Genomic DNA, 144,179 nt, shown 5'->3' on the forward strand with positions numbered 1-144,179 from the left:
TTAACTAATTATTGTACGTGATGTGGGTTTTTAAGTTAAATGTGTTTGGTCATTGGTTTCTGCTGCTATGGTTACCTGTATAGCATTATAATCTTCTCAAATTTAAAGATAAAATCTTCTTTACGAATAGTTATTTGAAGAACAAAATGTGTTTTGGTTGTTCAATTTGTTTACAGTTATAGTGTATACCGACAATGTATATAAAATTCAATTCCTAATTCACACCAATTATGTAAAAAATTAAGTAAATTCTTTATTACTTATTCTACCGCCAAACAGCAATACTTAGCCTTATAGATTTCTATGTGCAGCCGTGAAGTACACGCACAAAAAGTATAGCACCTTTGCTGCTAATATTGGTGGTGCATGGGCGATGAAATGTCTGTGGGCGTCGGTAATCACTTACCTTCGGATAACGTATGTAGGGTGCCTGCCTGCCTATTAACATTGAATAAAAAGTCCTCTTGATGAAAAAATATAGGATTTAACTGTTTACGCTGTAACATAAATTTGTTGAACAAAATATGAACTTCAATGTTATTTTAATCTTATTCCAAGTGAACCCAGAACGGAAGCTTTATTATAACCATTAAAGTAAAACATTCCGTTTGAATAAATCGTAAACCAAGGATCTAAATCTCATCAACCCTTCAGTTGGTTCAACATCTCGTTAAATCTTATTAAATATCTGTAAAACAACTTCTGTTCCGAGTATTCAGGTTTAAAACGTTTTTTAGACGTTTATTTTTTAAACGAATAATACTTTGAGTAAGAGATTAGTGTAGTGCGCAGTGTGAGTGTTTTTTGTTACACTTAAAATAAATACTTTGAAAAAAAAGAAAGCATTTGACTATTTTTTCTTACCTTTGTGATTGATGTATAACTGGTTAACAATTTGGTATGACCCGGTTCAGACTAGATTTATTTATTATTTTTACAATACCTATGCGCCAACAAACTTGGGAACTAAGAGTTGCACTGGCTAACTCACCCTTCAAACTGGAAAGTAACAGTACTAAGTATTGCTGTTTGGCGGAAGAATATCTGATGAGTCGGTACTACCTACATAGACGGGCTTGTGCAAAGTCCTACAAATACATATATTTGTCATATTTGTTTTTGTCATTCAAAAGTCAATGTTACTCTTATATACCTAATAATTTATGATATTTAGGTATATTATAATCATATTTTTGTGGAAAAAATTATATCACGTTTATTTTTTTAGTGTGATGATCAAAATAGTGAGTTAAAAACAATAAGCCAACCAACAATCAACTGAAAATCTATTTACACAAATTGTTCAAACAGTGCATTGAAAACCAATTAATTTTCTCACATCGGGCACGTACGTTAATAACGGTGAGGGAAGTAATAACCGACGACAACGAATTGACAGAGCCCTAAAGCACAAAACGCTCATTTTTATTATTATTCTGGTACCATTTAATTTTCTCCGGCTACGCTCCGGTGTTTCAACACTTACTTTATGTTAAGCGGTTTTTTTTTCGGTAACAACGGCCGAAATTAACTTTTATCGGACACTACGGGACGATATCTGTAGGTGTGTAGCGAACGTGCGAATGTTAATGAGAGTAAACTTATACCGCTTTTAATTTTATGATATCCTGGTACTTAATTCCCGTTTTGTTTTTATTTTAATTAACTTAATTGTTTGTGAGTTAAGTGGAAATTAGTGTTTCTTTGTTTTTTTGCCGAGGGAAAAACTCTAATTAGAATAAAATTATATATCGTCTATTCCAACTAGAAGACGACAATATCCAAATAAACGACACGGTGTTATCGAATTGACTAAATATCATTGGCCGAGCGCTTGAATAATTTATTACATTAATTATGGATTTGCGAAAATATGGCGTTTTAAACGTCGTCGAAGTTGTTATCGGAACTTTTGAAGTAAAGTTAAAGTCGATAGCACTAGTTAGTTGGAATAATGTTGTATTATAAATAGATATTAGCTTTGTATATCTCCATTCCTTCTTCGATTGGAATAGACTATAGATTTTATTAATAAATGTAGCATTTATTAAGATAGTCATATGTCAACATATCGGGAATAATATATCTGATTAACTGAAACGAAGGAATTTGAAGATGTCAAAAACGCAAAAGGGAAAAAATGATACACATTCATAAGTTACCCACTGATCAATACTTGTACTAAATTTTTTATACTAATTATAATTAAAACTTAAATTAAAAATATATTCAATAATAACAAACGTTTAGTACTCGATGCATTTCAGTGTAGCAAAATGTATTGTATTTCCTAGACAATTAACCAAAACAACTCAGATATATATTTAGACCCCGAGTCTATATAGATTTAAGCTTATCCTTCTGACCAATTTTGGTTACGGCGGCCATGCTCGAAGGTGACTAACTGCAGAGAAAATAATTATAGTGCCTAATGGTGTGCGCAAAAACAAGTGCACTGTTATAATTCGAAGGCATGAGAGTTTAAAGGCAGAGTGTAAATATTGACATACTCCAAACTTCAAACCAAGATTTCTGAGTATGCAGACACCAAATTATCAAGGCAATCAAAAAAATATCATATTTATTCAAATTAATAATATAATTTATTTGTAGAAATATGGTATAAATATGTACGAATATATGAGTATATGTAACTACAATGACAGTTATCCAATAGGATTGCTAGTTTATAAGCCGTTTTGGGAAAAATAGAACCTACGCAAGTGGAGGTAAGACGTTATGTCCCTTGTCCCTTCTAGACAAATGGTATGACGAAAAGCTTAAAACAACGTTATAGAATATTCCGAAAAAACTCATTTTAATTACCAAAAAATTCAACACGTAATCGAGCAAAACAATTTGGCAAACGAAAAAGGTCTAAAAACTAAAGTTACTTGTCTCCACTTCAGTTCAAATTCTATTCGATAAACTATTGGCAAGCAGTCAGATCGACTCCGTACTTGTCCTTGTTGAAAATTAAAAAGGAGCAGTTGGAGCACTTTCAGTATTAATTCCAAGTGCTCCTTTTAATATTGGATAGAAATCTCTGAATTCCTTCCAAACTACTCCTACAAGAAATTGAACTAAGTTTGAATTTGGTGCCGACATAATAAATTTTATTAATATCATTCAACCGAGACATCTGTGTTAAAGAGTATTTTAAATATTATGATTAATTTTTAGCATATTATTCAATTTTTCTACCGAACAAAGTCACTATACTATACTATTTATTACTGCATTGAAGGACGAGTGAGTCGGCGTAATTGTACTCACAAAGAACATGCTATCCTGGATTCCACGCTGGCCATAGACAATCGGCTGAGATATTACCCACCATAACATGACCCACGTGTTACTCAGTATTCTCTAATATAAATAAATGCATATTTCAACCTATCTATGTACTAAATGTGATGCAACGCGTTGGCGCATGAATATCCGATTAAACTTTTATTTAATTTGATTACCCAATCAGGAAGCTCATACTATCTATGGGCGACGAAATCGCATATGATTTTTTTTTGTAAAATTGATTCAATCATTAGTAAAAAAAAAACAAACATATATTTTATATAGCTTTTGTTTGCTTATGTTTCCATCAGATGAAAACTTTTAATATTTTTAAGAAAACTAGCTTAGGGGTGTCTAAAGTTTTCTACATTTTAACTCATTCATGCTACATTTTATCGGCGTAGCAATAAAAAGCTACGCGGCAACAACGGCGTCCACTTCTATAATATATAGGACTTAGAAAAATCAACGCCTTTTATTTATTAAAACTGCTTCTTAATTACGCAGCTCGTATTTAATTAACAGGAGGGCTGGTTCGTTTTTAGCCCAGAGGATCGGAATTGCGATTCAACGGGGCATGCTAGCATTCTTGCCACCATTCCACGCGGTCAAGATTTATACAGTAACTATTTTTAATTCATATTTGTATATATTTAAGCACTTAATGTTATTAATTCTTATGTTAATAAATATATATATTAACAGCTTTATAATCATTTATCCGAAAACTTTAACGTTTAATAGTTCAACTTTGAATATTTTTTTTGCCTTTTAAGTACCTATATTTATAAACTTGTGTTGTGAATCTTTATTCGACATTCATAACGCTATCCTACATGAATAAAGGTTCATCTTGTTAGAGAGCACGGCAATGTTTGTTATGCCTCATATTAACATATGTATCTATATAGAGCATGGGATGGACAGAGCCGAAACAAATATTTGTTTGTTACTAGGTAACCGCTGATAACGGATTGCGATACAGAGCAGTCTTTAGTCGTTGGTTTATGTAAATTCTGGTCTAAAATCAATAACTAATAAAATTTGCCTATTTAGTTTTAGTTATGATTTGTAACAGAGTAATGAACATAAACTTTCTAAAAACAAACATAATCATACTTTGAACTTAGTTCTAATAGATCAAAATTATAAAATACTAGGAACAAGTTTATTGGTAATTCGTTGCTTTTAGGCGTGGTACTAGTTTAATATTTTCAACCTTGCTGATGGTACAGGACTATTCTGATCATGGAAAAGCATTAAAGGAATGATAAAAAAACAATCAAAATACGTATAGTTAATAGTTTCGTAAGACTCGCAAAATTAACCAGAAATAAGGCCCAAACACACAATCGTAAATATTAAGCCATATAAAATTAAATGCACCCAAACTGACTAGAGATCACTACTTAACGTATTAACAAGCAAATCAACTAAATACATGTGATGTATAACCGTCCGTAATACAAGTATACATTGCAACATAAAGTCCAATTAATCTAAATTATACTATAGCCGATCGATGGCGTATTGAAACTTGATAGCGAAGCCGTGGCGTGAATTGACGGGATAATCCGATAGTAATGACACCTTTACGACCTCTGGGTTCACACGGTATATTATATAGCTATTTTATAAGGGCTAGTACCCATTACGATTTCACGCAGAACATGGGAAAGATCGACGAAGGAGACTAGAATTATTACTACACGTTTTAAGTGTGCTAATTGTGATATTATATCAGGTCCGTATCCTATTTAAGCTACTTTGTAATTGGAGGCATTAATAAATTTTCATTTTTAAACGTACAAATGAGTTTGCTAGTTTCATCTAATAATTTTCATAAATTCATACTGAAGTTGGTTCGCTATTTCTTTTATTTTCCCAAACAGCAAAAATCTCAAAATCTTGAGCGGGGTGATTATCTACAGTCTGCTGAATGAATGTGTCTTCCTCGTTGGATGAATATCGTATCGTATCACATTACTTACTAATTTATAATATTAAATTCTAAAATCTAGATTTTTTTCTACTAAGTAAATTAAACTAATATTAATATTTGACATGGCCTTTAAACCTACTAAGTCTGACCTCGATTATTTTCATGTAATAATTTTATTTAGTTATTACGGTAACATGTGGACACTCTACATGATATCAGACAGACTTTAAAAGTCCCTATCTCTTTTCTGTCTCAACACTAACAATAAACCACAGATCCAATTGTGATTAAATTTGATATGGCCTGAAATAGAGGTGGCCTGAAAACTTAGTTACGGGAAAATACGGGATCTTCTGGAAGAATAAGCTTAACGCGAAAGAAGTCACAAGCAAATAGCACTAGTATCAGACTACTCTTAATAATATAAATATAAAAGTAAAAAAAAAACATGAACAAAACAGGATTTAAGGTATATATTTGTTACTGTAAAAGCTCGAAATTGGTAAATGTAATTATTTTTTATAAATGGACCACTTTTTCGGACTTTTACCATTCCAACCTTTTTTTTTTTTGTTTTACGAGGAGGAAATGCATTTACGCATGCTGCCCGGCCGGGGGACCGTTAACGTAACGGACTCCCCCGAGTCTGCCACTGGAGGCGCTCACACAGTCCACTCCGCTGGTCGGAGAAGTACCAGGAGCGACCACGCGGCATCCCTCTGCGTCAGTATTATGGCCGACGAGCAAGCTCAGGCCGGCCCCGTTGCCCAGGGTGCGCCATGAGACATCTCGGCCCGAGGCTCATCAACGCCGCCGCCGCCCTCGGTCGCCTCCTTCCGAATGTGGGGGGGCCGGGGTCGCTATGCCGGCGTCTCTACTCCGGCGTAGTGAGGTCGATGGCGCTGTACGGTGCCCCGATCTGGGTCGACGCCCTCACCGCTGACAACCGGGCCCTTCTGCGGAAGCCGCAGAGGGTCATAGCGGTGAGAGGCGTCAGAGGGTACCGTACGGTGTCGTGGGCTGCGGCGACACTTCTCGCGGGCGATCCGCCCTGGGAGCTCCAGGCGGAGGTGCTCGCGGAAGTGTACCGGTTCCGGGTCGAGGCGAGGAACCGCGGCGACCGTCCAGGGTCGGCGGAGGTCGGGCGGATCAGGGCTCTAGCCCAGCGAGCCCTGATCGCCCGATGGCAGGAGGATCTGGGGTCACCCACGGCGGGCCTGGCGACAGTGGAGGCGATCCGCCCCCACTTGAGTCGCTGGGTCGAGAGGAAGAAGGGCACACTCACCTTCAGGATGACACAGGTACTTACCGGGCACGGATGCTTCGGTAAGTACCTGCACGGGATAGCGCGGCGGGAGGTGTCACCCTCCTGCCACGAGTGTGGTGCGCCAGTCGACACGGCGCACCACACCCTGAGTGAGTGTGCTGCGTGGGGGCCCCAGAGGCACACCCTTGCGGCGACTATGGGCGGAGACCTCTCGCTGCCGAGCATCGTCAACGAAATGCTCGGTAGCGAGACGTGTTGGTCGGAGATGCGCTCCTTCTGCGAAAACGTGATGTCGCAGAAGGAAGCCGCGGAGCGGGAGCGGGAAAAGGATGCCGCTGCAGACCCGCTCCGCCGAAGACGACCGGGGAGGAGGAAGAAGCGCTACGCGCACCTTCTCCCCCCGCCTCAATAGGCGTCGCAGGGACTAGGGGGGGTCTCAGTACCCCGAGAACCCCCTCTAGGTGTTGGAGGCCCGCATAGGCGGGCCGACCGTCAGGGCGTCACGTAGCATGCGCAAGCGATCCCGTGGCGCCCGCCGAAAGACGGAGAGGGTACCGCTGGTTTTTTAGTGGGTAAACCCGGCGTACCTGGGCGCACTCGGCGTCCAGGGCTCCGGGGAGTCCCACACACCCCCCCACCTTCCATCACGTGGGGGAAGCGCGTAACGCGTTTTTCCAGCGAGAAAAAAAAAAAAAAAAAAAAAAAGGGTGCGCCATGAGGAGGCGACTGACATGCACCCCTTACCATTCCAACCTTTTTTTTTTTTTTGTTTTACGAGGAGGAAATGCATTTACGCATGCCGCCCGGTCGGGGGACCGGGACGGGTATGTGGGACTCAACCGGGGCCTAGTGCCCCGTGCCAGGGCACGCTCAATGCCCTGTCCTACCCACTAAAACCTCCTCGGGTTTCCACCGCGCCGCATAATGGTGGGGCTACGGGAACGCAATGGCTTACCACCGCGGCCCCGCCTGCGGCGGCCACCGTAAGGCGGCCAAATACATGAATGCGCGCCCGAAGGCGCGCCTTCCTCCGCTGCCTCCGTCCCGTTAACGTAACGGACTCCCCCGAGTCCGCCACTGGAGGCCGGGCGCCAAGGGCTGACGCCCTGCGGCGGATAGGATGACTGGCTCCGCCGCTGACCACCGGTGCACTACCACACCTCCGACGCTCATAACGAGCCCCCCCCTTCTTGCCAACGAGGCCGCTCACACAGTCCACTCCGCTGGTCGGAGAAATACCAGGAGCGACCCCGCGGCATCCCTCCGCGTCAGTCTTAGCCGTGGCCGACGAGCAAGCTCAAGCCGGCCCCGTCGCCCAGGGTACGCCACGAGGAGGCGACTGACATGTACCCCTTACCATTCCAACCTAACCTAACCTAACATGTAAATCCTAATATTTACCAAGTGAATGATAGTAAAAGTTCGAATCCCAAAGTTTTATGGACATTTACCATTCATAATCAGTAAATCTTAGATTTTTAGTTCGAGCTTTTACAGTAACATATACATTGTAATCTGCATCTTAACTAAAATATATCGTAATACGTAAACTCTACATCGAATAGACTATTTTAATTGATGAACATGAAATACGAACACCTCATACGAAAAAATCTTCAAATACCGTACTTACCGCGCTGTATAACCCAGACTCAATTATCAAAGTGACTTAACGTAGTAACCCTTAATTGGGTCAACCGTGCCCTATATTTGTCACTATCATCTGGTACAAATGTTCCCGAGTATTATGCGCCGGCACGCGCGGGTTGAACTCGATAATGAATGCTCACGCAGCACTGTGCGTTCGCAAAAAACACCCTTTAAACTTTATGGTACCTTTTTTTTCTATTCTAATTAAACCTCTGTGGCTCAACGGTGAATATACCTGGCTAGGTTAATAACGCAGGTGATTTGTTTACAATGTTAGTCGAACTTTTGCTTTAAATAATAATAATATAATAATAATCAGAGTTACTAATAAGTTATTTTTTTATTTTTGTTTATTAGATTAAGATTTCAAAATAAACAGATGGTTTGTGAATATTTAAGTATTTAACAATATAACTTCAGTCATCAGTTTTGGGAAAGACTAGGAGTAATATATATAACTTTTTAAGCATTAATGTTTACACAATTGCGACTTATATATTATGAAACCATATAACTTATTAACGGGGATATATCTGTTTTTCTTATAGTACGATTGGTTTGACTTTGATTCTTAGGTATATTGGAAAACATTCTTTGGAGAAGCATGATTTGTATCCACAGTACATACAGTTTAATACATGGAACATACAATAAAAAATAAATAGTTATTAGCTTAAATCAATTCAACGTAAATATATTTCTGTGTACACAAAAATATGAAACAATATACAGAAATAAAAGGTAGCCAAAATGTAACGTACAAACTATTATAAAATCTATACATCGATGTTAAACCTTATACAACTACTATTCCGTGCTGACGAGAGGCTTACCAGTTTGGTAGAATTTAATAATTGAATAATAGTTTTTTTTCGTTGACTGATTTTAGTTATAAGTTCAGATTTTTTATCTAATTAAATGTTTATTGAACTAGACTTTTTGTATTTTTGAATTATCATTTTATAAATTAAACTTCCACCAGTACAGTTTTTTGATTTTAAGAGATGACGTAATATTATTTGATGGCTTGTACTGTTTTTTTTATGGCATAGGCTGGCGGACGAGCATATGGGCCACCTGATGGTAAGTGGCCACCACAGTCTATAGATAATGGCGCTGTAAGAAATATTAACCATTCCTTACATTGCCAATGAGCACCAACCTTGGGAACTAAGATGTTATGTCCCTTGTGCCTATAGTTACACTGGCTCACTCAACCTTCAAACCAGAACACAACAATATTGAGTACTGTTATTTAGCGGTAAAATATTTGATTAGTGGGTGGTACGTATCCAGACGGGATTGCACAAAGCCCTACCACCAAGTAAACTGTGTTATGATTCGGCTTACATCACGGTGTTAAATCAAGAACTCAAAAGACATTTGAGTTCATGATTTAACATTAATTTTATAGCTATAATTTATTCTTATATCAATCAATGCTATGTACATTATTTTAAAGTTAAAATGCGAAAAGAGAATTAATCATTTCCACCAAACTTACTTTCATTACTTCGCAACAATAGTTATGAATCAAACTTAAAACATGTACATACAATTTGACACCCAAATGTATTGTCATAAGTTTCAAGATACCATACACAATGAATTAAACAAAATTAATTGTGAAAATGTTTATCAAAAAGACGGTAGCGTCTGTTCTATTTCACTAGTGCTTTTAAGTCATATATTAAAACTTGAGTCGATATAATTACTTATTCGGATTTAAGGGTACATATATTCATTTAATACAGGAAGTTGTCTCTTTTGCCTACAGTCATGTAAGAAATAATTCCATCACTGCTAACTCTTCTATTAGCATAAACATAATACAAACCAAATAATATTCTTTTAACGTCTCTTAGAATGCCAAGAGGTAATATGTAACCTCATATAGCGGACGGATTTCTGAACGAATCAGGAAGTCGCCCTTGCCGCGCGCAACAACTGCCGGCCCGTTACCGTGACAGGGACGTTTGAGGGGAGTCGAGTCAGTACGCGCGGGGAATCAACTATGGCGTCCACTCTTGCGCCTTATTAGTTTATTTCAATTGTTTGTTGATTTTATTAATTAGTTATCTACAGTAAAGTGTAATTTTATTACGACCGCCATTATTATTTACACGCCCGATATACTCACTTAAAAAGAATCCTAACAACACATTCAATTAAAAATAACATTTAAATTAACATTTAAAATTGAAACATCAGAAGCATTCGTCATTTTTAACGGTCATTTTCACGCGTAAACACTGCTTGACTCAAGTATTTCCAAAACATGACATAATGTGTTGTGTCTCCACAGACATGTTATCCTTGCCTTTGGTGTATTTTGTATTCGTATTTGTTAGTTGTTTCGATATAAATATGGGTTGCAATAGAAGTTGCCAGAACATTACATTTAAATTCATTGCTTGATACTAGGTAAAACATGTTAAATGAGTGTTAATAAATATGCGGTGATAAATAGGAAAGTACCTAGACTAAACAATAGTAAGTACGTATCAGCAACGATACCATACATTTTGTACTCAATATTATATAGTAACAACATCAATGGATTTAAATTTAGTATAAATCCTGACTTAAAAATCTAAACTAGCTTTACAATAAATACAAAACATTTTGAATCTTATTTCGTATACAATAAGGATGCTATTAAAAAAATCGTGACTTATATGCCCTTGACGTATTACAAAGACTTATCGCATTTTAATCTAATCGGCTTTTTGAATAATCGGCTTATGAAAAATACTGACGAATTTGAAAGATATAACGAAAAAACTGTCTTCGGAGTATTTTGTATGCACTATTCTATAATAAACAAGAGATTGTATAAACCGAGATTTATATTTAATTGGAATAAGAAAACAACGGTTTTACTGATTCAGCATAAATAAGAGTGTACATTTTAATCGTTTAACATTTAATGATAACTCATCATTTGTAAAAAAAAAGAAGAAAATGTATAAACTTCACAAAATATTAGCAATTTTTTATCTAGTATTTCTAGTACTACTAATAAATAATATAACAGATAACAACAGTAAGAAAGAAATTAATTATAGTATTTATGAAGATATCGATTTTATTTTTCCCAAATAAAAAAAATCTTATTTCAACTTAAGCATTTAAGCAAAGTTTGCTAAAGTTTGAGAAATATGCTATTTAAATACTTATCTTTAAATTAAACATTTAAAAAAAAAATGACGTATAAAGTTTTCATAAATTTTACATCATTTATTTAAAATTCCCCAAGAGTTTACGGACGATAATTTCCCGAACTACCTACGTAGACGTAATAAAAATGATCTCCTGACATGTATGTGTCATGGCAGCCAAATTTAAGACAAGGTTTCTATATGGAATATATAAAGAGAAAAACTGTGCGCATGCAAGCACAGGTCCATTGTGTAGGACCGAGCGATAAAAAATCTCAATGGTGTAATAGCTTTACGTGCTCCGAGGCAAAGACCCTGTAGAAATTGCGACTAAATAAACTCGCAACCTTATGAGATAATCGTTAGCCTTATCAGATCGTTCTAAGAAAACTTTCAAAGGTATCCTGACTTTTTTTCACAGTGGAAAGGTATCTAGGTCCTTCGAAGGACCCTGGTTATGTGATATTCGAAAACACGTAAAACACTATGATGGTCATCTTTGGCAGTGATTGGAGAGTCTGTGGGATCTTGTCGATATAACTCATCACTCCGCGACCACTCCCATGCTTTGCACCGCTTGAGTGAAGATCTCCTTAGGGGGCGATGTAATTGCACTCCACGCTAATGCTTACAAGAGTTTGTGACCATCCCGGTTGCTTTCCTTCCCAGGGCCGTCCAAAAAGACCACGCGAGGTTCCCATCTCATGCGCCAACGGTCCCATCACAACTATCAGAAGCAGTCTGCAGCTAACTACTCTCCGAATATCCGTATCGTCTTGTTCCATGTATGAAACATAACTATGGTGCAAATAGACACCGACACCTACTTCCAGGTAGGGGGGCACACGATTTTGTAAATGCGAAGATCCCCACTAAAAGCGTCTCAGTGCAAATGAAGTCTAGGGAAGTAGCCTGCCATATGTGCACTTATATGTGTAATTGATATTAGAGCACCACGTTGGTATAAGTCGCAAACCTTCAAAGGAGGAACAGATATTTGGTGTGACAATCGAAGTCCATTAATACTCCACTTTGATATAATAAAAGTTTAGTTACAATTAAAGTGTAAATATGTAGAACGCAAAATAATTATATACCGTGTCCACGGAATGTTTTTCCGGAATTCAAAACTGTTCGTATCGAGGTGTACTGGCGTTTAGCCAAATCTGGTGATTTCTGTTCCCCAAGCGATTATAGCGTTTTAAATGGCCCACTATGTCTTGAACTTCAAAGCGACTTTGGATAAGCTCGACTGCCCAATTTCCAAACCTAGTAACAGCCAATTTTGCTATAATGCATTATATAAAACACATCTGAATATATCACATTGATAAAATCGTCCAATTTCATTGTTCTTGCATTAGTATCGAAAATATGTGACATTAAAGCTGTTCAGTGACAGATGTCCGAATAATATATATGTTCATATATTATATATGTTTCAATAGCACTAAATTACGTAATTCTACTAGTCTTTTCCAGCCATTTGTTATTTATACATATAGTTTGTTTCTAAGATATAGAATGGTTAAATATGAATAATCTCATTTCGGACGAAGTGAAAGTTCCGATGTATTTTACATACCTATTGTTATATAATGTGTATGACATAATAAAAAGTAGAACAAATGTAATAAATATTGTCTGTTACTTTGTTTTGAAATGAGATAGTCAGTATATGAAATTACGGAACGTAACGGCTATGAAATCATGCGAATTTATTGCGAATAATATGATTTTCCTACATTTAGTTTGCATTGAACCGTAAAAAAGAATATGTGTGTCAATGCTTGTTATTTCAAATCCACTATTTGTTTAATTAATTGTTTATGTAGAATATTTATGTATTATTTTTATATCACAGTCAACCCTATATTGTCTGAAAGCAAACAAAACAAAAACATCTGAAGTACGGAAATCAATGTAACCAAAACAAAACTGTAACTGTTTTGTAACCAACCAGATCAGATTTTATTGATAGCAAAAAGTTTACCAAAATTTTTCAATTGAATTTCACATTTCCAATTGTATGCGATAAAAATATTATTATTAATTAATTATTTTTACTCCCAATGTCTTTGTATCGTTATTAATATTTTTTTCAAATCTATATTTAGACTAAGCTATTGATATAGATACATATATAAGAATTTTAAAAGGCTTTTTTCCGCCATGTTAGATCTGTCTTCGGCGACGAATTAATCGGCTATAACGTCGAATATATGGCCGTTGGATTATACCTACTATATCTGCCTTGTAGTTGAATAATAGCCAAACTACAAAATATATCCTGAAAAAATATATCTGAAAAGACTGACAGATTTCTTTTCTGGTTAACTTTACTATAATACATATAACATAATGCAGATAACTTAAGGATATTCGTTCGCATATAACCGCTGTGGTAAATAAACGCATGTAAATATGAAAATATATTATACTAGTTATCGTTCGTGGTTTCACTCGCGTTTTAGGGGTTGGTCGTCAGGTGTTAGGTTCAAAAAAAAGTCTTGGTCTTCGTTAAACAAAGTCTCGAGCTGGGGCCGGCTAAATCTAGTCAACTTCAACCCCAAAAAGACGCAAGTTTGCGCGTTAACCGTCAAAAAATCACCATTCGTCTACCGTACCGTTTTGAGAATATTCCGATAGTCGTTACAGCTAGTATCGGAATACTTGGCGTTGATGTTTCGAGCCACGTTCAGTTCCGCGGTCAGTTGGAAGGTAAAGCCAAACTGGCATCAAAAAAGTTCGGTGTGCTCAGCAAGGCCAGACAGTATTTCACTTCGGCCCATCGCCTAAGACTGTGCAACTTCGTGATATACAGTCGTTGTTCGTGTCAATCGTACCTAAAAAAACATAACTACAACATATTTATCGATGTGTTACGATGATAAGTAGACGACTGCACTACATATATAAATATCACAGAAATTATATGTCTATAGTGGTATGAATACTCCTCCGCAGTTAACATGTGCTTGGGTCATTAAATTTCACTATTATATGCAAATAAAAACAATTACACAAAGCATACTTTTTATATTAAACTGAAACCAAATCGTTAATATATTGGGAACGATAAATTAGCAACTCCTTTGTGTCAACAAGCATCATAATATATGTAACAGACGAATTACATATATTGTATGAAAAATAAACTTATAATTATGATCATAAATTTTCTCATAAACAGCATCGACATTTTTATGATACTATCGGAAGCCACCGTGTGATGTATATGAGTAATTAAGGATATAAATTGCTACGAACCATCTTATTGGCACCGCGCCATTGCTGACGATTCCATGAAGTAAACAATCAAATGTATGATAAATCGCTTAAAAGTTAATTTAATTTATGATTCTTATATGACCTGATATTAAATGCTAAGTGGTAGTTGTATTATTTAACTTTGTTCTATGTTATAAAGTAGTTGTTATATGTCTATTTTTAATGACTAGCTCAAGCAAGAGAATAAAGTAAATATTAATGACATTTTTAAAATGCAAAATAGTTTGTTATATTATTATATATAAAAGTATAAAAATAAATAGACTGATGTTATGTAAGTAGACGCTCATAAAGAAAGGATTTTTGGAAATTCAATCCCTAAAGGGGTGAAATAGAGGTTGGATGTTATATGGGGAGTCCCTTAGTTTTAAAGTTTTTCTTGAATTAAATTAAATTTTTAAGATTCTGAACAAAAGCAAATGTACAAGTATTTTGTTGTTTTTTGGAAATTCAACCGCAAACGGGAGAAAAATTATGTATATTTGTGGTGGTGCTGCGATTGGAAAGTAAATAAAAATTTTATTTCACCCAGACTAAGCAGAGTTAAGTAAATTCTGCATCTAATTCAAATATCAATATTTGAAAAATGCATCGATTAACACAAAATTTAATTAATAAAATATATATATATTTAAAATTTAATTTTAATCACTCACCGACACTAAGTGATCCGAAATATTCATTAAAAACTAGCCTAAGTAGCTATCGCATGTGCATGTTATCTTGACACCCCGACGGCTGGCCCACCTATATAGGAATCCAATCTAGAAAGGTACCCGCGATATAGAGAACGCCTCTACTCCCGCCAGTGCTTACCGACACGAAGAGAATATACACATACAAAAAATCTATAAATCATATTTTTGTGATCTATTGCGTTAACAAATACTGCCAGTACATTAAATATTTTGATCACTTACGATTTTATTATATGTATAGATAGATATAGATAGATCCTTTGTTTAAATGTTAACAAAAGATTGTAATTTTTTAAGAGCTTGGCTGTGACTTTAAAATCGTAAAATTTGTTTCTAGCATAATACTGTAAGTCCGTTCAATAAAAATCCTAAATAAAAAAAATATATTTTTCTAATATATATTTAGGCGAGTAATAGTTAGAAGTAGATTAGGTTAAATAAGTTGTTTTATGCGTCATATAATCAAAGTGCATTATTATAGCAATAAAACTTTAATTTATTTTATCGTATGTGTATACTACTCTAAGCAGTAAGTACATAGAAAACATTAAAAGGCTGCAGTGCATTTTAATGTTTTCTATTTGTAATTTAGAACCGAGTAAATTCCTAAGAAAACTATCAACATGACCTATTCGCCTGTACGGTACGATGTAATGAATCGTATTAGCGCCGTAGGGCCTCATGTGTTTTAGTAATTTTATTCAAATGTTATTAAAAATATACTACGACAGGCCGGCTTTGTAATATCTATATATATTGATATATGTGTGGTGATAAGAACAATTAGCGTCAACGAAACAAAAAATCCGATCTATCCGTATTGATAAGGATTTAATACTGCGCCATATAAGTTGAAATAAATTACCGGAAAGCGGACGAAAACCAGTAAGCTGTATATAAGTTACATAACTATATATCTAAAAAACTACCTACTTAATTAAAATTTTAATTAAAAAATCAACCTAACCTGGGAAATTTAGAATGAAATGAATACATCTAAACATTTTTTCGATCTTTATTTTAAAAATATATTCAAATAAAACCTTTATTTTTGTGAATTCTGTTAAAAATATACGTAATAACTGCCTTAATAAAGGTGACTTGCCTATACATTCGATTCTCTGGCGATTATCGTATTATAATACCTCTTCAAAGAGCTTTTCGGTGAGCAATTAAGCAAATGACCTTACCATTAGATCTTAATTGTCGCTTTAATGAAATGTCTGTTCTAAACTATATATTATAAAATATATACTTTTGAAAACATTTGGGGAATATATATATATTTTTTAATGAACATCATCAACAACATGTTTCTGTAAATGCAGATAGCGCTCTTCTTATATGGTAGTAAGTAATGCAATCATAAAAATGGGCTAAAGGCTGAACCAATCTTTACATCGTCAATACGGTACCAACCTTGGGAACTAAGATGCTATGACCCTTGTGCCTGTAGTTACCACTTGATCACACACCCTTTAAACTCCAACATTACATTAATAAGTATTGAGGTTTGCCAGTTAATATGAGGTGGTGATACCTACTCCTTACCAGCGAGAAAGGGGTAACTAAAACTTTTTAGAGTGAGATTAAATTATGAGTGTGACGGCCCTTGCGCACTATTGTAGAGATACATAGAGAGGACTGAGGGGGACCTCGTAATAATATTTTAAGTACACAACGTCAGAACAGAAAGTAATTTTAATTTTTTACTCTACATTTAATTTTCTTAAAGTACCATTTTGGCTTATTCCTTTTATATTATGACAATATATTTTGGTATTTCGTAATATAACAAGTATGTAACGATCTGTAAAGGTCTAAAGCTACGGTGCTTAGTCTTCTTGAGGAGAACTCGTTGTTTGGAGATCCAAAACAACGCGATTTTCTGCTATGCTCGCACAACCTTTCTGTCGAAAAACCGTGTTTTTCAAGTCTTGATGTTGTTGATGTCCATGGACGGTGGTAGTCCCATCAGTTAAGATTTCTTCTTCTAAGGTGTAAGTATTTATATCTTTGGCAAACATGATCAAAAACAAACAATGAAAATATATTAATGAAATACAAATAATAATTGAAATAACAAATGAACACTGAGAACAATTCAATTAAATGACCACAATGTTTATTAATTTTAAATATTTCGTTCGCATTGTATGTGTTTAATTACATAATATAATATAATATTACTGATCCCTTTAATCGACGACACGGTTGATTTTGTGTATACGAAATGGTCGCCGATAAACAAGTGACGGGTGTTTTCTGTAGCTGTCTATAATCACTATGGGTAAAACATACATAATCACTTTTTGCGATTAGAACTTGGATATCATCGTCATCTTACTTAATTAGGTCAATAAAAAAAAAAAAAAATCATTGTGTTAGATACTATTCATTAAAATGACTATTCCTAAAGTTCATTTATATAGCACACGATACAATGTCGACTTTATAGGAGAAGCTTCTAAAAGTACTACCTAGAAGTGAAAGGTATTAAGTAGCATAAAGTCTAAATAAACACATAAAAATCTTGTAAATTCCTAGTTAATATCTAGGTGATGAAAATTAAAATTATAATGTATAATTAATTTAATTATTCTTATAAAATAATATAAAAATTATTGTATAAACCACAAATGTTTATTTAAGTAAATTATTTAAGTACTAATATATCATAACAGCGTAAAACCTTTCAGAACTACCACAAGTAGCTGAAAACTATCTTAGTCATATATTTTGCAAAGTAAATGCAGTTACAAGTTAATAAAGATCTATATTTGGCACGAAGTTCTATCTCCAAGCAATATTCCCGCTCAAGGGTTATACATTCGACTCCCGAGTGAGACAAACTTTAATTAAACTTTTAATGAGCCGTGCAGCGGATGAGCTATTTGTGGACTGAGCGTAATAAATCGTGATATTTTATTAATACTTGATGAAATATTCGATTTGTCATAACTTAACGTTCAAACAAAAAGAAGATTAATTATACATATGTTTTTGAGACATCATTATTAAATATTACATTTACATTTACATTAGCAGCCTGTAAATCTCCCACTACTGGGCTAAGGTCTTCTCTCCCTTTGAGGAGAAGGTTTGGAGCATATTCCACCACGCTGCTCCAATGCGAGTTTGTGAAATACACATGTGGCAGAATTTCGTTGAAATTAGACAGAAGCAGGTTTCCTCACGATGTTTTCCTTCACCGCCGAGCACAAGATGAATTTTAAACACAAATTAAGCACATGAAAATTCAGTGGTGCCTGCCTGGGCTTGAACCCGAAATTATCGGTTAAGATGCACGCTTTCTAACCACTGGGCCATATCGACTCATTTTATTATTAAAGATATTAGAGTAAAAAAAATTACTTACATAGTTTTAGAATTATTTGTCAAAACTTTAAAAATCACCATGTGCAAAACATGCCTCGAAATCAATACTATGTATTCTACAAGAAACAAAGATCGATTTAACAGTGTTTATACTATAACTACTGTGGTATCGAACGGACTGCGCTGAATGTGATATTATACATCGTGAAAGTTTGAAGTGTACTAAATTGACATTTTGGCATTATATTGCGGCAATAGTTACAATAGTTAACACGTCCTTACACCGAAATATAACAATTCGATATAACGTAGCGCGTATTGTAATACTCACTGTAGTAAAGTATATACCTACTGCCTAGGTTTGTTCGTACAACAAACATAAACAAATAAATGCCGTTTAACTGACATACCATGGAATGATAAAAATAACACAATCTGTTAATACCGTCAGCATAAATATATGTAACCTTACCTTTTTTTTTTTTAATTCATACTAAAAAAAGTTACATTAATATTTTCATTAGCTATTACAATCCCACGCCTAGGTAAGCCTATAAAGCCCCTGATTTTCTACTTGACTTCTCTTAACTTAGCAGATTTAGAGAAGCATTTTATTAAACTTTGAGTGTGAAGAAAACTAGAAGTTCTCTTGTACATGCGGCATGTACCTGTGTACTAATTATAGTACATACGATACTCAATATCTTGGGTATATAGAGAGAAAAGCATGAAACCTAGCAAGACGCTAGTAATTATAATTTATAGATATAACTCTAGCAATAGTACTGGTATACATTTCGCTTCAATCGACCTTAACTAAAAGACGTTTTGTCCAAGGGAAACGCCTGCAAATTGTCAAAGCAGTACAATAACCCATTCTCGATTCAGCGTCCATTCTTTACCCTTCATTATTTGAATCCCGAATAGTCCCGACAATAGACGAACGTTTCCTCTTATACCTTCGTCCATTAGAACAGAAAGTGAAGTAGATATGACATCATAATGTACTTAAATTACGCTAACTAACTTATATATATATATATATCAAATATGTTTTAGCATGAAATCCTCCTTAGTAATCATCGTTTGATAATATATTTTATTATAAGGTTCATTTAATGACTTAAGAATATAATCTTAATACCATATTTTGATTGTAACGAAATTAAACAAATGTACTAAATAGGTATTTATAACCAACGATAATTTTTGTGTGTCTTTGGTATACCATTTCTATTTGAAGTCTGTTTTCTGAGTAGGCCTATTACGCGAAAATACGGGTTTTCATTTCGTATCCAGAAAGGTCCGGGACACGAGGCCATCACATCTGTTACGTAGTTCCAGCTGATTTTATTACGTGTTCTGTAATTGGATTAATAATTTAAAATTATTGATGGATACATTAATTATTATTTTATAATTTATTATACTTAATATTCAAACAAAGTGTTTATATTAATATAATTTTTCGCTCATCTCAGTAATTTACCACAAGTCCAATTGTGATTTTCATAATGACAATAATTGCTTTTTAACAACTTATGATCAAAAGTACGTAAGTGAATCAAGTAATCACCCCGCCTGTCTCGATTGAATAACTGGTTCTAATAGAAGCTTGATGCGATTCTGTAGCAAAGTCTGTCTCATTTTTTTACTTTTGAATTCCAATACTACTGGTACAATAAAAATATTAAACTTGACTTCGGTAAAACTTTTACAATTACTTGATAATTTATTTTTATTTATAAAAATGAGTTGAAAATGATTTGTATATTCCTACATAAAGCCTCCAATCGAGGAGATAAAGTATTCTCTTTCCATCAAGGAGGATTTCCATTTCTTCATATTATGAAGAAGAGGCGGTGAATACATTGCTCGTCGAGTGATCGCTCCTTTGACTCTGAGATCGTCCACCATGTCAAAATGATCATCTCATAAAATATATACTTACAGAATATATAATAGTTATTTTTTAATTATTCGAATTTGCACCTTCTTGCATCTCGCAATAGCACGCCTTCAAAGATTTATTTGAATTAATTGAATCAAACTTTTGTACAGTAGCTCTCGTAAATTATTAACTCCATTTTAACCTTCAATTGACTTTCAAAAGTTATCGATTCAATTTTGGAATGTCTGAATTTTGACAAATCCCTACGACGAGTTCTTTGTTTTTAAAATAATGGATATGTTTGTGAGTTTATTGAATGTGCCGGTATATTCTAGAAAACATTTATTTTGTCTTTCATAATATATTTTAACAAACGATGACTTTGATCACATCAATGAACATTCGCTAAATTATGCAATAATTAATAATTTTATATTTCATAGCACATGTTTGGAATGAAGCGATCGCCCCCAGGTCACTTCAAATAACAAATAATCACTTACAAAAAATGCTTATAAAATAAAACCCTACCAATATTTTTTCGCAAGTTCTTGAAACGACCCAGTCGTAAACTAAGCAGGCAGGCTAGGTAAGCAAAGACTTCTACATTGAATTACATTTAAAAAATATGGTATCGCTTTGTGCAAGCCCATCTGAGTAGATACCACCCACTCATCAGATAATCTACCGTGAAACAGCACTGCTTAGTATTATTTCGATTTGAAAGGTGAGTGAGCCAGTGTAACTACAGGCACCAGGGATATAAAATCTTAGCTCTCAAGGTTGGTGGCATATTAACACTAAAAGTAATATTTATATTTATTACAGCGCCAATGAATGTATATAGGCGCTGGGGACCACTTACCTATATATATATATATATATATATTCACGAATTACTTCCAATTACTTTGTTATGTATTTGTTTACAAGAATGGGCAGTCAATAAAAAATCGTACTACTCGTCTCGCTCAGTTCCTCCCACTCAAACAAATAACACAACATAATTAACAACACAATTTCCCAAATATTTGCTCCATGATCACAAACTAAATTAATCAGAATATGCATTATTACACAATAAATAACCGGCGGTAACGTTCGACCTTTCGTTTGTTTGTCAGGCTAATTCAAAGTCACACTACACAGTACACAGCGGTCGAGTTTGTTTGTTTAAGTTTGTAATTTACTGGATGCCACAGGCATTGTTTACCTATCTTTGTTATTTTTTTATTATATCGCAATAAAAAATAATCTATAAATAAGATTTTTTTTAAATGAACAAATAGTTTTTCGCGCAGATGAACGTTTAGTCGGTCTGTAATTCACACGCAAGTACGTAATATCAAAATATTTCAACTTAAGCCCCATAAAAATAAAAATAGCCCCATAAAACTCACTAATGGATTTAGTTGAATTTTCTGTAAGTAGTTAAAAGGACAATTAAATAATATTATTTTAATTTAAAATAATAAGGTGATGCGTATGAGTCATCTGATGATAAATCACATCAAGTAAACAATGTATGAAAGCCATTTCGAATATCGTGAAAACGTTACCACGGAAACTAAGATGTTAAGTCCCTTGTGCCTTTAATTACACCGCTTCCCTCACCCATTGCTGTTTGGCAGTCTTATGTATACAAGCAAAAGTAACCATATAAATAATAATATTTGTAATTATAATATATGAAAAAAACACACTAAGTGAGCTTATAAAGTTTACAATATTTAAAAATGAACACTAAAAACTCATGCGTTTCATTTTACGCTCGACAGATGCGCAAAATTAAAATTGATATTTATAAAATAAATTTTACATAAAGTAAATCAATAAATATATATAGAGTTAAATACATTAAAAAAAACAGAGTTACATAAATATAAGATATATTTTTCTTAATATTAACATTATATATGTAAGTCCATAAATTAAGTTTAATAAAATATTTATAAATTATCGTTAAAGGTTGTATAGCTTTTAGCTATTGAGTTATATTCAGTCACAGAATTATAATATAAATGTAATGAATACTTTTTGGTTTGACATTTTTGAAAAAGTGAAAAGGAATATTTTTGAATATGATAGGAATTGTGAATGGGATTTCGACAAAGACGGAGGATAATGAACTATTGTACTAAAAACTGGAAAATATAAATATTATACTAAAATAAATATTGTTAATCATTTAATGCCCTGAATACTTGAAACTGAGTCTTCATATAGTAAAAGAATAATTTAGTATACGTGCCAAAAACACAACGCACCCAACGTAGAGAGACACAGACATGTAGAGAGCGGCGGTGGAGGAGAGGCATGATGGCTTATGAGAGTCATGCCGTTTGCCGTCACCTGCATACGAGGCGATCTTGACCCCAGGGTGCGCCACTTCAACAATATTGGCAGCATAAAGTAAACGAAAGCAAAAAAGTTTCGTTTACGCAAAAGAATTAAAATATTCTAATAATAATTAACACATAGAATCACCCGTATCATCTTACTTAAAGTTTTTAATTATAAAAAGTAATGTGTAAATCTCGCTGTTGCTAGTCGACCCTTTCAAACCAGAGTTGTGTCATTAAATATGAATAATAACTTTCCAAACTAAATTCATTTTTTAAAGAAAAAAGATTGCGTTTAATTTATACAAGCATTAGTTGAAATTAGTTTTAGAATTAAATGTTTTCATTCCTCGTTTCATTTAACACAAAAGTTGACTTCATAAAAGGTGTTTGAAAAATAATTTTGATTTAAACCCTAGAAAAGTTTTTATATTATTATTTTAATTATTATACGTTTTCTTATGGTTTCAGTTAATAGGCTTGTTTTTTAAATTTGCTGTAGAATATGAAGGCCTGGGTACTGCTGAGAAAATTAATCTGTTAAAAAATATTTGTTGTAGCTCAGCTAAGAAATCGTCAGTACAAACTTGTATCTCGATACGAAAGTCAAGCCGCTGCTTGCGTCTGATCTTTTCTTGCCGTGTTATCCATCTTATCGTATAGGGTGCACCTGTGTTTGGCTAGTCCGTTGAGAATGCCATCGTTCACCGTTCATTCGGTTAAGTTAAAACTTGTATACTTTTTGGCAATTTTTCGAAGTATTCTGGCATAGTATGCTGTATCAACGGCAGTCGTACGAAGAATTTAAGAAATCAGCTAGTTAAATATAGAAAATATATATCCAATGAAAGTTAACATAATACTCGTATTTCATATTAAACGGAGTTGTAGCAAATTGCTAGTTTAGAAAACCCTTACAAGTGAAAAGTGAAGTTTAGTATAAAGAAATTCTTTGTACGCTCAATAACTGCGGGCAAGGCGGTTTTTATATGAAAATTAATTAAAAACTAAAAATAGCCTGTCCCTTATAGCGCTTAACTTTTTAAATTATGACAAGATTAAATTGCGATGTAATAGAAAAGAAAGTCTTATAAGGCTTATCATAATTAATTTAATTTTGATTTTTCACAAAATCATGGAAGAATATTGAAAATCACTATCAAAAATAAAAGCGTTTAATAGCTTAGTAGTTTAATTAAAATATATATCGGTTTTTATTTATTTCGTATAGTTAAGAGAGTATAATTTACTATTTCAGAGTGTATTTCAGCACCAAAATTGTTTACGAAATTGAACCGGTTGTGTTAAACTGGTGTCAGTTAGTATGTTTGACACCAACCATCATCTGGTATTGGCTGTAAAATGTAAGCATAAATACATAGTGTATACACATCTTTATATTAATACGTGAAGCAATAACTTTGTACTCATTTTTTACCAAAAAGACGCGCACGAAGGTGTATGAAATTTGTCACTATTAAAGTTTGTGTGGATAAGGAACGCAGAGAGCTAATATTTTTATAGTATATGCATTAGAAATACATTTAAATAAGAAAAACATTAATCACAGAATCACGTTTATCTATATAATATTTAATATGAAACATTCATAGTTTACGTATGTATGTATGTATTTATATACTGCCTACGACAACACACGTCATGTCAAAGATTAAAATCAATGACATATTTTTACATTTGTTTTTTTTTTATTGTCGAAGTAACAAGGTGTCATCCACTTGAGCCTCATTTTTTCTTTCGAACCAACGCATCTGATATTTTATTAGCAATTAATTACGGTCGAATATTAACAAATGGATGAACATTAGTATATGTATATGAATCTATATATATATATCTAGTGTTGATAAAATAAGCATATCGATACTTATAGATCCCTCGTTAACTATAGATCTGTTCAATTACAACACACTCCTTCGCGCTGAATTATTTATTTATTTTTATTTATTGGAAAAGTTACATCATCAACTTATCACTGAGCACTTAAAATTAATATCTGACTTGGGTAACATACAAAGTGATACGTCTTTAACGGTGTAAATTTACATTATCGGCGAGCGTTAACAAATATAATATAATTTGTATTTTTTTTTCCTGTTATTATTCTTATTTTCATGTATAGGCGTTATTAAGACATCCTGTAAGCACTAGCTTCAAGCAATGCGGATATAAAAGTAAAAAATCCCTCTTTTGAAAAATCACAAATGTTGTCATACTACTTAGTGCGCAGGTGTCGAATTATATTATTGTCTTTGTAGATACGTTTTAGTATGTAAATAAAAAGGGTGCCCCGCATGTTTTGCAAAGGCGAAAATACTTTTTTTTTTAGGTTTAACCATCCAATCGCCATGCCACCAAAATATTGTGTTACCATGCAATTTGCATGCTCATTATTGCTCACGCTTGCAAAGTTTCAAGTCAATATGATAAAAAAGTAAATTAGATCGACTTTCTAGATTTTTTTTACGCATACAACTTTGTTTGCGTTCCTTTTTTGATTATATAAATACAATTTATATTATAAATATACCAGAAAAGACAAAAAATATAATCAAACATTTTTTTAAAGATTTACGTAAAACAATTGAGGTAGTTCTGGCCTAAGCAACTTTGAAGGATAAAATTTAGAAGTTAAATACAGATCGAAGTACCAGCGTTATATACTGTAAATACCAGTATAGTTTGCAAAACTAGCAACTAGAAGTAACAATGCAAGGTCACGTGTTTTGATGAATGCCTTTAGAGTATATAATGAAGATCATCGATTCAAATTGACTGGTGATCCAGGATATGATGTTGAAAAATGTAGAGTCCAACTAGTTACAGAATAAGTAGAACCAGGAGCTTTAACACATCTCGGAATAGACATATGTCAGCATTATTAATTATGTGTTGTGTACAAATGTGTACTCAAAAATATAAGTTTTTTTTTCAAGTATTAACAATACAAAGTTGAAGTGTTTTCTCTGTCCATATTTTTATTCGTAAAAAGTACTGAAGCGCTTGTATAGAACATAAAATAATGCTAATAATTGTGATTACAATAGATCTCGTAACAAAATTAAGTTTCTTGCACATTTCATAATAACCGATACCATAGAAATTCCACTGAAAATCATTCGCTTTATGATTCAACCTCAAAACATATACGTAAGTACTGTATGTACTACCACTAATATGCTTCCAATCTAGTATTCGATTTGCATGACTCATTTCAACATTCCGAATTACTTTAGGATAGTTCGGATGCTTGTTTGTAAAGTTCAGGCCGCAATCACGCGAACTTTATGAGCAATATGGAAATGAGTCAAGGAATTTTATGGCCTTTATTGTGGTTACAAATATAAACATCGTCGTCTATCATTGCGTAATTAATATATTTTCAATGTACATTGACGTATTATAAGGTAACCTGACGATGATGTGGGATTAGAATACGTAATGAAAAGCGTTTACTTAGATTTATAAAACTATTTTTAAATGTCAGACCATGTAATTTGTAGTGCTGGACAAAAATAGCACCTCTTCATCAGGACATTTATAATTACCGTATAAATTAAACAAATATGACTATGACTTGATTATAAAACTTCATAAAATTGTTATAAGAATGGTGTGCTATCAGTATTTATATTTAGAAAGGCAATTCCGATTTTCTTGGAAAAAAAAATTGAGCGTATGCGTACAAGTACATACAACATTATTATAAATAATTTGACAAAACACATAAAATAAAACTGACATCCTGTTTTACTTAGTCTGTAATTGTTCGGTGTCAATATATAAAAATATATTTATTTATTCGACTTTTATGTCAAATAATCGACTAGCTCTCTGATTGAATCATCTTTATGCACAATGCGGGCCAGGGTAACGATTCTCTTAACTGCTGGAGACACTATTGTGCACAAGTGTACTTGCAGATCAGTCACAGATGAACACTTTGTTCCCTCACCATTATAGAATACGACGGTAAGCGGACAATGGGGAGAGTTTAGGTGCACGATAAACGACTATCCGAGCATTCGAGGCAACGAAGAATATCACTGGCAACTTCTTAAATAAAGTGCTACCTAGATATTCCTGACTGATAAATTACATAACTTTTGATTTACCTGGCCCAGAATCTTCTGCTGCTTTATAAGCCAGCTGCTAGACCAACGAGGCAAAAATAATAAAACGAGGTCGTTTTAAAAGTAATTATAAAGGAACGTACACATAATATTGAAAACTTCGTTAAAAGCTTAAAACGTTTCAATAAAAGACTTATAATAAACTCTGTCATTGTTAATAAAAAAGTGTTAGCTGATTGTGTCGGTTAATGGACCTTTTATCGTTTTTTTATTGCTCTGTCAAATGGAACAATTTTTAATTGTATGTTTACATCTGATAATAGACTAATTGAAGTTGTTAATAATTTTATTAGGGATACTTGATAACGTCAACATAGAGCTATAAAATATCATTTAATGTTAATGTAATTTTTTGCGCCACGTATATATAATATAAGGATTTTTTTTTTCTATCTGAATGAGTATTCACGATTTACATAGATTATATGGAATAATAATGATTTGATATTGTATTATTTATATATCGAGCCGAGATGGCCCAGTGAAAACCCAGGCAAGCACCACTGAATTTACATGTGCTTAATTTGTGTTTATAATTCATCTCGTGCTCGGCGGTGAAGGAAAACATCGTGAGGAAACCTGCATGTGTCTAATTTCAACGAAATTATGCCACATTGTACACAGTGTATTCCACCAACCCGCATAGGAGCAGCGTGGTGGAATATGCTCCATACCTTCTCCTCGAAGGGAGAGGAGGCCTTAGCCCAGCAGTGGGAAATTTACAGGCTGTTAATGTAATGTATGTATTGTATTATTAATATTTACTTGGTGGTAGGGCTTTGTGCAAGCCCGTCTGGGTAGGTACCACCCACTCATCAGATATTCTACCGCCAAATAACAGTACACTGTATTGTTGTGTTCCGGTTAGAAGGGTGAGTGAGCCAGTGTAATCACAGGCACAAGGGACATAACATCTTAGTTCCCAAGGTTGGTGGCGCATAGGTGATGTAAGGAATGGTTAATATTTCTTACAGCGCCTTTGTCTATGGGCGGTGGTGACCACTTACCATCAGGTGGCCCATATGCTCGTCCGCCTACCAATGCCATAAAAAAAAAAATATATATTATGTTGGTAGAATATGTGATAAGTAGGTAGGTGGTACATACCCAGGCATGCTTGTACAAAGTCTTACCACCAAGTTACAGTTGTCTTACTATTTATTACAATATGATTTAACTATTGAAATACATGTTATAGTGATACTAGAGGAATACTATTTTGTACCGATTACTCTGAAACATTAGTACGTTATATTTCTTAAAACTTTTCTCCCAGAGAGATTCGGCAAAGTTCTGAACCTCATGTAGCGTCACGCTCATACGATCCAGAGCTGGAGAATGTATGCAGTGAACGGAATAGCCGATATCAGGGATAAACGTTATACATACTTTATATGAAGCAGTTGCAGACATTTTATTGAACAAAAACATCTGCGTGTACTTATGTTCGCGCGTGAGCAGGTCTACTTCGTTGGCGTAATTAAAAAAATATATTGAATTGCGTGCATATAATTAATTAAAATAAAATAATAATAATCTAATTATTTATTAATAATAAATATATATAATATAACACACATTTAAAATTTATAATAAAATAAACACTTTAAGATAAGTTTAGGTGTGAAGATGTCTATTTCGAGCGACTTTATTGGCGAATTGACATTTAATTGGCGAGTAACTTCACGTAGTTTTCACCCTTGTTACGCTGTGCACGTGCAATATAAAAATTATCATCCATATATTTTTCATAATGTCCGAAAGGAAAGCTTTAAAAATAAACATTTCGTCGCCTAATAATATTTTATATAATTTATAAAATATTTACTAGTGAATCATGAATGATGTCAATTATATTCCAATATTATCATAACAAATTTGTGTCGTTTAAGCTGTGGTTCTAATCAAAATGTTCGTTAATATTATATTTATACAGTAGACCGTATCATATTAATAACATTATCAAACAGAATATTATACTATTAATAATTCTTTTAAATTATTTAACCCTTATTTAAAATCATAATATATCATACTTAAATATAATATATTAAACATTTAAATATTATGTAAATTTCTCGCGATAAAAATATGTATACGCTAATTACGACGGAAACTTACCTCGTCATGCGGGGTCAAAATTGCGACCAACGATTTTAGTAGGACACCGAGCGTGTGACGTCACGTTTCCGTGAAACCTTCTCCCGTGCTTAACATGGGAATGGTATATTTTACGTTAAGCAATTTTATAAAGCTTGCCCAAAAATATTTTAACAAAAGATTACAGAACAAAACATACTATAATTTTATTTGAATTCAGAATTTTTAGCCAGCTAAAGAGTTTTGCATATGAAATATTTAGCTGACTTTAAAATACTAAATGATTTGTTGCAGATGATAATGTATGTTAATAGAATGATCATTGTAATTGAATTGTGTCCGATATAACTCGAGGGCAAATACTCTCAACATTATTCTATTCGAGACAATTAGTACTACGAAATCATATGACAAAATTGATATTTGATTTATTGATACGGTTTTTGTACGCTTTTATGGTATAAGCATATTAAATGTCTCGTGTTCACAACTCATCGTTATAATAAACAGTTAATTAAATTAAAATCTTTGGATTTCAAACGTGTTTCATACGAAATTTCATAAAATTGAGTTGAGCGTTTTACCGTCAAAACCAGACAGACAAACAGTGTTACTTTTGCATTTATTATATTAGTAAAGATGAAGTATGTAACAATGATTACATATATACATGGGCAAAGTATCAGTAACCTTTAATTAATATCAATACAAATATGTAAATTTGTTTTTGAGCGTTTATTGTTTTAGCTATAAAAACCATTTACATCTTAAAATTAATTACTATAGGCGAATGAATTACTATGATATTGATAATGAATGAAATAGATATAACTGTAACCATACGCTCAGGTATAGTCAAATCTGGTCACCAAACTCTAATTGAGAAGAGAGTTTGATTGGTTGCTTAATAATGTTTCCAGTAGCCGTGTGATATTCCATTGGATACACGGCTAGTATATAAATAAATATTATTAGGTTCTTAACACTTTTTTATTTCATATAAATACACTTGACTCGTCATAAAACAATACCATACGCATTTACCACACTTGGCTTTCCAACACGACTTTCTTAACTATAGAACTCAAATAAAAATGAGCTCCTTGTAATAGATACGATTTTATTACGGTCACTCGAATGAAAGTTTCCTGTTCATACACATACAACACGGCTAATGGTATGTGAGGCATTTATATGTACGGGTGAATTATTGTTAGATCCCCATTAAGTTATAGAGCAATAAAAGGTTTCCGGCCAATATCACGAGCGATTTCCAAAAGGAAACAGTGTCTCCTGCGTCGGTGAATCTGTTATTTGATTTATATTATACGAAACACTTGAATGGTATCGATATTCATTTAAAACGATACTTCGATTTTATTTATTAGGTATACCCGTTTAAGAAACGCATTTTTTATGAATACGTGAATATCAGAGTAAGGTAAAGTGTGAAATAAATTCCGTTAAAACTATATAAAACAAACTATCTAGTGGTAGAATTGATAAATATGAATACAGAGTAAGCTATGAATTTGTATTTATATTTATTTGTATGTATTTTAAATTTTGTCACATTATAAGCAATATGTTTTTGTAAGATTTTAATGTTGGCATAGATTTATGTCGCCATCACGTATGACGTACAATAATATCGATATCGCTTACGTAGACATTATTATGTCACACCATACTTATCATATGACAACAATAAAATATATATTAAGTACTTTCTTTGTATTTACAATTACACAGGCTTGGTAACGATATAGTACTTTAATGGGATGTTTGATTTGTGTCATATAAACACACTAGAACATTTATTAATTACGTATATAATACATATTAAAACAATATAAAATGCACTTAAAATTTCAATTAACATGTTCATTGTCGTATTAACTTCATGTTATTACAAATGACAAACACTTAACGCAAATTAAACGACACTGGAAACCATCTAGTGACAGTTTTAGGAACCTGTGTAATTAACAATACAGTTTTAGCAGGTGTTTTTTATTTTATTAGTGTTACAATATTTACAGAAACTATTTTTGTTGTTATAAGACAAAACTAAATTGAATATAATAAAATAAAATTCAATGTTATAAATATATATTATATTTGTAACATTGAATTTTATGCTTATGCATTGAATATAGTAATATTCAATGCATAAGCGTTTATTAATTTGTTCTTTATATAATTATAATGACGTAATAAATATTCACGGACACAGAAATAAACACACATAGACGTTCTGAAAATCACCGAGTTCCGGAACCAAACAAATATTTCCCAAAACTGTCAAACATCGGACCGATTACAATTACTTCGAAATGGGATAAACGTACACGTTAAGTGCGAGTCGGACTCGTGTTGAGTTCCGCACCGACATTCCGAATTTGTTGAGTATTTATAGAATACATTCCTATAAGGAATCCTTCAATATGGTGTCTTATATTATTCTGCTATTTTTCCGAAATATGTATTCCAGTTCGAAAGGCGAGTAAAACAGTGTTACTACAGCCTCAGGGTCCATCATCTTGGTCCCCAAATCGGTAGCGTATTGAAGATTTAAAGGATGGTTTATAGTCCTTACAACGCCAATATTTATGGGCAGTCGTGTTCATTTAACCTCAGGTGGCATAATAAAAGTGCGCCTTTTTAAAAAAAAATCAGAAACACTAAACCCTTAAAATAATATTTATTTTTATATATATGTTTAATAAAGGCATCATTTAATTTTACCTTTGCTTAATTAATTCCATTCTCAGGAATTTAATTTAATTTCCAATTGTGACTTTTTCCAGTAAACGTTTTTCGTTAACTTTATAAAAATGACGTACTAATATCTATTGTATGATTGTGACGTCACACGAGGAATAGTAAATCAGCCCAATTATATTTAATATGCATTTTATTACAATGTTGTTTGGTTTATCATTCAACTGAATGCAAAACAAACACTTTAATTATTAAAATTTATCAAAATTTTACAGTTGATTAAAACATCAAAATATTATCAAGTTTAAAATTTGAATATAATAATTATTAATGAAGCCTGGTGTTAACATTATTATTATTCCATTTGTTTTGATGTATGCTACCACTAAGAGGCTACTTTAACCATTTGGTAGAATTGTTTATATACATAAGCTTAAATAGTATTTACCCATTGTCTACTTGCAGCGAAAGTGGGTATGTAGATAATCACCCACTCATCAATTAATTATTATTCTATTGCTAAATTTCAAAACTGGTGTAATGCTTACATATGCAATACAGAATATAAATAGCAGTTTACAGGAGCAAAGAGTATATATTTCAACATTTAGGATTACGTTTATGTTACGAATGTATACCAAGCTATACTAATATTATGAAGAGGTAAAATTTGTCTGTCTATATGGAGGAGGTAATCTCCGGAATTAATGATGAATTAGTATTTTTTTATTATATTATATCTGAGTTCTACAGAGTATAAATTATATTTTTATCATATAGTTTTCTCAATTAAATAATTGCACGTGTGCGAGTCTTATTGTGTGAGTTATTACAGGAAATGACTCGTGTGTGTGTTTTTAGTAGGAGCTATTTTGATTAATAAATATACTTTATGATGATAAGATAAGTCTTTACTATAATTATGTTAATACAAAAAAAAACTTCATGAATAAAACCGTTAAATGTAAATTTGAAGAGAACATAAAATTCGCTCTTCTGTAATATGTAAATATAAAAATGACTCGCAGGAAAGCAAGTCCCAGAACTGACTATAGGGAATGTCGTGGTATATAAAAGTTTACAAATCGAGTAGTAAACCTCAAAGTTTTTGGAGCTTCACTTGGCTTTGAGATTCTCGATATCTCGGGCCTAACATGGCGCAGAAACTTCCATCGTCGACAACTTTAATACGAGTTTCAGTATTCGCGACATTATCGTTATAAAATCTTCCGTCCAGAATGTTTTTTGTTTCGTATCTTTTGTGTATATTCTTCCTGGTTGCTCGAGATTTCACTATGTCAGGGAAATGTCGTGTATGAGTGACTGCGAAAGTGATAAATGAATACCAACCAAGCGAAATATATTTATTAAGTACTAGATATTGAGTTTTTTAATTGTTTTTATTCTCTTAATAAATAAAATCGAAGGTATGAATGTTTGAGCCTATAAGTTCCTGAACCATTCATTTGACTGTGATTAAACTATGATAAACTTCGCTGCGTGAGTCAGCAAAGGCCGACCCAAAACGCAGTATTTTTTGTTATTGTTTTATTGCTTTTAATATAAACATTTCATGAAGACCCAGTGATTCCCAGTTTCAACCATTGCCAAGCCGCGTCGGGTAACTTATATATTAAATAAATTAATTTCAACTCGTTGGTTTCGTAAGATATTATTTTGTTAAACAAGACTACCGTGTGCAGCCTCAAACAATTACATTTACTTCGTGATAAGGATTTGTGCAAGCTCTTCTAAGTATGTACTATTTACATCACATACTGTAAAACAGCAATACTGTTGTGTTCTGGTTCTAAGAACTCAGTTGAATTTAAATTAATATTAATTTCGAGATTCGTTTCGAGAAATGAATCATAAATAAAATCGTAAATTAATTTATTAAAACTTCTTTGCAAATTTCGTTGCGCGCTAATAGAAGTCAATCAAGCACAATCGGCGACGCTTAAGCAATAATAAAAAATGAAAAGCCAACGTCTAATGGGATGAAAATCGACTGAGACGGACACGTGGTCGCGACACTCAGGGTAAATAGCTGTGTCGTGATACAAAACATTTGATACCCTGCCCCCTCCGAGAACCTTCGCTTTGGTAGCTTCAGTCGAACGCCGGTCGCTGCCGTGAACGGATGTCTTATACGCTGGCGAAGCGTGAATCAGTTACGACGAACTTTATGTTACGTCACGTTTGATAGTGAGGTTCTAGTGGCATGGTGGTTCAATGATTACGTTAAAATGGTGCGGCGTAAAGATAAACGCTTTACGCATCTGTGCGCGGTGTTCGTTTGGCTGTTAACCTGTTTTAACGGTAAGTTAAGTTATAAGGGTCAAATTGGACTTGAAGGGGATGTGTTGTGGTCCGTTGATTTCAACCGTTGCCTATTTCCTGTGAGGTATCATATATTGTTGTTCCCGTCTGTAATTGTAAACGGTCATTGTCCTTTTTATTTTTTCAAGTAACAGGTAAAATAATAGTATTCTTATTTCAAACTTTCCTGAACCAATTTTAATGGAATTAAATAAGGTCATGAATTAATGTATTTAAATTGTTTGTAAAATTTCATTAATTATTTATTTAAATATTTAATTAAGCGAATTATTAAATAAAATTCTGTGTGAAATTCAAAATGTAATTTTAAGTATAAAAAAGATGTCAACTTCAATTAAGTGTTTTTGTCATTCTTAAAAAAGTTAAGTTCGAAGGTGCTCTACTTAATCACTTAGCGATAGACCCTCGAATGATTGATCGCTGAATCAAAGTGATGATAATCTTTGCAAGAATATATTAAAAACTTTTTTATTTTTAAATATGGTCTCTTAAAAATAATCTTATATATAAATGATTCATGTAATATTGTTTATTAAAATTACTACAATCTTTACCTTAAAAAATAATATGATGTTTTTAAGTTATAGATATTTTAAGATTAATTGAAATACTTTCAAATATTACAAAAAATATTTACATATTATTTTCAAAGTATGTAAATTTTTCAAGATTCAACGATCGTAATAAAATGAGTTTAAGCTCCGGGATTACAGATAAAATGTCTTTTTAGACAAACTCTTACAAAGAGCCGTCAAAAGGAAGGGATTATGATCGATATGAAAAATGTAATCATTTTTTTCGTAAAACCCTTTTCTTGCTAGTCATTTTAATATAAATATATCGTTTACAATTATATAAAGAACATTTGATTAAAAATAATAAATAATTTTCAATTAAAGATAAAATCACCGTGTTATCAAGAGATTAATTAATAAAGGCTAATAATTAAAGCCCTGTCTCGCTTCTTACTAATATTATAAATGCTCAAGTTTGTATGGATGTTTGTTACTCAATCACGCCAGAACGGCTAAACGGTTTTAAATGAAATAGTTAGGAATAACATAAATGTTACTTTTTTTATCTGGAATACCTAACCAACACCTACCTACCTATCCCCTTGCACGCAAACGAAACCGCGACTAGAAAGTAGTTAAATATATACAAATCGATTAAAGTCCATTGAGTCCTTATTAAAAAATTCACATTGTTATTTATACTGAAATGAAATCCACATTATATTACATTTTTAATATTTTCCACGACTCGTAGTTTTTTATAATATATCCAAGCAATGATCGTTGAAAAGACAAAACTAAAATTCGTAAGTTTTCACCTTAAGCAATCTCTCTAAGTTGTGTTGAAAGTAAATACATCAATAACCCAAGGGTTTAAAGATAGGAATGTTCGCATAGGTTACCTAACCATCCAAAAATCAAATTAAACTGACTTGTAAGAAACTATACAAATCTAGCATATATGTATGTACTGAAAGTAATTTCGATTTTTTTTTATTTCTATGGATTTTATTTAAGATAATCTTCAATGTCAAAAATGTAAATTTTAATATTCTTTGTCCATTAATGTCTTTGATTATTCATATATTCTTGTATAAATTATTACAATAGTGAGAACAGTAAACTATACTAATAATATAAAGAGGCGAAATTTGTTTGTAAGTACGTGGTCATTTCCGGAACTAATGATACAATTGTTTTTTTTTTTCTTTAGTAGAAAAGTACATTACAAGGGTACAAATTATATTTATATCAAATAATTTATTTATAATAAATTGTTCCCGTGCGAAGACGGGACCGGTCGTTAGTCTTATATATTTAGGATTGGCTTAGAATGTTACATACATATTAGGCTCAATAGTAACTGTAATTTATAATTATACCTCGGAGTCAGAAGAGAATATATTTAATAATCATTGACATAATCTTCTTGGATTTTCCCCCTCTTTTTGGTTTTATTAGCCAAATATGTGATGTATGTTATTAAGAAATAAAAACAATTTGAAATACATTTCATAATATTATTTTTATTTTTTTAAATTTCGTAATGAAGAACGTAATGCCTCGTAAAATACCTCGTAATAAACTTTAATGCATTTATTATATCTGAGACAGAGTTAATCTTCCATGCGTGAAAATATAAGTGCTAACTTAAAAAATGTAAAAAAAAACTATTTACTTATTTTAATTTAGTGTCAAAGAGACATGTCAATTTATAATTTCGTTATTTTAAAGATACACAATTATTTTTTTACGCCAAAGTTAATTTATAAGAATTTTTCTTGTAATTTAAAAATATATTAAAGTTTAAACTTAGAATATATTAATATTTATAATAAATTGAAAGTCTAACAAAAAGAAATATTTTCAAAGGTAAAATTACGAATAATTTTATCAAACAGACGTTTCTAAAAGCACTTTATTTTTTATTAAGTCTCGACTATAATGATAGCTATGTTCTATATTACTTAAATTTCGTATGTTAAGAGACTCAGCTCTTGTTAATGGTTATATTAAGCGTGAATACTAACTCTGGGCTCTTTTAGGTGTCTTTTCTAAACTCTACAACATACTTATAATCGCAAATGGAGTTGACGAAGATGCGAATAAAACCAACTTCTTAAGTTCGTTTCTTCCCTGATATTTCAACTCTTTAATGTACATTCGCGGAATTTCGCGCTGGTATTTTATTTGCTTTTACGTAGAATAACAAAATATACTATGCTGTTATTTTAATGTAAATTTTAATAACAATATTGTATATGATCCAGTTTAACCATGGTACGTATTAACGTACTCTGGTTTCTATAGAGATTAATTTATTTTCTACACAGATACTATAACTTATATAATTTGAAACAAATATTATTTACGTCATGTTATACTTACTGCAGAAGTTTTAATTTATCTTATACGATTTCATCGATTCGTTAAAACTTGGTATGAGGAAGCTTGGATTTCAGCAATTAGTAATCAGTTTATAAATATATTATATACAAATAATATACGTAAAGCTACCAGTACAATAAAAAAAAGATATAAGTCAATGTATTCAGACAAATCAAAATGCACTTTATCAAGACGGCTGTAGCAAACAGTTTTGAATAATTATTATTTTAGAAAATTAAATGTAAATTTACCAACTCAGAAGTTATATTTAATCATCCATCCAATTGGAAAGTAAATATTAATATTCTATTCACGTATGCTTTTACAGGTAGCCTTGGAATCTTCAACAGATTGTAATTTTTTTTTTTAGGTATATGAAACCTTTTTGATTATCTAACGCTAACAAACTTTTAAAGTCCTACTAACATAATGAGGGTGATATAAAGGTTTAAATTGTAATAAATGTTGTTATGCTATTTGTCAAATAGTCTAATATCGAAAAAAGGCATACTGGACCACCCTTTAGAATAGCCAAAAAAAATAACCTAACCTAACACATGAATAGATACAATTATATTCACTTACTTTACACTAATTGCTCGTTTAATTATAGGTAATTACTGTTTACTATACAATTGGGTCGAATTCATGAACATATTACTTGATTTGACTTTGATAAAAATATATAATTAAAATAATTCATACTTAAAAATTATAATAAATTTTGACAAGAGATAATTAAAGGATTTTTTTTATTATTATTGTGATTCAGTGTAAGAGTTGGTTGTGAATTGGTACACGTGACGTAATGGTCGTTAAATCTGGACAAGTACATGGAGTTTTCGTGTGCTCAAAGCGTAGATGATTTATGTCGTATTTAGAGGTGAAGGAAAGCATCGTGACAAAAGCTTCATGTGCCGGAATACATTTTGTAACATCAACGAACCAACACTAGAAATGTGTTATCTTATAAAAAAACAAAAGAAAACCTTTTGAATTTAGGCCATTAAAGGGCTGTTAGTTTACTTCTAACAAAGTAAACGATATACAATATGCGTAAAAGAAAATTCATGTAAATTTATTTCCCTAAACTCATTAGATTTTCAACGTATATCAAGTACATAACGGAGCCTAAAACACAAGTTTGTGACAACAAGACAACAAACAGTACCGTATATGAACAATAGATAAAACGACCCTTATTATAAATTTCGCACTGTCTAAACTTTGTGAAGTTACATTATGTTTACGCTATCTGTAAATCATTTAGGTTATGTACTTAGCGACGGTTTATTTAATGTGTTTAATGTATAATAATTATGTTTTTATTTGCGGGTTCGGTGCTGACTGCGTACCAGGTACCGTGTGGTACAATAATAGAGCATTAAGAGCTGTTACATACCTTATTAAAATTTATTACAGTCAGGTGGTCTGACAAACGAGATACCTGATTGGTAGTGGTCAGTACCACCCATAGACAGTAACACTGTAAGAAATATTAACTCGCTGCCGCGCACCAACCTTGAGAACTAAGAAGTTATGTCCCTTGTGCTTGGAGTTATACTTGCTTATTTATATTTCAAACTGGAACATAACAATACTAAGTAGTACTCTTTAGAGTGAAAATAAATTATGATTGTGTGGTATACACAAACAAACTTGCGCGCTTGCCTTATTAAGTAAAAATGGATAAAGGCGGATAATGAGGTAGCCCGTGTACCTTCATAGTATTTATTATGTCGAGCTTGGCAACGCATTGACTGAGTAGGGAATGTAATATATCTTACAAAGCCAAAACGTCTTTTATATATATTCTAGTTGTCGCCCGCGGCTTCGCTTGCGTTTTAGGGTTTGGTTGTCATGTGTTATGTAAAAAAAGTAGGCTATGTTCTTCCTTGAAGTTCAAGTTTGCTTCATACCCAATTATCATCAAGACCGGTTCATTGGTTTGGTAGTGAAAGAGCGACAGATAGACAGAGTTACTTTCACATTTATAATATTAGTATATATTATACACTAAAAACTTTTTTAGAACTTTGTTTTATTTAGATGGAAATATTTTGATATAGTATGTATTAAGCATTACAAAATGTCAATAATGATAATACTAAATAGAACTACTATATAGATACCAATATATGCCTAACACTTATCGGTTAAAACTGGACCGTATTCGGGATACAGAAACACGCCAAATACAAACACTCAAATCGTGACAAACCAACATGGCCAACCCGAAACTGTAAAATCAATTGATATTTATAAAATCGTATTGATAATTCTTAAACGACTTGATAATGTATTTATAATTTGTAGTTATAGTATTATACGCTTGTAGTAAAGTATAAGCAATATCCTCTTAATATTCCACTTCTTGAGAAGAAGACTTGAAACATTTTTCACAGCGTGTTGGTAACACGTGCGACTAAATTTCATAATAACAGGATTCCTCACGTTTACTTCCTTCACCATCAAGCAAGGTATGATTTCTAAAACTCACACGAAAACTAAGGGTTGATTGTGGCTTGAACCTACAGTATTTTGACACGGCTTAATACTTAAAGTATAATATAATGTTAAAAAAATAAAGTATTCAAATGAACACTAAATATATGTAATTGTACGTATGAAACTGTAACATATAGGAATGAAAGAGTAATAAAATAATCTCATCCTCATTAAATATAAATTTTGCGACAGTTGTGATGTTGATTATGCCATATTTTGTTATGATGGTTGACCCTTTGTAAGTTATCTGTGTGTGTTTATGTTGATCGTATATGTGTGTGTATTTTTAGTTTTCAATTACTCAAGGCTATTATATAGAGGGCATAAAGAGTATCCACACACACTTATGCACTAAAATCTCTGCGTAGTTGGCTGATCTCTCTTGAGATTCACCGTCGCGGCTGAAATCGGTCAGGACTATTATAGCTCTAGTGTATTAATTTGGTTTGATACCTAAACTCATTTTATTAATTAAATCTTTGGAAATTAAATATTAGACTATTCGTCTGAAGACTCATACAATATGTATTTTCAGAAATAATGTCCATTTATTTACGTATACAAATTCATAGAATATAGATATTCTGAGGACAACTCTTTCGTCTTGAGTATCTTGAAGGTTCGTTTATTATAGATAAATAAACATTATTATGAATCACCTCTAAGGCAGGACGTTAACATTTTAATATTCATTAGCAGTGCTCATAAGCCGCCATCCGTGATACGCTACGATAAGTTGCAATGTGCCTTGCGCGCATAATTACACAAACTTCCGGCGTACGTTATTTTTTCCAATGGCCGAGCAACATCTGCTTGTCAATTTTTAATATTTAAATCGTCTTCCCTTTTTACTGCAGTTACCGTGTCTACTTCTCCTTCACTTACTTCACTCACGTCACTTATAAACTTTGTTCAGTGGTTGATTAGTTAATCATTGATCTATCTCTTTTTATCATCGTTGACTTTACATTCGAAAAAAGAAGACAAAATATTGCTCAAGTAATTACCTAAACAACATGTATAGATAATATTAACACTATATAAAATAATAAAATATTAATAACATTATATTAATTAATTTTATCACGAGTACCGAACGATACAATTGTGAAATAAAAGAATAACATATTAGTTTAATGTGACTTCGTGTCCCATAATTAGACTTCTTATATTTGAGACCAACGAACCAACCAGTGCACAAATGTGTGCACAAACACAGGTGCACTTTTATTATCTCATAACCCGATGGGACGGCAAATCCAACACGACCGCAAATAAATCAGCCTTTACGTGCTTATTATATAATTGTGTTTAACTAACATGACTGTATTTTTAAAAGTTGAAAAAGAGTAACTACTGAGTTTCTTGCCGGTTCTTCTCGGTAGAATCTACATTCCGAACTGAATTACTTAATATAGTTTGTTAAATAACGATTCAAAAGTGCTCGTAAAAGCCTACTTGAATAAAGTATAGATTGATTTGATATGATTTGTGAGACACGGGAGTGGATTCACCTCAAATTCCAGACTTCGGGTTGTGACTGAACAGTTTTCGAAAGAAAAGCCCTCTGACTATTTATCGACTTAACGGGGGTTTGAACCCAGAACCTCTGAAGCTGTGGCTTTATATCTAGCCACTAGACCAACGAGGCAGTCAATATAAAAAAATATATTTTTTCGTAATATCTACGTTCAAATATCGTTGGATCGATTGAATTTGCTACTTTGTACAGTTATCTTTGGCGCGTACATTAAAACTTCTGGAATAAAAAGTGAGTTAGGTTAACAAAAAAAAATAAAAAATATTACGATTTATTATTGCAATGCTTATTCTTGTTCGTATTTTATGCATTCCCACGTTGTTCATTTTTTAATGTGACTTGGCATGACGTTGGCACGGCTATGAATGTTTCTGAAATAGTGTCATCAACGTACAACAGGTGTCATGTGGCAAGTAATGGATATTATTCCAAAAAAAAAAAAACTGCTTTATCGCAATGTAAAGTGCCTTAACTATTAACTTACTACTTAATTAGTACTATACTAAACTAGTAAAATATAGCAGTTGATTTGCTAGAAACAGTTTTTAAATCTTACCAGTATAATTAAATTATATAAAGGGTTCCACGGTAGTATTAGTATATTACTACGGAACCTATACCGTCGTATTTTTAGTATTATGTTTTGCGTAATTGGTTTAAAGTCGAACTTGAGTTTAACAAGGTTCTACAAATGTGTCTAACACATTTGTCTATTTCAAATATAAAACTGTATACAAATACGCCAGTCATTGTATATATACTCCGCAAAACAACAAAAAAAAAATGTCAATAAAGTAACCTTAAGATCGTGTGTACTCGATAACGCCATCGTCGAGCCGGTTGTATAACCATTTCAGTATAACTTCGAAAATAAAGCAATTGTAATTCTTTATTACTGCATAACTTTTCTTTCAAAAGAAATATAAAACCTCATTGTCGGCTGAAGAAATTCAGTGTAATTATCGAATTCTAATAATTTCCATGTGGTATTGTTATGAAATTTTGTTACTTAACCTTGTTGAATCATAATCGTTATACTATTAATAAATACTAAATTGTAAGCATAAAAAAGAGCTTTTAAATTTTCCACAGCTGACCTTGTCTTTCTTTGATGAGAAGGTTAGGAGATCATTCCACCATGTAGCTTCAATAGAATAGAATGGCGTGGAACGGTGGAAACACAGACAGATTTTCATTTCTTTAAGACGTTTTCCTTCAACATCAGGCACACTATTGCAATCTTATTAGTATAAATTAAACACATGAAAATATGCTTTCCCGGATTTTCAATCCACAATCTTTGGGTAAGATTCAAGCGATCGAATCGCTGCGGCATTTCGGCTCGTTTAAATATATTACAAGAATAGCCATTGATTGGGAATGTAATAATTGTTAAGTTATTGTTACAACGTCTACAAACATCTACTCCCCCATAACCTTAGAACTGAATTACCTGTGTAAGTACTATTCTAATTGAATTCTGCCACTTATAAAAAAAAACTTAAATAAATGCAGATAAAAATAAATATATTATTTATGACTGTCAAACTTCTTATGATTTATTTAAAAACGTCTGAACGAAGTTTTAATGGGTTCTCGCTGAGATGTCGCTCTATGATCGACACAGTTTGAAAGTAGAAAATCAGAACTGACATTTAAGTTATAAATACTAGACACTGCGTATAAAAACGGCATAAAAGGCTAAGTGGAAGAACACTTGCACTTTCATGTGCTTAATCTATTTTTGTAATCCATCTCCTGATGCTGAAGGAAAATATCGTATAGGAAACCTGCATGTGTTGGATGGAATTGCTACATTTGTTTATGTGTATTCACAAACCATTGGAGTAGCTTATTGGAATAATGTTCAAACCTTCTCTTTGTGTTGGAATTATACGATTTTGTCACCCAGAAAATCTGTATATATAAAAGTGAAATACCACTCCCATCACGAAATCACAGAAACTATAGCACCCACAAACTTGAAATTTGGCAGGTAGGTTCCTAATAGGTTTTAAACATCCGCTAAAAACGGATTCTACGGAACTCCACCCTAAGGGGGTAAAACGGGGATTGGAATTTTGTGTTTTATAAATTTCGCGCGGGTAAAGCCACAGGTTTGGCTAGTACGCATATATTTATATTATATTTAATTTTAAAATCAAAGAACATTATATCTAAAATCTCTCGTTTATTATTAATTAAATTGAGTTTCTGAGAACCTTCTGAAATTTAAATTATATACGTACTAGAAGTGTATTCAATAAACTTTAGATCCTTAGAAATATCTGAGGCATATTAGATTCAAATAATTTTAAACAATGGTTATATATAGGCCGTAGTTAATTATGTACATTGCTTTGGATTATTTTTCCAATATTATAACGAAACTTGAATAAATACTAGATTTGCAAAATAAAAGCAATACAGTAAAGGAAATGACTTTGTCTCTTTGCGACAAAATGCAAAGAAAGTAAGTTACGTTGCATGACGGTCTCGGTTTTGATTTTCTTTTGTCTTAATAGCTATAATGCCTAGTTTAACTTCCATTCTGCTACGTACTTACGACATTTCATGTACGACTTAAGGCTGTCTCGTATAATCGCGCTATGAGCATGCGTTGGAACTTTGTCACAGTCTATCGAAAATGACAGCTCTTAAACTATAGAGCGTTAGCAAAGAATTTCTAAGCAATACTGACTAACAACTCCAAACCAAAAAGGGGATTATTTAACTTGATTATATTGGATTATTTAACTGCAAGACTAATGTTCATATAGTTGTTAATATATTTAACCTATATGTATATATCTGTCTCTCTAATATTTTCACTAAAATAATCATATTTAAGAGACGTTCACATTGTCACTTTATAATTTCGAACAAAAATCCAAACTGATAAATTAGTATAAGCGTCTCACGAGCATCGACACGAATTTGCCGACGCTACCGCAAAGGACCGCGCATGTCTCAGTTCAAGAAGGTCGCATCCCATTCTGATCGCGCGATTATATATTATATTATATTCATTGTCAATCTGTCAATTTTCATCTGTTTGTATTATGAAAATATCAATTATGATTGGGGTAGTCTTTAAGTATTAATGTTTCAAGTTGTTTATTGGCAAAGAGTAGCTGGGCTACTGTAGCAGTTGTGAGTAATATTTTTATCAAGGAGGAGCATACAGTAACGACCTATCTCCTTCAATATACCTCGTTTCCTCTTCAGGAGAATGTTTTAAGTTTATTTCATGACGCTACTCTAATTTTGGATAAACATGTGAACCGGATAAAACCAGATAGATTCTTATGAAATATGTAAATGAAATTTCTGCTCTGTGACAATCATATGTAAACAAATTTTTCAATAACAACCACTATGAAAACTTGAAAAACAAAAACCGCTGAGTTTCTTTCGCCGGTTCTTAGGTTCGAGGTGCTTATTTCCGAATCGGTAGTAGACTTTTGGCAATCTATAAGAAAGTGTAACGTATATTGAATATAGATTTGACAAAATCATTATAGTCACGCATTATAAATAATAAATGACAGTATCGAAAACTTTGTCTAACTTGTCAGTTCGAATATGCAACTGTAATAATGTAACTTCACCACTGGGGACTTATGTCTGTAGTTAATTTATGAACATGCCCCTAGAGACAGGCGGACAATTAATCTGTATTGGAATACGTGTAAAATTACTCAGTTGACATATTCATAATATTCATGTCATTGATGCGAGCTGGTTGGATTAAATTAGTAATATGTCATTAATACGTTGTGATGTGCATTTTGTAGAAGACTGTAATTAACAGTTATACATTATGTTTATTTGATGTAATGTTGAGTTCTGTACATTATAAACAGAGCTATAGATATCAAATGAGTTTTTTTTTTTTAATAAAATAGGTCTGTGAAGGGTAACTGAACCAATTATTGGCATATTATCAAGTTTGAAATAGTTTATGTTTTCGACTTTTTGTCGTTTTGCTGATAATTGTTGCTGAAATTATTGTCAAATTAGGGCCTGTTACCTTAATTAAGAAATCTATCAGATTACAAGTTTATTATGTAAAATTAACGTGAACTTCGTGATCTTTGCATTGAACGGTAAAATGATAACCACTTTTGTTAATATCAGGTATGGTATTTAATAATTTGAAGGACCGGCAGGGTGTTATTTTCTTTTGCTTTAAAACAAAATAATACAAAGAAAAAACTTAATTAAATTGCGCGTCCTCTGATATTAAAAGAAACATTATATATTTAAACAATAGCTATTCCAGTTCTCTCTGCTATTTTTAATATCTGCCCGTTAAATATATTTTTGAAACGATATTTTCCTTATTTTAATTGAAAAGTAAAATTAAATGGGTAAATATAATTATTCTCTCTCATTTCTCTACTATTCATTTGAATCACAGCGACTACGTTAATTATATCGATTTTAGTATAGCAAATTTATCAATAACTAGCGACCCACCCCGACTTTGCACGCATGCAAAGTTATATGATATAAATACAATTTATACTCTATAACATTCCGGAATAATGTTGCTTTCTACCAGTATAAAAAAATGGTTCATTAGTTTGGAAATTACACCGTAAATACAAACGAAAAAAATATACTTCTTCATAATATAAGTATAAATTATCAAATGATTATAAGTAACTTTTAAATGATTTTCTACTGCTAATGTCTACTTATATAATAAGTTTTTACTAATTATGACGTAAACTGTAATAGAATTTATTTAAAAAACATGTGCCCAAGACAAGAATATAACAGAGGGTCACAGTTATGCCATACGTCAGTAATGTATCAACTCACTGGATTGCTCTGCCCATACACTCTGCTAAAACAGACTGATTTGGCAATATGCCGTAAGCCAAGTTCAGTAAATACTTCCCACCAAATACTTTGCATCATGAGGAAACGTGCCTGAGTCTTATTTCACTAAAACTTCGTCACATGTGAACCCACCAACGGTCATTGGAGCAGCGTGGTTGAATAAGCTTAAATCTACTACTCGAAATAAAAAAAAGACCTTAGCCCAGAAGTGGGACATTTATACTCTGTTATTTTTACTTTTATTAAATATTCTTGCGTCATTAGCAATATACTTTATTACTATGTAATAATAAGATACATGTTAAATTTTTTAAATAGGAACTCCATTTATTTTTATACAGTAAAGTAATACTATGTATAATATACTAATAATATCCACCAACTCGCATTGGAGCAGCGTGGTGAAATATGCAAACTTTCTCCTCATAGGGAGAAGAGGCCTTAGCCCAGTAGTGAAAAGTTTACAGGCTGTTAATGTAAAAAAATGAAAAGTAATAATACAATCTTTAAAAAGACCTCTCATATATAATACTTATACATCTGGACACTCAAGGAATTGACTTATTAAGGATTAAAACCACTCAAGACTAACAACAAGAAGGAAGAAAGTTCGACTAACATACTTACCCAAGAACTTTAATGAAAATATAGGGAAACGGCTCACATAGCGTTCAGCATATTTCCACGAACAACTTAAAAACAAATTACGCATTATCTGCAACGTGTTCCGCCGGTCAACACTTAGGGATGTTCCAAAGTCGAAAAGCGAAATCTGTGAAAAACAAAAACGAACAGTCCTTTGCTTTACAAAATAAAGGCTTTTTGTTTGATAGAATTCAGAGCTTAAGCTGTTCCTCTGCGAGTTGGCGGATGTGTCTAAGATTTATCTCGACACGCGTACGTTTCGTCACGATTTTTCCCTTCACTAAGGATCACGAGGCGAATTGTAAATACAATTTGAAACGGCAATATTCAGTTTAAAATAAATTATCAAACATTATTGTTTTACGAAAAATTTTAAATAACCAAAAAAATTATCTATTTACTGTAATTTTTATTAATTAAAATCCTTTAACTGATATAATAGATATATATTATGATAAATTGTTAAATGTAATATTTTCAGATTATTGACACGGTACCTATTTTTATATTATTATTATATAATTATAAAAGGGTTTTATTAGCATAATGGGCAACAATATATAACCCTAAGATTATTTTTAGTTAATAAAACTGAATAACGAGCCTAAGACCCTATTGGGCTTCTTTTGTTGAATGAGAGATTACGGACCAAATTGTAAGTACCTCAGGGATTTTCCTATAAACGAACGGATTAGTTATATCTTCAATAAAATCAATACTTCTATGTTACAATCCCTTCGGATAGTGTAGTTGAAGTTGTTAAACCATCTCGAGTACCCAATTTAATAGTCAATTTCAACTTGAACATACCTAACGAAAGATAAGTAAACATGAAAGATTAATGTTCAGTTCAGTTATCTATCGAAAATTTACTGATTTAAATAATAATCATAATATAAAAACATTTCTAAAAGATTTAACAAACCGTCTTATTGCCTCCGCTGTTAAACGAGAGGGCTGGTTCATTTTCGCTCAGAATATCGGAATTATGATTCGACGAGGTAATGCTGCTAGCATTTTTGCCACCATTCGAAGCGTTCATGATTTATAAACTATTTTAAATTTTGATCTGTATCTGTTTAAATGAGTATTTTGTCATATGTAAATAGTTGTATTGTTGTAACTAAATTGTTAGCTCCTTTGATTAAGATCCAAGTATAGTGTAGTAGCGTATATACGACATATAATAATTAAAATTAAAAATAAATAAATAGATAGTACGTTATGAACTATGTCATTTTAATTTTTTAACATCCCATAATTGAACTTTGAATTAAAGATCATTTTTGAAGCTATCAATTAACTTAATCAAAATTCCCGATCGACCTAACACTAATGTTCGTATCACTCCCAAAGTATCAAGAAGCTTACGCAGTTCTTACAAACTTGTGTTACACATAAGAGCCCCTTGGCATGAGTGTATAATTGAGTATACTCGCTTGAACTGAAGAGTGGTAAATGGCTACGGAGGTGAGGCCAAGTATCTTGTCCTTTCTTCTCTAGACATATAACATTCTCTTGCGAATAATATTTGTATTAAACTTTATAAATTTCGTCAGAAAGTTTAAATTAAACGTCTGCGTTTGTACTGTACTGGAGCGCTGTGGTGTTTTTGTTTAAAGAGGTAGAGTTGTATTTTCCAGGCATAATAATTTATATCAGCAGATTTTTATATACCATCAGAAACTTACTTCATTCATTATTGTATAAAGTCAACTTTAGTTGACATCATTCCGTTTCTTTTATACATAGAGTTACTTGCGGCCACTATCATAAAATAGTAAATTAATAAAGTATTCCAAAAAAAAATATCTTTTGTGTTTTATATGAAACGTCCCTTTTACTTGGTGGCTTTACGTGGTGGTCAGACTTTTCAACAGATATTATAAGCTTTATTTAAAAAGCAACGGCAAAAGTTACATCTGAAAGTAAACTCGAAATTGAGCGTACTTAAATAAACAACGCCTTTGCAACCTGCCTGGAATGAAAATGCATCAACAAATTTGTTTGTTTTAAAATTTACTTGATGCTTGAATTTAACTTTACGAATAGCTATATTTTATTCCTCTCATTTGATATTCCATATAAAGTTAAATAATATATATATATAGACATTGCTTAGTAAACATATTTTGTGTTAGCTCAAAAATGAAACTCAATTTTTGGAATCGTTTTATTAATGTGACTATTTAAATGGTATGAAAAAGTTACCATTTGTTTGACTCATTTGAGGCTATATTTGTATCAATACTGATTCACCTGGTTTGACATGCGAAAAGACACGATTTTAAACAAAAGATAAACTAATTGCGTTTATGTGAATGCAAAATTTTGTACGTACTTTACGTATAAACTTTTTACACCATCCAAATGTGTTCGATATTCAAATACTCGTAGTGGTATTCTCGTCAAATGCATTGAAATATAATGCTACTAAGAAGAGGGTTTTCAGTCGTATATACATTTATTATTATATTATGTATATAATATAATAATATTAGTAAAGACAAACTTAGTACTATAAGTTTTCGACTTCGCAAAGTAAACAATAATGTTACCCAGGTAATCGTTTCTGTAATAGCATCCTGCTCGTAACTTTGAACCAATTAATACATTTAGAGTTTATGCCAAGGAAATATTAATACTGTTTTGGATTTTTACTTTATACAATATTAAAAATTGCGGTGTTTTATATATATGTATATATATATATATATATATATATATATAATAGATTTAACTATAAATAAATTATCCCTTTTAGGGTTTCGTTCCCAAAGGGTACTAAGACTCCGTTGTTCGTCCGTCTGTCTGTCCATCTGTCACCACGCTGTATGTATCTCATCAACCGCGATAGTTAGATAGTTGAAATTTCACAGATGATGTATTTCTGTCACAGCTATAATAACAAATACTAAACAATAGAATATAATGAATATTTAAGTGGGCTCCCATACAGCAAACAAGATTTTTTTGCCGTTTTTATACATAATGGTACGGAATCCTTCGTGCGCGAGTCCTACTCGCACTTGGCCGGTATTATTTTATTAAATATAAAATCGCCATGAATTGTGAATTTCTCATCGGGTTATTTACTAATGTTGTGCAAGTTTTAATGGAAGCATAATATTTAATACTCTAATTGTATACAAGCTATTTATAATACTTGTCTCATTTTAGTTTATATTACTGCATAATTTATTTTCATAATGTTACAAAAGATAGTACTTTTTATCGTCGGTCGTGATACCGCTGTTGCGGTTTTAGGAAAAAAATTGATATTCAAAGATCGGTGCCAACTGGTGAAGGCGCGAACATTTGAATAAGCATTTTTATTTTTTTAACAAAAACTTACTCTTTCAAAGTTACTTCCATAGTTAATGTATAACTGTAGTTATCTTCTGCGCAATATATTCGCAGGTATCCTGATAATTTTAACTTATTACCGTATACTGGTCTGTGTTGTTTCCAATATTCTAAACGTAATAAGTAAATAGCAATATAATGTACAGCTATTAAACCTTTTTTATTATGTTAAGTTACTTTTTTGAATTCTAGTCAGGTATAGACATATGTACATAGATCGTGAATTAGGGTAAATATTTTAACTTGCCTTATTTTTATACTCAAGTCAGATAAATATAAACGAAATCTTTCTAATTATCCTTCCTATATTGGAATATAATTAAATTTAGACAAACATTTTTGATGCACATTTATTTAGACTTGCAACACAAAGTCAAGTAATTTGCGCAAGGAATATTGCAGTGAGTGTGTGCGCAATTATAGTGCTCTCTATTCCCTTACTCGAATCGGCTGGAATGGAATAGAAACTGCAATTACAAACTACCATATTCCAGTTAGTAGTGGGAGTTTCTTGACAAAAAAACTCATTAATTTTGATGAGGCCAACTCTGGATGCCATCTCAGGTTTCAGGATCTGCAACCTTAGTAGCTTCTGTGGCAAATTTTAGTTGCAGTTTAAACATAGTATACAAATGCAGTTTCAGTTTCGATCATAAATATTGCCTAGTAACACTGTCATGCAGTGGTTTCTTATCGCGTTACTATAGCAACGATATAATATGACAATACAATACCAGAGTCAGTTCATAAATCCACGCCCGCATACAATTGACATTATGTATAACTTCCATCAATTCAGCCTGTCAGATAATAATCAAATGTATTCTTATTACTTCTATTACAATAGACCATTACGTACTTTTGTCTTCACTGCGATACTATTTTTTTCGAATTTAAGTATATTTTAAGGAACCGCTGTTGACAAAAACGTATTACAAAAAGTCTGTTCGCGCATAATATGCGTGACCCGCTATTTCGACACAAGATTTATTTTACATATAACAATATTATCGTGGACAATGTCCAATTGAATTTGACGTACTTACAATAAAAATACTACAAAACTTTGGTATTAAAAACTAAGCGAAAATGTAAAATTTGAATTTAACGATCTATTTATTCCTTTTATTATCCAAATTAGATTTTATGAAACGAGAGATTTCATTTTAAATCGCCTTCCGACGAAATTCTTTTGAAAATATTAAAATTCTTATCTCAGAACGAACCCGACCAGACACTTATGAATCCTTCCAATAGTGTAGATCGAGCGTTATTCGAGTAAACGAAGCATGTCAGCGAAATTACTAATATCATCCGAAACTAACTGACATCACACTTACTGGACCTATAGTAATCTAGCTAAAAGCTGCCAAACGTTTAACCATAACGTCCGCCCCATTAACCGAAGCCGATATATTGGAAGGTTACATTATCGCGAAGACATTTCGTTGGGGATTCGTTTTGGAAAAAAAACAATGGAAATATCAAAGGTAGGGTAAATTAGACGTACTGGTATATTGATATTAAAATGTTTGGTTATTGGTTATGCTGATATAATACAAAATAACTTGGAGTTAGTATTCATTGATTCTTATATAGTATACATTAATTTTATTATATATAACGATTACTTGTAAGAGCTTGATAAAAAATAGTAACTACTGAGTTTCTTGCTCGTATTGAGTATGACCTAAGTCGTTCAACTCGTTCAAAAATGACACGATCACTTACAGGTGCACCAATGGTTTTACATACATATGTACATAAATATATATAAGGCATATATATGTTTGATGATGAATAATGATGATTAATGAATAATTTTCTATTCATAAGTCCAAATTTTTGACGAAATTAATGCTTTGATGTCCGTAATTTGTAGTAGAGTAAATATATACCTAATTATGTTATGTATTTAGAATTGTATTATTTGTTAGAATATCTAATAGCATAAAGAACATTTTATTTTATATTTTAATAAATTCTATATTTTTTTAAACATCTGCAATGACGCCCCATAACGCTCTATATTTTGTCTGGGGCCAAATGAGTTTAATCGATCAAATTGTATTTAATTGCACGATAATTAATTGCAAAAACATATTTCATAATTATCATGTCTCCTTAATTCTGAGGTTATAACATGTTCATAAAAAATATTGGTTTTCCCGAGAAATTTTCTGCAGTCCTGATCTGTATGTGTTACATGCCAGTTCCTTTGAAATCAAGTAGAGACTTTGTCTTACACCTAATTTCTGTTCGTATGTGTCAGATTACCCACCCTGTCCCATCCTATCCCATCCTATCGTACCTTGGGAGTCAGGGGTGCACACTAATGCATATTCACAAACTTTTGCATAACAATATATCTTGTGCAAGTTCTAAAAGTAGTCATAATAGCATTTTTATTGTGCGATAAAGTATCAGGGTGATATAGACGTGTTATTCATTATTTAACTGTCATTTAATTGTAAAAATTAAAGAAGAAATTGTCTTTAATATAGGAAACGGACAGTATGAGATTGATATATTATTTATTGAAACACGTAGTAAAAAGCCCATATTCAGTGATATACTGTGAACTATTGTATAATACCTACACTATGTTTAAAAAATGTACAACATATGAATAATCTAACAAAACTCGTGTATCCATTTAGAATATTATATTCGCGGTTCTACCGCGAGCATGCCTTTCTGTTACTTTTCCCGCCGTTTCAACAAAGTTACACCTGCCGTAGTCACTCATATGACATATGGTGCAAGCGTGACGGATAAATTTATACAGTAATATTTAAAAAAAAACTATCAGTTATTCGGTGACAATAAAATGTGGTACGAGCTTAAAATTCGAACATTTGTATAAAATGCATACCATACATCATCATAAAAAAAATATATCCCGCTGAGTTTCTTTCGCCGGTTCTTCTCAGGTCCGAGGTGCTAAATTCCGAACCGGTGGTAGATTTTTGACAATCAATAAGCAAGTGTAAACACTTCTATATTGAATAAAGATTTTTGACTTTGACTTTGACTTTGACATCGTGATATGAGGGGGTCGGATCCTATCTGAAACCTTAAAACTTCAGTTTTTTGTTTCTGTAATCTGTTTTTTTGGTCTTGTTAGCAACAAAGCTAAATATCATTCCCATCGTTCCTTCAATAACATTTCACAATAACAACTTATTTTAACTCTTCACAACTTACTTTACTTCAATTAAAAATTTATCATACACAGGATGCATTCGTTCTAACCTTCTAAATATTCGTTCCTTATTACCCAGACAGGCGAGTATCTCACGAGATTGCGCTATACAGAGCTGTATATCCGGTGTGGGGTGAGGGTAATGTCCAGCCGATTAACCGAACTCGATATGTTTGTTCGGGTACATTCCGGAAGAAGGGCCGGCGTCCGGCGTTGGTGATAGCGCTTTATAAATCAAATTTATCAAACATTACGATGTTTTCGTCCTTTATTTTTTTAAGGCGTTCGTTCCGAAATGTTTCCTTGTCGACTACGACATTTCTAAAATAGATAATTTTTATCATTATTGTTTTAGAACGAATAACAAAAATAGTGAATGTTATTTAAGAAATAAAAACACAAATATCTTAATATACATAATATACATATATATCTATTGACAAAGATTAATATCACGTGAGTGTGATTTAGAACTAAAGTTATTATTTACTTGTAAAAAATTAAACGTTTCTGTAAAAAAGTATATAAATAACAAATTATGATGGTCAATTTTAGTGTAACGTTGTCATTATAAGGTATATTATATGTAAAATCATATGAAACATATTATAAATAGACTTCACAGACAATGTCCGTCTTTAAATTATAGTCTATCCTATTTGGTTGGTTAGGAGTCAATGACATTGTTTCTCCTCAAGAGGACAACTATTTTCACAAACATGTGGACATAGTTTCACACAAATATATATTTAAATGTAGAACTCTATAAACCAAAAACATGGATTTAATAAGGATTTTTAAAAATCGAATAAATTCTATTGCATCAATTAATATTATCCGTTCCAAATGTAAATTTATACATGAAAGAAGCTAAATTAAAAAAAAAATGTTATATCTTAAATGAATACTGCAGAACTCGGACTGAAACAAAACCATCGAGGGAAAAAAATTTAACTAAGTATTTAAAATTAGATTAATGTTTTTTTTCATAATATATTTTTCGTTGTTGTTTATTTCACGTTCGATTATAAAAACAATCCATCTGAAACGTTTTCACTCTTTGCTTAAGCTCTTAATAAAAAAATAAATTAACATTTTTGTATTCGAATGCGTTTTAAAGTAATGAGCCTTTAGCTCATTCGTTTACTATTTGATGTTTTTATGGCATAGGTAGTTGGATGGGAAAATGGACCACCTGCTAGTAAGTGGTCACCACTTCCCATAGAAATTAGCGTCGTAAGAAATTACCATTGCCAATGCGCCACCAACTTCGAAAACTAAGATGTTGTCCTTTGTGCCTTTAAACACTGGCTCACCTTTTAAACCGGAACATAACAGTAGTAATTATTGCTGTTTAACAGTAGAATATATGATGAACTTAAAAAGGTATAAGTATATTCATACATGTTATATATGCATGCATGTTATATATATAAGAAATAAGTTGAAATGAAATTTAATAAACATATTTGCTTATTAACTTATAACTCTTCGATGATTTTCATTCACCAAAAACACATCAACGATCCTTATTTATCTTCAGTATTTTAACATTTCAATTAAATATACGCATATAAATATGAATACATTTTGAACTGAACAATTACAATTTTCGGATTCCCAGCTTGGTATGATAATGGTAATTGTTCTCACTGTCGGGCTTATTCTTAAAATAATATTTATTTCAATTGTTAAACTATATGATCGATCATAATCAATTGCACATTGAATACGACATTTATTTCGATTATAGTTTTGCCAAGTAGCTTATTTTCCTACTTGTCTGAATAATCAATTAAAGCCTTGATGTAATCTTCATAGACAATGAATTCTTTTTTTATTGATTACATAATATTTTTTGTATAAAATGAAAGTAATAATCCATTAACGTCCGTTGTGTACACTTTATTTACAACAGTTGGGCAAAGAAGTACTATTCATTTAAATATAAGGTATTAAGATTAATTCACCTTATTTAAAAATTGAACTGAAGACAATTACATGTTATAATTATCATTATATATCTTAGAAAAAATATAAAAAATATGGAACATAGAATAAATTTCACGATCGCAGACAGGTAAAAAAGTCACGTAAATACATAATGTTACTCGAAGTGACTTTCGCCGATGCGGCGAATCATGGGAGCTGGAACGACGCTTCCTCACGTAAAAACTACTATCGGCTGTCTTATGGACAATCAAAAGGCAAAGGTTTATTGAGATTACCCGAAAGTTCAAGCAGGTACAACCGCGCACACAAAATATATCGCGAGTTTTCCAAAACCACGTAGCCGATTTGACGATGGTTTTGCTCCAGGCACATGAAAACACAATGATGAATTATGGTATTAGAACCCGCGACAATATCCACGGAAACCTCTGGACTGTTATGGTTTGATAATATAATAAAATAATTACCAGAAAAATTAAGCCATAACTAAAAATCAAGATGAAATAGAACACGCTACATAAGGGTAACATAATTTATTTTTATTTCAAGACTCGTACACTTAAACCATACTACTCTTAATAAACCAACAGAGAAAATAAAAATGTTACATGCTCGTAATATCGCTTTGTCGGGGAGTTAAAAATAGGTCATCTAATATTGCGGCGCTTTGCGGTCTTATATGATACAACACTAAAGTTTTTAGGTGTACTTATATTAATGTCTTATATCTTAAGACGTATTGTAACGTTGGATTTAAGAAAAATAAATGTCGCACCGCTGAACAAATCTTCTGATATTAAAGAGAAAGATATAAAACTTGTTTTACAAAGCGGAAATAACATTCAAACTGTATTTATGCAATATACACGTTTTCATTTTCTTTTTTATAAGATATGCATTATAAACAACGTAAATATATCCTGTAATGTTTGCACAGGTATAAACTTTTCTGTTCTGATGTCCTGGGTCATAATATTAATGAAGGTCGTCTTGGCTCTCCCACGACACTCCCGACACCCGGAGCTTAAAAGTTAGGACGTGACCCTGGGGCCGTGGATGCGTGATTCGCGTGATTCAGGGTCCACGCGTGTCTTATTTCAGGACGGCAGCCTATCTCTATCGAGAGGGAGGTGAAATCACCATCGCCACTTGAGGAAAGCTCCACCGAGCCACGAGTGTAGCACAGCACTGAAGGGAACGCGGATGCATGTGGTTTTATTGGATAAGAATTCCAAGTAACCCGAACCCATTGTAACCACAATGGATTCGGGTACCTTTCTAGAGGGTTGTCGTTTGAATCTTAAAGGCTGCAAATCCTCAGGTCCTGGCTTAAAATACTTGGGGATTTATTCCATCAATTCCAACTATTACAGTAAGAAAATCGCGAGGGAGACTTTGCGCACGGTCTAGTGCACTATAAAATATCCTGTGCTAGTCAAAGTAATGAGTCTTCAATTATAATGTTATTATAACTTTTTTATATCCTGAAATGTTATTGTACAAAAATAAATGCGAATAAAAAAAATATCTCGACATGAACCGTTATTGACTGAGCTGTTTCAATGCTATGAATTAATATTTAAGTATTATTGTTCGAATTCTGTTACATACATTGTTTGAAACGTTTATTACGAATTTACGATCAGAGTAACATTAAATGGTGTGAAAAACGGAAAAAATACATGATTTTTTTTCATTTTATTTATAGTCAAGTGGCGTTCTGACACACTCATAATAATTTACGCGTTATCTACCCTTACACCGGTAATAAATTATGAGTTGATTACATACTTTTGCTATAAGACTTTTTTTATAAACTGCTTTTAAAAATATCAACTAATTGTTCGTAAAACGGAGCTAAATAAAACATTATATCAAATTGAATATTTCAATGTTCTTATGACCAATTTGATTTTAGTGTCTATTCTCTGAGCAGAATTATCAACTGAGCAGGTTCATGTGATCGTGTACAAGTGTGTTCCCAAACACAGGGCACTATCTCTTTCCTCACACTCTTGTGACGTTAAATCCGCGAATACATGAACGTTTTCAGGCGCACAACCAAAGATTTTAAGTGTTTCAGATTAATTCCAAAAAAATCTCGACAAATACTCAATATAGAAGATATTTTTAAATATTCTAGGTTATGAAAGAACCTTGGGCTTGAACTGAGTACCGCGGGATACGTCGAAGAATAGACTAGCTGAATAAGGATAACCAAGAACTACTAAGGACTGATTTAACAGAATTTTTTTCGTATGTAAAGGCAGGAATATTCAACTAAAGTACCACGATATTATACTTCGTTGTTACCAATACTCGCATACCACATCATTATCATATTTTGCTCTTTCTTTTCGATAGAATATTATACACCTTAAACAATTAAAGTGCTTATAAAGAAAACTAGTTTGAATCCATTTGAAGACTGAGAAATGACCCATCAATTTTCTTCCGATAAATTAAGAATTATTATGAAAGGAATGAATTCAAAAAGAAGGTTTTATTATGAAAAGCAAATACCGATTCAATTTTCGAAGCAAATCAAACCATTTCAGGTAAACGTCAGTACGGACGAAGTGAAAATTAGCACAATGTAAAACCTCGTAAGCCGGACCTTTTGTTTGAGCAGAGAGCTCATTATAACCCTTGTGTCATACTGTGTCCTTTGCAAACAAATAACTGGTTTGGTTTTTTGCAAAAATTTGATGGTTTTTACGTCCAGTGAAACGAATTTCTAAAACAAGCTCGTATATTCACTCGCTATTTTTAATGCCTAAAAGACTGTACTTGTAAAATTAATTCTGCTGCTACTTCGTGCGCTTAAATGTTGCATAGGAAAATATTTGACTAATTTTAGGGTAGATTAAGTTGGTTTAAATAATGATGTATACTTTAACAGGTTTCAAGTTTTATTAAGAAAATTTAGTACATATACATAATTGTAGTATCTGTATTATACCTGAATGTTTTTATAAAATCTTCACAATAATATTAAAAAAATATCCTTTCTGCAAATATTTGCATAGCCCGGAATATCCATTAGGCATAGTAGGAAAGGTAGGTAAGGCCTAGGGGACTAGCGGACCTAAGGCAGGCCAAGCATTGGAAATTGTAAAAGCCAAATATTGCTCCTATTTGATTAGTTTGATGGCCTAAATTTTAGTAAAAATTGTTGTTCTTGTGAAAAAAAAAATTGGAAGCTAGAAAAAGGTAAAAAGGCCTCAAGAAGTGCATTGCCTAGGGGCATCGACATGTTTAATTCGACCTCAAATATGCCTTAAAAAAAGGACCTATTATACCGTATTTCTACTCATGTAATTTAATTATAGTTAATCTTAATTTTTAACACTATAAAAATACAAATTCGCATAGTAAGTCACAGTTTTATTTCATATGGATTATTCATCATAAACGTGTCGTATGTTGGTTGTATCCGTCCGACAAGTTAGAAACCGACACGAGTCCACAGCGATTTGACCGACAACTGCACTTGATATTTGGTGACATAGTAGTTTCGGTAACGCCGCTCACTCTTGACGAGTCTTATATATCCGAGAATTCTGGCAGTTATGTATGTAGAATTTCGAGATATTCAGCTTTATTTATTCGAACGTGTGGCGATTATATATTTTAATTTACTTTGCCTTTCGAATATAAATTATTCGAATCTTTCGAATATAAAAACATTTTATATTTTTTTAGGTACATGACAGATTATAAGATCACCGTCGAGGTTTTTATATAATATCGACATAATTATAATATTACACTATGTCACCTTTTATCTCTACGATTATCAAAAACATCTTATATATAATATAATAAATAATTGATTTTACTACTTTTAAAAAGTTATTTTAGCAAGATTTTTTTATTTAAAAATATATAATATTTTTTTTTAGTTGTATAATTATTATTAAAAATAAAAAAATATGTTGTACAGATCAAGTAATATACATAATCCAATGTATAAACAAATCCTTACAAAAGCAGAATTACAGCCAAAACATCAAACAATTATACAAATACTCTGAAAAACACGACTACAGTCAAAGTTATAAAGGCTATATAAATAAAGTCTAATCAAAGACTTAACACTGGCTACCTTTTGTGAAACGCCATAAACAAACACTTTAATCACTTAATCCTCTATAAAAAATAATATTTAATGAAAAAACCGCCTTTTCCATTTTACCGCAGTGTTCCGTACATTGAATGCCTCACATGTTATTAAACTTTACGTACATTAAAACGTGTTCCGTGATAATAGCGTAATAAATATGAAGCGTACAGAAATGATGTTTTGTAAAACGTCCGGCATGCAATGCAACAAATATACCATTTCATAATATTAAATGATATAAAGAAGAATTATCCCTTTTAATGTTAATAGCATTGTGAAGTTCAATAAAGAGTTGTGATGAATGGCGAAATCAATTGGTTATTTCGTTGTTTTATTATTATATACAACAATAATGTTTGGATATACATATATAGGTTTATTATTTTATACGTATATATATATTGAAATTTTAAGCATGAAATTTTATAAAGCGCCTCGTGATCAAAATTCAAGAAATTTATTAACTGAATTTGTAATTACTCATATTGTCATCGTTTCTTTTGAAAGTGAAAGTGAATTAATGTTAAAATCTACTTTATTAGAAAAGGTTAAAGAGTACTTTTGAATAGTTATTTTATATGATTATATTTAACGTTACACTAATGAGTCCGAATGAAGATTCTGTCAATAGAAACAATAAGGTGAAAAAACTAATATACTGATGACTAATAAGCTACTCGTTCCACCAAAGCAATAAAATATGTTTTTCAATAAAATATAATTAAAAATATCTATGCATAATATACTTTATAATAATCAACAAATATTTAAGTTCAATATTTTAATATATGATATATCTCATTTGGTCGTCAATTTTACGTGACTTGTGTCTTTAACATTTGTTTTATTTGAGAAAATTATTATTTTTTGCTTAAGCACAATCCGTGCTCTTAGATATTGAGTCAAATTTAACTGTTAATTCGTGCTCTGTCGTTTATATACATTGAAGTCCTATTGAAAGTACAACAGCACTACAATCGCACTAATGAACTATTAATAAAAAAAAAAAAACCAAAATCTAATATATTATATAATGTACTCTGAAAAATGCGAAATAAGATTCTTGTCCGATTTTAGTATTAAATTATTAATTGTCTAAATAGACGTAGTCGCGTATTACCTAAATGTAAGTAAGTAAGCATTTCCCAGGGCAAGGTTTTAGTTCTCAAATGGTTCTCAAACATATATATATGTATCTATAATATCTCCTTTTGATATTCTCTTAACTATAACACTTTCAGCTGACACGTTTTCCCTACGTCATACTGACGTTGCCAGCATGTACGATAAAAATAAATAATCGTAATTAAACTTTTTGATGCTTCGACATATATATATATATTTTCATAAAATAAGGCATATTCTTATAACCCTACTTAAAATCAATATTAATATTAATATCAATAAAGCAATACCGAATACAAAAACAAATATCATTATTCGTACGAATCATTTATACGTACGATATATTGGGTCTCAAATGAGAGAAACCAACCCATCGCGGTCTGTGTGTGTACCTACTTAATATTTAACATTGGTTATTACGAACATGAGATTATCTGTTACGATCGTACTTAAATATTTATAAGGGAATAATTTTTTCTTCCTTTCCTAATCCCCTTTAGCAACCGTCTTTGTATAAATGTTCGATATATGGAATGAAAGCTCTTTGGCATTGCATAAAAATAAATAATTGATTTGATGTTTTAATTTTTAATACAATTGTTTTTTTTATTGTTTGATATTTAATGTTAATTTTTTTATAGCATATGTCAAAAAAAAATACATTCATAATAAGGCATATTGCTCAATATATGTTTATGTTAAAGAAGAGGAAGAGAACATATCAATCCTAATCGTACGTCGGGCTTTAAATATGGTCAAATATTTTAATTTCCCAGGTCTTATAAATTGTCAATGCTCATGAAGTCGACACAGAAAAGTTCTTTGACACGAGGCAAATACCAATTGCATTACGAACGGAATTGAAAAGGAGGTTAAGAGCTAATTCCATCATGCTGCTCCAAGTTTCATGATAATTATAGATACAGTAGGGCAGACTTTCATGCGATACGCGGAGGATTGAAAATAATTATAAACCAAATTAAGTGGATATTCTTTTCATTCGAAGATGGAATAAATATAAACAAACTTCAGATTTACGGATCCCATGCCATTTTCTGATAGCTCAACTATATTGTGAATTACCAACAGTTCTTGCTTATAATATCTTTATTTATAAAACAATTCTACTTATCTACTAATATCCACTGTAATTTTACTTGAAAATTTCCAATAACAGCTTCGACGATATTTAAAACGCCATATTATTTTCGCAAAATGTTAAATGTTTTTTATATGTCTTTTATCCAGATTGGTATAGGCCATAAGTATATCATAACTAAGATATAAAAATCATATAAATGTGGATTCAAAAATACCTCTATGAGCATTTGAATTAATAAACTTTTAATTAAAATAATTTTGTGGTAATACATATAAAACCCATTATAAATATATTATGAACGTATAAATCATGTTGTATGCTATAGATTTTCTCGTTAACAAGTAATTGGTAAATTACGCTAAAGGTAATTAAGTTTAACTAAACAACGGAACTTTGGTATATAACGCTCTATCTAATAATAATTAAATAGTTGATAGGATTTCGTATAATCTCTTAACGTACACACAAACATATGTTGATAATAATTTTAGTATAAGCGCTTATTGATATCGATTGCTGAGAGCATAACGTTATTTATAAAGCAATTATTTTACTAATGCTATTACTACTTTATAAATGTGTTTGTAAGCAAGGTATCCCACCCCATTTATATTGTATCCCACGTTTATCTAATATGGTTTTGTAAAAATACACGTGGCAGAATTTCAGCCGAAAAACAGGCTGTCATTCATTGCAGATCACGATAAAAATTATGATTACTTTAAGCAAATGGAATGTCCGATTCAACCCAATCGACTGCTAAGGCTTCTAGCATAATAGTAAGAAAAATAATACATTGAATATTTATTATGCAAAACTTTAATTGGCCATATACTACCGCCTAACAGGAATACGTAGTATTAGTGTGTTTCGGTTTGATGAGTGAGTCAACCAACGTAACTACAGACACAAGGGACATTATATTTTTTTTCCCAAGCTTGTTGACGCTTTGAAGATGAATGGAATAATATTAGTGCCACAGTCTGTGAGCGTCGATGACCATCGAGGAAATAATGCTAAATTAAAAAAAAACAACCTGTGAATGAGGCTGGCAGTACTAATACATATATACATGTACCGAGAAATAAACCAATAGGATGAAGTTGAATCATCTCATAACTAGTTCGGTTCGGTTACCTATAACCCAATAATTCCAATTATAGAATTTGTTAACCTAATCCTCCGACTCAAACTAACGACTAAGTTTGCAATTCCCCGAGCACGGTATTACGCAAACATATCTTATTACTTTCAGAGATTTTATTACTTTCTTAACGTAGGGATTTAATTTAATTGATTCGAATATTTTATAAGTAAACCTGCATATTCTTGCAAAAAAATCTCAACGATTATATAAATAGAAAATAATATCTTAACTCAATTATTTAATAAAATTATAAAAATTGGGTGACATTTACTAAATCAATCAATTTTAAACAACTTGATATTGGATCAAGAACAATAATTGAAAGTCAATATTTGGAGGACATACCAATGCAATGGTCATTAACTACAGGAAGGTTGGAAGACATTATTAAAATAGCCTCCAATGCCCACTCGACTCAAGTACGGTCTCGCATACCCAAGACCTTTTTTAAATATGTGAACATCCACTTCGTTTAACATTTTCAGGTACTGACGATTCACATCATTCTTTTCAATATTTGTATATGAGTACCGAAAGTTATAACAAGAATTGACAAAATATATTTTTCATAATATGAAAAATAAGAAACATTCAATACTCAGTTTTCAAAAATATCTTTTTTCGTATTCGGCAACGCAACAGACATCTATACGACTATGCAAATAAATTGATCCATCTTGAGATCCAATCATAATATTGTAACAAAGAATCAATAAGGTTGAATGAATGAATAAGAAATTTAAATGACAAAACGAACAGATGAACGACTTTAAATATTTTAGATTTTAACATCATTTGAGACGTACAAAATCTTTACAAGGCAAATATACCGATAAATTTTGAAAGTATTATAGTGAACTCATGAACTACCTAATAAACCATAACATTATCTTTGCTGGGTTTAAGCCAACCGCACCTAGTGGTAAGTGTTACACCTTGTTGAATAATGGATGAGGCTCTGATAAATGTACTCCAAGCCCAGACGGTAGCTGTTTTACTTTAGAAATTTTTTACATGACATGCCAACCGTTTTTGGGCCACCGGTCAATATTCTAACGTAATACATATACTGAGTTCAATAAATTAGTTGAAGCTATTATCTTGGGCTTATATTATTTTGTTTCTTATAACGTAAAAAGCACAAAATGTAAAAAATATATTAAATAACGATATTATAATAACTACTTCGAAGGTCGGAAAGACTTTGTATCTTGATTAGATTAATTTACATGAAAAACGACGAGACCGTCCGAGGAAGAAAATCTAATTCTAACGAAAAACCTTCAAATATCCGAAGAAGAAGTAACATTAAAGTATACTAAAACAGTTTCAAAGATATGTCGTTTTTGCTTAACGCTTGTAATAATACACTGTCTTCTGTACAGTGGCGTACAGATAACTTCTTATCACCGGTTTTAGCGTTTATAGCTTACAAGTTTCGTTAACTTAGTATTCCGTTTACGTAAGTTGGAATACATAAGGTCGAGGTCTCGGATATTGTGGATGTTTGATATTTAGAAGTTTTCGGGGATAAAATCTAATTTGCCAATATCGCGTACAAATTAACACAAGCATTGCTCTGTAGCTTTATTGTTGTATTGCGTGCTTGAATTTTATTTGTTTTAACATTAACGTTAACATTAAATTTAAAAGCAAGATACGTGTTACGTTAATATTTCTTACAATCCGAGTTTTATATAAGCTTATTAAGATTTAGACGCACTAAGTGATAAAGTAAATACTAATGTAAATAAAATGTCCAATGTATATTTTTCTAGAAGAAATATAGTGTTAAAGTGTAATATACATAATATTATATATATATATATTGAAGATTAATATAACATAATAACATACATAATCAGCCTGTAAATTTCCCACTGCTGGGCTAAGGCCTCCTCTCCCGTTGAGGAGAAGGTATGGAGCATATTCCACCACGCTGCTCCAATGCGGGTTGGTAGAATACACATGTGGCAGAATTTCGTTGAAATTAGACACATGCAGGTTTCCTCACGATGTTTTCCTTCACCGCCGAGCACGAGATGAATTATAAACAAATTAAGCACATGTAAATTCAGTGGTGCCTGCCTGGGTTTGAACCCGAAATCATCGGTTAAGATGCACGCGTTCTAACCACTGGGCCATCTCGGCTGTTTAAGATTAATATAATATATATATATTGCAGATACACTTATTAAAGCGTTTTTAAATTAATTGTAAAATAGATAATAATTATAACTAAGGGATAAAAAGATTAAGTGGTGTTAATAAAGATGAAAAGTTGAAGATGATGAATTGAATACCTTCATAACCAAAGTAAAAAGTATAATGGACTTAGATATCGACGGACAGATTGTTAGATGGACATATACGATACGACAGTTCAATAATTTGTTTGACCTGGAACGATAGAATGGATTGGAGGAAGTTCGGTTTCTTTTATAAGGATCCCTGCTTGGAAATAAATTGTGAAAACATTTTGACACATCAGAACGTTTTATCGGATTGGCGTTTGTTATTATTTTAGGGAAGAACTTATATTTATTAATCTAAATAATTAAATATGATCACAATCATTAGAAGTAGGCTAATTTTTATTATTTGACTGTGTTGTAAATATAAATGTCCGACTACCTATACTCTTGATTAATCTATGATATTCACTATGGTTTACCGAAAAAAGGCGGTTTGAGCGTCGACGAAACTTTTATCGAAATTTTGGAAGTAAAATTTAAGTCGAAATAAGTGATTAAGTGCAATGTGGTGTTTTATAAATAAAGATAATTTAATCATAAAATCTTAGTAGCACAATATAGCTGAGTTATTAGCAAATCGCATGAAATAAGTAAATCTAAGGTTTGTTTATCTTTTTTCGTACTTCCATTGGAATAAGCTTTACATATATACATACTTTATGTAATTACATACTTCAAATATTAGAAAACGAAAGTGTGTGTCAAGTACTTATACAATGTTAGTTCGAGTTTTGTTGTTTGTTTTCTTATGCAATATAGAATTGGGTTTTACGTTCGTAACTATTTTATTTAATAAAAAGTTAGGAGTCATCTAGCATAATTTGAAATGCCAAATTATTTTATTCAGATCAACCTTCTTTACAGGCAATCACAGTAAAGTTGAATTTGGATAACGACATTAATATAGAAGGGTTTCCGTGGAATCCCGAAAAAGCGGTAAAGATAACGCTGTTCCAGTTTTAATGTCGCTTGCGAATGGACACGTCCGTTTTGTTTTTCGAGTATTAACGCTTGGGTGCTTCCAGCTCCCACTGTTCCGGACTTTTTGGTCAATGGTTTTATATTTTCCACTGTACTGTTTTTGCGAGTCAGTGTTGAGTAAATGCCTTACTTTGTGAACGTATGTACGCCTCAACGCACGTTTGGACGTAAATGGCAACGGCGTTTGACTTTTATTTTATAGGTACTAAGAGCTAAATTTGGATGATTAATTCTATGACGTTAGAAAATACCATTCGGGAAAGTTGATAGTTGATGTGTGTTATAGTACGGTGTAGTTTTAAATTGTTGAAACTTTTACTAACAAAGTTGTTTTAACTTTTTTCTAAATGTATTTTCTAATGAACAAAATAATAACATTTTAGTCAATAAAACATAATCTCAGTATGGCTACGTAACTAATATCAGTACGGTTACGTTACATTGCAGAAAAAAAATACGGCAGATTTTATTTTGCATAAACGCTCTAAATATGTCGGTTAATATATATATTTTTTATTTATTTAAGATTATATTTAATTTACGTATACAAAAATTAAGAAAGCACCCTTTTAAACGCCTTACTCTCGATTCTAATAAAACCGTTAAGATAGTAATTATCTGAACACAAGCAAATCTAACGCGAGCAATGACAAATACCCGTAGGATTTCACCTATACTTGCCTTGAACGAGGATCAAACAGTTAGCGAGTAAGTGTAAAAATATCGATTACAATAAAGCTGGTTTTGAATACGGAAAACCTTTTGTTTTTAAAGTTCTTGATATATTTACCGAATTTATTTTGTTATAATCAGAACGACATATAGATACGTTAAGGAATATAACAAATCGGCTACCATGATGCTGACTTGCAAGTCTTAATCGAAATTATAAGACTCACATATCCCTCAATAAAAAATATACATGAGGTTTAGTGCTAGTCCGTCTGGGTAGGTACCAGACTCATCACATATTCTACCGCCAAACAGTAGTAGTTAGAAGGGTGAGTGAGCCAGATTATCTACGGGAACAAGATTGATCTTAGTACCCGAGATTGGTGACGCATTGGTGATGTAAGGAATGGTTAATATTTCTTAAAGCGCCGATGTGTATGAATAGTGATGACCAATTGCTTACTTATCGGGTGGCCTTTTATCCCGTCCGTATATTACATTAAAAAAAAAAAAAATACATTTCATTTAAAATTAATACGAATAACATAAATAGCTATTTTGATATTGAATGATAACATTTTCATTATGTTCAATACTACATTTCGTTCATTGGTCTACTTTTTTCTATTTAAATCGAGTAATGTACATTTTAATAATTATATAACCTACTGTAAGTACTTTGACACTGATTTACTTGAATGTAAAATGCATTTATACCTGAATAGCTCGCAATTTATGTTCTTACAACGGTGACCTAGAAAATGTTTTTACATGTAAAAGAAACTATTTTAACATTAATTATTTGTTACAACAAAGATATTTATATCTAATTAACATAATTATATTATTATAAAATATCTCAACGTGTGTCAAATCACTTGTGATAAATGTTATTTGTTACTTTGTTTTGTATTTATCATTTTGTAGTATAAAACAAAGTCATTTACCGCTATCTGTCCCTATGTATGCTTAGATCTTTAAATTTAAGCCGGTGCGGGACGCTAGTTGTTAATAATACTAACCTTTTAACTTCGGTTATAGTCACTAGAAATGTCAGCTGTTATGTAAATATTATTATATTTATTCGATAAAGTTGTTATGATTATACTTAAAAATACGTTTAGCTATAATATGTACTTAGTTTGTCAATGTGTTGAATATTTCGTGTAATACGGTTTTAATGTCATACATTGGCAGGAAGAAAATCGTCACTCTGGACGCTTTTGTGGCGAGCGCTCGCAAATTTTTATATCAAAACCTTTATTTCACACAAGGTACTTGTAAAATGTGGCCAACAATTTTTATTTCTCACCCAAAGATAAAAAAGTAATATTTTTTATTTACTGGGTCTATTTTAATTCAGGTAGAAACAAAATCTTGGTTTATTAAGAATTTTAAAGATAAATATTAGGATAAAACATTTTATTTTAAAAATAGTCCACGTTCTTTCAGATTTACAACGATTTTTGACAATTACGACACGAATTACGAAAATATAGCAATTCAAAATGCCTATATAGAGCGATTTTATACTGCGAGTAGCAATTAACTACTATACTTTTTAGGGAATAGTGATAATGCCTCATTATAATGAATTACTAATTTTACTACTATTTAACCCTACATTTAAGCATAAACCTTGTTTTAGGAGTGGGCACGACATTAGGATGACTTTGATAATATCAAAATATAACAAAATATTTTAGTTTGTAGTCGTATTCGTAAAATTTTACTTAATATTCGTATATTTTAAATTATACAGAGAAATAATGATACATTCATGTTTTGTACGTTACAATATGACTATTTAGTCGTACCAGTAACGTCACTAGTGATGGATTACACCCTTTCGTATCGATTTGTCGATTAAACAGACGTTTTTGTTTCAAATTTATTCGTTTTCGTTTTTAAATCGTATCAGTTTAATTCTGACCAGATGTTCAATTCTCATCAGATCCAACCGTCGATGTAATTTCCATATAAAAATAGACGGGTAAAAATATTGCGTAGGATGCTTTGCCAAGTGAAGTTTTACAATGCCATTTTCGTAGAATATAAAAAAAAAATCCCATATGATGACGTCTTTATTTCAGTCAGTGCTTTTTCGAGACTTTCATAAATTTAAAATGATTGACATCATTTGTAAATGTCAAGTAATAGATAAATTAAATCAAATAATAAGCAGGCTCTTACAAGCACCTTTAATTTGTAATTTTAGAAGATTAATTAAATTTAAAGCTAGTAGTTCATTGAAATGTAAGTTCTACCAATAAAAATTCAATTACTTTTATTATGAAAATTGCATGAATATTTGAAATTTAACAGAATGATTAAAAGAAAATGAATTTAACAACACCGTATAAATAAAAAATAAAACTGAAACAATGTAACGGGAAACCCGAACGGGAACAAGTTTGCTCTCAAATCTCATTTATCACAAGTATTAACACTAGAGTAATTACAGAAATTAAATTCTCCGTAAATCACAATACCATTTCACAAACGGTACAGATGTTGCAAGACACAAAATTACATTCGCATTAAAACCTCCAACGTTTCGTGCCGCAATAGCATTTTTCATTATATTATTTTATTTACAAGTCAGCTTCTTGCTTTGAAAAGCCTTGAATGGCGTGTGAAATACAGTGTCGCCATATTGTTCCCGCTGTAGAGGACACATTCGTGTATTTTATTTCAGTATTATGTTTTATTTTTATATTGAACTTCTGTTTATGACACAGAGCCGAGGATAAACCACATAGGTTTTATCCAAGATATCCTATGTTGAAATTCTTCACTGCATCACTGACAATTTAAAGTGTCTGATTTGTTAATAATCTACAATTTTGGAGAAACGTAGTGGAATAAGTTCGAGGTCCTTCAATGAAATAAAAAGTAGGCAATAGTGTGGCAGAGATGGATATAGGAGCTTTTATTTATAAAAAATATATTTGTTTTTACAGAATTGTTAGATTTATCATTGTCGAGTAAACATTGTTGACAATTGTGTCTAAGTTGCTCCACGCATTTTCTGTCACAATTTTATTGTGTTTTGCTAAGGCGAATTTCGTTTTCGCAAAATTACTTCCAAAGGTGACCTCTGTAACCTATGTTTTAGGATGACAAACGTTCTGTCAAACGTTTGAGTGACATTCGAATAAAAATTATTTGTCCCATACGTCACGTTGACGTTGCCACCGTGCCAGCTTGGAGTATGTTCAACGCTATATGACGTGTTCGTAATTACTTAGCGAGGGATCGCACCGTCATGCTCTGTCATTTTCGCTAACACCACGGCAGTCAGTTAAAGCTATCGAAATTTAACTAAAGGAAGTACCTCGATTACTTAAAATAGATCACTTTGTAACGTTACAATTACGAACGTGTAGGTTATAATTGAGATTTCTATTTTTTTTTTCATTTTAGAAAAATAATGGAAGATCCTAAGATGATATGTCATGGCGATTTTAAATTTCGGTGAGATTAAAGCTGTGATGTCATTTGTATTTTTACTGGTTTGCTGATCCGTCACAACATATATACATAGATGATCTTGTATGACAAGTATATGACTTTTAATCGAATAATTTATGTGATGACTAAACAAGGAATCTTTTTAGTGAGATGACATTATTTTATTATTGTGTTGAGGTTTTAGATTGTGATACTGAGCTAATTATTTAAAATTACATGCTCAGTAAAACGGATTCGTTTTAGTTACAAGCGATACATACAGTGATAAATTCTTGCTACATCCTGTGAACTCCTAACTCTTCTAGAATAAAATCCGTTCTAAATAATGTGTAACCATTATTCTTAATATGATTCTGTCACCAGATTAAATTTTGCCTGAGATTATATTCTGTATGAAATCAAACAAAGAGAAATATGTATTTAATCAGCTCTAGGCCAAGTTACAGTTTTATATTATATTAAAAAATTCCCGTTGAAAGTATAAGCACTGTCGCTGAAAACTAGTGTCTTGCACCAATCAACACATCACCTCAAACATTTTTCCACTATCGGCCCGATCTGTAAAGCGAAAGGGAATTTTTAGTGGCATGTTGACAGTTGACCTCCCACCCTTTCACAGCGTGACACAGAAGAGCCTTTAGTCGATGCTTTTTGAATAAAAAATGCTGTTGCAAACGGTTTTGTTGTCAAACAGAAGTTAAATTCTGCTTTTTGACTGTTAGTAATTTGACTTCGAAACAAAGATTCTTTCTCTTGTATTTTTGTTTGTTCATATTTAATTTGATTGTGGTTACTTTGATAATGTTTATCGATATTATAAATAGACCGAGGGATCTCTTATTGATGGAAAATCGTATAAACAATTTCTGGAACAATGTATTAAACTGAATTGGAATTCATCCTTATTCTATTTTTAAATTCGATAGAATTCATTTAATTTTTAACTAAAAAAAGTCTTAGTTTCATTTATAAAACAATGAGTGAAAATTTATCGTATAACGGTACGTTTGCCGTTTAACGCATTAGAGAGCTGACCAATCTTAGTTATCTAAAGAAGATTGATAACGTGGATCTGTCAACATAACTGTAAGCGGCTGCTACATAAACAAGTGACATTTATAAAAAAAAAACACAACACAATAAATATATGTACTTTTGATCAGTAAAAATTCAGCGTTTATGTTTTAAGTCCCTAAGGTTGTGTATTGTAGATAATATATCGCAATCAAATGGCGATGACGTTTAATCATTGCAATCAAGTTTCTGTTATACTTATAATAATTAGTCTTGTTTATTTATTTATTATTATTATCTCATATCAGAATTTCTGAAACTATATCTATATTGATTATGCTGTTAATAAGTAAAAATTACAGTATTCAATCAGAGAATACACTGAAAGCAATAAGTAGATTTACATCTTAACCATAATCACTAAAATTAATATGATACATACGACAAATGGCCGACTTGAACATTTTTTACTTGTTTTGATTAATATCTTGTCCCTAGAGAGACACAATAATCATATTTGAGAGACAGACATTTGACATTACTAATCTGTCTGCGACAAACCCTCCAAATAGGTTTAGCCATCGAGTGCCTTATAAAAAATTGAATAACTTTATTCGGATGAATTTATAACGATTAATTATCAGACAATATTTTTTTGAAAATTTTATTAATTATTTTATATTTTTTTGTTTACAAAAGTATTTAGCTCAGTAACGTCAAAGTAACAAGAAAATATTTCCAGAGAGTACTAGTTCTGTTTCCGAGAAGTATATTTTGCTTAGTAGCTATTGATGGAATATTTCTCGGAATGTCTTACAGTATGTTGTACGTATGTAGTAAAATTGAAGTATAACAAAGTCGAAGAGTGGGAGAATAAGTGCTGCCTCATTTTACAAAAGGTTTTTATAGCTACGTCACTAACTTCATTAAAACTTTGGAATACAGGAGAAAAATGATTGTTCTTGACTCCGATCACTCTTAACCTATAATAATTCATATGACTTGCTGGAAAAATTCTCAAGCGATGAACGTAATTTTGATCGATGTTATATTACGATTCAGGATGATATATATACGATTCAGGATTCAGAATTGTGACAATTTGCCATTGACGTTAAATCTTCGATGAATACCGAGTGTTAATAATAACCTCGTCTTCTTGATTTTATTCAATTAAAAAATATATTTAAGTTTTTGAAATTTAAATTTTACACAACAATAAAAGATTTCTATTTCGCTTAGAACCTTAAACGGCTGCAGTATATCAAATGCCATTTAAGCAAACATATCCAACATAAAATTGATGTACATTTTACATTAGTAACTTATTCCCCTTAATCTTATAAAACGTTCTCACGCGATATGAATGCCTGGAACAAGCCATAGTAATCATGCATGCAACCGTGAGACGTTAAGAGGTTCATTTAAATGGAACTAAGCTTCAGAATGTTAGTTCAATTCAACGTTGCATTTTGAAACGGTCGGGTAACCATTTTATCTTAAGACGTAGTTAGTATTATCCGTATGCGATTTATTCATGTATGACATGAAATTTATTCGATTTTTAAAAAGAATTACGTAAATTTATCCTTAAATATTTTTTATGGTTTGTTTCTGGTTTTCGTTTATAATAAAAGTAATAGACAGCTGGGCAAATGCTTGATGATAAAAGAGTTTCCACTAGTACCCCTACGTTATGACCAATTGTTTCCATCGTTTCATCGCAATAATCTTAACGGGATAAATTATGAGCACAAATCAGTAAGCGAGTATTAAGTTAGAGGTTTTTCTTACATCTCAATACGCAATTCTGTTAAATCAATCCTTTTTATCTACTTCTATATCAAAACTGAACAAAAGTTAAGTCAAATTTGTGAATTACGATTTCCTTTGTTTAGATACAAAATTACAATAAACATTTATATACATAAAATTGAACTCAAATATGATCCTAAACCAATAGTTCAACAGACGAGTAAAATCCTTTATTTTTCAACGGAATGACTCAAACGTCCTTTCAATCACGATTATTGTCCAACTTCCTGCCACATTCTACATCAATGTGTAACTGTTGGAAAATCGGTAACTTTGTTGTCGAGGACATTCACTCGATGAATTTAACGAGTTCCTTTCCGATCTTTGAGAAGCGACAAGCCCCGGGCCGGTCATTGAATCTTTTGTCTGATATTGGGAACTTTATTTATACTGCTTCTTCTATTGCCGGACGAAAAATAAAATCTTGATTAAAGGCGCGGTTTATATATATAGATCAATTGAGTTTCATGATTTATTGAGGGTTAATGAAACGAAAATACACCACGAGTACTCCAATGATTCTAAATTACTCATAAGTTTCATCACGTATTATATACATATATTACGGAAACAATTCTTTTTGTATACCAATGATACCCAATACCGACAAGAAACATCACCTTTAATATAGCAGAACATAGCAATAGTAGGTATTGCTGTGCTATGTGTCTTTGTTCGTTATATGATTAAGAATAAACCGTTTAACGCAAAGGTAATGAAATATATCACTGAGTTAGCCTGAAACCTAGATATAACTTACGGGATTTATCGGAACAAATTAACGTTGACGTAATCGTGCGAAATATTTATCAAAACTATTACTCTTCTATCTCTATCAAACTTTATCAAAACTTCTATGTGAATACTTTCAATAAATATTTAATTGTTAATATTTTTACTAAACTAGAAAAAGTCAATTTAACAAAAGATATCAATTCGCAGAACTTATTCGAGCGCTATAAAATGTTGCAGTTAGAAACTTGGGCTTTATGATCTGGATAGGAATGTTAGGATGAATAGACATCCAGTATCTTAGTTATTTTATTTTCTAATACTTATGAAACTTAAAAAATATATTATATATTTAAAGATGATTCTTGATAATATAAAAAGTTATACGAGCAACTAAGCGCTCGTAACAAAGATAAAATTAGTTGTCTCGTTATAAACATTACACATAGAAATGTTTCGCTCAAATTTAAACCTTGGAATTTCAATAGCATATTTGAAAGAAATATCATATCAGTTAGCTTATTCGATCAAATTATTTCTGAAGAAAGTGCTATTTGTTATGAAAAAGTGAACTTTTTTAATAGGCGAATCGAACTAAATTGTCTGTCTATGAAAATAAAGTTTCTTTGTGCATGCATTTCTATACCATTCATTCGACGGAATTCAAACTTGCATGAAGGTTTTTAAATATGTATTTCAGTTCAAAGCTATACAAGTAAGTATATTTAGCAGATAATAATATAACAAAGGTTGGTATGAAGTAAGTCTTTGATTTCCTACAATTTCATTTCTTAAACATTGCTCAAAGTATACATACTCAATTCGTTCTATCTCATAGTTTCAGAACTCCATTATCCGGAAAAGTTCACTTTAATTATTCCAATATCTTTGGTTAATATTCTACGTTTAATATTTCTTAACGTTTACATTAAAATATTTTTGTGTTATGCTGGACAAACACTTAAATATTAAAGATCACATCGAGCTGTTAACGAATAGAATTTGTCAATTTGTGTGTATTTTTAATGTTGCCAATATTGATGTTAAGCGAAAGGTTTATTTAATCGCTTGTCTAATAATAATGCATTACATGCTAGACGGGAGACCGATAAACCTACAATCAAACCTCAAAATTAAGTAACAGCATTTCGTTCTATTCTCTTGCCTGACAACGTTATAATGTTATAATTTCCTCAGCGTCTGGAAATTTAATTTAAAATTTTATTATTATACATCAACACATAAATACACTCTAATAATAAAGTATGAAACTTAATCAAGTCGGAGTATATTTGTACTAATAGATTTTAATATTACCTTGACATTTTTCTATAGAAAAAAATAGTTATGAAAATATTAATTTGCAATTAAATTATTTCTAGTTGCATATAGGCTGCAATTTCATATCTTAAACAGAATGTATACACATTCACTAATTCAAACACACACATACTCAAGTTATTTTATAGGATTATTTTTAACACACTTAAACTCAAAGAATATGCAAAGAAAATAATATTAATAAATTAAAAATAAAAATATATATAAAATACTTATTTTGACTTAGGTACTAGCCAACCTTAACAAGAGTTATTCTACTAGTACTACTCTGTACTAATATTTTTTTTAAATTTTATTTATTGCATAAGTCAAGACTGAATAAATGTAAAATCGAAGATGTAAAATATTTATATATTATAATATTATCAAATGATACAATACTAGCTGGCGTCATTTTATACAAACAACACAATATTGCCTTTAATGTCCTCCTAACATGATAGTGGGAGTGTCTCCATAGTAGATTACCTTTGGTGGACTGTATAAATGTCACAGTTTGGCAACCAATCCCTTAGAAAAGTTGACATTTGATACATGAATCGAGGTCAGATTAATTACAACTATGCCCTTTGAAGAGATTATTGAAATGAATGAAATCATAATTGTTTTTTAGTAATAATATCTACAGTAACAATTATAATAACTCATGTAGATGTTTTTGCTTTAACGCACTAAACTCGGCAGTTTTTTTGCAAATGATAGCCTACTTCTTATGCAGTAACGTTTAACGCGGGTAAAAACGCGTGGAGCAGCTAGTATTGTACAGTTTTGTATATTATATTAAGTTTAGTTTAAAAAATAATAACAAGAGAAAGATTTGTTGAATGCATATTATTTAATATTTACGTAGTTTTTCACCATTAAACTTGGATCTGAAACGCAATCATTATAGTTATGATGTGAGTTGATAATTGAAGTATATATTTGCGCCATTAGAGCGATCCACCAACCCGCATCGGTGCAGCGTGGTGTAATATGTTCCAAACCTTCTCCTCAAAGTTTGCAGGCTGTAACTGTAATACGACTTCTGATTTGAGTGATAGAACTCAGTATAATAATACCCTCATTTCTGGATCAATATATTAAATTCAGAAATAAAATCTTGGGTACACTTCCTAAATATTCTTAAGGCTTCAAAGAAACTACTTAAGCTTAGGACTGAATTTCGTTTGTCATACATGATACCAAAAACTTTATATCTTTATAGAAAATCTCATCTGCTCTTGTGGTAATATTTACAGAACCATTTTCAGAAACTCATTTTCCTTTTGTTATATTAAACAACAGTAAAGCCAGTCACTGGCGAAGAGGTGGACTTAAATAAATAAATTTGTCTTGGCAAGCAGTCGAAGCCCCGAGCATTAAACATTATAGGGGCACCTGCATATTTCAAAAGTTTCGTGCGATTAGGGACCTAATCAAAATGCTATAAGGCCCGGTATTGCTTGCATCATTTGTGAATACTTTGACTAGTGTAACGTATCCATTCGCCTCATCATAAACAAATGGAAGGAATAGTAATCATGCAAATAGAATCTTTGTTTCCATTGCAAATACGATGCAGATTTACAAAGAGACAAATTTGTGTACCAAATGTTCCGATATACATATTTGCCTGTTATTGTAATTTATAATACAGGAAATATGAAATACATCGAACATAAAATGATGTTATGAAAATTTATTGAAGTCTACAATGCGAGAATATTAATGGCGAGATTTCTGTTAAGAAGTAAGTCAGTTTTTTCATTGTTAGTTTTATTTAAATATTTTATCATCACTAAGATAATATCTCATTAATAACTTGTAATTTAAATTCGTCTTGTTATGACTTAATTAGCTTTTATGAAAATAATAATAATATTTTTTATGCAGGTAATGATAACTTTTTGAGCTGCGCGTGTAAAATATTTACAAAATTACCATTTTAAAAAGTACTCGTTATATATTATTATATTTTAGAGGTTTGTGAATTTTTCGAGGAAATTCGTATTTTTCGTACAAATTTTCGGAACGAAATACTGCTTTATAATAAGGTAAAAAATGCAAATAGATAATAACAAAGTCAAATGCAAGCGGAACGGGGCCGAGAGCATTTCGAGATCACAAGAAAATTACACGCCGCGTAGTTTTTAGTGCTGGACTTAAGTAATAGGCGGAACGAATTTAAAAAAGTCTTTAAACTTAATGCTACTTAGCGGTACTTTAAGCTACTCAGACAGTACCAACCACTCAACAAATATTCTACACACAAATAGTACTACTTAATATTGTTGTGTTCGAGCTTGAAGGATGTGTAAGTCCGTGTAATTACAGACACAAAGGACATAACATCTTAGTTCCCAAGGTTGCTGGTGCATTGAAAATGAAATAAAAAGTTAATATTTCCTACAGTGTCTATTGGCGGGAGTGAACTATTTAATAGATTATATAACCATTTAAATGAAGAAAAATCTCGAAAAGTCGTGTACGTAACTTATAATATTAATAGTGTTTATAAATATGAAAACTTAAGTAATCAACTTTCAATTAGATTAGAATCAAAAACACTGAAAGTATATTACACAAAGCTCGTGAAAGATTCACCTTTTACGAGTTTGAACTCTGTTAGTTTTGTGGCTCGAATCTTGCAACTTCATTTTAAACACTTTTTGGGTGAAACGAGTAAAAGTTATGTTGAGTTAAGTCGATTGAATTGAGTTAGGACGCTATTAGTACATAAAATAATTAAATCATTATTAAAAAGTTAAATATCAGCGTTTGATTTAATTTATTCGTGTAATAATTATATTTTGGTACTTACTACAACCGCAATAATTATATTTTGGTACTTACTACAACCGCAATATTTACATATAAGCAAAGAATGTTTTATTTACATTGAAGATCGCAACAATTAAAATATACACATAATATAAAATCAATATACACAAAATATTTGTGTATAATTGAAGTTATGTACACAATAAATATATACGGACCGCCTATTTATTAAAACAATCCAAGCTTGGAAAAAATAATTGATGTATCCGGCTAGGTTCATAGCTAGCATAGCACACATAAATGAAGTAACAAAAAAAGGATCATCAGTGAAAATACTTACTTTTTTGAACCTATAAAATACTTTATTTTTCAACTTGGACCAAAACCTTATATCTTTGTAAGTTACTTCAGGACGGAATGACCTACATTCGACGCTCGTTTTCATCCCAGAAACAACGATATTTTGTGTTATAAAGCGCTACTTTGTTTTACTCGCGTTTTCGCTTTTAATTAACTAAAACAAAAATCATTTTCTCCTCCGTGAAACTATTTTCCACAAAAACATATACCCATTGCAATCAACTGTTTTTTTAATGAACACATGAAAGACATTTTTGTTTAGCTTTGATGTGTTCGATGTGAGTAATATTAATAATGGTCGCCAATGCTGCATATTAATTTCTGACGTTTCACGATCGTATTTTGTTTTTATTTTGACAGAATAGCTTTAGTTAACTGACTACGATCGAATATCGTTTGAACGCAAAAAGTAACAATAACCTAAATTAAAATAATAAATACTAAACATTAATTTTTCAACCCAATATCTTTGAGTGTCAAATAAGGTATTAGTTTTTATACGAACATCTTAGTTTATGTATGTATGTGTGTATCGATTTAGTTTAAAGACAAAAAGATACTACATATTTTTAGCATCATTATCTTAAAATAGACTATAACTAGCAACCCGCCTGGCTTCACACGGGTGCAATTTGCTAAAAAATGTGTTATAAATACCATCTCATACAATTTGTAATTATTTATTTTTTTAATTGGATATTCATTGTCGTCGATTATACGCCCCGACCTCTACATACAAACAACCAAATTTTACTTCGTTACAATATTAATTAGTTATTATAAGATAAGTCCTTCTCACAAAAATCTGTTAGGAATAGCTTAGAATTTGAGTGAACAACTACTTTTTAATAATTCAATAAATGTTACTGATACATTGATTATTGTTACTAAGACCGCATGGCAACAGATAGACGCTTGAATTAAAAAGGATTAACTGATTGGTGCTTTTCCAAGGTGCATTTTAATCGTGGAACGCAAATATAATAATAGTTTCGTTAATGCTAAAATTAAATTGTAATTGCTTAATGTACTGAAATTAATTTTGAATATTATTACCGAGTTTATTGTTTTATCTTCTCAATTTAATTCACTTCATGTGGTACTGATGTGGCACGTCACTCAACTAATTAATGGAAAATAATGAAATTAAAACGCACAAAAATTATTACTAATTATAAAAGAAAAATAATATTTATAATATAATTATAAATATTTTGATATATGTGACATTTCAACACCAGAAATATGAAAACTCTGCTGTTGAAAACAAATAATTTATTGGTAGAAAAAGTTAAAAATTAATAAAATAACCTCCGGTCGAGCGACCGAAGATTTACGAGTCAACTTGTAAAAGCAAAATTTCATTCGAAACAACTTTCGGGGTTGAAATTCTGTGAATCGAACTCTAAGTACTTTAGTATAGCAACAATTGTACCCAATAGCGAAGTTGCTCTGTTAGATTTATTAAAACGAACTATTTGTGGAAATTCAAATTGTTCAAGTTGAAACTATTGAAAGTAGAATGAATATCGATGTACTTAATTAGATACTTGTTTTTATTGTTAAAAAATCGTTCATGTGGCTTATTGCCTGGTAACGATTATATATAAAGATATAAGGTATGTTATGTTAGGTGCTGCTTATTCAACAGTACGGAAACTGTAAAACCGCAATGATTATATAACTATGTTCTGGTATGGTTACTACTCCCTTGGTCTGGTATCCTTTCTATAAAACAAGGGACAGTTTGAACGATTGTTGTAATAGTTGGAAAACCATTGACAATGTCAGAAGTAGCTCTTATAATTCCAATGTGCTCGAAATCTGTTGACCATTTAATTGAACAAGATAAATCCATTTTATTTTATACCAGTATTCGCCAACAGCATTGCCATGCGGGAGGCACAGCTGTTACCTAATGCCCTTTTCTGTATCTCTGACAACACAACAAGTGAAGGCGATACCAACAAACCATGTAAGAAAATGTTGTAGAAGAAACAATAAATTATCCAAAGGAAAACTATTCAAATTTGTTCTAATAGCAGTGTAAAAAAAAACATAGCTTAGCAATTTACTTCGAAATGAACGATATAAAACGGAAATAATAAAATAATGGTAAGGAAACATCAGCGTTCATTACGAGATGAAGATATTTCTCGTGTGGCATTTCCTTGTTGTCTCGACTCCATTATCTGTCGAGATAAATACTGTCGTAACGAGGAAAACGCTTTTATTGCATTATAATTATAATAAAGAAAAGCGAATGTTCCACTTTTTAATAAGGCTTCATTAATGGATTTATTCCACAAATTATGTAGTGGTTTGATTGGGGCGAAATAATTTATAGGTAAATTTTTGGTGTTTTAAAATATTTGGGTATCGATGATTATGTGTTATTATACGTTGAAGAAAAAGTTACTAAATTTATAACATTAATCATAAAATAAATGTTATTAGTGAATTATAATTTTTAATCGAAGGATAAGTCTTTTCACTTTTAAATTCAGGTACACAAAGTGATCTTAATTTTTCCACGTCTTAAATAATTTAGACAAATTTTTGATCAAAATATAAACATTCCGTTTAACACTTAAAGCATTTCATTTAGACATGAGTCAGACAATTTTCAACAAAGCCTCAAAACCAACAAAGGTAAAAAGAGAAATATACATAAACCTTATTAAATAAAATAAACGTTGTAAGTAAAAAATGCTTATTTGCATGATTCGGTTAATTGATGCGTAAAAAGGGGAACTACGTTAAAAATTTAAATTTGTGTAAAAATTGGGACGAAATTTAAATAATAAAGGCGGTCGACACGATAAATGACAGAGTAAAAGTGCGATCGTTACTGTCAGATGCATGTAGCTCTGGCAAAGAAAAGCCGTTATTAATAGCTACTGGGCAACCCTGGGGTTTCCGCAGGGAAATAATATATCGCGACCTTTCGCTACTACGCTCTTGGAAATGTGAAGCAAAGTAAGGGTTGTGGCAGACAGTCAAACGAGAAATTGGATCTTAAGTCTTATAAGAATTTATTTCTTTTAGAAATAATAATTGATCACTCGTTCTTTGATACAGAATGTATCGAACTGAAGCGACAAAGATTATAGATGACAAAATTTGGTCCAATTAATTCTAAATCGAACAAATTTAGTTAATTATATATAAAAAAAAAAAAAAAATTAATTGCTCATAACATTTCAATTTTCTTGGGACTTCACATTGTTTGCTTCCATAAGCCGTAATATGGAATATGGAAGCGCACAATTCTTTGACCTTTGACAAGATTCAGGCAATTGTTTTCTTTCAATTATGGAAAATTGATTGGTTTTTTTATAAGTATTTTACTTTTATGCAAATATCTCTGTAATACCCTGTAAGTAAAATATATTACTTGACACCTAAACAAAATCGTATTATTTTTTTGTCACGTGGGTTGGCAGACGAACAAATGGGCCACCCGATAATGGTAAACAATGAGAACTGCTTATTGTAAGAACTTTAGTTGCACTGACTCACTTACTCATCAAACCTGATCACAATGATACTAAAACATATAAACATAATCAGCCTGTAAATTTCCCACTGCTGGGCTAAGGCCTCCTCTCCCGTTGAGGAGAAGGTATGTAGCATATTCCACCACGCTGCTCCAATGCGGGTTGGTGGAATACACATGTGGCAGAATTTCGTTGAAATTAGACACATGCAGGTTTCCTCACGATGTTTTCCTTCACCGCCGAGCACGAGATGAATTATAAACAAATTAAGCACATGTAAATTCAGTGGTGCCTGCCTGGGTTTGAACCCGAAATCATCGGTTAAGATGAACGCGTTCTAACCACTGGGCCATCTCGGCTAATGCAATGATACTAAGTATTTCTATTTGGCATTAGAATATATGTTGAGTGAGTGGTACCTAAACATTAAAGATATTTAAGTGTTTGATAAAACGAAATATACGACCGAAAGCTTCTGGTTCTTGTAATGGAATCCTTTTTAGTAAAACTAATCGCTTGATTTGTTCTAAACTATTCTGGAACTTCTCAAAGAATGGGATTTAATTGAAATCGATTTTTGGCTTTCCGGAAAAACGGACTTTCAGTATCACTACTCTACTACTGATGTTCGAAGAGGTTATATTAATTGAATTACTTTATTTACAAAACTACGAATTATATATTATTCATGGATAAATACATAATAATTTAATTCAGTCTGGTGATAGATATTAAAAATTTTAAAATAAACCCCACAAAAGTCTAATTTTAATAAATAATGATATTTAAAACAAACTGTTCTCTTTAAAAGTCAAACATTATTAATTAATGAAGTCATATAAAAGGCTTCGCAATGGGATTTTAATATACAAGACTTACTTAAATGTTCTTTTTTCTTCATCTTTGGGCGCTCAGACGGAATTAAATATAAATAACATCGAAGGGTCTGCCAGGGTTACGGAATCAAATTAAAAAATAATATGACGCTCGTGCCCCCATCGCGTTATTTGTTGGTATTTTGGATAAGTCATTTTTATTTAGCTCACCCTTTTCCTATTTTCGACGGTGATGTAGAAACAATAAGCTCACAGGTTCTTGCAAAAATATTTACTATATTCGAAACAAAAATACGTTTATTTTTAATTTCTACTCATTTTATTTTATTGAAAAGCATTTTTTAACTAAATATTTTTCACCTAAAATGTTTGAAGTAAATCTTAATATAGTATTCTACGAACTATGCCTTTACGTTTCATAATACACCTGAGAACCGCTTTGAGGAAGCTATTGTCTACATAACAGTAGTGAATCCTCGCACTCCTAATTTCAAGGGTTCATATGCATGCCTTATCTTAGACAGCAGGACGTTGTAATCTTAAACCAAACCCTCACTACCGGACTTACCGCACCCCGGTTGATGCTGGTAAATTACCAGTAAATACACACATTGCGTGTTGTAAACCGCTTTGAGAACTCATGCAATATGCACGCCTGGTAATGTATACTGACTTCGACGTACGCTAAATATTACAGGCGTAGCCGGTTTCACGTAATAGAAAGCATTCTCTACCGTAAGGTTTAGTTTTGTCATTATTATAAGTGTTAATTTGGGAATATTTCTATTTACTTACATTTAAATAGTTTAAATAAAAAAATATATATTTAAAGTAATTATCCTATCGGTATCGGATACCAGTCAAGTTAAAGTTCTAGGTTTACCACCTACAACTTTTACTTGGCTCATCATTTGAGAAAAAAATAAAAATTAATTTCAAAGTGACTCTAACTCTCTCTTTTAATAAACATATGGTTTTCGGCTGCTTTTTTTTATATTTTTAAATTTAGAACGTTCTTCTGGAAATATATAAAAGTATCTAAGCATAAGAATCCAAGTGGACAGTCAAGCAGCTCTAGCGCTTATAAGATACATGTCGAGAAATTGTGAAAATTCAACAATTCCCACTGGAAAAGTATTCCCGCTGGATTTTTCTAAGCACTTGACACGTGACACTCGACGAGATGCTGACACAATCATGTTATAACAACGGCTTATACAAGCCACATATCTGACTATTCACGTCTGCTGACCGGAAGATTTATCTAAATATGACAGACTCGCTCGTTAGTGCGGATTCTGAACTACAAGAGCTCTTGAGATCCTCTCTGATATATTTCAGCAGATTTTTGACATGAACATCGTCGTACTGTTAATTATATTTGTATTTTATTAGGAATACTAGGAACAAAAGCTTGTGCTTAGCGGTCAGCAGGTATCTACGATAATAAACTTAGTATTGAATGAATAATGAATAAATCGTTACGTTGACGCAGAGTTGGCTTTGTATAAAGACTATTTATATTTAGTTTATCTGAAGATCTATTATTTTATAATAAAGTACATAGACTTTGCGATCTAAACATACGTACTATAGTGGATTAAAATTGCTTTATTTTTTTAAATATTAAATGACCAAAATAAAAAAGTACTATGAATGACAACTTGTCAGTTAAATCACGTAGTTGACAAGCGCTTCCAAAAATATTCATTCATCAATTCATCATCTGATACTCAAATCTATTTTCACTTTGTCATTTCGGATATCCATTGATTTAATTTTAAATGTAGCCTGAATTTTTATATCGCATTCACTTTTAAGTAGAACCGAGGATGAATTTAAATCAGCTTTCAACAATATTGACTCGAGAATTGCATTAATATTAATGCCTCAGGAAGACTCACGGCTGCAGATTAGGTGTAAGCCATATTTGACTGTAAACTAGAAAACTTTGGAACACTCTATGTTAATGTGCTGAAGTTGAAATTCTATCTAACTAAACAGAATGTTACTGGAGATATTGAATTTCCCTATTATTATTGACACTTCCATTAATGTGCTGCCAGTCACGTGGAATTGTTTTTGTTTACACGAAATCCCTTTTCGTGTAAATCAATGTTATTTACAAAATAAACATTAGACCTATAATCATATCGTATAAAGGTTTAGTAGTGAACTAAAATTGTGTTTTGTACTTTGTTTTTCAATGAGAATATAAGCTTAAGATTTAGTTGTTGGTTTGAAGTATTTCTTATTCGTTTCAAAAAACATAAATAGTTTATTTTTATATTCGTCACTTACCTATTTATCTCAAATAAAAAATATTCCCATCAAGTTTTGTACAAGATGTTAAAGAACACTGAGTCAAAATAAAGACACATTAGAAATAATATTACTTAAGGACAGCAACTCTCGAAACATTAACTTTTGGGTACCATTGAATCAGAGTTCGAACTAAACAATGAAATCTCTTTTGTTACAGGACTGAATGCTGTGAAGATAGTGAAAGTTGTGGTACCAGAAATAATTCAATACGGTGTACAAGAAGCCGTTATATTAGACTGTGATTATACATACGGTAATAATACTTCAGGGTTAGTAGTGAAATGGTTCTTCAAGAATAAAGCGAGACCTGTGTATCAATGGATTGCGTCACAGAAACCTCAGGATATGGGAATATTGCGAGGTCGAGTCGATTTGACGTATCGAGCTTCAAATGATCCATTAAAAATGCATAGGGCTCTTCGTATCGTGAAACCGAACACGGACATTTCGGGCGACTATACATGTGTCGTGTCGACATTTATGGAGGAAGATTCAAGGACAAAACAAATGATTGTTTTCGGTGAGTATTCTTTGGGTTCTGTAATATTTTATGTGTTTTATGGTAGATTCGAGATAGTTGAATGTTTCATCTTCTACTTAAAATAGACATTTTATGGGATTGCCTTAGTTGTCATAAAATAAAATTATAATTGATTTTGAAATTAAAGTTTATCCAATAAAATCTAAGCCAACATCAGTCATTTAGTCTAAAAATTATCATTTTAAATACTGCAATAATTAAGTTAGTAGATTAACCATATATCAGTGTTGTTTTTATTATGATATTCTTATTTCTCACATGATTTATCTGAGGTTATCTATTAATTTTTGTCGAATCCAACACAAAACAAAATAATTTATTCTTGAAAGTATTTTAAGAGTAAATTGAAATATACCTTTTTGATTTACAATTTAATCACACCGTATCATAGTTTGTTTCAAACTTCATCAACCGTGTTCTTAAGAAAATAAACAAAAGACAACTGACGCATTACACATATTCCCACCACTTCCCTTTCCTTATAGTACTTCCTGTACGTTTTTTAAGACACTACAAAATATCGTAAGCCAGCATCTGTTGATCGCACACTAACGAGTATACGCGGGTATCTCTTTTTATGCAGAACAGTTATAAGGCTTCTGGTCAATGAAACAAATGGCTCATTATTTTCATCGCGTTTGCGTTCATAAGATTACATGATTTACATTTTCAAATGAACTTTTTCAATATAGTTTATATTTATAAATCTTTTTCTCTGAGAAGTTATTATCGTCTTTCAAGAAATAGAAGCTCAGCTGTAATATTATTGAATATATAATTATGCGTCATCCGGACGAGATTGCTCCAAGCAACGCTATAAGAGTAGCTAACCAAATATAAAGTAACAATTCCGTCTTCCTTAGTGCAAGCATCGTTGACGATTTTAATGTAGCAGAGGCAAAAATACATAACTATACACCTAAATATATCGGAACAATAACATGCGTTTTTATGTTAACGACACTTATAATTTAAGCACTCTAATAAACAGCATTATTAAAATTATGAAACGTTCCCATTTCGTCGTTCAAATTGATATTCTATTTTGTCTAGTGGAATTAATTTAAATAAGTGATTCATAATGAGTCACAGATACTGAAATTTCGAAAGCACTTCACTCAATCTGCACTGTCCAATAATATAACATTCAAAAACATATTTTAAGTTGGTTCTTCGTTTGATCGTTTGATATAAAGCAGTAGGTATATAGTTTTGGTACCTACATTAACGCAAAAACGAATAATACCTTTGATATGTAAATACATATAATCATTTAATGCAGTATATAATTATTTCAAAACAGGTATAGTCTGTAGATGGTATTATAGTTTACAAGTTGTATGCGTTAATAAAATGAAACCGTGAGTACAAAGGTTTTCGAAAATATATGCTGTAAAAATCGATAATAAACATAACATAACATAAACCGTAGCGCAACATATTTTATATTATTTAAATATACATAATGTAGTTAAGTCATATGAAAAATCATTGAGCAATATTTATTATTATTTTATTTCGTTTCCATAGACTTTAAAGCCGAAACAGTCTATCACAAACAATATCTCTAAAAATATGTAACAATATAGTAGTATGAGCATCGATTCATATATATAACATATTTAGTAGAAATTTATGATTAAATTTTATCAATTAATAAATATTCTATGACATATTTTGACTTATGATAGACTTACTGTGTAAGCTAACAACATTAATAAAATCATGACTACATTCTTGAATGAATTATTTAGGTTAAAATATTGCATTTTTTTAAGGCAGCTTTCAATTTATTAAAATCATTCAGACGCAAACGAACTCACTCGACCGTTTATCTGTAGCTGTTTTAAAAATATTAGCAGCCGGTAACGTATACTCAAATTAAAACCGTGACCCGAAGGCTATATTTTTCCAATACTATATAAATGTAAATATAAATCTAGTAATATTTTTCGGGCTCATTCTTTTTCGTTTTATACAAAATTTCCTGTTTAAGCCACTAGTAGTACTATCATTGTGAAACTTATAACTACTTAACATAAGACGAGATGAGAGTAAACATCATTAAAATCAAGTAAAATCTGTTCTAGTTCTGTATATTTGTAGTCCTTTGTTTCATTTCGTATTGAATTTATTTTATAGCACTTTCTAGTGTTCCGTACCCAAAGGGTAAAACGTGACACTATTATTAAAACTCCGCTGTCCGTTCGTTCGTCTGTCTGTCTGTCTGTCACCGGGCTATATCTCATGAACCGTTATAGTTAGACAGTTAAATTTGCACAGATGATGTATATCTGTTGCCGCTATAATAACAAATACTCATGATGATGACATGTTTTTTACCGTTTTTATAGATAGGTACGGAACACGGGCTCACACCTGGCCGGTGGATTTTTTTAATTTTTTGACTTTTGTTATTTAGTATCTATCTATCTTGCTTTTACGCAAGAAATTTCTCAGCGAAATTCTTAATCTTCATCATAAATTCATTACGTCTAATATTTTTAATGATAAAATATACTTAGGTATATATCACAATTTATTGGGAATTTCGTTCACGATGGCAACATTGCATACGTTGACTTTTCGTCCAGGAGACTTTCAGACAGTTTAAAGATTTATGGACGTACTTTCATGGAAAAGGTATTTAATATTTGAAGTAAAATGTTATACTAGGTTAATATGGAATAGATAAACGATGAAAATAGTTCGTTATTTTCTTTGTAAGTGTGTGTGTGACATTTAAGTGTTTATATTCAGGTTATTACAAAATACCAATATCAGTGAGATCAGCAGAACGGTATTAATATTTTATTACATGCCGAATAACATTGAGGTAGGTACATGTGTTTTTTTTTAATAATATATAATAGCTAGTTACTATTTTTATACAATGGCTTTCTATCAGCGATTTTTTTTTTTGAATTGGTTCATTAATTCCAATAATTAATTATCCCCTACATACAAACAAACACATTGTATTTCTTCATGCATTAATTTTACAGTTTATTCAAAAGTTTTCATAGATTCATATTTTCGGATGTTAAAATTATATCGAAATTTTAACTAAATAATCAAATTAACATGTGTCTATCTTATCGATAGATAGATATCGAATTTCGTTTATAAACATTTAATAAACTTATCACATTTTTGATATACCAACATACTAATACAAAACTTTAAAGTTGATGTAGTTCACTTGGTGGTAGGGCTTTGTGCAAGCCCGTCTGGGTAGGTACCACCCACTCATCAGATATTCTACCGCCAAACAGCAGTACCTACTCAGTATTGTTGTGTTCCGGTTTGAAGGGTGAGTGAGCCAGTGTGTCTACAGGCACAAGGGACGTAACATCTTAGTTCCCAAGGTTGGTGGCGCATTGGTGATGTAAGGAATGGTTAATATTTCTTACAACGTCATTGTCTATGGGCGGTGGTGACACTTACCATCAGGTGGCCCATTTGCTCGTCCGCTTACCGATATCATAAAAAAAGTCAAATCACAACTTCTTTAATAAACAGTACCCACACTGGTTTAGTTCAATTTAAACTCTCATATCGTTTAATTTGTAATATATTGTATACCTACTTAGTTGAAGTAGCTGTGACGAAATTCGAATATCTTTGAATTAAAGACATCTATCATAAGTGACCGAACTCCGAACTTCTTTAAGTTAGTCAAAGAGATGTCCACAAAAAAAACATATATAAAAATGTCTTTTGGTACATATCTGTTTAATATTAATAGACACCATTTAGGTACTATGAAAGTACTTATCTATGATTGCAAGTATGATTTCAAGGACAAACGTTTTATACACACACTTGGTTGTAACTCGCTACTAGATGGCGCTGCAGCACATCTCTATATATTTATAGAAATATGTCGGCTGGGTCTTGTATATAACAACATTTTGTTATATTTAACTAATACTTCGTATAGATGTTATAAATTGGAATCAAATAAAACTGTAAAGCCGTATGGTAAACCATTAGTGAAAGTTTTGTGAACACGACCGTATCCGACGGAGATTACTTACGGAATGTTCCAATTTTCAACTTGAACCAATCACGGCGCGTGGGCGCGGCGTTCTGCCCACGCTTATTAATATATTAAAAGATTATATATGTTTTGGATTTAATATAACTCCATACCAAACAACAAAATTCGTAAAAAGCTATTTAAAATTCAAGCTATAATCAAAATCAAAATAATCTTTATTCCCCATCAGAGCACTTTTGAATCGTCATGTTACAGTGTGTTTTCCACATTTTTAACTACATTAATTTTTATCAATTTAATTAACAATTAATATTACAGATTGGTACATTAACGAGTTTAGTATTTGAATATAATTATTTGTTGATTTTGTTTAAGTTGGTACCTAAGTAACTACTTATACTCTTAACGAGAAAATTTATTAACAATCCTTTTTTAATATAACATAACGGCTTCGAGTCCAAATGAGCTCTTGTTCGGAATATAAGCGGTCACGTATCCCAATATGCCGTTTTAGCCTTTAAAACTTCATTCGCTTTTTACAATATGACACGATATAAAAACGTTATTTTCGACCAATTGTTGTTTATATATTTTTTATACTTTTATAATGAGCTTATTTGCCAAATAGACAGATAGGTGCGTCTCACTTTCCAAAATATCTATCGATTAGTTAAATCTAGTTAGTAGAACTCTTGTATTCTTATTATAAAATGTAATATTTGATTTGTTCTTTGAAGAAACAATATGTGCCGGTCTTGTTAAATCATATCATTTGGCTCCGCCTAAGTCTCTACCTGCGCAGACGCATCGTGTCCGCCCACTGCGCTCTGATTGGTGAGATAGAATAAATTCATGTCAACGCGCCAATCCACTATTGAGATTTATCTCCAAGCGCACTTCTTTAATTTTGTTCTTCGAGATCGTTTAAATGAAGTATCCCAACTAACATTTTGAATGCTAAAGTAAGTTTGTTATAATTTCACGTCTTATATAGTATACAAATGATCGTGCAAAATTGCATGTACGTTGTCAGGGTACAGACATACATAGGGTACTTTAAAGTAATAAACACCTGATTCCTTTAACTGGACTTAACCAATGAAACAACTATACCATTGCCATTTTCTCTTTTCTTCGAGAAAAGCCACTAAAAAGAGTAGGCATGTGGCCAGTAATGAAACATTTAGTTAGAACTTTGCATTCAATGAAATCCAAAAAAAAAAAACAGTAGATTACATAGATATCTAATTACGAAGTTTTTCTTTGTTAATATTTCACAGAAAAAATTACACAGTGACCTCCGCCTTGTACGAGAATTTTCTATGATACTTTGATACATACTTCCGTTTCATTACAAAACGATTAAATAAACAAACATTTAGTTCAAGACCCTTGATTTGTGAAATATGAACCTAATAATGATATTGTGGGATGTCTGTCATTAATCCACCCACTTATTTTAAAATACAATAACATATTCTTTGTGTTTTGACATAAATAAAATAATCTACCTATATTTGATTACGTACATGTCTCAGTTCCTACTTTATTCAGCATTTAGATACATTGTATACTAAAATACATACGTTATTGTAATTTGCAAAAGTTTCTTTTTGCCGACATGTATTAAGAAAACCTTAACACCAAAATTCAATGGATGGACAAGTGAGTTTTACCGACGTTATCGGATTTTAAAACTTTGATTACTAAGAAGTTTAAGTTATGTTATTAATTATAAACAAATATAAATAGGGTAAAAGTTTACATTAGCTAAAAATTCGATGATCTTTTATATTTTAACTATCTATTGATTTTATTATAAAATCAATCAATCAAAATATACTTTATTTAAGTAGGCTTTTACAAGCACTTTTGAATCGTCATTTAACAAACTATATGAAGTGAAGCTACCACCAGTTCGGAATGTAGATTCTACCGAGAAGAACCGGCAAGAAACTCAGTAGTAACTCTTTTTCAACATTTAAAAATACATGTTAGTTAAATACAATTATATACGTATGTACCTAATATATCCTGCCTGGAAGTCAACAAGTATTAATTCCACGCTTTTTTATCATCAGTATACTCTTGTATTGAATAATATGCCTTCTTTACCAATGTATTTTTTTCAAATGCTTTGAATTTATGAAACGGCAATGTTAAAAATATCTGTGGAATTTTATTATAGAAACGGATACCTTGCCCCAAGGATTTATTGACTCTGCGTACAGGTAGGTAGATATTGTGTATATTTACGAATTTATAATTATGTGTTGTATCTCTAATCTAATACATAATTATAATTAATAATTAACCTCAATATAAATATGCTACCTACAATGTTACAAAAATTATCACCTTATTAGAAAATTGAATATTATCCTACTTTATAAAATTGTGTTTATTTATATAAAATAACACGATAAATTATAAATTATTACAGTTTAATATACTTAATTAGAAGTTAGAGGGGTTGGTTGTAAGGTGTTAGGCTGAAAAAATAGCATAGTTTGCCTTTCCTTTGAGTTCAGCTTGCTACATAAAAAACTTCATAAAGAGCAACTGACAGATAGATAGAAGGTGAAACAGACAGACACACAGAGTTAATTTGGAATATATAATATTAGTAAAGATTATTAAAAAAAAAAACAAGATTATTTTGTATTTCGAATTAACCTATGCAAACGGTCTGATTTAAATGAAACAGTGACTAGATTAATAATTTAATTTAATATTTAAAACACTTTTTTTATGATATCAAAATTTTTATATTGACTATAACGTTAATACATCATACAAATTTTATTTCTAAATTATAAGAGACCTAACTAAATAAAGATTGAGGGTACATCCGAGCAGGTGCCTATCACTTTAATGTTTAATTTGAGTTTATAATAATTAATCTTGAGCTTGAAAGTGAAAGAAAACATTGTGATATCTACATGAATATATTCCAAGTTTTCCTTAAATAAAGAGAGCGCCAGCGGTGGGTTAAGTATTTACAGGTCTATACCTGCTACCTACTTAATTTACATAGTCAAAATATCAAAAAACAATGTTTATATCAAAATCTTCCTTTTAACCTGAATAGGGACTTATCATTATTATAATTTACTGTGGGCAGTTAGAAGTCACATTCCCCAAATTTCCTCATTACGTCTAATGTACTCGGATAACTTATTCCGATCCTTTTTCCTGCTCCCCTCTATTTTACGACGGAACCTAAATGTTTCTATCGCCCATAAGATGTGAATATCAAATTGTCTTTGAATATTTTTTGCCCTTTGTTTTTAAAACTTGTTATTTTTTATCTATAGTTTATAAAGTAGATCAGCATATTTAAATTCGAATAATAATATTGAATTATCGTATATAATATAACCTACTCATATAACAAGTATTTATTGATTATATATGTTTTCATTCCTAGGTACAACACAAATCACTACTCATTCTTTATCAAATTATTCGTTTAATACTCATTTTTTAATACGTATTTCAAAATAATAAGTAACTCTGTCTGTTAGCTCTTCACGCTTAAAGCGCTTAACCGATGTAGGTAAAATTGGTATAGAAGATGAGTCCCAGGAAAGTACAAAGGCTACTTTATTTAACTCACCTCTCGAGGAGGTAAAATGATAGGTGACGGTTCGTGTGCTATATAGGTAAAGTTTTATAAATGTCTTGCGGGTAAATCCGCAGGTTTAGGTAATTTATTATACCTGTTATACCTAGTAGCTAAGTATGTGTGTTCGAAAAATAAATTCAAAACATTTATAGCCAGTTCTATTCTATATAATATTATGTTCCGGGAAGTGAGCCTCTAAAATTATGCAACATGCATCCTAACAAGTGTCTCATTACAGTACCGGAGACGAACTTCCGCCTGATCCAGAACAAGACTGATGATGACACTGTGAACGTCATCTGCGCAGCGGAAGGTGCATTCCCTGCGCCGAACCTGACACTGGCAACGCCGGAGAGGTAAGAAAAAAATCCTTTATACGTCCGGTGTGCATTAAAATGTCTCTTTACTATTTTTTTGCGATAAGACTCGCTCGTCATCTACTTGATGCCGAAAATCTTTAAGCATTTTGTTAAAAAGAATAAAGTTTCAAGTAAAAATGAATTGTTAAGTAACAAACGGAATAAACGAAACATTTGTTTTTATTTTAATATAAAGTTAGAACTTAAATTAAATATATTTAAGATGTATCACTTTTACGAGCAACAGGTTATAATATTGTTGTTACTAGTTTTTATTAAAAATATATGTTAATTTTGTTTTTAATTAACAAAACCACCCATAACTAAATCCAGGGTTTAATGTCATTTCCATGAATTGATAATAATTCTAATTTCAAAGTAATATTTAATTTATAAAGTGAAATTTAGTTCTTTTCTGGTTATTAGTATATTATAACCAGATTGAACGTTAAATAACTTCGTTCTTTATTTAAAAAGTAAATCGAAATAATAATGTAGATAGTTTCCTCAAACAAGAGTCCATTATAGTATGAAACTATAATAAGTCTGATCACTAAAATGTTGTCTTTATTAGTGATGTTTTTTACTTACATAATAAAATAAAAGAAAAACAAAAAATCGCCAACGTCTCGCCAGATGGCCGGCAGGAAATACTTCTTATAACATATTATGGAAGCACTCAAACAAATTTGAGAGGGGAGAAGCTACAATTAATCGTGTTAAAATAATTTATACGCCGTAACAAAAACGTTAATTTGATATTATGATATAAACATAATAAATGACGCACTTAATATTAAAATAAATCTACTGTCTGTCTGCCTGTTTTGAAGCAAGCTTGGACCCTATTAGACGTGCGATACTTTTTTCAACCTTTTAAGGGAGTATTTTTGAAGGTTTGGGTAACCATGTGCTCAGTTGGGTTTTTAATAAATAGAACTAATCAGCACATGAGTCCGCCATTTTTGTTCCAATTAAAAAAAAAACTTTTATAATACTCAGATTCGTTACCATATTACACTCACTTTTTTAAATATATATTGCTATAGTCAGTATCATGTGCTTAATATATTCTCCAATCAGTTGGAACATCGTTATATGTAGGTATATTATCAATTTAGAGCAGCATTCGAATATTTTGTTTTCAATTGGCAATTTACTGTTAAAATATTGTCTGTTAATACCGTTCAATTCGGATTTTCCTATATTTAGCGGTCGTTTTTAACGGTATACCGTGCCACAAATAAATTTAATTCATTAACGTTGTTTAAAATTTAAACCGATTGGTATGCATTGTGTTCACATATATACTGATTCGTGTCGCTTTAATAATAATCATAATCCGCGACAACTAGATAGGCTAACCAAAAAAGCATTAAATAATTTTAAATCATATTAATTTTATCAATTTCGACACTTAAGTAATATCTCAAGTAATTTTTGTATAAATCTTCCTAAAAACACGAACGTTAAAAAACATATATTTTATATTCAATTAAAAAGCGTGCCGCTTATTAGCTCACGAAATCAGTCGACCGCGAGCGAGCGCTTGACCGCATTCGCTAGAGATTCCTTACGGAAATGATTCAGCGATGCGGTCTGCTGAGCGTGACGTGCTGTGCTATATGTGTTTTCTGCGCATCCTTATGGCTTCAAATTATAAAAAATGGTCTGGATACAATTGGGTTTGTTCAACTTTTGATGCCTTTATCAACAATATTCATATAAAAGTTAGGGTACAGTTTGAATCAATTCATTTGACGATCGATATTTCGGCACTTAAATTAGAATACGTGAATATTATGGTTACAGCTTCAATTGATTCAAACCCAAGCAAGCACCACTGAATTTTCTTGTTCTTAATTTGTCGCGTTTGAAATGTCATAGTGTGTGTTTCCAAAATCATTTATCGACCAATTGGAACACTTACATGCGGCAATTTTTATGTATAATAAATACATGTACAGTAATATTTCAAATAAAAATATTAAAAGAATATACTAACTAGATCTAAAAAACAAAAAGTTTTAACATTAACACTGTTTAAAACTGTCTATTAAGCAACAAGTGATATTCCTTAATATCAACAGCAATTAACTATTAGACTTCGTTTGACAATATCATCGGACATATTCGAAAAAGTGTGTTTGTGCTCTATTATTGCGAGTATGCGATATAAAGTCTGACTTTATAATTACACGTTTTCGCAAATATTGGTCGGTGAATATCAAAATAATCGACAATTCCTCAAGTTAAAATTGCGTTGAGTAAATTAATGGGATGAAGTTTCTTACAATGCTTTGCCGGTAGAGATTTTGTTATTATTTTATCATCTTCATTTCTTTACTTAATAGTCGTACAAAGTCCGTACGTCGTTTTTAATAGTGGTTAGAAATATATTCAGGCCATACAAATAGCTGCTTTAATAATGATATTTAGGTTTCGTGAAAATGTTTATTAAATAAATATAAAAAAAAGAAAATGTTTATGTTCATTTTGGTTCTGAAAGCAACATTGGACAAATATTTCATTAAAAACATATTTATTAAATAAGTATTAAAAACTATTATTTAATATTGAAATTCGAGCGAGAAATGAGCCGTTACTCTATGAATAGGCCTTTCGTCAAAGTTATTGTATTATTCGAGTAAATAATAGAGGATTTCATTAACCAAGCTCCCTTAGTGGTTCGGCTTATACTCTGTTTTAGTGATATAGTAGTAGTAATATTGACATTGGAAATGAAAATGTTCATTGAACTATAATTTAAGATAGCATTTGCGATGTAGAGAATGTTTCTTACAGCGCCAATGTCTATGAACGGTGATGATTGTTTACTATCATTTCCTCGCCTATAAAATGCATATAAAAGTCTATCAATCAGACAATGAATCGCAAAACTTACAAGTAATGGACGTCTTATAAGTATTTTTTGAGGTAAAAGTAAAATTTACCATTATAAAATATATTTTGAAATGGCAAAAACTTAAAGTTTACTTTTGTTAAAATACATACGAAGCAATGAACTTACTCTGAACAGCGTTTTGTTTTTACTATGTTGATACTGCGAAACCAACTTTTGTTTAATAAATTTTATTAAATTTTATTTAGACACCTTTTAAATATTGAAATAAAAAATAAATTATTTTTATTTCAATCGTACTCATAATCTCTAAAATAAACACCGCAATTCCATGACGATTCCATGACAGAAATATTATTTTAAGCTGCAAGATACTGCAGCCACGTAACCACAAACAGCTCCCATTCACGTGATTTCACTTTAATTTTCGGAGCTAGTCACATGACAAGGCAGATGCAAAATTACGTCGACCTCCCACTCCCGTTTTACTTGACCGATCTTAGGAGTCAGCAACGAGTTCAGCTGGCGTGCCAAGTGTCATGCTTAAATGGTCATTGTCTGATGTATGAAGTTCTAACGGTAACACCGCATTGCAGAAATGCTTTTGTCTAACGCTCTCGTGAGGCCGTTGCATGATTTAGTTCCAAATTTAATGAACTGTGGAATATATAAATAATATTCAAGTTAAAGAATAATAAATGATCTAATTTGCGAGCATACTTTGTTCACTCATGTTTATTTTAACGGAAAGTAAACATCTGTGTCGTGGGTGAGTGAACATATTTCTAAATATTCTCGCTATCCCAAAAATAGCTTCAAAGTTTTTGGTTGTCATTTTTCTATGAATTTTTGTTTTACTTAATATAATTAAAACAGTTTTCAGATTATAAGTAATCATGGGCTTTCAAATCGAAACCGACTCAACTCATATTTTATAAAGATAATATTTATTACGTTACAACACTATAATTGTATTTTAATGATATAAACTCATTTATTTCAGAAAACCAATTGTAAAATATATTCTTCGATAAATTATTTGATAAAACCGGAAATATTGAAATACTCCTAGTTCATTACGAACCGATTGACGGGTATTGTTATATTTTTAAGCATAAATAAGTGAAATACCAGTGATGAAATTTCGCATAGTTAATCCGTTCGCAACGTTTCGGTAACTAAGAAATGAAAATGGAAATTTCAACTTCAAGGTTGAAATGCGAGGGCTGGGCCGCAGTCTATGTAGAAAAGATAAAATACATTTATAGATTATTTTTACCTGGCAATCCAAAGACCCTTTTAATAGGAGCATCTTTAAATCATTATAATCATCTAAAAGAACATTCACGAGTGTGATTCGCAATAAAAATTTGAATAGACGATAAATTTCTAAAGAACTTGGCAACGTTCTGGAGGCTGAGATTAAATCCGGTCGCTTTCAACACCTGATGTTACCTGCCAACTTTTCTGTACCTACTGTATGAAATATGCTTGTCCCTATCATCTACAAAATGCTCTATCTTTAATAAAATATCTAAAGTGGGCTATTCGGTGAAAAAATGGGCGAAATAAAATTTTGATGAAGCGACGTGAACACCACCTTACTTTTGAATATTGGTTATAGGATTTTTCACGATAAAAGGGAACCAGTGTAAAACGTGATATGGAAAATAATAAATTCAACGTTAAAACTGTTAGGTATATAAACATCAATTTTAGGTCCCTTTTCATATACAGGCAATCGATATTGATTACAAGTTTTGCGCAAACGTCCGAAAATATTTTCGGTGTATATTTGGTAGGCTATTTCCCTAAACCTCAAGTGGTTTTATTGCGGGGCTTCGTATCGTCGAAGGATTTTCATAATCATAATTGGAATTCATGCTAAATAACCGTTTCTATTGAATATAAATTTATCTTGGATTGTTTTAATTTTGTAAACAATTGTAGTTATTTTAGGTTCTTCTCTCGTGCTTACTAAAGGGTACGTAATCTGTATTTGAGATTTTTGTTATTATAGTTTAATTTTAAATTATCAAAAATAGAACGAGTTTTTTTATTGAATGAGTACTTCTCGGACAAGATATATATTATTTTATTTTATGATAATTCGTTTGATTGAAACAATCAATATTGAATTTGCGATATTATTGACCTCATACAATTTTGTTTCGAAAACGGCCTACTAGCTTTATCAATTAAGCTTTTAAGCATTATATATTCAATTTAAAGGACGACTCGTTAACATTTATGTATAGCAAAAACCAATATTATTATTATTATTTAGTTTAGGCAGTATTTGAAATAATTTTGATCCTAATAATTTTATATTACAAATTTGTCATATACGATTAAGGCTTACGTTGTTCTAAGAATTTATTCGTTACTCATATTCTGCCAAACAGCCGAGTGGGGTACGGGCCTCGAGGCTTGGCCTTTTTACCCGGCCTCTTGGCCCTTCGCTCGGTCAGATTTATCTGCCCAGTCATTGATCGTCTACGGTTTAGTGACAACATCTTGACTTGTGCTAATAATATACAAGTAAGTATTATATGGTCGAAGGTTCAATCCATTAATGTATATATCAATACTCAATCCTCACAGTATCTGAGAAATAAATTAACACATAATTGACCGGGTGGAGAGATAGACTAGATTCAATACGAACTTTAAGAAGCTCTTACAGATTATGCTACGTTCTTATAACCAACCAAACAATAGAGTGCAACTGCAAACTATGTAAATCTTTTGAGCCTTCTTTTTTCTTTTCTTTCTTTTAAACTTTCTTCTTTTCTTTCTTTTAAACTTTCTTCTTTTCATTTGATTCTTTTAAACTTAAGCCCTTAAATAAATAAGGCATATTATTCAACACGAGATTATATAGAGGATAAAAAGGCGTGGAACTATTTCTTTCAGACAGGATATTATATATATGTAATTGTATTAACTGACATAACGTTGTATTTCAAAAGTTGGGAAGGAGTACCCACTGAGCAACGTTTCAAATGTTGGAAAAGAGTACCGACTGAGTTACTTGTCAGTTCTTCCCGTTAAAATCTACACTGAGAACCGATTTTACATTTAACATAGTTGTGTAAAATTACGTTTTTGAATGACGAAATTCAAAAGTGTTTGTAAAAGCCTACTTAAATAAAGTATATTTTGATTATGATTTGTGATTTTAGATAATATTGAATGTACAATATATTTTACGCTTTGATACGTGTGGTTTATTTTTTATATAATTTCTATAATTTACACAAACATTTATTTTCTATAGGCGACTAGACGGCGTGTCTCACAGTCTTAAGTTGGTGAATGGACGGTACTCAGCCGTCGCGTCGGTCACGCTGTTGGATGCTGATCTGCCGTCACCAGCGGAGTTCATTTGCACTTTGCGGATACCACTCGCAAACTACGCGGTCCGGAAAGAGGCTATTTACTATCCAGGTTTGTTATTCCATGGAAAATTATAATAATTAATTTAAATTCGAATTCTTTTCGAATACTTAAAATACATAAAAATCTTTAAAAGTTGGATAACAGGTGTACAATATACAGATAAAAAAATCTTAACTAAAATCTTAACGGTACCTACTCTAACTGCTGACATTACCTTCTAACAATTGCAGCATACCATAAAAATAATTTCCCGTTTTCTTGGTAAGCCAGAAATTTTAACTCGGAAACTGGCAATGTAAAGCCTCGTCGACATAAATAGAAAGCTGTTTATTTATTTAAAACAAGCAATTTAACCGTTTTATAAGTCCACGAATGTCGTTAAAGCGGCCGTAGGCCTGGAAAGAATAAGGAAATGAAAATATATTTTAGGGTGGGTACAGAAATAACAATTTCGCGGTATAATTTGTGAGCGAGGCATTTAAGCTTTTTATCAGCGGAAAGTTTGTATGCACAGCTATCTAAACTGTAGGGATGAGAAACATTCCCGCAATGGACCTCTTGAATAATTTTATGCTTCGTTAACTCCATTGTAAAAAAATCGGTAATAGAAAAGTAAGGAAGAATAACTTTTAAGATGTTCGTTCAAACAACCATTATCATATTTTTTTTTTGTAAAGAGAAAGCGCAAAGGATTCTAGAATGATCTTTATAATATTGGTTGAGTCAATTTGAGATCGTTTCAATATTGTTATTCACACTTGGGTAAGATTTTTATGATCCACAAATTTATTAATTCATTCAATCACACTCGTATTTCGTGTCTAAATGTGTACGATTCGATGGTTTTCCAGAATATTTTAAATCATTATAAAATTAATATGTATATCTTTAACAGGACCAATCAGCACTACCCCCGAGATGCCGACCGCTGCTGATATGCAATTAGCAGCTGCTGTAGGATCTAAAGGTAAACTGTAATTTAAGTAAAACAATTTAATAACGCGTTGTTGATAGAAAATGCAACAATATTAGTGATTCAAATAAATTAAAGAAATATATACCTCTGTCTTGTCTACCTTTTGTCTTGTTTATTATTTTGTATATAAACAACTAATCAATGTTTTTCTTTTTAAATTATTTTATTTATAATATTCAATGTCACATTGATATCACGTTACGTTATATAAAATATATAATGGACATACGATAGAGCATTTATGTACTTGATAAAACTATGTAATAGAAGCCTTTCAGTCTGTTTTATTATAATCGAAGCATATATGTAGTATAACAGAACTATATATAATAATAATCATTTCAGCTTAATTCAAAAAGTAATAAAATTTTAAAGACACCACACCTTAAAACAATCGACTAAATCAGCGCGAAAAAAAAAAACAATAATTGATCAAAGACTCATAAATTATATTTAATTAAAATCCATTTTCAAAATCTTGGGACGTCGCAAGCAATAAACTGGACGGAATTGATCGTATTCTTAAATCACTAACAAAGTACGATCTTAAGCAAGTGGTTCGAAAACTCTTAGCAAATATTTAATGTTGAACCCCCCTACACTTACCCTCTATTTACAGAATCCTCTTGACGGTGTCGATTTTATTTTATCAATTAGTGCAGTAATTAAGCCAAAGACAAGCTGGCGGATTAAATTTCACAGTCTAAGCAAAATGTCCTAACGGTATAATCAAATTAAATTTATTATACTAGAGTTGAATGTTAATTAGTATTTAATTTCATTTATATTAATCCTTTTTGGTTTTTCGATATTGACAGCAATTTAATTTTTTCATTTCAGGTGCACATTTTAATTCAGCAGTAACCATGATTCTGATGCCTGCTTTAGCTCAATTAATTTTATCATAAATAATAATAACAAAGGTAAGAACCAAACCATATGTATAATGTTATTAGCCGAACCTACCGCTTTAACTTTATAAAACTTTACCTGTAGAGCACAAACCATCACCTCCTTCCCGGGACTCAAACATTCTTCATAACAAATTTCATCTAAATCGGTTTAGCGATTTAAGCGTAAAGAGGTAACAGTTACTTTTGCACCTATAATAGTTGTAAAGATGCCAGAATTGGTAATCTTCAGTAATTTTCGGTAATCGGTAAAACTCTTTATTGTGTTCGTTAGTACCTATTGTTAATTCCCATCGTGACGTTTCACAAAAAATTGTCAATCTGATCTTTTTGTATGTGGTAGGGGTTCATTCACCTTTTACACTGACAGTTACACATGCAAAGGATTACTTAACTGGTGGGTGGCGCTTACCTAAACAAGCCTGTAATTTATCCTACCTCCTGCAAAATATACGGGACAGGTTTATTTAAAATAATATAGCCAGTAAGCTTCATATAGAGAACCAGTTTATACTAGTTCTCATATAGATATGTAGATTCTACCGAGATAAACTATATTTATGTATAAGAATATACATTCCGAACCGATGCTAGACTTTAATTTGATTTACTCTATAAGTAGATAATTTAAAACTTCTTATAAGAGCTTGGTTGTATTGATATTGATATTTCAAACGTGTATTATTCATCGAGAGTTTTGAAGCATTAATGTCACTTTAAATTGCCTTTTTTGTTTCAGATATCAAAGCATTACGAACAGCATCCTTAACGTTTATCATTAAGCCTGCAGTCAACAATTCATCGTAAGCATGAAACTGAACCAGATCTCTAGTCATAATATCCAAAATTTCACCAAAAACTCCAACACACTCTAAGTGTGTTCAAACACTTCCTTTCAATTGAAGTTTAGCTTCTGTGTCTACATTAAACGCGCTATCTGTAATGTTAAGTAAGTAATTTAGGTAAAAAAATTGTACAGCTCTATTACGTGAATTTTCATACTTAAATATTTTTCTTAATAAAAAAAAATGTTATAAATGTAAATAGCGTTCCCTATTTATATTGAACTGTAAAAATGATGTTTGTGTAGATAGAGTATTATGAGGGCCTAAGATTGGACGTTTTTTAAGTAGACAATTTAAATATATTTTATATTCAATTAAATTATTTGCATTATAACAACCGTAGTTGTCAAACCGATACAGATTACTAGTATCGGAAGTTGCTCCCATTTTCATTATCATTTTGATGAATTACGTTAATTTTAACACATTTTTATGTGACACGTAGGACTTTATAAAATGAAACGCTCATATTTTACTTGCTTATCTGAACAATATGTACGTAAGAATATACAGTTTAACCATTATAGGACAATTACTCGAACAATAGTGAATAACTTTATTACAGCGTCGTATGCACGTGATCGTTCCACATTGCATGTTTTGAAGTCATGCATATATGATTCTTGGGTATTAGGATCTTATCTGAACATGTAATAATAACACAATACTTTGTTTATTAAACTTCCTTTATACGTTTACATGTAACTTCGAGTATTTCGATATTCAAAATCTTATCTTTTTTTATAGTTTGTTACAGTATTATGTATTATTAAGATATAAATATAACATAAGTAACATACGCTTTTATATTTTGACGTTACAAAAGAATATTTAGTTATTAAATAATAATAAAAATATTATGATTGTGCTTCAATATTATTTGTGATAAATTGTGTGTATAGATATGAAGAAATCTGTCTCAGATTTAAAAAAATGCATAATATATAGACAACATTGATATCAATATATATTCAACGTATTATAATTATCTAAACCAATATAAAACTTATGCATCTTCTTAATACTTACATCAAGCAAACTAAGTAAAACAAGTATTATAATATGTATGATTTACTCTTAAACATAGTAATATATGTTATGACTAATCGGGATTGTGTGAAACGCAACGTGTCTACTTAAAAAAACGTCACTATTGTTTTTTAGATAGTATTTATGTTAAATATATTTTCACCAAAGGTATTTATTAAAAAAAATTCAATAACGAATTTCAAATTCCTTTATCGGATGTTATCAATTAAAAATTGTGTACGTATGTTTAAAGCGCTAAGCCTTACCGTGCTTCGAATTTGTATAATGCACTATTCCAAAGTTTTTTTTAATATGACGATACCAAAATTGAAATTATATAATTTATGTATATTGTACTACATCGTACAGAGTCCGCGAAATTGATTCAGTTAATTCGAGGGTAGAAAGCTCCCTTCAAAGACAGGGTATCGCGTTTGTTTCAGATTAATTTCTTATATTATAATTAACGATTCTATAATTATGAATTTATGGACAATATTACGTAAATCTAAATTAAGATTTCCGCCCTTATTCGTTAACTGTTATTAAAATTCAATATTCATTATTGTTTATTAACAAAATTAATTTTGTTTTTTGTTCAGTATTTTTAATATTTAAATAAATATTTTAAAACTTAATTGGATTTTTATATTTCATGTATCTTTATCGACAAAAGTGATTTCAATATTTTTATAAAAATTTAATCGTTCATGAATAAGGGCATCTGTAAATATTTGTATGAAATTCTCATAGAGTAAGGTGTATTTTGTTAATTTAAGTGGAAATACACATTCACTGTGCATATTGCCGTTTATGGATAAAATCCACTCAGGACATTTGTGAAGTTTCTTAAATAAATGAAGCGGTCGTTGTGTACATGTGTATTTATTTTCCGTCACACCCCTGACCCCTCCCTACTGCTATATTAAAACTAATCACACATCGATACGAAAAATATTTCGACGATATTTATCTAAGTAAAAACATATGTTTTCCCTTTTCTTTTTACATGATGACGACTATTACCGGATGACAGCTGACCTTCACTCTGACCTTCAGCTTTCTTTACAAATCAAATCACTAATATACCGTCTGAACATTAGTTGTTCAAATATATTAGCATTGTTTGGTCCTATAGAAACATGTACAATATTTATTGCAGCTATTGTTCTTGAAGTACTTTGCTTGTAGATCAAACATGACGGTTTCGACCTAAACGGATATTATCAGTGAAAAGCCAAGACACTTGTACAAATAGGTCAGGAAATTGATACTCCATTTCCCTCCAAATTCAATACATTGATGATCTTTATCAGTATTAACTAAGCTAACTAATTTTAGCATTAAAACAATTGGCTTACAACAAGTACTTATATAATCTGAAGAGGTCAAAATTGATTCTTTGTATATAGGTAGTAATATCCGGAGCTGAGATGGCCCAGTGGTTAGAAGGCGTGCATCTTAACCGATGATTACGGGTTCAAACCCGGGCAAGCACCACTGAATTTTCATGTGCTTTATTTGTGTTAATAATTCATCTCGTGTTCGGCGGTGAAGGAAAACATCGTGATGAAACCTGCTTGTGTCTAATTTCAACGAAACTGCCACATGTGTATCCACCAACCCGCATTGGAGCAGCATGGTGGAATATACTCCAAACCTTCTCCTCAAAGGGAGAGGAGGCCTTAGCCCAGCAGTGGGAAATTTACGGAAATAATGATCCAATTCTAAAATACGAAAGGTCTCTTGGGATACCTGGTTGAAACGGAGACACTTTTATAGCGAAAGTATCTCAATAATCAACTCAAATTATGTATTAAATAACGTTTGAGAATAATTAAATGAAAATGACAAAATTGATATTAAAATCCCGTGTGAATTAAAATTATACCAATAAAATAGTTAAATAATATTATATAATATCATATTTAAAAGAAAGAGAAAGAAAAATGGAGGGAAAGGTCACCCGGAGGAATGCTTTTTTCTTACAGACGATATCTGCCAGTTCACTCTACTGGAAGCCGCGTCAAAGAACTACGTTCCAAAAAAGTTTATTGAGAGTGTGATATATTTAATAAATTATATTTAAATCATATAATTTTCTTTTTCAATAAATGCCACCCGTGCAACGGGCAAGCCGATCAAAGCCAGCATCAAAGATAATGTTTATAGAATTTGAAAAAGTGTATTTTGTTTGTAACGAATAAAGCTACTTCTTCAAAGAGCGTCACGAGCATCGAGCTGACACATGACAACACAATCACCGATGCAATTGACAAATGCAAACAGCATATTTTATATCGTCGAATTCGTCGAATCAACGAAAGCTATGCATCAAGATGTATATACTTGCTGCCTTATTAATAAATTTTATAATTAATGGGTAGTTTTAGTAATTGATTTCTTATTTTATTGTAAGTCAAGATTCGAAAAAAAAACAAAATAGGCTTTTGCTTTGATAATATCCCCTTATAAATATAAATCACTTTGCAACGGGTCGGACACCGTGGGGCACCGGCGAAATTCGTTTAGGAGAACATTATTATTAACGCGAAAATGTTTAGTTTTTTTTTCACGCAGCAACCGATCAACGCTGGTTTTGTTAAAGACCTAAGCTTCGGGGGTAATATTGTCTAGGCAACAGCAACATATTACTTTTTATTCAGTAAATGTTACTAAATAGAAAATTAGTAAAAAAATAAATCATAATATTTTTACATCATAACGATTTTTTTTTATTTTATTTATGTAAGACAGCATTTGAGCATTTCTTTCGTTACAAAAATTGTATCTCCATAAACGGTGTTAAATCTTCGTGTGTTCGTGTTATAATATAGTTCGGATGGTTCTTATGGAATTACCTATTTAAAAGAAAAATATAATACGTTGGTATATATTGACAAATTAATTATTTTTATTGCTCAAGCATTATATTGTTTAAATTGTATTCAGCATAACAATTCTGGTCCGGTCCATTGAAGAGAACACATAGATCTTAACAAAATCGCGAGTTAATACTATCAATACAAATATAAAATATATAAATGTCTAGTCGAATACCCATAGTTCAACTGAGTTAACCTAGTTCCCGCCAGCTAGGTACTCGACTGATTCTCAAAACCAATCAAATTTTGCCTGACATTCACAGTAGTGGACATACGATGGTTGAGAAAATGGTTCTCACGTGCCACTGAATCTAGGCCTATTAAAATTCCCTCCATACAACTATGACTAATTAAATAAAATATAACTTAATAATATAAGAATATAAATTGTATGGTTTCAAACCCATTAAGGAATTTTATAAAATTGAATGTTATAGAAAATTCACTCGACGATTATTATTATTCTCTTGGTGTTTCTTCAAACGTTGAACTATTGTATTTATATTTTATCGGACACCACAAGTATATAGCACAGAAAATACTTGGAATTAATTTATGCGTACAACTTAATCTGAAGTACCTACCATTAATTATCATTTAATTTCATATTGTGGAAATCGTTAAATTTTGATTTCTGTGAATTATGTATTATGAAACGATCTGTATTATTTGGTTTGATTATAGAAGCGTTTACATTAAAGTGATAAATCGTAAAATTAATACATACGTCGATGAATGGCTAAAATATATATATATTAATTCGTACATTTAAAAATAATATGATTTTAATCATTAAATAAAATGTTTAAATAGACAAAAATAAATGTAATACATATTATTTATTTAGAATTACTTATAAAATTAAATACTATGCTAGTAATTTAATAAGAAAAATTTGAGAATGTATTTCGGATCCATGTAGATATGTGCCCATCATGGGAAACTTTCATTACTCGGTTAACAAGGCCAATGGGCAACAAGACAGATTTATTCCTCGTGGTCAGAGGTGTGTTCAATAATTTAGTTTGGTAATTCAGGCAGGAGGCAAGCCAAGTTATTTATTATTCAAGCGAAAGCCGAAACGATACTAATGCATCCGAAAATGCCTTGTAATTCAAATGTAATACAGTCTACGATTGATTGATTGTGCTTTCTGAATACTTTATTTCACTTTTGTTTCTTTTACTAGTACTGATAGTTATGTGAATGCTTTTTAGTGTTTTGTATATTGAGTAGGATAACGAAAGTTTAATAGGGAATCGTTTAATTTTGGTTTTTGCGGATTATTATGAAACGGTCTGCATTGTCTGATTTGATTCGACATACGAATTCGTTTATATCGAAGCGTGGATCGTAAAGCTAATACAAATATCTTCTACATAAAAATGCTTATATGCATACTAATAACTGGATATATATTTTCAACCATGATCGCAAAGTATTCTCGTAATAGGTATCATTGTCTAACTGCTTAATTATTTAAGTTCATTAAGGCCTTAATTTTAAACGATTAAAAATTTAAAATAATTTCTGTACAAATCATGACTGCGTGGATTGGTGGCAAAAACCCTAGCAGCATATCCTCGTTGAATCGCTATTACGCTCCTCTGGGTAAAAAATGAACCAGCTCTCCTATCACTAATAAATTTCGTTATAAATAATCCGAGATATAAAGCAGGCTTGTTGGTCCACTAACCGTCTCTGCTTTTAAAATAGTGAAGTATACGAGTCTAAAAAAATCTAGCTTCTAGTTCCGACTGGTTATAAAATATATTAATTTGTTTTGGGTATACACCTTAATATAAACTCTATATTTGAATACTACAAAAACTTTGAAGTAATACTTTTTTTCTTTCTTAATTGCTTTTCTTTTAAATTATTTTAAAAGTTGTATATAGTATATATGTATGTATGTTATGTATGAAGCCAGGATGGGTTGCTAGTTATTTATATATATCTAGCATATGTAATTATTATATCTGATTTAATAGTACATTACTCGATGGTAAATACTTTTGATTATCCTCAGATGATTATCACGGTGTTTGATCTTTATTTGACGCTTAAAACTAAATTATTAGTTGTAAGCTAATTTTATTTATAATTAATTGTGGACTGCTGCTTTTCTCGCGTTTTAGGTGTTGGTCTTAAATTGTAAGGCACGAAAAAGTAGCCTATATTCTTCCTTGTTCAAGCTAACTTCATAGTCAATTTCATTGAATTTGTTTAAGTGGTTTGGCAGTGAAAGAGCTGGCGCTACACAAAGTTACTTTCGAATTTATAATATCAGTATAGATGTTTTTTTACGTTTTATTAATTAGTGTTTTGTTGTCAACTATAAACAATTATATAGTATTCAATATAATATTAAACATATCTTTAATATAGAAGACAAGATCACCAACTTTATACATAATAGAGGTTCGTATACTTCACAATCAATTCTGTAGATAAATCAAAGAAATTGTACCCTTGTGATTTCTGATATATATATACGCATTCATCGCACTCTATTCTTGGATTTCAAGAGTTTTGTATAACATATAAAGCGATTTGAGTGGGAAGTTACTTCAAAGTATTTTATTCCAAGATGGAATATAATAGGAATAGAGCATTCATAATTACGGAAATGGGTTTAGATCGCGTTTCTTTTTGAAACGGCGGAAAAACTTAACTACATTTTAATAAATTAGAAAATAAGCCCGAAACAATTTATAATTACAAAAATGTCGAAACATATGATACTAATGAGCATGATTTTTAGTTTTAAATGGTATTTAATCTCGTGTATTTCCCTTAGCTAAGTCATTAAGGCCTGTTTGATCTGTAACGCTACGTTCCCATCTCAGATGTAAAGAATATTTGAAGTGTCATCATTGGAATTATCTTGCATGGTCACATAGCTGTCACCGTGAATTTATATATGATTTTGTCGTTCGCGCTTCACTTGATCATTTAAGTATGCTTGAAAAATTAATTTTATAATAAAATAAATCTAAGATTTTATAGAATGAATTATTTTTAAATAAATAACTTTCAAACATCAATCATTTCTTCTTATTTTGAGATTTACGACGAGTACTTTTATGCTATTAACATACATAATTTCATTGGAATTATTGTATTAGTTGGCCATTTTAAACTTATATTATTCAGTAACAAATGACAGGTATATTACCTACCAATCAAACCTTTTAAATAAAATTATTGAATGTAAATAGTTTATAAGTTTTATTGTAGATGCCATAATAGTTATATTAAAGATCTTTCGCTCAAGAAACCGCTCCACCGCACGTTTATTTATTAACAGATTTAAAACAATTTGTGTTATTTTTGGTACATTTATTTTTACTTAAGTCATCTCACGCGAACTAAGACATCTTTTTAGTATAAGCTAATCATTAAATATAATATTAATTAGGATAACGTAAGAAATGCGCGATAATTTAACACGGAGGCGCACCAATGTGATTGAACAGATTATAAGTTGCTAATAACCAAATAGCTTATCATGCTCGTTAGAGTAGTTTGCTAATCTTACGCAATTTTCGACCTAAAGATTTTTTTTTTATTGGACCAACTCGGAATTTGATTCCAGACAGACGCGAATTTATTTTTTTCACGTTATATTTAATAGGTAAACTTACAGCCAAGCTTTAGAGAATTTAAGCAGCATAAATGTTTTGGGTTAGATCACACTATGCGTTATCTAAATATACAGTAGGATTCATCATCATCTTCTCGCCCTTATTTAATTTACTTGGGATCGGTACGGTGTTTAGGACACCCTATTTACAAATATTTTGGCAGAGTTTTATTGGAGTTTTTTATCTTTTAGAAAAAAAAATCATCCAGTTTATACGTATTAGATAAAAGTAAAGTAACAAATATCACGTTGCTGAACAAAAGTTTCCGTAATTTCGTTGTGACATTAAAAATACAACGGACCTTAGCCATAATTAGATGAATTCGACTGATTTTTTTTAAAAACATGACTCGGTACAGCCTTCTACTTATAATTCTGGGAAGCAGTTGCTGAAACGTGAGTGGAGCTTACGCACTCACCTTGTTACACAGATGTAGAGAAAGAAATATAACATTAACCTCTGAACAATATTTTATTTATAAATGAATTATGGTTTCCAAAATTAACTCTAAAATCTATGTTGCAGAGGAAGGAAGGTGCTTTTTTGGTGGTAGGGCATAGTGCTAGCCTGTCTGGGTAGGTACCACCCACTAATGATATATTTAACGCCAAACATCAGTACCCAGTGTTGTTCTGTTCAAGTTTGAAGGGTGAGAGTGAGTCAGTGTAACTACAGGCACAATGGATATAAAATACTTAGTTCCCAATGTTGGTGGCACATAGGCAATTTAAGGAATGGTTTTATTTTTCTTACAGTGTCACTGTCAATGGGCGGTGGTGACCACTTATCATTAGGTGGCCCATTTGCTCGTCCGCCTATATCATAAAAAAGTAACGCATATATATCATAATTATAAATAAAACTGTTCAATGTAAAGTAATGTATAGTTAAGGCCTCCATGTTAATAATTCTTATGCAAATAAAAGATTAATACAAGAGTTTCAATATGAAGAAATATAATGCGTAAGGTAAGATTACAATCAAAATAATAGTACATTTCATAGTGTTATAATTCAATTATTAAACAAAACACGATGACTTCATAAATACTTAAAAAAGTAGAATATTTTTTCAAATAATTTTTATTTTTTGTTTCTTATTTGACACGTATGAAGATAACGTTTGAATTTGGGTTTTTTTTTTGCATAAAATCACAACAGATTCGATTTAAATGATGTTTCATTTTGATTACCTAGTTTGATTAAGAAAAGTTATTTTTTACGTTTATTTTTTTTACCCATTAATTTGATTTCTTTTCTATAATACGTAACAGCAATAACAATAATTGTAAGGTTGGATTACAATTTATTCTATTATTAAAATATTATGTATTTTTTTGAGCATATAATATGAGTCGGATGAACCGCGTGGCTGTTACCATAATCGAGGTGAAAAATTAAAAGTTAATTAAAATTATCTTTAATCATAATAACGTTACCTATTTCATAAACTCAGTGTAATCATTATACATTCGACATTGAAATTTTATTACCTTTTAAAATTGACAAAATTATTACTAACTATTTATATGTCAATACAATAAAAACTATTTTATTAATTGTCTTGGCCCAAACGTACTTAGTTTTAGTGGCACTCTTTGTTTACGGAATGTATCCGTTGATTGATTGAATAAATTTTAAAAACCGTTAGTATAAGTTACTTAACGAAGAATAACAAAACTGTCTCTCCCTCAAAGATAATATTAAAATGTTAGCATCGATTTAAATTTTTGTAGCTGTATATGAGATAGTCGTATCTAGAACAAGCAATTCCTTGGAAGGGCGTCTCATTTGTTTTGCACAGCGCACATAATAACGCGATCAAAACGTATGAGAATTTTGACAGCGCGACGTGTTTGGAAAACTTAAAAGGAATGAATTTTATTCGTCTTTAGATTTAGGGCTTTTTGTTTATGTTCCTATACAAGGCTGGATGATACACGATGAGACAGTACCTACATAGAGATGAACTTTGACTTGTTAAAGATTTGTTCTAAAGTTGGATGAAGTTAGCGAGAATATAATGCTACATGTAATAATGACACACTTTGATGAATTTATAATAGGAAAAATATTTGTGAAGCTACGAACATATACTAATACGCAAATATATGTTACCCGGCTTCACACGGGTACAATAACGGTTGAAACATAAAAAGTATTTTTGTTTTTTTTGGATAGGAAAATTGAAATCCTCGGCTTTTCTCTACTATAATATTTTGTATATAAGAATTCGTCTTGAATCTTTTTTTATGGTATAGGTTGGTGGACAAGCATATGGGCCACCTGATGGTAAGTGGTCACCACCGCCCATAAATGCTATAAAAATATTAATCATTCCTTATATCGCCAATGCGCCACCAACCTTAGGAACTAAGATGGTATGTCCCTTGTGCCTTTTACACAGGCTCACTCACCCTTCAAACCGGATCAGTACACAATATAGAGTAATGCTGTTTGGCGGTAGAATATCTGATGAGTGGGTGATACCCAGACGTTCAAAGTATGTTGGCAGCCAATTTATAAACCTAAGTCAACGATAAAGATTTACTGTTCAAATGAAGTTTTAGTAATATAAGAGTGATTTGGACATTGGGAAACAATGCAAAAAAGAACTTCAATTCTTCCCTATTCATCTGACAATTTTAAATTTTCGAATCCATTTGGATTGGCGATTCAACTCAAAAATCTTTCAAGTGTTCCTGCCGTTACGGTTGGTTATGATTCGTACAGTAGTCATTTATTTTCAGGGTTCCGTACCCTGTGGTAACTATTTACTATTACTAACAGTATTAAAAATACAAATCATAGATTACGTGTAATTATGACCACTTTCACGATAGTATGGTAATTACACATTACCATACTATTCATCATTATACATGATATTTTGTTATTATTGTAGGGGAAATTAATTAGTTCGCGAGTCCTATTGGCACTTCGGAGCTGATTTTTTTAATTATCACACGGAAGTTATTGTAATCAGATGGGATTGTTGTAGAGTTTTTTTTTAATACTACTCTTCGAAGTTTAAGATTTAGATTTTTCTTATCTGAGTCATAGTCATCATCATCATCATGAGATATAGGCCTCTCCCATGGTACAGCAAAACACCCGGCTCTTCAATTTCCATATACAGTCTGGTCTCGTCACCTTCTACAGGTCATTACTCTACTTGTCCTGATGTTTGCTTATCAATCCGTCATGTTATATCTGACGACTATAAAAATTACATGTGATTTTAAGCATGTTTAACGGCTATTATGGTAGCTGGGACATTACAAATGAAAGGAGTTTTATTAGATTGATTTTTAATAAGATCCAAATGTGGCTTCGAATATTGGTGATTTTCAACAATTATAATTTTAAATTGTTTGACGTTACGAAACTTAAAAGTTGACACATATATTTTTCTATTGAACAGATTTTCTATTCAGTTTTTGCCATTGTCATGACAATAAGTATTTATATGTAAGTCGTATCATATAACAGTTAACAAATTTATGGAATTGCTAGAATTATGGAATTGCTAGATCTTTGACAAATCGCCGACCAGGAGAACCATAGTTATGGAATTGCTTTGTCTAAAATACCAATCCATATTTCCCAAACATCAGCTTTTTTAAGATATAGTTTGGTGAGTGTGCTCAGTGATTTCAGTATATGGTTCCTCACTTTTTTACAAAACAACTGCAAGATGTGGCATCTTTTTTTCAACTATTTCTCACAGGACAACCCATAGCATGAAACATTTCTCAACACAAGTATTAACTGTGCAAAATGCCTTTCCCTTTTTCTTTTCAAAATGTTGTCAAAAGCATGTGTGATGTATATATTATGTACGTATTTAATTAAAGCAGATAATAATGTAAATTAAATAAAAGCTATGTGTAATAAAATCATCAGATGATAGAATTTGTTGATGTATATCATGATGTTTTAGTAAAAACTAGAAACATTTTCGTAAAATTTTAGTTTCCCCTAATAAAAAAAAAAACTTATATTTTCTTTTCGCGGCACACAATAAACGACAATTTTCATTGTAACAGAAACAGACGCTGAACTAAATAGGACTTGACATTTCAAAAATGCTTCGCTTGAATTGATCACGTAACAAACCCTTTAAAGGTCGAACTGAATAATTATGTCTATCACATATACTAAAACTAATTAAATTAAAAAAATTGTGTTTTATAGTACCGATTTATAAAAACCTTTTTAATTATTGGTCTAGTTTTACAGGTTAAGTATCACATAGGGCAATATAACGAGCTTGATATCATGAGTTTTAAATCTGGATCTGACCAGTATTTTCATTCAAGAAAGTACCAGTCCCTTGCCTATGATAGAACGTAAAATCGTTGGTTGGTTGGTGGTATGCCTGATGATTTTCAGGCTTGTCTGATTGCTGCCTTTTCAGCTTAGTAATAGTGAGGGAACGGTGAGTGCATCTATTTTTGGATACACATTTGTGCAGTCTAATATATAGTTATTCCACATTCCATTCTCCGTTGGGAAGACTTTGATCGTTTTAGAGGATATTATTATTATAAATGCGAAATTTTGTGCGTAGATGTTCACTGGTCAATCATGCTTGAACGACTCGATTGATCATAATGAAATTTCGTATGGTTGATACATACGTATTATATGTATTTACTATTTGTCAAATAAAAATAAAAATTTGAACTTATACTAAATTTGGTAAATATTTCTTGGTATTCATGGTATTTTGGTAAATATAATTCACCAAGAAAGGCTGGTGATGGTGGTTTACGGATTGTTTTGACGCTTACGTACTGGATTGATGGACACGGGTAAAGAAAATTTCCTCCTACCTATCTACGATACTACTATACTATAAATCACCTTATAACGTTTACCAGAAAGCTGGTGTCTTGAATATATCAAGCTGAAAAACAGTTATTTTTTTATTGCCCGTAAAATCGGCAGATATTTTACAAGAAGGAGTTCTATATACGTTTGCAATAAGCAATACATTATAGGCAATTTTCTTTAATATCATGTTGAAAATATGAGATGTATCTCGTAAAATACCTACGCATATAAACGTGTTATAAGATTAATGTTATGAAAACTCATTACCTAAAATAAAATTTATTGTATTAGTTATTGTTGAGCTGAGATGGCCTAGTGGTTAGAACGCGTGCATCTTAACCGATGATTTCGGGTTCGGGGTTGTGTTTATAATTCATCTCGTGCTCGGCGGTGAAAGAAAACATCGTGAGGAAACCTGCATGTGTCTAATTTCAATGAAATTCTGCCACATGTGTATTTCACCAACCCGCATTGGAGCAGCGTGGTGGAATCTCCAAACCTTCTTCTCAAAGGGAGAGGAGGCCTTAGCCCAGTAGTGGGAAATTTACAGGCTGCTAATGTAGTTATTTGTAGATAATTTAAATCGTTTGGTGAAAAAATAATATATCATATAAATAAATACTGTTGTGTCACTGTAATAGTTGGTGATTTCCCCCCAGTGAAAAATTATGTAACAATCATTACAAGGCCATCAGTGGAACAATAATGACTTGACATAAAGTTCTCATCAATCAATCAACGGGCTCGCACGGGACCGATATGCTTGATGCCTCATTAACATAAAAGCATCGCGTTATACTTATTGACATAATCGACGAAGAATGATCATCTAAATGTTTCGTTGTTTGTCGTTAAATAAATGAAAGGGATATAATTTAATTGTAACATTAATCGTATTTACTGTGCTTGAGAAAAGTTTTCGTTTTGATTTAAAGTGTTAAAAGATTGAGGATGGAGAAGTACTAGATTTATTTTTATTTTATATGCACACTGGAAAATGGGCAACCTGATGGTAAAAGGTCACAATGACCATAAATATTACCAGTGTAAAATTATTGATCCTATATTGATATAGCTACCTTGATTTCGGCGGCGGTTTTTTTTAACCGATACGACTCGGGAACCTTCAAGAAAAGAGCGTACTCCTTCCTTAAAGGCCGGCCAGGCACCTACAAGCCCCCCGGTGTTACAGATGTCCATGGGCGGTGGTAGTCACTTTCCATCAGGTGAGCCTCCTGCGCGTTTGCCTGCTATCAGGTGTTATATTTTTATTAAAGTAACAAGAAAGACGATATTTACTCAGTAAAAATACTCGAGGAGTTGTTTGTTTGGATATTTTGAATTTCATACTCATACGTTTTTTTCAAGACACACTTTACATAAATCTGTGGTACTCGTCCAGTATTTATATTAAGTTTCAATTTCCTAGTACCAAAGACTTAGATTGAGCATTGAAATGCTTTCATTCATCCAGTTTCTTTAATATAAATAATTACATATACATGTATGTCAGTTGTCGTTACCCTCATGAACCATTTTATTCATACAAATGAAGGGCATACAACGTAAATCCTTTGATACCAACCACGCAACTCCAAAGTATCATTTAAATGGGAACGGCACCAATTATAACTTGAAATTACTTTTAACAAAGGAAGCAATTTGGAAAAGTCATTTACGTGTAAGTAACATGTTTTAACAACATCAGTAGCACATGCTTATGTAGTGATATGCAATGACCTTCTAAATGACGGAAGTATATAAGATAAAGTTCTTGGAAATTACGTCACATTCAACATTGTTACTGATCTGGTTTGATCTGGTTATTACTGGTGCTTAGATAACAGTATATATTATATCTACGAGCGGTAGGGTCCACTCATCAATTAACCCATTTGCCAATCTGCCTATCTTTTTGTAATAAAATTAATTATGTTTTAAAATATCGTGTTATCATTTTTCTATATTATTATTCAATTTCGACACACTACTAAAAGATTAATACTTTTACTAAAAATCCAATAGTATATAATTTTTTAAATATTATTTTATGGTAAAATTTCGGGACCTTATTACGAAGCTTTACTATATTAAGGAAAAGTTACTTCCTTGGTAACGTATTTCATTAGTTTGTACTATACATACCTATTATATGTTTGAATCGGTTTGTATTTGTAGTATTGAATTGAATGTAAAGCTATCACCGGTTCAGAAAGTAGATTCTTCCAAGAAGAATTGTTAAGAACCTCAGTAGTTACTTTTTTCCAATATTTTAATTACATAGTATATCAGTGCAAGACAAATATTTTTTTATATATCCTGCCTAGAAATCAATAAATACTAATTCCACACTTATTTTTCTCTAATATAATCTTGGTTTTTTTGCATATGAGCTTTAATTTTTAATAGGACAAGTGAAAAATAGCTGTAGAATAAATATATATAATATATATACTCAAATAGTTTAATACGTGGGACACATATGTAGTCACACTCTCATTTCCTCCTAATAACTTGTCGAGACTCAACTTCAATGGTGTAGGCTTCAATTTTCTTTATGATATGTTTAATTATCCTTAGAATTCATTTTAATACCTATTTGATAATGCTCAATTTTTTTTTCTGCAATTTCTATTTAAAATCTACGTAGTATCTGTGTGCAAACATAGATACACTGTACTCTCATAATCCTATTTATTGACTTACCGAGTCAATGCAGTTCCGAGTCACCACTGACAATTACTAACTAACAGAATCCAATAACTTTTTAACTGAACCGATCTAAATTTTGAATCCAGGCCTCCTCTTTATGGTAATACCTATAATTGTGTACAACCTACTTAGTAAAAATAAATGAATTATAATTATGTGCGCACTCGTAAGTAATCGTGATTATCCATATCATACGAAGATGAGAGGGCAATCAGTTTCTTTTGGGATCAAAGACTGAGTTCACATGCACCGGTGATTCGGACGTCTTTGATGTGGACCTTTAAATTATTATTTTAGCGTTAAATTTTCTGTTAGTAACTTTTAATGACTAAATTAGTCGGATTAGTATTATAGAAAAAAAAAAACAATTGTTGAAAGTGATTGACATCGTTATTAACTAGTCACTGAAATGATTTTGGTCATTTTTTTTAATAATTAGTCGGACTGGCTGTTGTGCCACTTGATATTAAGTAGTCACCACCGCCTATAGATATTGGCGCTGTTAGAAACATTAACCATTCCTTTATAAAGCCAACGCGCCAATTACCTTGGGTGCTAAGATGTGATGTCCCTTGTACCTGCAGTTACATACTCTCTCAGCCTACAAATAAGAACACAATAATACAAAATATTGCAGCTGGGCGGTAGAATAACTGACCATTGGGTGGTATCTACCCAGATGGGTTTGCACAAGACTCTACCAGCAAACAACGGTATCTTTAAATAATACTTGCTATTCAAAACAAAATCATGAAAGTATACATTTTTGTACATCATCATCAGCCCGCCACTGCTGAACATAGGCCTCTCCAAATGCACGCCACTGTGGTCTTTCTTTGCCAACTCGCATCCAGCTCCTGCCAGCCGTCTTGCGCAAATCGTCACTCCACCGTGCCTGAGGACGTCCTACACTACGTTTGCCGAGACGCGGTCTCCACTCTAGAACACGTTTTCCCCAATGGTTATCGGTTCTACGACAAATATGGCCGACCCACTGCCACTTCAGCTTACTAATCCGGTGGGCTATGTCGATGACTTTGGTTCTCTGACGGATCACCTCATTTCTGATGCGATCCCTCAGAGAGACTCCGAGCATAGCCTGATAGCTGAACGACTTTAACCCGGTGGACCAGCTATGTCGTGAGTGTCCACGTTTCGGCTCCGTATGTCATGACGGGTAGGACGCACTGGTTGAAGACTTTCGTCTTAAGGCACTGTGGGATCGACGATGTGAAGATTCGTCGTAACTTCCCAAATGCTGCTCAACCTAGCTGAATTCTTCTATTCAACTCGTCCTCAAAGTTGTTTCTACCTAATCGCAAGGTCTGCCCGAGGTAGACATATTTTTGAACAACTTCGAGGACGGTACCGTGTATCGCAATCGGTTCCGGTAGAACATGTTCATTGAACATGACCTTGATTTTATACAAGTTCATCCGTAGGCCAATGCGCATAGAAGAATCAGCCAGCTCATTCAGCATTTGTTGTAGGTCCTGCAGCGTTTCTGCCACGATGTCGATGTCGTCTGCAACGCTACAGGGACTCCAGAACAGCCCAGATTTCAACCGAGTCAAAGGCCTTCTCATAGTCCACGAATGCAAGACACAGGGGCCGATTATACTCATGGGACTTCTGTATAATCTGCCGCACTGTGTGGATGTGGTTTATGGTGCCGTTCCGCTCCGAAACCCGGCCTGTTCCGGGGGTTGGAATTCGTCGAATCTTCACGCAAGACGGTTCGTATTCACTCTTGAAAACAGCTTATAGACGTGGCTCATTAGGGATACGGGTCGATAGTTCTTCAGCAGGGTCTTGTCTCCCTTTTTGAAGAACAGGACAACCACACTCCTACTCCACGCCTCCGGAGTTCTCCCTTCGAAGAGGACAGAGTTATAAAGCTTCTAGAGCTCCCTCAGTACGGGTTTACCTCCTGCTTTCAATAGCTCTGTTGTAACGCCGTCCTCCCCAGGGGCTTTTCCATTTTTAAGCTGTTTAAGAGCAATCTCGATTTCGCCAATACTGCCTTCTGGCAGGTCTTCGGTGAAATGGCGTGTTAATGTAGCTCTAGGATTCTCATTTTCATTTGTAGTGGGTTTTCATGGTGGAGTGGAGGGCCCTCGATATGTCATCTAACATTTCCTCCACTTTATCGTCCGAGTGTGTCGAGATCAGTGCGTACGCTTTTTTTTTTGGTTATACCGCCATCAGTCGGTCGCCAGAGCCTCGTTTGCTGGTCGGCAGGATGCACCACGGGCAGGTGAGGTTGGCTTGGGGCGCTAAGGTGTAGTTTGCGCCCCCCTACATCCCATTTTTGTACATTACTTCATAATCAAAATAATTAAACATATTAAAATTTAAAGCAAAACTTGTCAATTTAATCATTCCGGATATTAAAACTTGCCTTACATTATAACATATCTGTTAAGATAATGAGAATATACCACGTATACCCTGCGCAATTTGATATGCATAGATACGGGAATAACTATGCAATAACCTTGATTGTGTTATCAGTATGCATAGCAACAATATATTACATATATTATATATTTGTAGAATATAATTTATAGGCTTTGTTAAGATCAGGAATAACAAAGGGTGTAACTAGGAATAGATATGAAATAAACTAACTGTATACTAATAAATACTTAAAGGTACATCTATAATTGACATTGAACAAAGAACGTATAGTGCATAGGCATCTCACTTTGAAATTTAGTTTTTTAGGAATTACACCTATTTGACTTTAAACTTTACTTTTAGTAAAATTTTAGCCAAATCGTTAGGTTTCCAAGATATATGAAATTAATTTATACTAGAAATTCGTATTAAATATTATAAGATTGTCTCATCAAAGAAATCTACAAAACAGACAATAATATGTATAATACACATTTTAGACAGTATAACATAGTTTTATAAATATGTAATCAAAGAAGTCGCTTTGTCGATACTAACCTACTTCAAATTGCCTACTTTATAATCTGTAGGTACAGTCGAGCTGATGTGACGATGAAGTCAGGTTAAAGCGTATAGTTCGAACTCTAACTACCACTACTCTGTCTCGACCCGATACTGATTGAATTTGTTTTAATCAGAGACAGGGTCTTCAGTGACCAGAAAAAAAATAATCAAAAAAATTGCCAAACTCAATATTTGAAACTTCGTGACATGTCCTTGTAATATATAATGCCATTGAAGTTTTTTGTGACTTATCAAGAGCTTTCGATTGTGTTAGGCATAATATTATTTTATAAAAGGTTAAATACCATGGAATCAATTACCCTTCACTGAAATTCACTTCCTCCTGACTTAATTAAAGAGTTTTGAAGGTTGTCGATTATCGAGGCAAAATCAAATGGCGCTCTAGCACACATGGGTATACCACAGAGTTCAATTATAGGACCTCTGTTTTTTTTTTAAATATTATATATGTATGTTAATGATTTACCTTATTTTGTTAATAAGATTTGTGACATCGAGGTGATACATCTTTTATATTTAAACTTGACAGAACTATGACGTTATAAACATGGATATGCAACATGCTCTTTCGGTTTGACATATAATCTAGTCCTAAATGCAAAAAAGACTCAATATATGTTATTTGCACTCCCAAATGTAAAGTTAAATGCTTCCGCGGTTATTTGAATAACGAAAGACTTGAGTTTGTTGAGTCGACGGTCTTTCTAGAGATTACCCTTGACTCCAAACTTCAGTGGGGCACCCATTTGTATGCCCTAGGAGGAAGATTAATTAATACCATTTATGCAATCAAAACAATACTGAAACTCACAGACATAAGTACAGCTAGGCTAGTTTATTTTAGTAATTTTAATTGTCTTACGTCATATGAAAAGTTGTTAATGGGTTGTGTTAGGCAGAAAATGTCTTAAAAAATCTAATTTCAACGAAATTGTGCCATATGTGAATCCACCAACCCGCATTCAAGCAGGTGGAATATGCTCCTAACCTTCTCCTCAAATGGAGAGGAGGTCTTAGCCCAGCAGTGGGAAATTTACAGGCTGTACATGTTGTATGTTGTTGTACATGATGATTTTTTTAAATATAGAGAAATACTTATCATATACCTACTTCAGTTACTTGAAAGCTGCTCAAAACAAATGACGTGAACTTAAAACAACCGACAGTATTTTATCATGCGTGACAACGTAATTCATAAGTTGCATAGACATATACTCGTATATCACGAAAAATGAGGAAATGTAGGGAAATATAAGCAATGTGAACCGGAATCATTGATATACGTAGTGGTTGTGTTTAGCATTATATTTTATAAAGTACTAGTTGCTCCATGCGATTTGAATTAGACTATAATGGGACTACTCGGTCACGTCGATCTTAGCGTTATTTTTTAGGTTATCATTACAATATTTCTTAATAAATTATCAATGCAAAAATGTTTTCGAAGCGGATTCGTATATTCCGAGAATATCGCGTTCAAAACAATAAACTTTTCAGCTTTATATAATACATATATTTATTTTAAATTTTATAAATATATTTAACCAATAGAATACCAACGTTTTTCATCAGTAAGATTTTTTTTCATATCGTCCTGCTCAAAAATCTAATTTATTGTTAATTTTAACTATTTAGAAAACTTACAACAGTCGAAAACTTTTCACCATTGAAATAAACAAATATATTTTGTCTCATAAACGTATCAATAAATAACATATGTAAGGATCAAATAATAGCTCGTTTTTCACGTGAGACATTTATTCTGGCCGTAGCAAGGAAACCAATAACACTTTTTCGTCTAATATCTGCGTCCCAAGACGTACCCCACAACAATGTCAACGATGCTCGTATTATTCACTCCGCACACTTCATTCGTTTCCCTTGACGTACAAATTGTATTCGTGAGCCTGAATAATTGCGTTACGACGTCTCGAATACGAATTATAATTGCCCGCTTACCATGTCTTGAGGGTTGTTTCGGGAAATCGCTCGTTTGATATTCAGGTGAATCACTTTTTGATTCCCATTAGGAAATATTGCATTGGTCATACTTTGCTTTGTTAGTCGGTTATTCAATAACAGACTGGTTTTTTTTGTAAGTTTTAGTAGGAACTTTAGATTTAATTTCCAGAAGTTTTATTTTTTTTTATCATAGTTACTATTATTATTTTAAATGAATAAGATAAGAGTGATACAATCTACTTTAAAGCCACGATTTAAAACGAATATAACATTATGGTGAAACGTTTTACTGATGTTAGATGGTAAGATATTCTTCCATTCACATCAACATTTTTAGAATATTTCCCCAGACGATGAAATCGTTGGTATATCGATGTTCAATACACATACTTGATCTGATTAATCTGCACGATGGTGAAATGTTCCTTGCCGCAATTTCAAATTCAGTATTTACGTTATATTCATATTGAAGGATTTTTAGGATTTTCATTTTACTTAAGCATTACATAATATACATTAAGTGATTATTATATGTATGCTACTCGGGGACAAGTGACATAACATCTGAGTTCCCATGTTTGGTGGTACATTGGCTTTGCAAAGGAAGGGCCATCTGATGATAGATAGATGTCACTGCTTGCGGATATTGGTGTAAGAAATACTTATTATTCCAATCGTCGCTAATACTCTGTTAGCCTTGGAAATTGAGATATTATGATCCCTGTGCCTGTAATAATAGTCAGTCGTCTTTCAAAACGGAACCCAGCGATACAAATTATAATTATGTAGCGGTAGAAAGTATTATTATTTGCGTGATACCTTATCAGAGCTTTCACAAGGTCCTATTTGCACTACGTTTTTACACAAATATATAATATAACATAATATAATTAGAGTATAATATTCTTCGATAAATAGTCGCTCAACAAATCATGTTGATTGTGTAATATTTATTGTGTGTAGTATGTACTCGTCATACATCACTTTATATTTCTATCTTGATAAGATTTATTTATTAATCGCATAGCAGCGACTCTAACTTTTCTAGAATGATGTAGAAAAAGTTCATTAATTTTCTATGTTGTCTTGGGTCTGGGTGTATGTGGTACCGTCGTTACTTCTGATTTGCCAAAACACAAGTGCTTTAGCTACTTGCATTGGGACCAGAGTAATGTATGTGATGTTGTCCAATATATATATATATATATATATATATATACCGAGGGTAAAAATAAATAAAAATAAAAGAGATTTTATGAAGTAAATAAATTTTCAAAATAAGAATAACAAAGTTATATAAAAATAAAATGTGCTCAATGTTATTTAATACTAACTTAAACATGACTTTGAACGACAGTCGCAGGAGTCATAAGATTATTAAAATAAATCATCCAAATACGAATGGGTAATGGAACAAGGGTGTAAAACGATCCAAATGTGTGTGCCATGAATGTAGATAAATTACATTAAATCTGTCGCTCATGTAGCGGAAAATTCACCTGTCTCATGACGATTCTGATAAAATTGGTTGGGTGAAAATTTTAACTGACGCACCTCGACACCTCGCGTGTTCACATCAAGTACATTATTCACTCAGATTATAAAATAAAAGGTAGGTGGAGCGCATGGAGCATTATAATGAAGCGACAAAGGCGAATACAAAATAAAAGTGATGTAATTTATTCATTGACTTCTAGGTAGAACATATAAAAAACTAATTGTTGTTTACTGATATTCTCTGTAACTTACTTACTGAGTTTCTTGCCGGTTCTTCTCGGTACTTTCCGAACCGGTGGTAGCTTTAAATTCAACTTTTAATTGAACATTGTAACCAAAAATGATTTTATGAGCCTACTTGAAAAAAGAATATTTTGATTTTGATATTGATTTTGATTAGTAATTATATTCGTATTAACATAATCGCACGTCGATTAGCACTAACAGGATTTCGTTTTCGCTTTTACGCTTCACCATAAATATTTCGGTTTTATGTCATAAATTCGTTTCCTTATATATTGCAATTCTACTAAAATATCTATAAGTTTTACTTTGCTGCCCCCAGTTTATGAAACATTGATCAAAGACAGATTAACTACTTGAACCTAAATGGTCATTGGATGTGAGTAGACCCGCTTTTGTGGAAATCTTTGGGGGAGGCCTTTGTACAGCAGTGGACGACAATCAGCTGAAATTATGATGGTCATTAGTAACTGGCAGTGTATGACTTACCAGCGTTTAGTATTTAATTATCTACTTTAATCAAAGTTTCAGAAACTGAATATAATTATCTCCAGTGACTTACCGGAGAGACGAATAAAATACTAATTTTCTTCAATTAACTAATGAGTCAAAGCTAATTTTATTTCGTTGCTAATCAAAATATGTAAATAATATTCATTACAAACAAAAAAAAAAATATGCTTACTTATATACTATGGAATCTTATTAATAAATAGTGTCATTGATTTAGTTATATTATAAGGCAATATTATATGATTGAAATTGGTACAAACACAAACTTTGATGTTACCAAAAAAATTTAATATTTTCTCATATAATTAGGAAGTAATATTTGAGATGTAAATTAATATTGTAAATGCGAAACTAACTGATTTAGATGAAATTTAAAATGGAGATAGCTTAAATTCCGGGAAGGGACTCTTTGAGGGGGTTAAACCAGGATTTCGCGAGGATGAAGCTGCAGGTTCAGCTAGTACAAAATAAAGAGGACGCAAATGTTTACGATTACGACATATAATATCTGTTCTATATAAAATTGTGCACCGAATAGAGGTGTTACTATAGTTTAACATAATTTAAAGCCTTGTACATGATGTAGTATCATTTTCGATTTTTAAAGAAACAACAAACTGTTTTATGAGATGATAGCTTCAAATTTAAGCACGGAAGTAGACTTCTAGAAAGAATTGTTTTTTGACATAATACTTTTCATGAAATTACTTGAATAATAAATAGGTTTATCGAAAAATCTTATGTTCTTGTATGATATAAAGAAATATCAATCAATCGCTAAATAAAATGAAATGAAATAAAACGGTCATTCGATTTTTCCGCCACCTCTCATAAGTTATTCGGCGCAAAAGTATCGAATACAGTTACCGACCGATAAGGCCGGGAGCGCGTCGATGAAGCGGCTAATTCAATCAGCGATATCTATTCAAAGATCCAATTTACGTAAGAGACTCCGAGTTAGGAATCTCTTGCCCATCCATTCTCAGCAATAGTGCGAATGATATCTGTTATACTAATTTACTTACTCTGATTGTTTTGTTAGGAAACTTCCGGATTTCGGTTTCATTATTAATGTCAATTATGTATTGATCATATGAAATAATCGGGGAATTTGCTCACGAATAATATATATTATATATAATGTACGATTTCTTTGTCTATAAATGGCTTAAGGTACTTCTGAGCTCGAAGTTGTAGGTTCTAGTCTCGGGTCAAGATCACCAAAAAATGTTAAGCTTTTGTCAAGAACAGGTTTATATAACAAATAGCAGGCTTACATTCTTGAATCTCGAAAAGCACGTCAAGCCGTTTGTTCTGCGCCTGATCGAGGGATCACGGAGAGATACGTTCGTGTCGGATTACTGTCCTATCGGATTATAAGGAAACTGATTTTACCTGTATTTGCGTGCACATTTTTGTATCATAATATCTCTTGCAAATGGTCAATTTACTCCTAGATATTATTTGCCGTGGGTTGATATCTTTATATATAAAGATATTACTGATGGCTTTTATATGGAAAAAGATTGATTAGAATCGTATATGAGTAACGATCATGATAACAGTGCGATGGGGGTGCTAAGATACCATGGGCTACGGCTGGGTACACAAGTGGTGACTATTTCTGGCTACGTATAATGGACGCTCACATGAACATCTGAGAGAATTGGAAGTAGAGTTAATTCGAATTAAATGGGATATCTACTACAGGTCTATCGGAAGTCCGAAGATAGGGCGAGGACAAGATGATACGAAATGTTTACTTACACTTACTCTAATTCCGAGAAGGATCAAACCATCCCAAGGTGTCGTCGGTTTTTTGATCTACAAGTCATTTAGAAGCAGTGTTGGAAAACTTCCTTGAGGCTCAGGAACTATTTCTGATGAAATATTTTTTTAAGAAAAAGCCTCAAAAGAAGTGGTCTTAGCAAATGTCTGATAGTGTAACTATGAATGATATTTACTTCATTCAAAATTCAATAAACGTCGAAATTCAGCAAAGGACTGGTCCACAATGAACGAACGCACGCTGCTTGAGGTTTCCCTGGCAGATATAATTTAAAATGAGGATATTCGTCAGATAACTCAAGTCACCGACATCGCGAGTCGCCCGCTGAAGTGGCCGTGAGGCCGACAAGCGCTAATGTGGAGACCACGCTTATACAAACATAATGTAGGGTGCCCTACACAACAAACATAATGTGGTGAGGTATACGGACGATTTAAAAAAGGTAGCAGATATTGGAGGGATGGAGGCTGCCAAAGATTGGGATGGTTGGCGTTCTTTGGGGTAGGCTTTCTTCCAACTGTAAAGTTGAAAAGGTTGAAAAATAAACAAATGTCAATAATCAATATTAAATAGCAATGTTCAAAATTCGTAATCTAAGTTGGTTAAAAAAATGTTTATTTTTTAGTATAGTAAATTTCTCTATTTAAGTAGAGGAAAGTGACCAAATAAGGAAAACAATTTTGTTATTTACGCATAATTTGCACAAACGTTATAAATAAAAAACTTTTTGTAGTAATTATAAACAATCATATATTTACGTTTTATTTTGTAACAATTTTTGCATACATTTATAACTCTTTAATAAAAAATAAAAACAGAATCTAAATAACAATAAAGGTACCTAATTATGGAATAGGTACCCCAAATATGGAATACTATAAACCCCATTAAAATTAAACCTTAGCTAAGATGAGACTCTTTAGAAACTTTGGTTTAACGTAGAAAGGAACATAAATTATTTGCAAAAATCACAAATCCAAGCATCAGTCTCCGCTCTTGCGCAATCAATATGTGCCCGGAGCCCACACATGATGCACTTGACCCATGTTTCCCCATGAGTATCATTCGAAAACAACATGCCACAGAAAATACACTCTGAATCTTCAGAGTCTGGACCTGTATTTCCTAACAAGGCATCGGGCTCACTGTCTGTATCAAACATCATCTCATCATCTGAATCTGAATTAGGCTTAGTCTTTTCTTTTGCCTTTTTTCCTTTTGATTTCTTCTCGTTCTGTTTTTGATTTTTGTTTCTTTTTCTTCTTTCTACTTTTTTTTTCAATAAGATCATTTTTGTACGGTGAAGATGTGATGTGTTACAGATGCTTTTCTTCCTCTATTAGAATGTTTCCTTATCTTCTTCGGTACTGGACTGATATCATATGGAGACACTAGGAGACCTAAACTACTGAAACTACTTTGCTGAATCCAAGCGCTCTAGCAAAAGATGTGCCAGTTGGTCTTCTCACTGACAACTTGTCCTTATGGCGTTTAAGAAATAGCTTAAGCCATTTTTTTCCAGCCATTCCCGTGTCACCAAATGGATTTTCTATCTGATTACGTTTTGCCAACATATACGCCATTCTTCGAACATCGCTTCTAGTCAAGCCATGAAATTTGCTCTCCATAATCAAAATGTAGTCTATCAAAAGTTGTTCAATTTTTGTCCCTAAAATAGTTTTCCTCCCAAGTGTAGTTGCTGCGGCTACTTCTGGAAGTAATTAGTTTTTCTGGCATAATCGAAACAAGGTAGATCTTGGGACATCAAAGTATTTAGCAGCTCTCAAATAACCCATTTTTTTCTCTCTTACAAATTTAATTGCTTCCGCCATATACACTGAATCCCATTCTTTTCGCTTTGTTTTGGAGTTGACTCCAGCCATTCTGATGAAACGTAAAAAAAAAATACTTTCATTTTATTCATTTCATTTATATACAAAAACAAAAAGTCAGCTACTAAAGAGAGCCTAATTATGGAATAGTCTATAATTGGATACTATGATCCGTCCATATTTGGATTTACCAAAGACTACAAACTGTCATTCAAATTTTTATATTTAAAAAATCAATACAATCAAATACCACTAAATACTACAAAAGAACATCTAAACTATCTCTAGAAGTTATAAAAACAACACGATATATACTTTTTGTACGAAAAATATCTATTTTTTACATACCTTAGAAAGTTACGCGGAAGCGACGAAACAAAACACTGTAATATTGATGAAAGGGCCCGCTCGACTGACGTGTCGCAACTTGTACGCGCGAATGGGGATAGAACGAAAGAGACAAACAGAGTTTCTCGAGTGTATGTGTATTTTCTAAGAATTGCCGGTATTCCATATTAGAGATATTATCCCATATTTGGTCACTTTCCTCTAGGCCTTGTAAAAGGCCTTTAAAAATATATATATATAAATGTAATGAACAGAGTCGTATAAAACATATTAATATACTTCCTTCAGTAGTTTATTGACGAGAATATTGGTGAAATTTATTAGTCAATTTTCTTATCAAAATTTACCGTTCAGAGTTACAATAAATCGCTACATCATATAATTAGGCTTTGGTGCGACAATATCAAATTCTAATATTAAAGTATTACGGTGTATTAATAGTTAGGGAGGCAGATAAACCCTACGTTAATGACAAGATGGCGAGAAGATCCGTTGAGTGTCTCCTTAATGGAGTCGGCGAAAATTTAGTGAGAGCATTACGTAAACTTTATTATAATCCTAAAGGAATATATTTATACATTCTATTCCTAAGATATCAATTAGCATTACTAAGAATGTGAACTACTTACTTAAAATGAGTAAATCTGAATAAAAAATATTTTTTAATGTGGTGTAGTACAAAAATATACTTCGATCGGAAGAAATTTTGTAAAATATTTTCATGACATAGTAAAATATATTTATATTTTATTCATTGGAATGTCAAGTCCTACTTCAGTATTTTTTCATACTATACATTAGTTATTTGTCTTATTTCAAACATGCAAAAATTGTCTTGCTCTAGAACTGAAAGGTCTAAATCATAAACAGTAAAATTATTGAATAAATCATTTTTTAATTGCGGTTGCATTAGCAGCCTGTAAATTTCCCACTGCTGGGCTAAAGGCCTCCTCTCTCTTTGAGGAGAAGGTTTGGAGCATATTCCACCACGCTGCTCCAATGCGGGTTGGCGGAATACACATGTGGCAAAATTTCGTTGAAATTAGACACATGCAGGTTTCCTCACGTTTTCCTTCACCGCCGAGCACGAGATGAATTATAAACACAAATTAAGCACATGAAAATTCAGTGGTGCCTGCCTGGGTTTCAACCCGAAATCATCGGTTAAGATGCACGCGTTCTAACCACTGGGCCATCTCGGTTCAGTCTCTCGGACTCTATTATAAAATTTGTAAATATTGCTTTAAATGTTTCTTTGTAAATATTTCTTTAAATTTTCATTATTCGAGACAAATATTCGTTCTTTAAAGAAAAAAAAAAACATAAAACACCTTCGTTTATCATTATTAATATAGTGTTTGCCTAAACGCATAATTAAACGTTTCCCATCAATAGAAAAAATATATATATTTCTATAATATTAATAGTCCAGTTGATAGAGAACTGGTACCAAAAATTAAAACTCTATTAATCCTTGATCCAATATATTTTTCTTGATCGGTGTTGTCGTCACTGTGATCCATAGTTAAGCTGATAGATCACCAATTTTTTGCAGAATTACTTTTAAATTACAGAATTATAAAAAACTGAAGCTATTGTTTCTTTTTATAACTACGTCTTCAACGGTAGTTTTGATGTTCTATACTCATGGGTCTACATGTGCCCTATGAACACGGATTACTATGACATACCATTATTCACTTGGTGGTAGTGCTTTGTGCAAGCCCGTCTGGGTAGGTACCACCCACCCAGCATATATTCTGCAGCAATACTTTATATTGTTATGTTCCAGTTTGAACGGCGATTGAGCCAGTGTAACTACAGCCACAAGGGACATAATATCTTGGTTCCCAAGGCTGATGGCACATTTGGATATGTAAGGGATGTTTAAAATCTCTTACGCTACCAATGTCATAATGTGGCTTTTGATAGTGTACTTATCTAATTTATTTAAACAAAAGAAACAATTTAGTCTTTGTAATAAATTCGTGTGGTATTATATTATATATGTAATTGTAATTGATTAGTAGTTTTCTTTTATTGTTTAGATTTCTCATTTTTAAAATTTCTAACATTTTTTAAATTAACAAATTCTGACCGCAATTAAATATGGCAATTTTACAAATAAGGAAATAGAAATAAGCATCAAAAACAAAAAATAAATCTACCAATAAACCATAAATCAAATGTATCAGCATGATCAAAACAAATCACCACCAAACCACCGAACCACTAAACTCTAGGTGCTTAGCAGTAAACTGAAACTAGCATATAAGTGATGTTATTTATTACTGTTGTCATATTGTCTGAAGGAATAACGAATACTTTTTTGCCGCTTGTAAACTGCTACACTTGAAATACTCTTGTACTATAAAATATATGTATTTATTTTTAGAGTCTGAAACCTGTTTTTAAAATAATACCAGTATGATGTAAATCAATTTTATGAGTTTTTGTTTACAATTATTAGGATAATGAGCAGCTTATGTTTTCAATGTTGTTTTAAAAATACTAGCGACTCGGGTGAAAATAATAACAAAGAAAATTATATAATATAAATATTATTTACACCCTATACCACTTAGGAATAAAGTTTCTACGAGCGACATTTTTTTTAAGCTGGATCATTACGATCACGATTACCTAGGGGGTAAGACATACAAACAAATCTTGCCTCTGTAATGTTGGTGAATAATAACTGTTTATATATTATATTGTGATATGGTGTTATTAATATATTTTTTTATCTTGATTGTGAACATTGATATAATAATTAAATAAAAATTAGGGGTATTTTGACACAGGCCATGACATTCGTAATTTATATGATATCAGTGGCGTTGAAATATTTTTTTATCTGTGTGAATTAAGTGCTATATTATGTTGAATTAGAATTTATCAAGGAAGACTTTATGCCCAAAAAATTTAACAAAAAAACGAACTATCAACAACGTCGACATTTAAGCTCGGTTGCTCGTTGCTCTTGACTAAGTTCATTAGACTTTTTTTTTTTTAATTTATTTCAAGAAGCAAATTTGTTAAAAACCATAAAATCTCAATTTGAATGAATGTCGTGTTAAATGTGGAAGTTGCGTACAAAAGCTTAGATAAAAATTAAAATCGAATAGAAACATATAGTTCGTCTGCTTCCGTAATGGCAGGTCAGTAGCAGATGCGTTAAACGTCTATCGTTCGAACTGATGCGATTTTAGGCTTCGCTGAACTCTCATTGAATTGCACTTTGAATTCCTCTTCTAATTTGATTTCGATTGGCGTTATTTTAATGTTTTCTACATTATAGTTATTTTTATTGTTACGGATAGCTCTTAGACTAAATAACGGATTGTCTAAATACTGATGGTAGAGTTTTGTGCAAGGTGACTGGATGAATATCAGACAAACATAAACATTCAAGATTTTTATGTTCCAATTTGAAAGTGAAGAACCCTGTAATTAATAAAGGTGCAAGATACAGCTTCATACATCTCAAGGTTGTGGTGAATATCATGAATAATGATGACGACTTCTCACTCAGAGAAAAAATAGATGCAATCGTGTACATTTATTTTAATAAATGCGCTAAATCACTCACACTCGCTGCTGAATCGTATGAATATTTTCGCATAAGAAATGATTGTTGTTGCTGATGTTATGATATTTTTTTTAAATAATATAACTTAAAAAATGAAAAATCTCAATTACAAAATATCTGAACGATGGTATTCTTATTACTACTATACTCAATTTTTTGATTTGTTGTATCTTTATATTTTTACAGTGGAGCAATTATTGTAATAATCCTCTGCCTTATATTTCGCATTATTAGTGATGTACAAATATTTCCTCAAATACCTATACATTTTTTGTATAATCATCGTACCTACTCGCTTAAAACAGCAATCAAGTTTTACAAAAACCTATTTCTGCATATAAGCCGATGCTCAATGCGTTCGTCCCACTGCTATGTAAGCCTGCCTGTCAAACGAACTGAAAAAAAGATGGAATAGTAGATTTATCTCTATGCCAGACTATTTTAAGAGCTGTTCCTAGTTCGTTATTTAACGTTTTGAAATCTGTAACAAAAAATAATCTTATTACTCGTACTAATTTTAAATGTCTAACAAATAATTCTTATGACATAATAACTAAATAAAAGATATTCGAATTTGAAGCTGATTTCATATTTAATGATGCATTGATTGATTTCATTAAATTAATAAGGATAGACTTTGCAGTTCATGATATTTTATATTGAGTGGTACCTATTATATTCTTACTTAAAAACGTTATAGATTAAATAAATGAAAATATGTCAAGATTTCAGTCTATAAAGCAACACTAAGACTTTCAAATTACAATACAGATAGTTAGAAGACATTTATCGTGAGTGGAATACGATCTGTAACAGTTAACGCGCATCACAATCCAATTATGATAAAAAGTAAAAAATAACTGCCTAAAAATGTCCCACTATAACAGCACTCCTTTCCCTTTGAGGAGAATATTTTGGGCTTATTTCACCAGGAGCTATACTGGTTGGTAGATACATTTGTGGCCGAATTTCGTTGAAATCAGACACATCCAGGTTTCCTCATGATGCTTTGTATCGCTGAGTATGTGATTCATAAGTACTTTTGTCGGTTAAGACGCACACAACACCTAGGTCCTTGCCATAAGTGTTTTTTCGACGTTCCAAATTTTTTTTTATTTTCCAATGATTTGACGAAAACAACGCACCTATTGTAATAATGCCAAATGGATTGGTCCATACTTACCTTATGTGAAAAACTTTGTCGTGTAACATAAATTATATACACTAAAGTTATCCTATAACGCAACGGGAAAATTGATTAGGAAAAGTTATTATTAGATCGAACTAACTGGAGACGGTGGACGACGTAGTATTTATTACCTTAAGACTTATCCGTGATCACTTTTGCAGTGTCCAATTTTTATGACACTGCCTATACGCCGACTTTACACGGTTACAATTAATGTATAAGCATATTATATTTTAGGAACTAAGTTGTTTTTAACTAAGTTATTGCCTCCACTGGTGACTGGGCTGGTTCGTTTTTAGCCCAGAGGATCGGAATTGCGATTCAACGGGGAAATGCTGCTAGCATTCTTGCCACCATTCCACGCGATCGAGATTTATACAGTAAATAATTTTAATACATATTTATATATATTTAAGCACTTAATGTTATTAATTCTTATGTTAATAAATTTATAATAGTTGTTTTACTGTTTTCCCTCCATTTTTTCCTCTCTGTCTCTCTTTCTTCATTCAAAATTCACACGGGATTTTTAATACCAATTCTGTCATTGTCATTAAATTATATTCATACGTTGTTAAAATATTTTATTGTGTCTGTTTTCCAATACAAAGTATAGCGAAAACTTCGTTCCAACCAAGTGCCCCACGACACCTAACTTTTTATAAAGACCCCAATAATATTAAAATATATTATTTATCGCACCGTTTTTATTAAAATGTGGCTAATAGCTTTGGATCAGAGGTTATTCTGGAGATATTTTTAGATCTATAATTACTTTATCGCAGATAAGTAGGTTTCTATTCACGGATCTTTTTCGCTTCTATAATTAATATGAAAATAATTGGCTTATTCTAGACAGGGCTTTAATTTAAATTCTTAGCACCAATTTTATTAGCTTACTTAATAAAATTGGTGTTAAAAATTTGACGCTGAAAATGTTGTTTAGAGTTGTCTAACTTTCAGTTACAATTGATGGTACTACAAATGTTAATGCGAGAAATATAAAGTCAAAAGTCGACTCCATAAGTATTAATCTTATTTGTTACAATGAAACGAATAATACTTTTATACTGAGATAAGTTTTATTTGTTCATTTCTTGGTTCAAACCAAAACTTAGCTCAACACGATATTTCTACAAATATTTTTATCTAACAATTATGCCTAAGACCAACATACTTCCGTTTACATTGTAAAAGTATGTATTAAAATTTTTAAGTGAATCTTTTTTGGGTGTATGAGAGTAACATCATTAAATCAAACGCTTCTGACTTGAAAAGATTTGTCACGTCTACTGAGTTGAATGTGGTTTATTTTTAATCTCGTAAGGTTAACGACCTCATTTCCAAAAGATTCTCGAATCTCCGTATTCGTCAGTAACTAGAATAATTCAGAGCTAGGAATATGTTTTATACGTACCTACCGTTAGTTTCCCTACGCCCGCATGAATCTTTTTTACTTACTCGATAAAAAAAAATGGACTTTAGAAATGGCATAAAATTAGCTTTAAAAAAAATATATATATAAATAGAATACTGCTTTAGTTTTTGCATTTTATTGCCATTGAACCTGAAGATTAAAAAATGTAAATATACAGTAAAACTAGACGATCAAATAATAATTATAAACTGGAACATTAATAATTATGAACGCATAAATAACTGATCTCCCCCCTTGTTCTTTTGTGAGATTTAAATGATGTAAAGGCTTAAAATATTTTCTAAGAAATTAAACGCGTGGCTATCCTGTATATCTATCTTAATTAGATCTTACTTTTAATTTTAATGGACATATGAAAAAAGAGGATGGCATTACCATAAATAATGGTTCTAAGGTCAAACTCTTTTGACTGGGGTAATATAAAAAGTGGGTGTCACAGTGGACTCTAAGCTACTTAATAATTCAAAGGCTGCCCAAATCACTGCATGTCTGAAGAGAACCTCCGAAACGTTTGTTTAACCATCCACTTTTAAAACATTCGATTGCTTTTTCAAAACGTAGACGTAGTTTTTGGTACTTGAATATTTAACTTTATTTCAATGAATATATATAAAAATCAGTTGAAAATGTTCCGTAACGATGTGTAAAAGTCCGATTTATTGGTAAAAGTAATAATTTATAATAACATTTGTTATTTATCTTTGAATCAAAACAAAAAAAACACTAATTGTAATAGTAAATAGTGTGGACAATGAGTATTATTTAATTTTGGAGTCAACTTGTATGTATGGTTTTGTAAATTTTTCTCTTTTCTACTCTTACCGTCGTCAATACCAACCAAAAAAAAAAAAGAACAAAATAATTAAATTAAAAATTTTAAAAACCTCTACACAAAAAATAAACTCTAAAAATTAACAAATAATATTTTAAACCTATTATAATTATTATCGTCACATGTATTATGTAAGTTCAAATATTTTTATCTTAACCGATGATCGTGGGTTCAAACCCAGGCAAGCACCATTGAATTTTCATGTGCTTAATTTGTGTTTATAATTCTTACTCTAACATATAGTCATATTTAAAATCATGGTTACCATACCATGTTCTTTCAATATAATTGAAGTAGCACGGAACCAAATTTTGAATCGATAGGACACATGGAAGGTTGTCAGATCCCCTCATTAACTTTTAAAAAGATTAGAACGGCTGAACAGATTTTCATGAAACATGGCTAAGAACACTCGGGGTAAAATTATCTATAACACAAAAAAAACTAAACGAAAATCGGTTTATCTGTTTGGGAGCTGCGATACCACAGACAGATACAAAGACACGTTAAACTTATATACAATTTCTCTTTGCGTCAAGGGTCAGAAATGAATTGTTTAGTCCTTGCTATTTATGCAGATACCAACGATGCACTGATGAGTGAAGTTTTAGTTTATAGTTCAGAGCAATTTTTATGTCAACTTCAACTTATCAAGAGATATGTGTAGCTCATTTGACTATTATAATATTTCAAGCTACAGCCAAGTAATGTATTCTTAGAGCTATTTCAAGAAGTAAAAAGCAGTAATTTTATCGATATCTTATTTGCCATTAGAGTCCATAATTCCATCGAATCGTTTATAGGATTTACTATTCAGATAATTGTCTATTGTCTTGGGTATTATTGAGGAAAACCACGCGATTTTCGACCTTCGACCATTTTAACATGGCGTTTTAGAGAAATATTTTCTTGTCAGTCATGAGACTATTAGGGCAATTGTGATTCTTAATGGTTGCTGGAAGTTAATTCGAGTGTCGGAATGAAGCAGAAATTTGATACTAAATTAATACTGCCATTATATTAAAATATATTTAAAATACTTAAACATTTTTGTAAAATATTTTTTGTTACCTTTAATTTATAATGTTATAAATATAAATGTCTTATAAGAGTTTGAGAAATAAAAACTTCGAAATATATTTTCTGATTAATGTTTTTTTTTGTCGATAACTGTTTTAATACATATATTAATAACATTGTATAGATATGTCAATTAAAAAATTTGAACCTACAACAATACTTTATCTAAAAACGATCTCGAAACACCACAAGATAAAATCGTGAAATGTTATAAATTCTAGTAATGTATGTTTGGGGGCACACTTTCAAAATATTCCAGCACCCAGTATATGGATGTAGATCGTTGCAAATCCGAATCCTGAATGACAATAAACGAAAATAAAATAAAAAATCAAAATTCGTTTTTAGTACGAAATATCATAAATGTTTTTCATAGAGAATAAATATTAAAGTATTATATGATGATCCCATTTTCGATACACCCAGAAAAATGTTGTTCCATAAAAAACCAATCACTTGGAAAATTTGCAATTCTTCTAGTATAATGCAGCATAATTTGTAGTAGCTTCGTATAGAACGTGATGTATCGGTTATAAAATGAATACTTAAATTAAATTTAAATATAGAATATATCATTCTAGAATTTACTGTGACAATCGTTTGAATTCCACGTTTTAGTTCATCAATTCGCGTTTCTCTTTAATCTTGAATATAAGTATTTGCTCTTCGTCTCTTATCTAAGTCACTCGATGTCTCTTGAAGCTACATTCACTTTTGAGTGATCAAGTGACTGCAAAGTTATTTATGATATACTAATGACCTGTGGAGACTTTATTGTTATTTTTGTATATTTTTTATATCCAAAATCCAAGCTCTCCGTTCATCCTGTGTAATACGACTGCGCTATTGACGCTTTGCAATGGTTTACAGACCGCCGATGTAAAATTCCCACGATCAATCCAAACCCCTAGGGCTATTGCCGTCCCCACTCCTAACAAGTTATAAGGTTAAAAGGATAATTAAATATAATTATAAATTTATTATAAGGTTAAAAGTAAAATTATATATAATATAAAAAAAAGAGTAAAAATATGTATAAATTTTTATCTATGTAAGTATAAATAGATATAGCGATAAGTAATAGATCTGACAAATATTTTTTCCCTAATTTAAAAACTTAACTATGTGACCTTTTTTGTAGTCATTTTAAGAATATATCTATTATTGTAGCTAAAAAGGTTTGTTTTCGACTATGTTAACTTCATGAATTATTTTTATTTTGTTTTGTTAACAACAAAAAGTCTAAGTAACAAGCCTTGGGTACAATAATAGAGCTCAATCATTTGTTCCCATAGCAGTACAAAACCAGGTGACTTCATGCAAAAAAAAGTATTTCCTACTAATATCCACAGAGGTGGAAAGCCGATACCATTTATGGTTATTAATTAGTCGATTGAATAATAAGCATTTACTAAATAACATATCAATGATGTTGAACCCACAACCGTAAGTACAGCACAAAGTGGAATATATATAATCATTTTATTATCTACCGTAGATATTTCACAATGATTTTGTGATATTATATTGAAAGTACATTATGTTGAAAGTAGGTACCATCCACTCATCATATATTGCAACGCCAAGCAGTAATTTGTATATTTGTGTTTTGATTTGAATGAGTGGGCCAACCAAAAGGGAAATAATAACTTCGTTCCCAAGGTCGGTGGCCATTTTAAGATGTAAGGAATGATTAAAATTTCTTACAGCGTGTTTGTCTATGGGCGATAATGACCACTTAACATCAGGTGGCCCATTTGTGAGTCCGCCTATCCAATTCATAAAAATAGGAATCTACATACGAACTTCCCTTATAACTATTCTTCGTATTTATCTATATTATAACACCTATTTTTAGCTGGTTCATGTACTTGTGCGCTGTGCGTTAAACGATTTACTTAATACTAATCTATAATCCTATTATGAATATAAACCTTAACGCTGGCTTACACCAAGCAACGTATTAAGGTCGTTTACATAAACCATCACCAAAAGCAGATCATTATTTAAATTTCATAAAAATTGACATAATACCCCACATACAACTGTCATAAGCACTATACAAAATATCATTTATTTACAGTACATTTTGATATGTTAAATGTTAAATTATACATTGTGCTGTATTAGGCATTGAATTTTCATACTCATCACATCTGCTTCGTCTAAAATAGCAACGTTCTGAGCATTGCTGCAATATGTTAAGTCCTGAAGTTGTTTAAATTTGCGTATTATCCAGCAAACAATTTTAGTTTCGTAGAAAGGGAATATAAAGTTCATTTTTGTTTGAATAATTTTGACACAATGCTTAGCGTATGGCTACGCCTACAGATAACGTACAGTAATTAGGAATCTTACCACAGCTTGCTGCGGTCGCCTTTAATTAGGACTGTATTTAGCCTCCAGTTTCATAAACCAACTGTTTTAATCAATGTTAACTTTGTTTCAGACCAGCTAAAATATCTTACTGTGGGGTTACAACCATTACTCAAAAACATAGTAAAACCACTTCCGCGAAAAAGTCTACTACAAAGAAAATGAGACGACTAGTACCTAATTTTTAACAATGATTTGACAGTTTATTGCGTTGGACAGTTTTGATTATTTGTATGTTCTTTAGGTACGAAATTGTTAAGCAGATTTTTTATTATTTTTGCTATTGAAGTCCATAAAAAACTAAAATCTCAAGAGCCGTTTTAGATTACATTTATAATTATGAATTGAAATCTGGTACACGATACAAGGCTTATGTGTTCCTTGAGATGGTATACCGGTGGAGTGGATCAGTAGGCATACTTAACTTCGGTCTACTGAATGGAATTTCGAGATTGACCCGATCGATTTGAGCCTGCGATTATGAACATTGGTATCTAGCAATCACATCAACACGATGAATAAAGACTGTCTCTATGACTACAATAGTAAATATATAAAAGTTAAAGAACAAAAAATCTCTTCTAATTAATATTTAAGTAGCACAGAATAACCACATTGGTAATATTATTATGTAATCAATACAAAGCTACTACCAGTAACGAGGCTTATATACAGGCCAGCCAGAGTGGGTAGCATTTATTATTTTTTAAATGAATTATTTATAGAACCAGAAATTTGTATGAAGATGAAAATATTATTCATAATTTTGCTATAAGTTCTTTGTAAAACGTTACCAAAATTTTTCATTTACTTCTGATCAAATTACAGGATCTCTATTATTTCCCGGTTCTATTTTATTCTATCGTCATATGAAGTATAAGACATTATCGCATTTTTTTCTGAATTAGTTAGGAGGGTAACTGGTCGCCGCAATCAATATTATGGCTTACAGCCTTGCCCTATACCTGTATTTAACCCGACTCTGACCAAATATATATATTTGTAGAATATACAAATATATATATATATATATATATTTAGGTGATAGAATCCCCAGAGGGGTTTGTAAGTAGTAACACCCACCAACATTTACCAACACCATACATTCTGCATCTGTTGGCGTACAAATAGCATATGAACTTACACAGTACCAGTGTGTCTGGAAGAAGATGAGATGAAATAAATAATTATATCTAATATACACGTGTAAACATTGCTTATAAAACCAATACTTATTGAATTGAAGTTGTCCGTTTACTTGATCGTTTCGGTATTTTAATATCGATACTTCTATTGAACTGTTTCAAAGTTATTCTAAATGTATTTTATAACAAAGACGAAACATGTAGAGTAGGTGTTGAATTCGCTTAAGAGATATTTGAAGAAGTTTCACAACTGCGCCCACAGGGCGGATAAACTTTCAACAGCTTAAGCGGAACTAGATAAACTTGAAATTAAATCGTCACTAGTTCAAAGCTCCAAATAAATTGAATGATGTTTTAAAAGTTACTTAAATGAAATATAATGAATATAAATAATACTTCAATCACACATTTTTTTTTTGTTTTTGGCTCATCTAGGAGCCGAAGATGAACTAACGTCACTGTAAAGTACAGTCATCATTTAAAAATGTATAATATATCTTAACATTTAAATAAAATATAAAAAATAAATATTAAGACTATTAAAGTATGAAAACAAAATAATAAGTAACTAATATCTAATTTATGTATGTATAAATTTCCCCTTAATGCAGAAAACCATTTAACTACATATAAGCATGTCAAATTTCTTGAACAATTGATTTACGACTATGTGATACGTAAATTGCTTACTTAAAGCTCCTATTAGCCGTATTAGTCAAATTATATATAGCACGTAGAATGTACCTAATACATGGGCACGGATTGGTTCGCCTCATCATTCAGTCTAATGGTACTCGATTTAGCATCCGAACTGGGCTTCTCATTTGCCCTTAAAGGGTTTCTTTCGGCGTTGATTTTTACTTACGATATATCATGCTGAAATATTTTCTGCTAAATTCACTGCGGGCATCTAGATTTTCATGTTAAAGAGATAGTTTAATCAAAATCAAAATATACTTTATTCAATTAGGCCTTTACAAGCACTTTTGAATCGTCATTTAACAAACTATATTGAGTAAAGCTACCACCGATTCGGAATGTAGATTCTACCAAGAAGAACCGGCAAGAAACTCAGTAGTTACTCTTTTTCAACATCTAAAAATACAGTAATGTTAGTTAATTACAATTATATATGTATGCAATATAGGATATATGAAGTCAACAAGCATTAACTCCACGCTTTTTTATCATCTATATAATCTTGTATCGAATAATATGCCTTCTTTACCAATGTATTTTTTACAAATGATTTGAATTTATGAAACGGCATAGTTAAAAATGTCTACGGAATTAATTATATTAATGATATAAGTTATTTTTACTTCCCAGTTCCACAGAATAATAATTGTAATAGTTCTGTGTGATGTGACTAGTTATGAATTAGGTTATGCATTTTTTAATTTATACAACATTACAATAAATGGACCTTGACGAAAAGTTTTTAACAGATATGTTTAGTAGTATTTTTGCCATCACTAAATAAATTAAATATTCATGTATTTATGAAAGATATCATTTTGACTGATTCTGATGTCATTTAATTTTGTTTTTGCCTACTTTTCATCCAAGCATCACGTTTTCATTATATTTGTTAGAACACCTGATCTTTTACCGAAAATTGTAGGGCAAACCTTGGTAAGGAACACCGAATTTAAAAGAGATTAATTCATGTTTTAATTTAGGCTCAGTAGTGAAGTAAAACTTCGTGAGAAATCCCGCATGTATAGGATGAAAATCTGCCGCATGTGTATCCACCGATCTGCATTGGAGTAGCGTGATACATTAAGCTCATAACATTTTCCTAACGGAGAGGAGGTCTTAATCCAGTAGTAGTATATTAACAGATTGAACTTGATTTAAATAATACGTTAAAGGCGAAAAAAAAACAAAAAAATATTCCTTCATACCACAATGAAACAGGATAAAAGAGGTGATTTGTTCAAATCAACCTCCAAATAAATTATAAGAACAATGCGACCGGAGAATCTATATAATTCACTTCCAGGTCATTAAATCGTGATATATTGACTCGGAGAATGACTCGCTATATGTTCAATATAATTCTAATAACGCGGTCCGTTTTTATTACATTAGGAAAAAAACGTCTGTTATCTTTAACGTGTCTTCATACCCAGCTAGGACAAGGGACAACAGATTAATATTACTTATGACGTTTATGTCGTCTGTCAAAGCAATGTGTGTTAATAAATTGACTACCACTCAACTCGATGTTGAGGAACATATTTTTAAATTATAAATTTTGTTGCATATTACCTGTTAGCTATAACAGTGGCAGTTACTGTCAAAAAGTCTATAATACACTTAGCGACTAATAGAGTATTCATACAACGTAACTCTGTAACTGTTGCCCTATCGCTTCGCTGAGCATTAAATAAAAAAAAAGTTATAATAATTTTTAAAAAATAATAGCATTTAACCATCTAAGGACAATTAATTCTCAAGTTATGAAATGTCCGATTTACGCAGACTGTCGAATTGATTAAACTTATTACGTGAAAACTACTTTTTCACGTGACAAGTTTAATCAATTGACATATTAGATAATATAAGAAAACTTACATAAAACTGTAATTATGTCAGTTCAAAACAAATGCTTTCGATATTTTTAAAATGACGAAAATGAAATTTTAAGAATAAGGCCACGGGGCCAAATAACATAACCATTAATTATCTGCAAATGACGGGTGATACCCAGGAAAGTTTGAAAGCGAAAGAAAAGGTTTAAGAAAAGTTCAAATCATATTCAAAACTTTTAAATCGAACGGTTGGATGTTTTAACTTTCTAGCTAGGTATTTTTTATTAGTAAAACTATTTAACGAAATAATAATATTTACCGTAATAATAAAGAAACCATTCGTTAAGTTATTCTGTTATTATTTACATCTATAATATATATAGATAACAAAATGTTTATTTTTCTGAAATACTCTTATAAAATCATAATAACACAGCAAGATATTATTTTAAGTCATCGTTTTTTATACAAATTCAATTTTGTAGTATTTATTCATGGTTTATAAATGTTTTCAGTCAATTCAGGATGTCGTTTTTTTTTTTTTATAATGGTAGTAATTAATTATCACACCATGAAAAAAGGTGATTCATTAATAAAAACAATGTTAATATTAAAGCTACTTAATAGGCTACACGTATTATTTTACAATAACGTTGTATGTTGAGAAAAAAAATGTGTAGAACACCTGGTAAAGTCCACAAATTTGTTGATGAGCTACCTTTTTATGAATCAGCTAGTATATACCTACATATGTTGTAAATACCATTAAATATGTAAAGTTCATAAGTCATAGAAAAAACTGGTTCAATAAACGTTAAAGATACACAGTCGTAAGCATTCCGAGTTAGTCATTGAATTGAATGCAGACTTTCTTAACTGAAATGCACACCATCTAATAGTTTGCTCGGAGCCTGCACTTAGTATGCTCTTTTAAAATTTATCTACGATCTGACTCAATTTCCTAAGTAGTTCCATTCGGCTAACGAACCAATGAAATGGACTCGGTAAAGCATAAAGTTTTTTGGCACGAACGAACATTCAAGACTATGCTATTGTTGAAACAAAGAATGCCACGTTTACTTTTGTACTTTCGGCGAAAATTAAAACTATCCTGGCAAGATACTGCGAATAGTTTTAACGGTAAGCGTAAGCGCTCCTGATATTTATGAGTCACGAAGAAAACAAAACTGCTTCCATAGAATAAGCGAGCACAGATTAGATTATATTTTTTAACTTTAATTTATTAAAAAGTTACATTGCAATTGCGTGAAAAACGACCAGTTTCCAACAATATATGGTCTAATTACTTTATTTGCTTTGCTTTACTTAAGTTATTTACAATTTGGTATCCGTTCAGAATTTCAAGGGGTATTTATTATACATCATTCCAAAGTATATATATTATAGTATTAACAATGAAAACAATCGCTTTCCGATTTAGCACAAT

The 144,179-nt window shown here is 31.6% G+C and overlaps 1 protein-coding gene and 1 pseudogene across 1 annotated transcript; one reads left to right on the forward strand and one right to left on the reverse strand.

The window, feature by feature from the left end:
* Window positions 1-33,955: 33,955 nt before the first annotated feature.
* Window positions 33,956-103,018, forward strand: LOC113397363 (uncharacterized). The gene is made up of 7 exons (XM_026635671.2): window positions 33,956-34,175; window positions 84,893-85,255; window positions 93,146-93,263; window positions 99,410-99,579; window positions 100,427-100,498; window positions 101,348-101,430; window positions 102,158-103,018. Exons 1-6 carry the CDS (start codon window positions 34,103-34,105, stop codon window positions 101,413-101,415), a joined length of 864 nt encoding a protein of 287 aa, XP_026491456.1. The 5' UTR covers window positions 33,956-34,102; the 3' UTR covers window positions 101,416-101,430; window positions 102,158-103,018.
* A 15,149-nt stretch (window positions 103,019-118,167) lies between these two features.
* Window positions 118,168-128,246, reverse strand: LOC135193898 (uncharacterized; annotated as a pseudogene).
* Window positions 128,247-144,179: the final 15,933 nt, after the last annotated feature.

This window comes from Vanessa tameamea, chromosome 3 (genome assembly GCF_037043105.1).
Source record: "Vanessa tameamea isolate UH-Manoa-2023 chromosome 3, ilVanTame1 primary haplotype, whole genome shotgun sequence".
In the NCBI taxonomy this organism is placed as follows: Eukaryota; Metazoa; Arthropoda; class Insecta; order Lepidoptera; family Nymphalidae; genus Vanessa; species Vanessa tameamea.

Coding starts and splice junctions, on each gene's coding strand:
- LOC113397363 (XM_026635671.2), top strand. CDS start 34,103: ATGGTGCGGCGTAAAGATAAACGCTTTACGCATCTGTGCGCGGTGTTC. Junction 34,176..84,892: donor GCTGTTAACCTGTTTTAACG/GTAAGTTAAGTT, acceptor CTTTTGTTACAG/GACTGAATGCTGTGAAGATA. Junction 85,256..93,145: donor AAAACAAATGATTGTTTTCG/GTGAGTATTCTT, acceptor GTCTCATTACAG/TACCGGAGACGAACTTCCGC.